Raw genomic sequence first — 144,179 nt, 5'->3', positions numbered from 1 at the left:
AACATTTATATTGACTGATATGTCATATTTCAAATGATCCCTGCAGTTGTGAATATGTGTATTGCTTGTTCATTTCCCTGTTGTTCGAGTCAAAGGTTTTGTGACTATTGAAAAGTCATGGTGATACATTTTATGTTTCAAATGTTGCAATTTGCACTCAGGAGACTTCTGTTTAAGAAAAAGTCAAGTGATGTCACGGTTCTGTTTTCGGTCTAGCCAGCAGGTGGCATGAGCGGACTTCTGTGCACACCTGCTGCCAATCTATGATTAGTACACTCTGTATTTAAGGACCCCTCTGCTGTGCACCTGTTGTCTGAGTATTGCCTTTGCGTTGCTGCTTCCTTGCTCATAGACTGCTTTTGCTATAGACCTCGTCGTGTTTCGCTTTTGAACTCTCTGTACCAAGTATTTTGTAAGTATGGTTTTTATTTTGTGATTTGGCTTTCGCTTGCGTGTATTTGCTACATTGTTTTTTGTTTGCCTTCGCGGTTCTTATTTTCCTCCCTTGCCTTTTGTGCAAGCGCCTTTTGTTATTCGTTTTTGTGCCCTCTGGTCCTTGTTTTTACCAGCACTTTGTTACTTCTTTGGCAGTGCGATTTTTGTATATTAATCCCCTTTTGCTACGGAGACCTTGTCTGGTGTCTACACTTCTGGGATCCCAACTTTATTCGGCTTGCCCGAAACGTGACAAGTGAATAATCAGTTGCATGTGATATACCTGTTTCAAATGAACCAAAATAAATTCTTAAGATTGAAATAAAAATGGAAATGTGAAACACAGACTGGCTTACTAAAATTTGTTTAACAATATTGTTGTTCAATGTAAAGAATGTCAGCCAAGGTCGGCCCCCCCGACATATTACCACATAAAATCTGGCCCCCTTGGCAAAAAGTTTGGACACCCCTGTTCTAAACCCACATCTTGATCAGCTGATACAGTAGTTCAAGGATTATACGAACGACCACTTTGTTTATAACTGGAGCCTTTGTCATTTGCAAGCCACTTGCAATGTCTCGCGCAGCGTAACAATGGTACCTCCCCCCTCCACCCCCTGACACTGATTAAATAGATACTACAACTTCTTGTGACTGCACATGTCAACACGGGACCTGACGGGCCTCATGAAAATGATTTTTTTTCTCTCATCCCAACGACTACATTTGAGTAACAGTTAGGGTTTGGATGTGACCCCAATAGCACGACAACAGGCAGGTAGAGTTGAAGCCAACACTTGAAGAGTCTTCGCAAAGTCACTCAGGAAGAAGCATGAAGAAGCCACAGGAAAAATGTCCTCAGATAAATGAAACCCTCACTCAGGGAGAAAACTGGGACTTACTTCAACAGTCATGGGGAAGCACGAGGAGTCCACAAGGGAATGTCCTCACATTCATCAAGAAAATTGCAGGTGATGCTAACAGAGCTCACTGAGGTGGTGAAGGCACGAACTTGCACTGAGGAATGGTTTGTGAGCCAATTTATACCAGTCCAAACGAGCAGATTGACAACAGGTGAGTGATGAGCTGATGAGTATCAGGTGTGAGGTGCAGGGCACCCTGGCTGAGAAGGCTGCCTGGCTAGCCTCTTCCTAACAGTAACGATTCTTTATTATGACGATACCCTTGTAACATCATTTTGACTCATAAACAGGGCCCCCAGCCCTCTCTGACTTGGAGGCCTCCTTCCCTCCATCATTGCACGCTTTTATACGACCTTTGCCATCACTTGGTGACGCTCTGCGAAGCATCTTCTTCATTCTGGACACCAACTCTTGCAGTTAAAATGAAGTTTCCTTCAGTGACCTTCATGCTTTCTCTAACTCCCGGGGATGTTTCACCACTCTTGGCTCAGGCCCCTACTTCACTCTGGGCCGACCTGTCGTCCCACCCTCTTTTGTGAGGCTCTGGCCCATAGACTTTCTTCTCTTGAACTGCTGAAAAAAGTCCACATCAGGTCCACACGACGTAACAACAAACACAAAGTGACAAAACAAACCCAAAAAACAACAAAAAAAGCAAGGCTCATGAGAGCACTTGCCGACGGCTGCCTACTCGGGCGCCATCTTGAGGAGCCGACGATGAGAAGAAAGGAGCGTTTGCGTGGAGCGCTGATACGAATTTGGAACTGGGAGTCGTGGCTTGGAGTTTGAAGTGGATTACCTGGGACAGGAGAAGTGAACTAATCTCTTTTCGTCAATGGATGCTACAGCTTCGTGTTTGCTTTCAAAACTTAGCTTGTAGCAGACGTGAGCACATTTTCAGCATGACGTCTCTGACCCACTGGTGAAAGGACACTTTGATCCTCTCTCATCTATAAACTGCATCAGACAACAAGTGTATGCAGAAAAGTGGTGAAGATTGCACGACTGTCTGTGTCTTATGTGTTGTGTTGTGTTATTTTTGTTATTTTGACTTCAAAATGGCGCCGCGAGAGTGGCTGCCTTTCCAGCAGCTCCTGTATTTTGTTTTCTACTTCTTCCTTTCATAACTTTGCTGCTGTGAATTGGGAATTTCTCCATTGCGAGACTAATAAAGGTTTTCTCATCTTATCTCCAGGTTCTGCTCAATGACTTCCTCATTGTGGCCCCCTCTTGGAAGGAGTATGAGACAAACACTCTTCGTCTCCTTACACTGCCACTCTCTTGGGCCTCCCAAACATGTTTGTCAAAAAGTGCTCCTCTATGAGGACGCTCTCATTTCATACTGTATAAATCTATCAGTCTCTTTCTTCTATCAGGTGACCATTCACCGCCTCACTGCCCCAACGAGCAGACCACCCATTGCACACCATCCAACCAGGCGACTATGTACTGGTGAAGAACTTCAGACCCAAAAACTGGAGATATCGGCGCTGGCTCAGCCATTCCAAATGTTGCTCGTCACCCACACCGCCATGAAGGTCGCTGAGAGGGCCTCCTGGGTCCACGTCTCCCACTGATAAAGAGTGACAAGGGACCTCATTTCAAGTCCCACGGCCGGGAACCAACCCGTGGCCAAGCCACCAACAACAGAGTGAGGTGAAATCAGCGCTCCTCTGCTTCACGTGGCGTGCCAAGCCACCAACAACAGAGTGAGGTGAAATCAGCGCTCCTCTGCTTCGCATGACGTGCCAAGCCACCACCAAAGAAGACAGAGACATCATCAACAAAAGTCCTGAGGCATCCTCCTCGGTCACACCACAGTACATGCTATGTCTGATCAAAACATTGTTACTGCCAACCGTACGACCCAGATGAACCCTGGCAACTACCAACCTGTCATGTGTGGTTTACGGACAGCTACTTCATACCCTCTTAGCCATGATAATCGTGTTCCCCACCCAACCATCTCATTGGAGGGCCCCACAGCGATAAATACTAACCTTCTCGTCCCCTCACCAACATTTCCCAAATCCTTGTCCCGCTGTCACGTCTTGGGTGAACACTGCTGTACTTATATCCCCAACCCTTCCGCCAACATGTCTGTTACCCTTGAGCACCTTCATGATCTGCTGATCGATCTCGGCTGACGACACCCCACCCATGGGGGTTGGGACTTTTGGTCCTGGCTCACTGACGAAGGCTGGCTCACCTGGCTGCACCGCTTGCTTCCGACCATCGATCTCTCTCCTCCTGTTTCTTGCCTTCTCCTTTTGTATCGTTCCGTGTGTTCATCACATGATTGTGCGCAGTATTTCCACAATAAACTTTACCCAGCTTTCACAGATTGCCCCATCCACAACAAATCCTGATCTCTGTACTGACGACCCACTTTCATTTCCTGACCCCGAGGCTATTGAGTCTTATATGTAAATAGGACAATGCTATCACTCTGCCAATTTAACTCAGGGATTCTGTCTCCCATAAAAACAGCTTTGCACTCTCCCTTGAGTATATATTTCGGTTACCACCCCTTAAGGATGACTGTTTTCAAACCACATGACCTCTTCAGTCTGATGCTAATTTTGGGAATCTCTCTTTGCATTTTGGATTGTGCATTTGTTTTTGTTTTGTTTCATCCTGGTTGATCCTTCAGATCAAGAGAGAGGGATTGGAATGGGAATTTGACAAATAACAGCACTAAATGGAAGTAACTGTTCGTACGATTGCATGCTGACTGTACCTTTGAATATTTTACTGACAAGCAAAGTTGCACTTGTCTGTACTCTGTGTAGCTGCTCAAAATGCTGATTGCGCTGGCCTTCACCACATTCCAACAAGATAAAATGAGAGCGTAAGACGCGGAGAGGGAGAAAGCTGCCATGACAGATCTGTGAACAGAGTACCTCCATTTTTTCTTTTCTTTTTCTTTCTTAAATAAATCTCATAACTTTTTGTACATACTTTCGTTGTCTTGGTTTCCCTGGACAAGACACAGGCACCCATGTTAGCCAAAATTGACCCGTCCACTGGTAACTCTGCTATATTTTACAAACCTTTCTCTCCCACTGATATGAGTGTGCTGATGCAGAGACTCCCGCCTATGCAACTTGCTGGTGCCAATTGGCTTCAAGCAGTGCAGAGAGGGGTTACGGGACAAATGTTTAACAGCAGGTGACATCAGTTACACAATCATGTCCGCTTTCACAGTTAAGCACTCTGATGCAACATTTAGGTTTCGCTTCTCTTCCCGATTAGCATGCCCTTACACGAGATGCACTACTTGACCTTGTCTCCAGCTTGAAACACTTTGTTTACCCTCCTATAGTGTGTTATTTCAGATCTGGTATTCACTCCCAAAGCAGATGAGGAGGCCGCAGCCTTTGTTGATCGGGCCCTCACTGATTACACTCTGAAAACAGGAGACGCCCCTCCAGCTTCCTCCTTGCATTCGCAAGTGTCCCGAGCAGCCATTTTCAAGGGTGTTCCCAAGTCTGTGACGCAGGCCATGGAATCCAATCTGGACCTTCTCGGTGCTGAGGTTGACCGGTGGTTGTCACATCTGAAACATCATCTGATAAGAGATGTTAAAGACAAGGAGTCTAAGGTAGCAAACACAAAAGTACAGAAACACACTTTTTTTTTTTTATCATTTCTGAATTTCCTTTTATATTTTTTTTGTCCTATTTTTTTCCTGTTTTAATTTAAAAAATATTTTGCCACACAACAGCTCCTTTAAAAGCTGTTTTTAGGGAATCAAAACAGAGCAATATAACATTATAAAGTGCACATCTAAGCTAAACTAGTACTAAGCCTACAGTGGATTTAAGCCATGGTTGCGTATTTCGTTTTTCTCAAGTTTGCTTTGAACACGGCAGTCAGGCTATGTTGATTTTGTTGGTCCTTCTTGCACGGAAGTCTCTCTATGGTTTTGTGTAGACATCATTTCGGATGACACACAACACTGGAGATGTTTTATTTTCAATATGGTCACTACAACTGCACCGCTGAACTCTCGACGTGCCTCAGCGCACCGTCACTGTCAGATGAACACAGAGAAGCTCCACCCGCTTTATTTATATCAGTGGTCCCCAAACTTTTTCCTGTGAGGGCCACATAACTTTTCGCTTCTCTGATGGGGGGGCCGGGGTCAGTTTGTAACAGCAAAAGTGTGACTGCAAGAGTAGCTAGACGTAAAAATGTATTGTTTCCCAGAAACCCACACAAAATCAAATAACTTTTTTTGATACACTCGCGGTATTAAAGACGTCTTTCTTCTCGGGACACACCACCTCTGCGACAGCATTCATGCATTTCTTGACAAACTCTCCTTACCGCTGCTTGCTATCAGTTGAGCAAACCGAAAGCTAGCCCGAACAGATGGCTGGTTCAGCTGAGCTTGGCGTACAAATGTATTTTGCTGAGCTAACGTTCCTCTTTCTCTCATTTGCCCATGCAAAAAATTGTACTTGTTGTTGTGACGGAATTCATAGTGTCTCCGCAGATTGTATTCTTTGAATACCGCCACCGACAGATGAGACAGACAATCTTTTCTTTGCATTGAAAAAAAAAATCGTTTCTCCATTTTGGGTTAAATTCCCTGTATTCTGAATCATTTTTTTTCTCTTACCTCACCTTTTCGCCATGATTACGTTCTCTTTGAGAGGGACGGGTGTAGGATTTTTTTCTGGGGTTGCCAGATAACGGCACAGACCACAGAAGGATGGAACAAATGTCACGTGATACTGTATGTGTTTATGAAATTGTTACTAGCTAATAGTTAATCATGAAAATAGTTCATAACTAAGGAATATTTTATTGCAAAAGCCAAATTTTATGATAAAATACAAATATACATAGATTAAAAATAAATCAAAAGACTCTCTGGTATTGTTCAGGGGGGCCGGACCAAATGTGGAGGCGGGCCGTAGTTTGGTGACCACTGATTTATATGGACACGGACATGGTAACCTTCCACACAAAATAGTTCCAAACAAGTAACAATCGTGTCAGTGGCATACATCGTACTCAACAGGCTACCTGCTCTTTATTCACCAGAGATTCATCAACCTAGTGTCTTCTCTTGCTCTGTGTACCTTAGCCTTCTCGGCTACGGACAATTTCTGTACATAGCTTGTAATGGAGGCTCTCGCTGGCAATCCGTACTGGAGTCGTTCGATGCAATGCGACTGATTTCAGCTTGAGTCGAGCTGTGGACAATTTTGACAGGCTTTCATGCAGTAGCCATACATTTAGCTATGGCTTCAGCAAATTTGTTCTTCGTCGTGTTATCCATTTCGTCTGAGACGAGGGGGCGGAGTACTCAAATCAGCTTTGTGCTTGGCCATTAAGTGGTATTTCAGACTCGACGTGCACTTGTTGTTTTGTTTCCGGTTAATTTATCGAGCAACGTAAAATCCGCTGTAACGTGTGCCGCATTAATCTCGCGAGAAAAAAATAATCACACTAAAATTCATTCAAATTAATGCCGATGATAACGTGCTAAACTGACAGCTCTAATATATATACAGTATATACAGTAATCCGTCATTTATCGCGGTTAATGGGGACCAAAACCACCAGAGAAACGAAAATCCGTGAAGTAGTGACCAATTAACATATATACAGTATCTAAAAAAAATTGCCCCACGTGGGCCTTTGCGCTTGAGCAGAGCGCACTAACACACACACACACACACACGCACACGCCAGCGATGTTGCAGCTGCAGCAGATGTGTTTATGATGAGTCAATTAAGACAATTAAGGATGAAAGAGACCTGCTTTTGTCCTTATAAGCCTCCTCTATCTCTCTGTCTCTCTCTTTCTCTCAGCAACACACATACACTCACCAGCTCGCCCATGTGTGCACGCACACACACATGTGCCCCACGTGGACCTTCCACGCTTGAGCAGAGTGCGCACACACTAGCACGCATACTATACAACACTTAGACACTGATTTTTGCAGACTTCAAAAAAAAAACGTTTTTTAAATGTTTTTTTTTTTTTATGAATGTTTGAAAAACTCCGCAATGCACCGAAGCCGCGATAAACGAACCACGAAAATAGCGAGCGATCACTGTATACATATATATATATATATATATATATGGGCTACTGGAACAAAGCGGAGATGGGCAAGATGCGATAACAAGACTTTGTTGGAATGCTACTAATCAAGCAACCCTAGTCAGAGGGGTGACATGCAGAGAATGGAGGCTGAATGGGTACTTCGAAACCCACAGTCACGGTTGACCACGAAACAACTAGTAGCTCAGTGTTCCAACATCCACAAACAGCAACTGCTGTCACAACTTGCGATTAATGAGGTCCAATGCAGATTGCATGGAGAAGGGCCCCAGGCTGCCAGATCAGAGGAGGAGGTCATACCAGAGATTGGGAGGCCAGCCCCAATGAATGAAATGCTGAACGAGCCAGAAACTGACCTGACAGCAAAAATCATGGCGAGAATGACAGCTGGGCAACCCAGAAACCGATTACAACGGCGATGTGAAGTACCACTTGAAAGTCTCATGGAAAGTGTGAATGCAGCACTACCGTAACGATCACAGAAACCAATGAGCTATTATACACTTCAGCATCAGTGATGCTAGAGATGCTTGGCTATAAGAGTAACCATGAGATATGTTACCCACCATGGAAAAGACGGTTGGAGGCTAAGATCAAGGCAGCTCGGAAAGATGTGAGTCAATTGACGGGAGGCCCAGAGAGGTGTGATGAAAAGGCCGATACCCGAGAGGTACATCCAGATGGCCGTACCTGAAGCACTCGAAACTGCCAAACAACGGCTCCAAGCCTTGTCCAGTCGCCTAAACAGGGACACGAAAGAGAATGAGGCCAGACAAATCAACAGGCTCTTCGCAACACAACCTGCGAAAGTGTACGCTCAGTGGCAAGGTTCAAACAGCAGAGTAGACCCAAGACTGGAAACTGAAAGGTACTGGAAAGGCATATGGGAGAAGGAGGTCGCACATAACAGCAGTGCACAATGGCTGGTGACTGAGAGAGGAGCACAGCAACCTCCCTGAAAACAACCCAGTTACCATAACAGTGGCAGACATACTGGAGACAGTCTCAGATATGAAAAACTGGACAGCACCAGGCCCGGACATGGTCCACACCTACTTGCTAAAGAAACTCACAGCTCTCCATGAGCGCCAAGCAGCACAAATGAACCAGTTGCTCAGGGATGGGACTCACCCAGGATGGCTCACCGAAGGGCGAACGATCCTGAAGGATACCTCAAAGGGTGCAGTCCCATCCTATCCCGGCCAAGAATCCGTCTCTCCACAACATGGAATTTCATGTCAGTCATCATTGCGGCAAAGATAAGTGGACACATGGATCAGTACATGAGCGAAGCACAGAAGGGCATTGGTAGAGATACCAGAGGAGCCAAACATCAGCTCCTGGTTGACAGAACAGTCGCAGAAGACTGCAGGTCCCGACATAGCAACCTGTGCACAGCCTGGATTGATTACAAGAAAGCCTATGACTCAATGCCACACACATGGATCACTGAATGCTTGGAGTTGTAAAAGGTGAACAGGAGCCTTAGAGTCTTCGTTGCGAACTCGATGAGGATGTGGAAAATCACACTTGAAGCCAATGGCAAGCCACTTACCCAAGTGTCTATCAAATGTGGCATATACCAAGGTGATGCACTCTCCCCACTGCTGTTCTGCATAGGACTGAACCGCCTAAGCCAAGTAATCGCCAAGACAGGCTATGGATACCGCCTCAGAAATGGAGCTATGATCAGTCACCTCCTCTACATGGATGACATATAGCTGTATGCTCAGAGCGAAAGACATCGACTCCCTGATCCACACAACCAGGATCTACAGCAGTGACATCGGGATGTCATTCGGGCTGAGAAATGTAGTCGGATGTTGACTAAGAGAGGCAAGGTAGTCCGCACTGAAGTGGTTTCACTCCTTGAAGGAACAAAAGCAGACATTGAGGACAGCGACAAGTACCTCGGTATACCACAGGCCAATTGCAACCTCGAACTGGCAACAAGGAAAGCGGCTACGGCCAAATACCTCCAGCGAGTGAGTTAAGTCCTAAGAAGCCAGCTCAATGGCAAGAATAAGACTCGGGCAATAAACAGCTATGACCTGCCAGTGATCAGATACCCTGCAGGAAGAATCAGGTGGCCAAAGGAAGAGATTCAGACCACGGATGTTCACAACTGAAAGCTCCTAACTATGCAAGGAGGGTTCCATCCCAAATCCAGCACCCCGAGACTGTACGCAAGCCGAAAAGAAGGAGGCCGGGGACTAGTGAGTGTGAGAGACACTGTCCAGGATGAATCATCAAAGCTCCAAGAATAGATATCAAGGAGAAGGCTCCAACGGATGACATACTCAGAGAATGTCTCAGACAGAGGATGAGGTGCTGGAAGAGGGACCATCATGGGAGGACGAACCCCGACACATGATCTACCACTGGACCATAACAGAAGTGGCTGATCTCAAGAAGTCCTATCAGTGGCTAGAGAGGGCTGGCCTGAAGGACAGCACAGAGGCACTCATCCTGGCCGCTCAGGAGCAGGCCCTGAGCACCAGAGCTATTGAGGCCCAGATATACCACCCCAGACAAGACCCAATGTGTAGGTTGTGCAAAGAGGCACCTCAGACGATCCAACACATCACTGCGGGGTGTAAGATGCTGGCAGGGAAAGCCGACTTGGAACGCCATAGTCTATCGAAACATCTGTGCGGTGTATGTCCTGGAAACCCCGAGGTCAAAATGGAAAACACCTCTGAAGGTGGTGGAGAATGACCGAGCGAAGATGCTGTGGGACTTCCAGATCCAGACTGACAAGACCACAATCTTGCTGCTGTAGACTGTAAATTTCCCCATTGTGCGACAAATAAAGGATATGTTATCTTATCTTTTAGTGGATGTTGTGGTCCCAAGTGATGGAAACATCAGAAAGAAGGAACATGAGAAACAGGAGAAATACCAAGGGTTCAGAGAGGAGCTGGAGAGAGCCTGGAAGGTAAATTTGACAGCACGATGGTGGTCGGAGCACTTAGGGCAGTGACCCCCAAACTAGATGAGTGGCTGCAACAGATCCCGGGAACAAGATCGGACATCTCAGTCCAGAAAAGTGCAGTGCTGGGAACAGAAAGAATACTGCGTAGAACCCTCAAGCTTCCTGGCCTCTGGTTGAGGACCCGAGCTGAATGGGGGACAGACACCACCCGAAGGGTGAGACGAGGATTTTTTTTTGACATATCAAAACCCTCGGGTCCTCCATTTCCTCATCAAAATGCAGAATACTGATGGAGCGGAGAAAATAACATGATGGACTGACCGACTGACAATTACAGTTCGTTTCATTTTGAAATCATGACTGAAGATGATGGGCGTGTGCCCAGGCTGCTGACGAATGACTGGCTTGCCTCTGGTTTTATTTATTTGACTTTCTTTCAAGGCACTCTGTACATACAGTACATATATATATACTGTATATATACAGTATCTCTCTCTCTCTCTCTCTCTCTCTCTCTCTCTATATATATATATATATATATATATATATATATATATATATTAGAGCTGTCAGTTTAGCGCGTTTTTATTGGCATTAATTTAAATAATTTTTCACGGGATTAAAAATTTTCTCGCGGGATAAAATTTTCTCGCGAGATTAACGCGGCACCACACGTCACCGGATGTTGCGTTGTTCTAAAATAAACGCGCATATCTGTTTGGTCAGCCACAGTTTGAGTGGCAGCGTGAGATACGGAAAATGGATACTAAATCACTTATGAATGGACAGTTTACTTTTAAAAAGTTGCCAGATGGCTCAACTGACAAGACCAAGGTTGTCTGTGTGTTTTTCAGTCGCGAACTAAGTTATCATCGTAGCACATCGAGTTTGAAGTACCACTTAATGGCCAAGCACACGGCTGATGTAAGTACTACGCCCCCTTGTCTAAGCCAGACATCCATGGAGAATTTCACAGAGAAGAAAATGGATAACGCGACTAAGAGCAAACTTACTCGAGCCATAGCTAACTGGGTGGCGACTGCATGCAGGCCTATTAACATTGTGGGGGACGAGGGTCTCGCTGAAATCATTCGAATTGCATCGAACGACTCCTCCTACGAAATGCCGACGAGAGCAACCATTACAAGCCAGGTGCAGAAATTGTACGAAGCGGAGAAGGATAAAGTACGCCAAGCGTTGGAGAAGACACAAGCAGTTGCGCTCACCGGGGATTACTGGACTTCCCTTAGTCATCACAACTACCTCGGAGTCACAGCCCATTATTTTGACCAACATTGGGAACTTAAGTCGCATTCTTTAACTGTTGCAAAGACAGAAGAGAGGCACTTCGCTGACACTGTTGCAAAGCACTTTGTGCGAGTAGCTAGAGAGTGGGAAATTGAACACAAAATTGTCTCATTAACCACGGATAGTGCACGCAACATGGTTGCAGCGACCAGGCTGCTTCCCTTTCAGCACATCCCGTGCATCGTTCATGCTTTGCACCGAGCAGTCACAGTTTCTTTAACCAACAGCCCGTTTAACAGCGCATTGACAAAATGCAGAAAAGTTTTAGGACACTTCAAGCATAGTCCAGCAAACCAAGCGGACCTTGAGAAGCAACAAGTTGCACATCATCAGAAGAAAGAGTCACTCGCACAGCAAGTGTCAACCAGATGGAACAGTACCCTGGAGATGATAAAGCGCGTTCTGCAGAATGCTGAACCTCTGAGAGATGCTCGAGCCGGTCACGCAACCAACGGTGCCATGCCAACAGATACTGAGATGGAGAAATTGAAGAGGCTCATGGCTATGCTGGAGCATTTGAGGTAAATGACTGTGTATCCATGTCATGTGTATCCATGTCACTTCATTCTGTTTTGAATGAGGTGTGTGTGTACATGTCTACCTGTGTACAACAGACAGGTAGACATGTGCGTGTATGTGTCTACTTGTGTGTTGTAAATATCTACCTGTGTGTGTGGATATGAGTTGTGGGTATGTGAACTCTCGTTAAATTACAGTAGGCATCAGCAGTTCCCCACTAAAGTGCTTTTGTATATTATTGCAGGTATGTGTCTGAACTTCTTGGGGGAGAGAAGTTTGTGTCTTGTTCGGTGGTGCTGCCAGCATTGTGTCATCTGTCGCGAGTAATAGAGGTCAGAGAGGACGATCCAGCCTACATGATCAAGTTTAAAGGAGCCTTCTTAGCAGACATGGAGAGTCGCAAGGAGAAGATGAACATCACATGGCTGAAAGTTGCAACAGCACTAGACCCAAGGTCAGATTGTCATGCTTTATTCTTACTTATGCTCATTCTCAACATTGCGTTTCAGTGTGTTTTGTATTTGTATTTATATATGTATGAATCTTGTTTTGTTTATCTGCACCCGTACCTGTATTTAAGTTGGTTTTCATTTTGTTTCAAGGTTTAAGGACCTCAAGTGTCTGAGCAAACCTGACAGGGCTGAGGTGTTGGAGATGGTCCACACCTTGCTTCAGGAGGTGCCCGTACAGCGAGATAAGCAAGTCACACCTGAGCCTCCGATGAAGAAACCAACTCTTTTGCTTGCACTTGAGTCTTCTTCTGAAGAGGAGGAGGACAGTCTTGAGCAATGTCTGGAGCGCTACAAGGCAGAGCGTCTTGTTGACATTGACAATTTCTGTACATAGCTTGTAATGGAGGCTATCGCTGGCAATCCGTACAGGAGTCGTTCGATTTCAGCTTGAGTCGAGCTGTAGACAATTTTGACAGGCTTGCATGCAGTAGCCACACACTGAGCTATGGCTTCAGCAAATTTGTTCTTCGTCGTGCTATTCATTTTCTTCGCTTTGAAATTATCCATAGCTGTCTGTCTGAGACGAGGGGGCGGAGTACTCACGTCAGCTGTGTGCTTGGCCATTAAGTGGTATTTCAGACTCGACGTGCTGTGATGATAGCTCAGTTTACGACTGCAAAACATACAGGCAACTTTGGTCTTGTCATTGGAACTATCTGGCAACTTTTTAAAAGTAAACTTTCCATTCACTTTCCAAAACAGACATGGTCGCGCTTGTTGTTTTGTGTCTGGATTATTTATAGAGCAACGTAACATCTCGCGAGAAAATTTTTTATCCCGTTAAAATTCATTTCAATTAATGCCAATAAAAACGCGCTAAACTGACAGCTCTAATATATATATATATATATATATATATATAGTGTGTGTGTGTGTGTGTGTATTAGCGGCTGGATAGCTCAGTTGGTAAGGTATCGGTTTGGCATACGGGAGAGGGTGGTTCGAATCCCGCTTGGGGCAAAAAAATGAGCACATAACACCATCCAGTGTGGGTCCTTGGGCAAGATCCTTCACACCTATGCCTACCTCATACAATTATGAGAGACAATAAAATGAATGACATGCCGGCTCAGACGTCGCCCGGCCAAACAAGGTCTGCGTCAGGTGCTGGGGAACCGGAGCACCTTGATGAAAAATGGGCTACTGGAACAAAGCGGAGATGGGCGAGATGCGATAACATGGAATGCAGTTCCTGTTGGGTTACATGCAGAGAATGTGGGCTAAATGGTTACTTCGAAACCCGGCTAAATGGTTACGAAACCCACAGTCACGGTTGACCATGAAACAACTAGTAGCTCAGTGTTCCAACATCCACAAACGGCAACTGCTGTCACAACTTGAGATTGATGAGGTACAATGCAGGTTCCATGGTGAAGGGCCCCAGGCTGCCAGATCAGAGAAGGAGGTCATATCAGAGCTTGGGAGGCAAGCCCCAATGAATGCAGATGATGAGATTGGGAGGCCAGCCCCAATGAATGAAATGCTGAGCGAGGCAGCAACTGACCTGAAAGCTAAGATCATGGCGAGAATGAAAGCTGGGCAACCTAGAAACCGATAACAACGGCTATGTGAAGTACCACCTGAAAGTCTCATGGAAAGTGTGAATGCAGCACTGTGGGCGATCCCTACCGTAACGATCACGGAATAATCGTGATCATAGATAAAGGGCAGAGGAAAGCCGTTGTAGTGGATGTAGCGGTCCCAAGTGATGGAAACATCAGAACGAAGGAACACGAGAAACTCGAGAAATACCAAGGGCTCAGAGAGGAGCTGGAGAGAGCTTGGAAGGTAAAGGTGACAGTCGTGCCTGTGGTAGTCGGAGCACTCGGGGCAGTGACCCCCAAACTAGATGAGTGGTTGCAACAGATCCCGGGAACAACATCGGACATCTCAGTCCAGAAATGTGCAGTGCTGGGAACAGCAAGGATACTGCGCAGAACCCTCAAGCTTCCTGGCCTCTGGTAGAGGACCCGAGCTGAATGAGGGACGGACACCACCCGAGGGGGGTTGAGACAAGGAATTTTTATTTTTTTTTGTGTTAAGATATTCCTCTCTGTTCGTTGGATTTGAAAGAAACAATGTAGAATGCTGTTGAAGGTATTTCCTGCTTACTGTGATTACAATCACCTTTGGTACCCCCTCACCCCCACCACTTTTAGGACCCCTCCAGAGGCCATGTCAACATCAAAAGAGGAACTGTTATCTCAAGTATCTGTGTATCAGCTATTGAGGGACTGCGCTTTACTATGAGTACTATTGATCCCAGTCTCTTTCCTGAACATCATGTTTGTACACTTAAAACAATATATGGAGTGTTCAATTTTATGTTCTTTCTCCTTGGTTGATTAACGGTCCCCCAAGTGTCTTCTGTTGTCCCCCCGCACCTTGGGTAAGCCCCTGATTGCTGTTAAGCCCCCCAGGGAAGACCTCTTATCTCAGGATGTATGCACAGCGGGGGTTCTGGAACTTGCCATCACACCAAATGGTGGGTAGTGTTGGTTTGGTCTCACCTCACCACTCCCAACTTCTTCCAGCCACACCGGGTCAGATGACATGTTACTTTCTTTGTTTCCGGGATTTGCATGAGAGGTGTACCTCCCCGCCTCTCATTATCATATTGTCTCTATATAATCTCATGAATGTGTTTCTTCTACGCTTCCTGATTGAAATCTGGACCCCTCAGGAGCCCGAATCGATTCGTAAACTGCAGAAAAATTAAACCCTTCGAAGGAACTGTTCCTCGACTCCAGCCTTCATTTGGATTACCAACATTCTCCTCATCCGAAATTCAACGAAAACGCGGGGAAGAGGAGGCAGCTCTTCCCCCAACAATTTGTGACCCGACGTGATTTCGGACCGAGGTCTCGGTCAACAGACAGAACATCGGGCGCCCACAATTGTGGTAAGAGGACATTTATCCTCTAAATTGATCTTCTGTCTGTGGCCTGAGACCAAGGTAAGAATTACGTCTTGAATTGATATTCTAAAAAGATAACTTGTGGCTGGATGAACAGTGTAATGCGCAACTCTAACTTTGTTTCAAGAGATTCGTGAATAAAAATAAAGAGATTTGCGGATAAAGAAGTTCGCGAATAAAGAGATTTGTGAATAAAGAGATTTGCGAATGAAGAAGTTCGCGAAAGAAGTGATTTATGAGAAAAAGAGAAATATAAAAAGAAGAATACCGAAGTTCAACAGAAAAAAGAAAAGAACAGAGAAGTCCACGGATAAAGAGTAAGGAGAAGAATAAAGAAGTTTGCGGATAAAGAGTACAGAGAAGTATACAGAAGTCCACGAGAAAGAGAAATATTCGCGGATAATACAGAAATCAACGGAGAAAGAAAGTACCCCACATTGGGTACTTCAGTGTCAGAGGAGGTTCAAGCAAAAGAAAAAAGAATGCAAAAAATATTAAAACCCCAAAGACAATAAAATGTTTTAAATAAATCCTACTTCACGCATTTCACTTATCACTGGTTCATTTTGGATCGTAACCCTCGCGATAAACGAGGGATAACTGTATATATATGTACAATAAAAGAATTAATTGCACAAAATAAGAGAATGAAATAAAATGTCAATTTAATCAGCTGTGTTAGGTTGTAATTTTGTAGAATCGTCAATATGGCAAGAAGACTGAAAGTCACATCCATTTCTGCTTATCCTCACAAGGGTCATGGGTGTGCTGACCCCAACCCCAGCTTTATTTCGATATCTTGGTCTCATTTTTCTTTTAAAATCACAAAAAAATTGAACAAGGGTGTGTCGACTTTTTATGTTGACTGTAAATCCAGTATGCATTTTGTGTTGACTGAGAGCACATTAAGATGGGCAAAGCAATTACCACGTTCAATCAAGTGTGCTTTTGAAGAACCGCTTGATTCTTCCAACAGAGTCATTCCTGCTCTGACGTTTTTTATGTTGCCTCACAGCTGAAAGAGTCAAAATGCCTTGTACACCCATTGAAAAGGTCACATTGTCATTAGGTGAGGCATTTAATTGACTTTCCTTTTATTGTCACACAGGTAAAAAAATCTGGTTTCTATTCGGCGGGTCTCGACCAGCCACATTTGTACTTGATATTTACATGCTGTAATTAGTCAATTTCAAAAGTTGACATTTGTTCTTCATACTTGCATGTGCTGGAACTGATCATTTTCCAAAGTCAAGGTGAAGAGGATGCAACAGGCATCTGGCATCATAACATTTTTCAACCGCCTGGTCTGCACACTGTGTTGACATTTTGTCATTATTGGCCATTATGAAATCTACCATCCATCCATTTTCCGACCCGCTTTATCCTCACAAGGGTCGCGGGGGTTGCTGGAGAGCCTATCCCAGCTTTCGTCGGGCAGTAGGCGGGGGACACCCTGAACCGGTTGCCAGCCAATCGCCAGGCATACACAGACGAACAACCATCCATGCTCACACTCACACCACGAGACAACTGAGTGTTCCATGAACCTGCCATGCATGTTTTTGGAATGTGGGAGGAAACCGATGTACCCAGAGAAAACCCACGAAGGCTTAAATAACAGTGGGTTTTGGACTGCTCCAAAGAAACCCTTTGTTACCAATTCTGTTCATAAATTTTAGGGACAGAATTTTGGCACACAGCCAATGCGTTGAGGTGGCCGCTTTTCAGATCGATCATGGAGGTGGTTCACCTGCTTAGTCAACAGAGATGTAGCAAGGAACTCTGCTGCGCATGCCCACTTCCTGGTTTTAGATGAACGAGACGGAGCCACCCAACAGATGTCCCCAAAGTCAAATACAGTATATACCAGGGGTGGTCAGGGACGAGGAGCCATTTTTTACTGTGTTACTGCAAAGAGCCACATCATACACATGGGCACACATAAGCATCACCACATCGCTTCGTCTCTCACACACACACACACACACACACACACACACACACACACACACACACACACACACACACACACCTACCTCTGCTCAGCCAAATTTATTGAAAATGTCGCACACCAACATGATAATGACAGAAACTGACTCCTACAGTACTAAGACCACAGACCAGTCATTTTCAACAATGAATATTGTGTGCACTGTCTCACACACACAAACTCTGAGTTCAACCAAGTCCACAAACAAAAATATAAGAATGTTTTTCTCTTACTATGCATATTGCTTGCTAAGGCAAGCAATATGCATAGTAAGCATGCATGAGCACGGACTCATGTTTGCGCTGTCCAATCTGTCCTGATAACAGAAATTCCTCATTTGGGAAATGAGCATGGTACATGTCCTTATGAACCTGCAAATATGTTGACAAAATGCACATGTAACAAAATGATCTGCAGGACGCAAGTGAATAAAGTTCAAATCTTTCGCAATTAGAGTTAAAGGCACGCCAATAAAAAGTCACTCACACGTCGTCGTTTCGGATCTGATGATAGAAAAAGGCGAAGTGAAAATGTGTCTTCCGTCGTGTCTTTCTATCGCACCGGGTGGTCATTACGTGTATTTAAGCTGCCGCGGCCTTCCCTCTCCATCCGGGTTACGGCTAGTGGAATTTCCGCTTACGTAAGTTCCGATAACATGTAATATCGTAGTCAAAATGTTAATGCATAGGTTTTTATTCCGGGTGAAGGAAATTCCTTTTGATAGAATTCCGGGGATGGGAATGTTTACTGTACACACACGCACGCATGCGGACGCCCAACCATGCGCCCAACTATGCACGCACACACGCACGGCACGATCAGCAACAGCCGGAACGGCCCAAACATGAACGAAACCGAAGCACGCAGATACACAAATCTCCCCCACCCCCATTTCCTCCGCCCACCCCTCACGGGCGACTTGGGACAAGTCCGCTGGCTTCCGGTCGATTGCGATCAACGTATTGGGCACCTGTGCCTTAAAATCAGAGTCAATTCGTTAACTAGCTTAGCGCCGTTGTTTGCGCATGAGCGGTGATTCAGTTGTCATCTGACTGGTTGCACTGAATGTAAATCAAGTAACGGGATTGATGATAGGCTGACATCGTAAATTCTGCGTATTTAGCGCCATTATTTGAATGGCAGCGCCACCGCCGAGGCATTTTCGACGCTTGTCATGTGAAAGCCCGGGAGCTGCATTGAACCAGCCAAAGAGCCGCATGTGGCTCGCGAGCCGCGGGTTGGCCATCCCTGGTATACACAATAAACTAACACGCTGCACGAGTATCATCATAAACAATGACATAAATAAGTATAGAAAGACATTCCGTAATGTAAGTGATCCATTGTTGGATTGGATAGGATTGGACACAACTTTATTGTCAAATGTGTGGTGGTACCACGTCGTGACAACTGTGAGACAATGTGCAAAGTACCAAGCAGAGATAAAGTGATCAGTGGTAGAATAAAATACTATAGCAGTTGGTATGTACAGTTGGTGCAGAAAATAATGTCACCATTTTAAAGTGACCAGTAGCAGTATTTGTGGTACAAGCTGACCATTATGCAGATGTTCTTGAGCGCTTTTAACTCATTTACACCCTTTGACGTATAAATACGTCAATTAGCGCATAGCCGCTCCCTCCCCATGACGTATTAATACGTCAATCACGTTTTTTCATGGGGGAGGGTGCAAGAGAGTCTGATGCAACTTCTCACCACAGGATTAGGCTTGACGGCAATGTTAAATAGCAAAAAAATGGCAGTGGGGGATGGCAGTGGTGCAAAAATCAACCAGGATCACGCCGCAGAAGTAGTAGAAAGGGCGTACAGTGAAGGAGGGGCGTATGTGGATCGTGGATTGGAACATTAGCAACTAGCAACGATGGAGAAAAGGAAATAACTAACTAAAAAGGATTTGTTTCGGTATAAAAGCGTCCTCGAAACAAAACAACAAAGGAGATGGTGTTTGTGTGGAAGAGAAAATGACGCTTCGGTCACTAATCGAAAGCGGCACCCGTCAAATGAACATCGGCCTGCACAAACATGGCGTGCTACACGCGGCCCGCATAGCTCACACCGAGTTTCGAGTTCATCTGATGAAGATGAACATGCTCCACGTCAGCGATCATTTTGTGCCTCCCGATGCCCCACATCACCCACAAATCGTCTCCCCGGCGACTTCCAGCGATGACCAGCAAAGAGGCTGCATTGCTTCGCATGGCCGAGGCCGGGCACACGTCAGCGATTCGTTGGAATCGTCTCGTAATGACGACGGCGAAAACAATGAATTGGAGAGCGATTTGGATCCCGATATGTCGGACGAATACGTTCCTTCGGACATAACGGAAAGTAGCTGAGAGTCCTCGCCAGAGCCGCTGGAACGAGGAGGTAACTGCTGACTAGCTTGCAAGTTCCTATTCAAAACTTCATCACTTCTTAAGCCTCCTCAGTAACTTTTATGTACCGCTACATTCCCCGCTATACTATGAAGTTCCCAGTAACACTAATCATTTATGTACGGTTGATGCGTCTCGTTGATGTGGATGAAAATATGCGCCGTAAATGTGCTGAATTGCATGTCGCCATAGGTTTTAAAAAATACAGGCCACATTTGGTCCGCTCAGCTCTGCTAAAACCACTAGTGTTAAATTCATATTCCATTTCATTTCAAATTGGATGCTGAGCAACCTGGAATGAATGGTGTAAATAGAAGTGTGCGAGCATGAAAGTGTGTGTGAGAGATGTTGAAATGTAAGTGGAAAGCAACAATAAAAAAATAGAAAAATAAAAGTGTGGTAATTGTACATACTTCTATAAATTATAGATTGTCCAACCAGAAGCCAAAAGATGACGACTCCTCGCTTTGGTGGTGGAAAGAAAGTCAAGTCAAGTCAAGTCAACTGTATTTATAGAGCACTTTCAAACAGCCATCGCTGCATACAAAGTGCTGTACATGGAGCAATTTAGCATGCACAATAAACAGTAAAACAAATCGGTAATAAAGGCGGTAGAAAGCACCAAACAGTAAAACCAAGAACAAATCTAAGTCATGCTGAGTCGAATGCCAAAGAATACAAGTGAGTTTTGAGGAGGGTTTTGAAGCTGGGCAGCGAGGAGGCTTGCCGAATGTTCAGTGGGAGGTCATTCCAGAGAGAGGGACCAGCAACAGAAAAGGCTCGATCCCCTCTGAGCGTCAGTTTCGTTCTTGGTACTTCTAATAATGTCTGGTCCGCAGACCTGAGGTGCCGGGCAGGTGCGTAGGGGCGGATGAGCTCAGAGAGGTAAGGTGGCGCGAGATTATTCTGAGATTTGAAAACAAATAAAGGATCTTGAAAATAACTCTAAAATGTATGGGGAGCCAGTGAAGGGATGCCAGAGTAGGAGTTATGTGCTCCCTCTTATGAGTACCAGTCAAGAGGCGAGCAGCGGCATTCTGGGCCAGCTGAAGGCGCTTAATGGAGGACTGGCGGACTCCAAAGTAAAGGGCATTGCAGTAATCGAGCCGGGATGTGACAAAGGCATGAATTACTCTCTCAAAGTGTTCATGTGAGAGGAGAGGTTTTATTTTGGCTAGCTGTCTAAGGTGAAAGAAACTGGATTTGACAATGGCAAAGGTAAATAAAATTATTGTACCTCACTCTGCAGCAAGATATATTTGCAACCTTTTATCACCTGTTGTGTCCTTCCAGTCAGTAAGCTGAGGATCCACTGACAGATCGTAGGGGACACACCGAGCTGGAGAAGTTTGGGGGTGAGGAGTTCCGGGATGATGGTGTTGAACGCAGAACTGAAATCCACAAACAGGATCCTTGCGTAGGTCCCTGTGTTGTCGAGGTGCTCGAGGACATAGTGCAGCCGTATGTTGACTTCATCCTCCACAGACCTGTTTGCCCGGTAGGCAAACTGAAGAGGGTCCAGCTGGGGTCCGGTGATGTTCTTTAGGTGGTTCATCACAAGGCGTTCAAAGGACTTCATGATCACAGACATCAGAGCGACAGGCCTATCATCGTTCAGTTCCGATGTTGCCGGTTTCTTGGGAACTGGGATGATGGTAGACTGTTTGAAGCAGGATGGGACTTCACAAAAGCTCCAGGGATCTGTTGAAGATATGTGTGAAGACCGGAGCCAGCTGGTCAGCGCACACTTTCAGGCAGGAGGGAGACACTTTGTCGGGCCCCACAGCTTTCTTGATCTTCTGCTGCTTGAAGAGCCGTCTCACGTCCTGTTTGTGGCTCTGTAGGGCAGAGAATGAGTGTGGGTGTGTGGATAGAGTCGTTTCTGGTCGAGGTGGGCGCATGTGGGAAATTGAGGTGTCCTTTTCAAATCGGCATAAAAAAACATGTTTAGTTCATCAGCCAGACCCTTTTTGTTCACTGCTTGGGGGGGATGATATTTTATAGTTTGTGATTGCGCTCAGGCCATTCCACACAGATGCAGAGTCGTGAGCAGAGAACTGTTTTTTCAGCCTCTCCGCATAGCTTCTCCCTGCGATGTTAATTTCCTTTGTCAATTGGTTTCAGGCATGTTTGTACAGTGCCTGATCTCCACTTCTAAATGTGGCCTCTTTCTCTTTTCTAAATTGCCTGAGTTTGGGAGTGAACCATGTCTTGTTATTGCTGAAGGAGCGGAAGGACTTTGTTAGTACACACATGTCCTCACAGAAACTGATGTCTGATGCGACAGTCTCTGTGTATTCATCCAGTGTGCCCGTTGAAGTTTCAAAGACGCCCCAGTCACTTCAGTCAAAGCATTCATGTCGAAATAGCTTTGCTTCATCGGTCCATTTCTTCACAGTCTTAACAACCGGTTTTACACATTTGAGTTTTTGTCTGTATGTCGGAATTAAGTGTATTAAATAGTGGTCAGAAAGACCCAATGCTGCGCGGGCTATCGATCGGTATGAACCTTTGAGTGTTGTATAGCAGTGATCTAGAATGTTGCCTTCTCTGGTGAAACAGTCAATGTGCTGCTTATATCTGGGAAGTTCACAGTTATGATGCGCTCTACTAAAATCGCCCAAAATGATAAGGGGTGACTCTGGATAGTTTAGCTCAAGTTTGTTTACGTGTTCAGCTAGAGTTTCTATCGCTGTGTTAGCGTTAGCTTGTGGCGCAATGTAAACACCTAGTACAAAGGAGGTGAACTCTCGTGATGAGTAGAATGGCTTGCAGTTTAGAGACAGTGACTCCAAGTCCGCAGTGTGCGTCGAACTTCGTGACATCAGTGCACCATTCGTAGTGGATATCGAAGCATATTCCACCACCTTTTCATTTCCCCGATAGCTCCATGTCTCAATCGGCTCGGAGTAGGTGGAAGTCGGGTAGATGTAGCGCGGAATCCGGGTGGCGGTCACTGAGCCAGGTTTCAGTGAAGCAGAACGCAGCAGAACGTGCAAAGGTTTTGTTGGTCTTTGTGAGGAGAAGAAGTTCATCCATCTTGTTTGGCAGAGAACGTAGATTCGCAAGATGGATCAATGGGGTTCGAAATCCACGCTGACGTAGCTTGACTCGCACGCCGGCTCACTTCCCCCTTCTCCAACGGCGTTTCCATGCTCCGTACAGCGCAGCCGCTCCCCTCGCTATTAGCCCCGAAAAACCTTGTCGATTTTCGTGTGCTGGTGAAAAAAAGTCAGCGCGTAGACTCCCTAATGCTAAGCAACACTTCCCTCGTGTAAGTAAGCCGCGTAGGGTTGCCAAAAACGAAAATGACAAAAACAGGGATAATATGAGGGAACGCGTAACTGAGGCTGCCACACGTGTCGGCACCATCTTTATTGGCCTTGCAGCTGCAGTTAGTTGACACGCATACACAAACATTGACAATAACGCGCTACAGAATGCCCGAAAATATCAACACCTTCATTGGATTCCTATTTGCTGCATACCTGTGTCATAACTTGACTTTTTTTTTTTTTTACATTGGCTGACTGTGTGTCGACTGTGTAGCGGCCAATGTAAAAAAATAAATAATAAAAAGTGACGGCGGTCACCCGCGGGTCAAAGAAGTGGTGGACAATGCTTTGAGTAACGGATGGGCCCATGACAAGAATGTGTTTTGAAGGATTTTGCCCACCCGAGGAAGAGCGCAAGGAAGCTAGCGTTCAATGCTGGTTTTGGCTCAGTGAATGCTGAGGGGAACGTAACTGCAAGCAATGATGGCAACCCCCAATGTAGCCATCTGCATGTCGAGATGCCAAAATATTCCAATGAGGCTGGGCTGGCTTTCCATGCCAATTTTAAATTTTGGCATTTAGTTCATCAGCCAGACCCTTTTTGTTCACTGCTTGGGGGGGGATGATATTTTATAGTTTGTGATTGCGCTCAGGCCATTCCACACAGATGCAGAGTCGTGAGCAGAGAACTGTTTTTTCAGCCTCTCCGCATAGCTTCTCCCTGCGATGTTAATTTCCTTTGTCAATTGGTTTCAGGCATGTTTGTACAGTGCCTGATCTCCACTTCTAAATGCGGCCTCTTTCTCTTTTCTAAGTTGCCTGAGTTTGGCAGTGAACCATGTCTTGTTATTGCTGAAGGAGTGGAAGGACTTTGTTGGTACACACATGTCCTCACAGAAACTGATGTCTGATGCGACAGTCTCTGTGTATTCATCCAGTGTGCCCGTTGAAGTTTCAAAGACGCCCCAGTCACTTCAGTCGGCTGGTCTGAGTTGAATAAGGCACAACAGCTGGCCATGTTCCTCACGGGGAAGCTCTGTCCTGCTTGTCAGTGCTTAGCCCCGCTGAAAGAGAAGAATGAAATTCTTAAAGCAATATCTCAAAATGTCTGACCTTCTTAAAATTTCCGTTCCCTCTCGTTCCCTCAGGTCCTCATCTTCCCTCCGCCTCTGTGTCCCCTCTGCCCGTCTCAGCACGATGGGGTGCAGAGCTTTCAGCCGCTCTGCCCCAAACACTGGAATTCACTCCCACCCAACATCCGAAATATTCATTCTCTTCCCACATTCAAATCCCATCTCAAAACCCACCTATTTATAATCACATTAATCTCTAAATTAATCTCTTATTATTTATAATTTTATCTGTGGTTTTATTCTTGTTTTGATTGTACGGTGTGCTTGAATTTTTTTGAATGGCGCTTATAAATTAAATGTATTCTTATTATTATTATTACAATTTGTTATTTTCGTATTTTCGCAGGAACCATGAAGTGGAGTCACTTAATTAGATATTATGAGCCATATACAATTATGCGGCGTGCCAGATCTGACACCTGGGCCTTGACTGTGACACCTGTCAATGACAGCTTTGTAAGTATGAAGAAGAAATGTCAACCCCGCGAATTGATTAATTGTAGCATCCAAGTATGAAGAACAAATGTCACTCAGCAAGACCCGCCTAATAGGAACCACCAATGTTACAGCACAACAACAAAAGCAAAGCCAATTAAATGCCTCACCTAATGACAGCGTGACCTTTCTGATGGGCGTACAAGACATGTTGCATCTTTCATTTGCAGCTGTGAGGCCACCTAGAAAACATCAGAGCAGAATCAAAACTGTCGTAAGAAGCGAACAGGTCCCCACAAGCATATTTGATTGGACATGGTCATTGTTTTGCCCATCTTGATGTGCTCTCAGGAAACACAACATCCATATTGGATTTACAGTCACGATAAAATGTCTACACATCCTTGTCAAATGCCAGGTTTTTCCGATTTAAAAAAATTATACCAAGATACATTAAGACAGCTGGGATAGGCTCCAGCATGTCATAACCCTTTGTGAGGATAAGCGGTTCAGAGAACGAATGAGACCAGCATAAATCATTGAGAAACTTTATCCAGCAGTAATGTGACCTATAGCCTTTAAAAGGACAAAAAAAACAAAAAACAACTGAGGTAATGTGGTTGCACAACTGTGCACCTTCTCTCATAACTTGAGGTGTGGCTGTATTTACTACGAACCAATTACAATGAAATGCATGTTAATTGGGAGTCAGCTCACACTTGCCACCATTTGAAGTGCCTCTGCTGTTCCCCAGGAGTTTTGTTGTTTGACATTTTTGGCTACATTTGACAGCAGAAGGCATGATCTGCTGAAGAGCCTCCAATGAAAATGAAAATATGACACAAGCATGAAATTAATAAGAACTGGACATCCCGCCAAATGAAAAGACGAGAGGAAAACCCATGTGAGTGATGAAGTGGCCGACAGCAATTCTGAGGGAGCCAAGGAGTTGACCAGGGCCACCTGGTATGCTGCAAAGGAGGACAAAATCTGACTGCAATGGATTAAGAATGGGGCGAAATGATTTTCGAAAGAACTATTGGACAATATGCACTGCAGCACACATGTCTGTTCGAAAGGTGAGGCAAGGAATGAGTTTCAGGTTTTATTTCAAGCAACTTAGAAAATATCTCTCGGAAAAATAACTTCATTCTTCAAATCAGTTCTCAAATAGTGGGATGTGTGTTTATTTTTGTCCTTTTTCAACAAAGCTGAGTTGAGAAATTCACAAGAAGACATGCAAGTCTACATAACTAAGGATCTGTGAAACAGTGAAAGTAGCAAAAATCTGATCAGCGAGTTTGATCACTTCGCAATGGTGTTATGCTGGGGCACATTTTATGTCCAGGTCAAATGGCCCCTTTCACGCCCCTCAGAGGTTTATTTATTATTTTCAACAATTAATACACATTTTGAAGGGCAATCAACCTGCAGAAGAGGGACCATTTACGCCACCCCGCTGAGAGAGAACATGGCATGCCATTGCACCGAAGCACTGCCCTGCTCACTTCCCGCCCCCCTCCTCCCATGCATAAGCCAGCATGATTTTCTTGTGTTTTCATGTTGGCCTTGCTGGTGTCACCATCTACGAGTAGGGGAACAGTAGCATGCATCTTGCTGGTGTCACGAGCATGCCTATCAGTAAAAGCAACACAAAAAAGCAGCTAAGATTAAAAAAAAAAAAAACAGAACTTTCTGCCACTAGACTACCCACTTTATCAACTGAGCCACAACCACCCAGCAAGAGCCTAATGCTGTTGCTACCCAGCCTGTGACAGCAGCAATACTCCAGTTTGCCCCCGCTATCACCAACTCCCATCAGGGCCCCAGCAACATCCTATCCTTGCTGGGCAGCTGTATCTCACTTCAGAGTGTGTTTTTTTCCAGTGACCAAAGATTTGCTTGTTTGAATATTGGCTGTTTTGATTTCCCTTTTTGTCTTGCTGGTGTCAGATCAGCACAAAAACATAACAAAACCTTGCTGGTCAGTGTTGTTTGTTTGTTGTTGTTTTTTTTGGGGGGGGGGGTTCTTTTGCAACTCTGCATTTCAAGCTAAGCAATTAGAATGGCTTCTCCATCTTGTTGCCTCTTACACAGAATTTTATGTTTCATGACTCCACATGCGCTTTTAGTGACAATGATACGTGTTAGAATTGTTGCTTATTTGCTGCAAAACAGCAAAGATGACCTAGGGGGCTGATCCACACAAAAACAGCTGAGTATGTAACTGCTCCACAGAGCAAGTGCCGCTCATATGTGGTGCGCACAAATCTGCCTGGCAAGTTTGTTGTTGATTGGTGAACTTGGGGAACTAAAAGTGCTGGGAAAAAAACAAAACAGCTTTGATGAGCGTATGATCACAATGTCTGAAAATATGGTTTTGATAAGAAAATGAAATATCATTCAGCTGTAGTTAGGACTGCCAAGAAAATCATCGATACCTGCACTGGTCTGACAACTCCCGTGCCGCGGACCGGTACCCGCAGGTCATTTGGTGCCTCAGAAAGATGACATAACTTACATTATTTCTGTTTCATTCATTTCGGAATCTGAAAGATGTTTTATTTTGAAAAATTGCCAGATTCTCTGTTGTATCCGTCTACAGTATGTCACTCTTGATGCAGGTGAAGTCCGTGCTTCTCAGTCACGTGATAGGCTACCGCTAAAATGAAACCCAAGAGTTAGCAAAATGAGGAAAAAAACAAACGTCTTTGGAAAGTTTCTTTGGGAAGGGGAAAAGGCCCAGCCAGGAGACAGAAGAAGACTTAAAAAAAAAAGAAGGCTACATTTCATCAGACATTATCAGGAGTCCTATTGAAGATATGGATTTATCTCAACAGGAGATTCCCATGCAGCAAGCCCATTCTGCGTAATATGCAGCGATGGTGAGTCGTATTTTTCATGCACTTTTTGTTTGTGGTGTATCTTATGTTAAATGAAGGCACGTTTAAACGTTACCATAGGGACCAGAGAGTGTTTCGGCCAAATCGGACATTCCTCGCGTCATGATTCATGTTTATTATTATGTTACGAAAATACCATGCAGTTCATATCATATTATTTTGTTGTATTTCTCTGGCCTTAAAAAGCCCGGTCCCAAAAAATACTGCCTGACATTAAACCGGTCCATGGGGCAGAAAATGTTGGGGACCGGTGCTCTCGAGGGCTTCTATGCTGCAAGAACTAAGACAGGTCTTAGTTGACTGTGAACTTTCACAATGCATTTATTCTCTGTTCTCAATTGCTTTACCTGGTGATACAAATAACACAAGAGAATCTGGACTTCTTTTGGACCCTCGACAACCTTTTCACCGCCTCTTCCAGCTCCTTCCCACAGGGAGGCGCAATCCAGCTGTGCACACGAAAACCAGCAGATATTCCAGCAACTTATTCCCTCTGGCCATGAACTTCCGAAAAAGTTGATTTTTAATTCCTGAGTGACATTCTGTTTATGTCTGCCAATTTTGCACATCTGTTTTGCCGTATTCACTATTGTAACTTTGTCATGTTGCATTGTTCTTTACTACCATGCTGCTGGTCATTTTAAATTGTTTTTGGGACTCAAAATCACAATTGCACGGTTGTCGTTTTATCATATAAGGGCACCTCTTACAATTCTTTATGCCTGCATATGTATGTGTTTGTCTGAAATATTCATTTTGTTTGCTGTAGTGTTAGAGTGGCTCCACCTACTGGTGGAAAATTCTTTGTCTATTTAAGAATGGCAAATAAAGATGATTCTGATTTGGATTTTCACCCTGGGGTTTGTAGAATTTTCACGGAAAAACAATGCATCAATTTTGGAATAATGCTGTTAGATTTTGAAATGCCTGATGAGTGAAAAGCTGTGTTTTCTTTCCAAATGAAAACTTGATTTTCAGAAATTAGATTATTTTGCCCTCAGCAAATGATTTCAACAAATGTTCCACAATGGGCGACCCGGTGGATCCAGTGGTTAGCACGTCGACCTCACAGTGCAGAGGTACTGGGTTCAATTCCAGCTTCGGCCTCCCTGTGTAATGTAAACTCATTTACATGCTCAACTCAACTCAACTGTATTTGTAGAGCACTTTCAAACAGCCATCGCTCAAACATGTGAACTCCTTACATTTTCTCCCCGGGCCTGCGTAGATTTTCTCCGGGTACTCCGGTTTCTTCCCACATTCCAAAAACATGCATGGCAGGCTGATTGAACATTCTAAATTGTCCCAAGGTGTGAGTGCGAGTGTGGATTGTTGTTCGTCTGTGTGTGCCCTGCGATTGGTTGACAACCAGTTCAGGGTTTCCCCGGCCTACTGCCCAAAGACGGATGGGATGGGATCCAGCACCCCCTGCAACCCTTGTAAGCATAAAGCGGCTCGGCAAATGAATGAATGAAATGTTCCAGAGTAAAGTGGTTGCTACTTCCTGACTTGGAAAAGACAAACCATTTTTTTTGCAAAGCCCCAATAGCCTTTGTCACATACACGACCCAGCTCCTTTTTTGCTAAACAGACAGTAAAAAAAAATAAAAATAAATAATTGAACATATATCAGCTATTTGAGAGAATATTAGGACTCCAAGTACAAAGCTCATACGATTCCTGCGGTGATGAAATTTGGTTTGATCTATTCACTTCAAAGTGGCTTAATTGACATGCAGCTTGCCAACATGAAGCAGAAATACTGCTTGGCAATAATCACCTGTGATTGTGTGAAAACAAAAGAAAACTCAATTAAATGACCCACCTAGACGAGTGCCCCACCTGAATGGGACGGACAAGTGATTTAAGCCCTCCATTACTGACTGTGAAACGGCAGAAGAGAGACGGAAGCGGGACTGACAACAGCTCCAAGGCCAATCTTGTGTTTGTGGTGAGTACTTTCTCCATCTTGAAGTGTTTTCAGGGAACATGATATTAATGTGTGCGGCCCGGTAGTCCAGTGGTTAGCACGTCGGCTTCACAGTGCAGAGGTACCGGGTTCAATTCCAGCTCCGGCCTCCCTGTGTGGAGTTTGCATGTTCTCCCCGGGCCTGCGTGGGTTTTCTCCGGGTGCTCTGGTTTCCTCCCACATTCCAAAAACATGCATGGCAGGCTGATTGGACGCTCTAAATTGTCCCTAGGTGTGAGTGTGGGCGTGAATGGTTGTTCGTCTCTGTGTGCCCTGCGATTGGCTGGCAACTGATTCAGGGTGTCCCCGCCTACTGCCCGAAGACGGCTGGGATAGGCTCCAGCACCCCCCGCGACCCTAGTGAGGATCAAGCGGTTCGGAAAATGGATGAATGGATGATATTAATGTTAGACATATTTGGTGTTGCACTTGTACAATCACCTGAAAAATTTGGACTCAAGTTCAAGTGGGCATTGCTTAGTGCCCTTTGGCACGCTTGTCCAATGAAGTTGTAAAGCAGTGAGGTGGAGTTGGGGCAGGCAGTGGAGGTATAGTCTTCTCTCCCCTGCATGTTAAACCAGATGTATCACAAAAATGCTATTTAAAATACAAACAAAACACATGCAAACATGCAAAATACATGCTCCGAACAGATTTCATTTTTCACAACACATTTTTCAGTACAGGTATAAAAGATCAATCCTTCAATAACAAAGGGTTTGAACAAACAAAATCAACTACCGGTAGGTACTTTTTTTTTTTTTTTAATGCAGTGCAAAGGGCTCCTGAGCATAAAAGTCAAAAGTCATCATTCCAGGATGGCACAAAATGGCTCAACAGCAAACCGACATATGTTGTCTTTTTTTCTTTTGGGAAGATTTTCTTTTCACAAATCAAACTCAAAATGAACTCAATCAAAATGGTTATCATATTAAGACTTAAGATATCCTTTATTTGTCCCGCAATGGGGAAATTACAATCAGAATTCAGAAAGGAAAAAACACTGGGTCGGGAGAGGGAAAAAAAACCCACGCTCGAACTATCCTCTTCCGAGGATAATTTAAGTCCAGGATAAAAAAGGACCCTAGCACAGAAATAAGCATATGACAGTTACAACAAGTCACAAGACATAATATGTAATAAGGGGGAGGATGAATGGGAAGGGGGGGTTTAGAGGGGTAACCGTGACGCGGCCGAGAATGACCAGCTGCACGGATTCACACGAGCGCTCTGCATGTCGAACCACGTCACGGGGGAAAAAGAATCGGAGCGATGAAGACGGTGATAACAAGGATGTGTATGTGCGTGTGGTTGTCCAGTTATGTATGTGTATGCGTATGCAGGTCATAGCTGCATCGTCGAGGTCTGCTCATCGTGAAGACAGTCCCGGCTTATCAGTCCATGGCCGAGAAGGAGGGGGCGGTGGGGGGCCCTAGACTCCGTGCGTATTTCCATTCAGGGGAAAGGCCAGATAGCGTTGTTTGTTTTGGAGAGACGGCCGCCAACAATTCCAGACAGCCTTGAGTCCTTGGTCTGTATCTCCTCAGTGGCGCCGATCAGTCTGATCCAGAAATTCTTTCCGCAGCGTGGATTCCAACGTCTCCATGGTATTATCGATCGCGCGGAGTCGCTCCAAATCACAACAATAGTCTGAGTGTTGGACATTCGCGCCAAACCATCCAGAGTGACCGGCAGCTTCTTCACTTCCAATAGAGCCGCTCCCGTCGGTTGAATCTTGCGATAGAACAGCAAGCTGCCAACACCAAACAGCAGCATACCTGTTATCAAAAGGCCAATAATGTAGATGTCTTCCACATCCTCCACGGACAGTACTGTCAGGCACACCGGTCTCCACTTTCTCCATGGATCCAGGGCGTATCCGGCAGCAAGTGTCCCCGGAGGGCAAGCAGGCTCCCCACTGCCCGCTCTTTTCGTCGAAAAAATTTTGTCAATTACATCGAGAGACCAGCCAACTAATTCCATGGTTAGTTCTTCGGATGAAAACACGGTAGGAGGCTAGGGAAAAAGTTAGACAAAAGACAGCACAAAAGACTAAGTGGCGAGCAGGGAAAAAAAAGGTGGGAGGGCAGGGAGCTGTGCAGAAAGCGTCCGCCTTCGTCGAGAGCCAAGCAGAAAGGTAATACGTCCTGCTTGTCATTCCCCCCAAAATATTAGGGCTTCTTAGGCTGTAATGTCGGGCAGTATATAAGACCTGGTGCAAATGTTACTAAGGCCATGTCTGCTATTGAGTGATGAATGGAAACATTACACCTAAAAACTGAACCGCGAAACCCCGCTATTCGTGGGGCATATGCTCTGTGAAAAGCGAAAATCTGGGAATAACGAACGGTCACTGAAATGGATTGAGGCAATGGATTTTGTTAAGTTTTAAAAATAAACTGTATATTTTAAAAAATGTGGGAACAAGTGAATTTTCCAATGGCCAACTGCAAGTATTTGGGGATCCACCCCAACCCCCCCCCCCCCCCCAAAATTAAAAAATAATACACATTTATACAAACATACATTTTTTTTAATTAATGAAATGGCCACTCAAAGAGTGTTCCACCTGCAGTGTGCAGGCCACCAGTTGCCCATGCCTGGGCTAATATATTTAATGAATGTTTGTGACGTTGGCACTTGATAACCTGAAAACTAAGGAAGTAACTGTCCCAAATTTGGGCTTCAAGAAATTTTTAAAAATCTTGAAAATTGGTGCAACCTGAGAATTTAACCTTCACGAAATGGTTTTTAGAAAGGAAAAACAAACATTTGTTGGTTGTCATAGTTTTAAATAATTAAGTTGAATTAATTACATAAAGAATCCGCTCAGTTTATAACCTGAAAAAGTTTCCTTTATCTAAACAAGATTTGTCCATTGGAATAAAGCATATTTTGAAATTTGTATCAAAATTTTTAAATTGCTGTACTGCTGCATGATAAAAATTATTTCATTAGATTTGGATTGATGGGTAATACACCTTCATTTGTGCAGTGTAGAATGACAAGTACAACATTTAAACATAAAAGCAATGAAGACATTTAAAACAAAGTGCAGAAATAAAAAATTACAGCAATTTGCCCACAAATTAAAAAAAATCACAAATCAAAGGACTGTTCCTGTCACGATGCGTCGTGGACCCCAAAAAGCAGGCCAGAGGGAGGAGCAGGGGGTATTAAAACACAGAGAAAAATAAATCCAAAACAAAGTCCTGAAAACAAAAAGAATCCAAAGTAGCAAACAAAACCATGACTGAAGCAAAAACTAACCATGACCGAAACACGACTGAGAACAAACATGACAGTAGCAAACACACAAACAGCAACAATGACCTGACCATGAGTGGTCGGGCGGGAATCCTTTGATACAACAAATTACATAATGATCAACAGGTGTGCAGCTGCAAGGGGGGAGCCCTACAGTGCCACCTGTTGGTCACAAACAGAATCATGACAGTACCCCTCCCTCAAGGGACAGATCCCAAAACGTCCCATAGTAGTCCAAAGGCTTGCCTCGCCGGGGAACAGGAACGAAAAGCGATGGCAACCCTTGTCTTGCCAGGGAACAGGAACAAAAGCGACGGCAACCCTTGCCTCGCCGGGGAAACGGGAACAAAAGCGATGGCAACCCTTGCCTCGCCAGGGAACAGGAATGTAAAGCGACAGCAACAAAATCACAAGAAATCAAAGGAGCAGAAACCTAAGACTGAAAACAAAACATGACACCCATGAGTGGTCGGGCGGGAGTCATTTTATACAACTAATTACATAATGACCAACAGGTGTGCAGTTGCAGGGGGAGCCCTACAGTGCCAAAAAAATCCTTATAAAGAGCAAAAAATCCTTATAACATAGCAAAGCATTTTATATGTCAAAATAACGGCAGAAAAAAAACCCACGAAATTTTCAATTATATTTATTGTAGATCTCCATAATACAATGTCTGGTTAATGTCTAATCATCATTCTACTTAGTGGCATTACTGTGTTCAGAGTTGTATTCCTGCGTTACTTTTTTCACCAACTCCAAATCATTTGGAGTTGGTGAAAAAAAAACCGGAAATTTTCAGAATCCGTATGATTTGTGCGATACGGCCATATACGTAAGATTCACCACAAAATCCGTATGAACTATGGCTAAACCGTATGAGTTGACAGGTATGGAATATGGTTTTGTGAAGTTAAAGGCTTTTGCACAGCGGGGCTCTGCGTGCAGTGTATGGTTGGTGCTGGCACCATTTTCGGCAAAATAAGCAATTAGCGTCTCAACAAGAAATTGATTTCCAAGAAAGTCGTGGTTTCAGTAAATGCGAGAATTCCATTCGACGGCAACGTTAAGATTGGCAGTGAGTCATGACACTTCTTGGAACTTGGGCCCCAGTAAACTGACACTGTCAGCTCTCCTCCCAGTACATTGACCGTCGCTTTTCACTGTGTTTTAGGACATCACCAGCCACAATGATCATTCTCAAGGTGTTCACTGTTGCCCTTTTGGTGTTAGGTAAGTCATCAATTTTCAATAACAAAGTAAGAGTGAGTGAAAGGCATGTATGTAACAAAGATGTCAACTCTTTATCACAGGAACCAGCAGTTTTTCTGCTAAGGTTCGACAAGTGCGAAGTCATCCAGCAGGACCACCTGGACCACCAGGAGGACCACCTGGTCCACCAGGCCCAGATGGACCGCCAGGACCACCTGGTGAAACAGGACCATTAGGACCACAAGGTCAACCAGGACCACATGGACCAAATGGTCCACCAGGGCCAGATGGTCCACCAGGGCCACCTGGACCAGATGGTAAACCAGGGCCAAAGGGTGCAAGTGGACCACCTGGACACGATGGTCCACCAGGACCACCTGGACAAAATGGGTCAAGCGGTCCACCAGGACCACCTGGACCAGAGGGGCCGATTGGACCACATGGTCCAGGAGGCCCACCCGGGCCAGCTGGACCACCAGGACCACCTAGTATGCCAGGACCACCTGGACCACCTGGACCACCATATTATCCACCTTGGTCGGCTTATTATGGTCGACATTGGCCACCAGTACCTTGGCAACCTAAGCCATTCCCATATCAGCATTACGGATACTTGCCACCAAACCAGCCTTACCGATACTTTCCACCAAGGTATCTTGACCAATCCTTCCCACCACACCCTGAGCTACCTGGACCACCTGGACCTCCTAGTATGCCAGAACCACTTGGACCACCAAGAACTCCTGAGTCAGCACTACATTTTCCATATTATCCACCTCGGTCGACTTATTATGGTCACCGTTGGCCACCAGTGCCTTGGCAACCTAAGCCATTCCCATATCAGTCTTACCAATACTTGACACCATACCAGCATTACCGATACTTGCCACCATACTATTATTACCGATACTTGCAACCACACCATTATTACCGATACTTGCAACCACACCATGATTACCGCTACTTGACACCATACCATCCTTCCCGATACTTTCCACCGTCCCAGCCTGACCAATACTTGGCACCACACCCTGAGCTACCTGGCCCACTATCACCTCCTGGTGAACCATTTGACCAGTATCCATAATCTTCACAACGAGGGCAATGGATGAAAACGACCGAACTAGAGCAGCACCTTGCCAAGCTATACCATCACTCGGACATTTATTTCATATCATCAATTAGCCACCCGGCAAATACCAGCCACCATTGCAGTCACCTATTATTGTGGATTAAAAACCACCCATCTGAACCAAGTGTTACTCCAGATGAAAACAATCAACCTGACTTTTCAAACCAGGACCACCAACTAGGTCCCCGCCAGGACCTACCTCACCAACATGAGTGACTGCAGATATAAACGACCCAACTGGACCACCACCTTGTTCACCCAGCCTTTTACTGGTGATGAACACAACCCCCCTCTACCACCAATTGGACCAACATCTACTTCACCACCTGGCTCCCTGGGCATGTCATCCCAGAGCTTTGAGAGTGAGCTGTTTTTGTCCCTCAAAACTTGTCATGATTCATTCAATCCTTATTGTAATGATCATCGTGCGGTCGTGTGTGTAATGCACAATTACCATCCTTGCCCCCTGCACTCAGATCAAAGAATAAAGAGGATTTTTCTTCTTAATGACTTGGTTGTTTGAATATGACCTCAACTCAGACCTTTTATCCTTTGTGGTCTCAGACACAATTTTGCTTCCTGGGTTTGGCATCAAATTGCAAACACCTGCTGCATGATTGAAAACAAAAAACAAACAAACAAAACAACCGTCAACAACAACAACAAAAACTAGAGCTAGGAGGAGAAATCAAGAGGAGGAGCGCAGTCTTGGCATTTGTGTACTGGCATGTTGGAGCATTGGCATTGCACTGTCTCGGCCAGATTTGGACAGTCAGCTGAACTCATCTTCTACACCACGACTCTGAAGACGTTACTCTTTGTCCACAGGTTTAATGATGGAGAAAAAGGTGAAACTGTAACATACAATGAGGCGAAATTACCTTCAATTCACACCATGCACAGATGTTACAATAAAAAACTAATTTCGCAGTGTATATGAATTGCTTTTCGTTCACAACCAACAGAATAAAATAACATGACCTTGACTGCGAAATTAGCAAGACGACACCGTGCTAACGTAATGAGCAAGCGCTAGCTCAAATCCTAACATATTTTTTGCACATCGCCGAGCAGCATTTCTAACATAAAGTGTCACAGAACTGTTCACCGATAACAAAACAAACTTGTACATACCCAACGATGCTACCAAAGGCGTGAGATGTCTGTGGATTGTGCTGGCTTAAACTCGACGACCATAACGTTTCTCTCATTGACAATCTATCGCTCTACTTCCTGCTTCCGCGTACGAGTCTTCTGCTTTCATGACGTCACTTCCGGTTATGAACTTCGGTGTTTACAATGAAATCAATAAAATTATGTTGCATAAAGAAACACTCTTAATTATGCATAGGAATATTAACATTAGTTTGGTGTAACTTAAATGCAACATTCAAACTTAGATTAACTGTAAATTGGGGACAGAACACTCCCCGCCTGGCATGATTACGTGCCACCCACTTGTCCATTGCCTACGCATCTGGAGGAAGAAGCAACACCAGTTCAGTGACTGGTCTCATGAACAATGTCTCTCCTCCAGGCTTGATCACCATCACCTCGAACTCTTCCGTCTTTGCTTATATACAGTCTTTGTTACTATTCCAAGTGGCCATTCATTCCTTTGTACCTGGCGATCCTGAATGATGCTCTTCGGCTCGATGTTTTTGCGTGGAGACCGCCACTTACTTCGTGCTTGCAGGGTTGGGAGAAACTGTTTACGCCATCTGTCCCAGAAGGTGTTGGACAGATGCTGGACATGCCTCCACTGGCGCTTGTAGAGGTCAGTGGGTCCAAATTCTCCTGCAGGAGCTGGTAGAGGGGCCACTTTTTGAGTTAGAAGAGTAGCTGGCGTGAGTATGAACGACTCGTCTGTGTCAGTTGTCAAAGGAACAAGAGGTCGGGCATTGATGACAGCCGATACTTCTGCCATAACGGTTACCAAGATTTCATGGGTAAGTTTGTCTTTCAACTGAAGGAACATGGAGTCGAGTATCTTCTTGACGAGCCCGATCATTCTTTCCTATGCTCCTCCTAAATGAGAAGCGTGTGGAGGTTTGAAGGTCCAGGAACATGCTTGGTCTGAAAGGTAGGACTTAATACTGTTGTGGTCAATGTTGGGAGGTATTTTGAGATCCTTGCATGCACTCACAAAATTGGTTCCTCAATTAGAGCAGATACTTTTAACTGGTCCTCTTGCAGCCAGGAAATGCCTCAAAGAATTAATGAAACTGGATGTATCGAGGGACACAATGACTTCTATATGGACGGCTCTTATGCTCATACACGTAAAAATCACAGCCCAGCGTTTACTTTCTGAGAAGCCTCCTCTTGTCCGACGAGAATAGACACTCCAGGGGCCAAATACATCCAATCCGACATTTGTGAAGGGTGGGTTGGTGGAAAGATGAACTGCTGGGAGATTAGACATTTTTTGACTACTGGTCGGAGCCCTCAGACGTCTGCATGGCACACAGTAGATGATACTGCTCACTTTTCTCTTGTCACCAATTATCCAAAAGCCAGCTGAACGGACAGGTCCTTCCATAAAGTGATGTTGGACTTGAAGAATCTTCCACCCATTTCAAAACTTAGCTTGGTGCAGACGTGTGCACGTTTTCAGCATGACATCTCTGATCCACTGGCTAAAGGACACTTTGAGCCTTTCCTCGTTCATCTAGAACTACTTCAAACAACAAAGTGTATGCAGGAAAAGTGATGAAGATTTCACGACTGTGTTTTACAAGTTAAGATAAGAAAACTTTATTTGTTCCACACTGCGGAAATTTGCAGTCTTCAGCAGCAAAATTAAGGGGGTGGGGTGGGAAAGGGGGGAGAAAAAAAACTGTTTCATTGCAGAAAAAACATATATATATATATATATATATATATATATATATATATAGTACATATAGAGTATATATATGTAAAATCCTTGTCTCACCCCTCGGGTGGTGTCCGTCCCCCATTTAGCTCGGGTCCTCTAACAGAGGCCAGGAAGCTTGAGGTTTCTGCGCAATATCCTTGCTGTTCCCAGCACTGCGCTTTTCTGGACTGAGATGTCCGATGTTGTTCCCGGGATCTGTTGCAACCACTCATCTAGTTTGGGGGTCACTGCCCCGAGTGCTTGGGACCGCTAAATCCACTACAACGGCTTTCCTCTGCCCTTTATCTGTGATCACGATATCCGGTTGGTTCGTAGTTACCATCTTGTCAGTCTGGATCTGGAAGTCCCACAAGATCTTCGCTCGGTCATTCTCCACGACCTCCGGAGGTGTTTCCCATTTTGACCTTGGGGTTTCAAGTCCATGCTCCGCACAGATGTTTCGGTAGATTATACCAGCCACCTGGTTATGGCGTTCCATGTAGCACAGCTCTCTGAGTGGTTGCAGAGTCGCTGGAACAATGTGGTTATTTTGGGTGGCACTCCAAGTATTTCAGAATGTTCCAAAGGGAGAGGTGGTCAACTGTATCAAAGGCAGCTTTGAGATCTATGAAGGCTATAAAGAGATGTTGGTCCTTCCGAAACTCCCTGACCTTCTCAACAATGAGTCTAACTGCGGAGATGTGATCTATAGTGGACCGGTTGGGCATGAAGCCAGCTTGTTGGGGGCTTGTTGATGGACAGTAATATTGTGTGAGAAATTATGTGTGAGTAACTGCTCCAAGTGAAAAATGTTCATGTGAAATTGAAAGTTGAAATAGTTGTTTCAGTAAATATATGCATTTTGCACATAGAAAACTGATCCATGATTCCATGTTGATGAGAGAATTGAAACAGGAAAAAATAGGACAAAAGATATAAAAGGAAATTGAGAATCAATAAAAAAATGTGAGTTATCATGATTAATTATGAGTTAATTTGAGTTAATTATGACCGTTGAATTTTTAATCAGATTAAATATTTTAATCATTTGACAGCTCTAGAAAATATATTCATGTATTGCATGATATATTCCAATATATTACAATATATTTTTGTTTCGTAAGGGCAGATGCCTATTTTGTTCTTTTGACACTGACTGTTAATTGATTAATTTCAGCCGAAATGTCAAACGCATTGCTGTCGTATACCACATTCCTTCGGAAGGCTAACGACTGGAAAAATAATTAAATGTATGATCGTCTCATATTAGATAATGCTGGTGTCGGGCTGGAAACTTGGCAATGGCTTTTGGTCAACAATAAACATTACATCTTCAAAGAGAACAATCAGATCAGTAAATCATTTGTACAAATAACACGCACAAGGCCCGATCCCAGAGATTACAGACAACAAATTGATGAAAAACATTCACAAAATGTTAAAATCAGAGGACAGGACAGAATAACTGCTTTATGTTGGAACACAAATTGCTTGTAACAGCTCAAAATACTTCAAAGCGAAGACAATTTGCAGGAAACATGAAGTTGAGGCACAAAAATTCGCCACAGAAAATCATGCAACTGGCGCCTTAATATTGTCACCTGTCAGCTATCGCATGCAAGTATGAAGAAGAAATGTTGCTCGGCAAGACATGCCTGATAGAAACCAGCATTTGAACTTGTGTGAGAACACAAGGAAAGTCAATTAAATGTCTCACCGAATGATGAGGTCACCTTTCCGAGTATTGTACATAATGAGTTGTGTCTTTCATTTGCAGCTGTAAGGCAATGTAGAAAACATTCCATCATGATCGAGCCTGTCAGAAGAACGACGCGGTTCTCCAAAAGCAGACTTGATTGAACATTTGGAGAAAGAAGGTAATAATAATCATCAGTCATGTGGTCTTGCAAGTGTGCACATCCTCTTATGACTCGGAATGTGGCTGTGGATACAATGGACCAGTAACATTCATCCATCCATCCATCTTCTACTGCTCATCCGGGGCCGGGTTGTGGGGGCAACAGCTTTAGCAGAGAAGCCCAGACTTCCTTCTTCTTCCTGCTCTCCCCGGGAGATCCCGAGACGTTCCCAGGCCAGCTGGGTGACATAGTCTCTCCAGCGTGTCCTGGGTCGTCCTCTGGGTCTCCTCCCGCCCGATGGGACATGCCCAGAACACCTCACCAGGGAGGCATTCAGGAGGCATCCGAATCAGATGCCCAAGCCACCTCATTGGATTGAATTGGATACAACTTTATTGTCAAATACAGCACAGATGAAATTTCTTCTCATCTTGCTCTTCTCGATGTGGAGGAGAAGCGGCTCGAGTCTGAGCACCTACCAGATGACCGAGCTTCTCACCTTATCTCTAAGGGAGAGCCCAGACATCCTGAGGAGAAAACTAATTTTGGCCGGTTGTATCCGGGATCTCGTTCTTTCGGTCACGACCCATTGCTCGTGACCATAAATGAGGGTTGGAACGTAGATCGACCGGAAAATTAAGAGCTTCGCCCTTTGGCTCAGCTCCTTCTTCACCATGACAGACCGATACAACGTCCACATCACAGCAGACGCTGCACCGATGCGCCTGTCGATCTCTCGCTCCCTCCTGCCCTCACTTAAACTGCTCCACTTGGGGCAAGATCTCCTCCCTGACCCGGAGGGGGCACTCCACCCTTTTCCGACTGAGGACCATTGTTTCAGATTTGGAGGTGCTAATTTTCATCCCAACCGCTTCACACTGGGCAGCGAAACGCTCCAGTGAGAGTTGGAGAGCCCTGCTTGAAGGAGCCAACAGTACCACATCATCTGCAAAAAGCAGAGATGCAACAGTGAGGCAACCAAAACGGCCCCCCCTCAATGCTTTGGCTGCGCCTAGAAATTCTGTCCACAAAGGTTATGAACAGAATCGGCAACAAAGGGCAGCCTTGGCGGAGTCCTACCCTCACTGGAAACTATTCCGACTTACAAACTCTGACATCGGTGGTATATTGACAGCCCGTATCAGCCCGTATCAGGGGGTTTGGTACCTCATACCCACGGAGCACCCCCCACAGAACTCCTCGAGGGACACAGTCAAATGCCTTCTCCAAGTCCACAAAACACATGTAGACTGGTTCGGCGAATTCCCACATACCATCGAGGACCCTGCAAAGGGTGTAGAGCTGGTCCACTGTTTCACAGCCGGGACGAAAACAACACTGCTCCTCCTCAATCTGAGGCTTGACTTACTGACGGACCCTCCTCTCCAGCACCCCTGAATAGACCTTACCAGGGAGGCTGAGGTGTGAAATCCCTCTGTAGTTGGAACACACCCTCCGGTCCAGAGGGACCACCACACCGGTATGCCAATCCAGAGGCACTCTCCCCGCTGACCACGCAATGTCGCAGAGGCTGTCAACCAGGACAGCCCCACAACATCCAGAACCTTGAGGAACTCCTGGTGGATCTCATCCACCCCTGGGGCCTTGCCACAGAGGAGCTTTTTAACCACATCGGTGACTTCGACCACAGAGATAGGAGAGCCCACCTCAGAGTCCCCAGACTCTGGATCTCATCCACCCCTGGGGCCTTGCCACAGAGAAGCTTTTTAACCACATTGGTGACTTTGACCACAGAGATAGGAGAGACCACCTCAGAGTCCCCAGACTCTGCTTCCTCCAAGGAAGGCATGCTGGTGGAGTTGAGGAGGTGTTAGAAGTACTCCGCCCACCGGCTCACAACGTCCTGAGTCGAGGTCAACAGCGCCCCATCCCCACTGTACACAGTGTTAGTGGTGCACTGTTTCCCCCTCCTGAGATGTCGGATGGTGGACCAGAATCTCCTCGAAGCCTTCCGGAAATCGGCTTCCATGGCCTAACCGAACTTTTCCCACGCCCGAGTTTTTGCCTCGGCGACCACCAAAGCTGCATTGCGCTTGGCCAGTCGATACCCGTCAGCTGCCTCTGGGGTCCCACAGGCCAAAAAGGCCCGATAGGACTCCTTCTTCAGCTTGACGGCATCCCTTACTGCTGGTGTACACCAGCAAGTTTGGGGGTTGCCGCCATGACATGCACCGACCACCTTACGGCCGCAACTCAGATTGGCCGCCTCAACAATAGAGGCACGGAACATGGTCCACTCGGACTCAATGTCCCCCGCCTCCCCCGGGACATGGGAAAAGCTCTGTCGGAGGTGGAAGTCTCCCCTGTCAGAATGAGTTCTGACAGGTGATTCCGCCAGACGCTCCCAACAAACCCTCACAATACGTTTGGGTCTGCCAGGTCGGACCGGCATCTCCGCCAACCATCGGAGCCTACTACTTCCCACCAGGTGGTGATCAGTTGACAACTCCACCCCTCTCTTCATCCGAGTGTCCAAAACATGTGGACGCAAATCTGATGATACAACCACAAAGTCAATCATCGAACTGAATGAATGAATTGAATGAATTACCTTTATTGTCATTCCACGTTTGTGCAACGAGATTTCACTTAACAGGCATTGGAGCGCTCCGCAGATCAGGTCACGTCACGGGGAAAAAAGAAACAGGAACGATGAAGGCGGGTGTGTATGCGCGTCTGATTGTCTGGTTGTGTGTGCGTGTCAGGCCGCAGCTGCTTCGTCAAGGTCTTCTCATGGCGACAGTCCTGGCTTATCAAACACTGGCTCAGAAGGAGGGGGTGATGGTAGGGCACTAGCTTCCTTGCATACGTTCTTCCAGGGGAAAGGTCAAGATAGCAGATGTTTTGGGAACGGCTGCCAACAATTCCAGACAGCCTTGAGTCCATGGTCTGTGTCTCTTCAATGGCGCCGTTCAGCGATTTCTTTTGTGAGCACGGATCCCAATTTCTCTAAGTTGTTCTCCATCTTGCAAAGACGCTCCAAAACCGCATCCATTTTGCAGTTGAGCTCAGTCACCGCTTGAGTCTAAGTGTTGGACATCCACGCCATGCCATCCAAAAAGACTGGCAGCTTCTTCACTTCCAATAAAGCCGCTCCCGTCGGTTGAATTTTACGATAAATCAGGAAACTGCTTCCACCAAACAGCAGCATAGCTGCTATCAGAAGGCCGATAATGTAGATGTCTTCAACATCCTCAACCGACAGTCTTGACAGGCACACCATTCTCCACTTCCTCCAGGGATCTAGGGTGTACCCCAGCAAATGTCCCTGAGGGGCAAGCAGGCTCCCCACTGCCTGCTCTTCTCGTCGAGAAAATTTTGTCGATTGCAATGAGAGACCAGCCAACCAATTCCATGGTTTGTTTTTAGGATGAAAATACGGCAGGAGGCTAGGAAAGTCAGACAAAGACAGCACATAGACTGAGTGGTGAGCAAGGGGAGGGGGGGGGGGGACAGGAGCAGAGCAAAAAAGTGTCAGCCTTCGTCGAGAGCCAAGTGTGTCCTGGTGCTAAGTCCACAAATGGATACCCATGTGAACCCCAGTGTACAGGCACTGAGCCGGGGGGCAATGAGTATGCCCATATGTGCTCTGCGCCTCTCACCATGGGCAACTCCAGAGTGGAAGAGAGTCCAACCCCTCTCGCCTACCCCGCACACCAGCTCAGGCTCCTTCCCTGCAAAAGAGGTGACATTCCATGTCCCTAGAGCTTGCTTCTGCAGCCGACGATCGGACCACCAGGGTCCCCGCCTTTGGCTGCCGCCGAGCTCACACTGCACCCAACCCATTTGGCCCCTCCCATGGGTGGTGAGCCCATGAGAAGGGGGGCCCACGTTGCCTCTTCGGGCTGAGCCTGGTCGGGCCCCATGGGTGCAGGCCCGGCCACCAGGTGCTCGCCAACGAACCCCACCCCGAGGCCTGGCTCCAGAGGGGGGCCCCGGTGACCCACGTCCGGGCAAGGGAAACTAGGTTGCATTTATTTTGTTCATCATAAGGGATTTGTGAGCCGTGCTTTGTCTGGTTCCTCACCTCGGACCTGTTTGTCATGGGTGACCTTGCCAGGGGCATAAAGCCCCAGGCAACTTAGCTTCTAGGATCATTGGGACACACAAACACCTCCACCACGGTAAGGTGACGGCTCACGGAAGGGAGTAACATTCAAATGCATGGTAATGGGAGTCAGCACACACCTGCCACCATTTGAAGTGCCTCTGCTTTACCCCATCTTAAGTTTAGCTGTTCTAATCAGATTCTCCTGGTGTTTTTTTTTTTTTTTCAAGATGGGGATCTTGTTCAAAAGGTGTCAGTTGGGAGAAAGTTATGGAAGGATTGCCAAGGCATTGAATACACTGTGTGACAGAAGGGATGTTCACACGGCACACATTTGATCCGGCGCTGCACCGATGTATTTTTTTGCGATATATTTTACACCGGAGCAAATTTTGTGGAGCGTTCACACGTACAAAGCCGCTGACCATGTCAGCACCGGCACAGCGTCGGTGCAGCTCCACTTGCGTTCACACGGCAGTTTCTGCAGTGGAGCAAAACAACAGAAAACAAATGAGCTGTCGTGTTGGTTCTTTTTAAAACTTATACACAACTGAAGTAACTGCTGTAAAGGAATGTCCTTCTCCGTCTCGTTTTCCATGCCTTCTGCTCGAGAGTGACCGCCCCCGAAAACATAAATCAACAATGACTTCAATGACACTCAGAAAAGCAAACATGTAATGCGCCAAACAGAAAAATCAAGAGAGGGAATCACAAAATAAATTCTATGGGGGACGGGGGGTTGTGAACACACAACAAAGGAACAAACTACACAAACAACTCCGAGACAGTCCAGTCTCCTACAAAAGGAAAGATGATGTTTGGGGACTATCCCCCCCCCCCCCCCCCATTCTAGTTGAGATGGTATAACCCAAGAGGTGCTTGCTCCTGTTACCAGCCTTGTCTTGTGTCGTTATTAAACAAACACATGACGGAAGTCCGACAGAGCACGAAAGCAACGCATTCTCGCCGTACGTAATCAACTCTTCTCATGCGTAGCGAGGCTACTCCCCCCCTAGCAAACGAGCATTTGCTCCAGAGCAAATTGTAGCATTCACACGTGTAAATTTACATCGGTGCTGCCCCGCAAACAAGCATTTGCTCTGGAGCAAATTTTTAAACCACCTCCCTGAGGTGGATCAAATTTGATCCGGTGTAAGCTGTTTTCCAGGGCTACGCCGGAGCAAATTTGCACATGTGAACGCTCTACTGGCGCAGTGCCGGTGGAGCACCGGAGCAAATCTTGCCGCGTGAACACCCCTAGAGTCAATCATCAACTGGTGAAAATGTAAAATTAACAACTGCACATCGGGTCAATGAAAAGATAAGGAAAAAATTGTAAGAGCCACCAAGAGGCTGACAGCGAGACTGAACCTATCCTGTTACCTTCTCTACCAGAATCAGCTCGGACGCTGTTTCAAGGAGGACAAAATCTGATTGCCACGGAGAATTAGGACTAGGGCTGAATGTTTTTCAGAAAAGCTCTCATGGACCATATGCATGGAAGCACATGACACATTTGCAGTCGAAAAGCGAGGCGGGGAAGGAGTTTCTGGTTGTCGCTTATTTTGAATTACCAGGAAAGGAGGAAAACTAACCTCATTATTTAAATCACTCCTTTTCAAATAGTGGGGCGGGCGGGTGTTTATTTTTGTTCTCTATAAAAAATGTTGAGTTGAGCAATTCACAAGAAGACGTGCAAGTGTCTGTACATATGGATCTCAACGATTGTTCTTTAATCACTTTGCAGTGGTGTGTGGAGCATAGTTGATGCCCAGGTCGAATAGTTGGTTTCAAGCCGTCAAAATTTGTATTGATTAATTTATTTACTTACAGTAATTGATGTGCATGTTGAAGGGGGATCTAACTGGGAAAGAAGGGGCATGCACTACACCCAGTAAGACCATCATGCTGTTGCTGCCCTGCTGGTAGCTAGTGACACCAGCTTGCCTGCTGTCACCAACTTCCATCGGGGCCCCAGCAACATCCTATCATTGCTGGGCAGCTTTATCTCAGTTCATAGAGCTGTTTGCCCAGTGACCAAAGATTTCGTTGTTTGAATGTAGGCTATCCCCTGGCCTACTGCCCAAAGACAGCTGCGATGGGCTCCAGCGCGTCCCGCGAATCTTCTGAGGATCAGCGGATTAGAAGATGGATGCTTTTCTTGCTGGTCTCAGACCAGCACGAAAACACAACAAAACCATGCTGGTCAGTGCTCAGTTGACTGTGAACTATCAAAGTGCCCTTCGGCAAGACTCTGAACCCATTATTGCCTCCAGGTTACTATTGTACATGATAAACTGGTCTTATGTTACTTGGTTCAAAAAATAGCACAAAGGAATGCACACTTCTCTTGGAGCCTCTGCAACCTATTCATTGTCTCTTGCAGCTCCTTCCCACAGGAAGGCGCTATCCACAACTCGGCACACTAAAAACCAGCAGACATTCCAGCAGCATCTTCCCGCTTGCCTTTTACTTCCTAAAATGTTGACTTTTAATTCCTGAGTAAAATGTTGTCCATTTGTGCCAGTTTTGCACTTTTGTGTTGTGACATTGTTGCCGTATTCATTCTTATAATTTTGGCATGCTGCGTTATTTGCATTAGTGTTGTCCACAAATGGTATAGATTTACTCGTGATAATTTCTTCGGTAGTTTGAAATGGCAAAGGTGATTCTGATTTGGATTTTCACTCATTCACATGTGTGGTGTATGCAGAGATTTAACGGGAAAAACAATGAATCCATTTTGGAAGAAGGCTTTAACATAATGAAATGTGCGAGCCGTGAAAAGCTGTATTTTCTTTCCAGCTGCGGATTTTAAATACAGTCAAACCTCGGTTTTCGTCCATAATCTGTTCCAGAAGGCTGTTCGAAAACCGAAATTGTTCGAAAACCTAAACCACGCTCTTTTTAAAATAAAAATGTTTCCTGAACACGTCTGCTCACAATGGAAAGCAACACGTCGAAGTGTCACTTACTCGTCTACCCGAGGATGCGCGTCACTTCCTCGTGTAAGGAAGGTGAGAGGAGTCAAATGGTGCATTCAAGTGCGCTCAGTTTGTTCGAGAACAAAAATTTGTTCACCATCCGAGGCATAAGAAACTCGAAATTTTTGGTCGGAAACCGAATTGGTCGAGAACCGAGACGTTAGAAAACCGAGGTTTGACTGTAATCAGAAATTAGAACATTTTGCCCTCAAAACATGATTATTTCAACTAATCTGCCATGGTATAGTGCTTGCTAGGACTGAGTTAGAGGAGACAAACCGGTTTGTCCGCTTTGCAAAGCTACAATAGACTTTATCACCTCCACCATAGGTGTAAAAACTCAGGTACTGGAGGGCCGCTGTCCTACATGTTTTCCAAGTCTCCCTGTTGCAACACACCTGATTCAAATGATCAGCTCATCAGAAAGCTCTGCAGAAGCCTGACATTGAACCTGTTCATTTCAATCAGGTGTGTTGCAACAGAGAGACTTGGAAAACATGCAGGACAGCGGCCCTCCAGGACCTGAGGTTGACACTTATGACCTACACCATCCAATTCTTTGTTGTTAGACGGATTATTAAAAAATAAAAAAAACACTAAATATGTACCAGCTGTTTGAGAGCATATTAGGACTCCAAGTACAAAGCGCAAAAGATTCCTGCGGTGATGAACTTTGATGTCATCTATTGACTTCAAAGTGACTCAATAATTACAACTTGGCAACATGAAGCAGAATAATCATCGAACAGAAACCACCCACTGTAATTGTGTGAAAGCAAAAGATAAATCAATTAAATGATCCATCTTGACAAGTGCCCCACCTTAATGACAAGTGATATAAGCCCTGTGTTGATGACTGTGAGGCAACAGAAGACAAACGGGAGCAGGACCCACAACAACGTAAGAACTGCTCCAAGGCCAAATTTGAGTTTTTGTGGTGAGTACTTTCTCCATCTTGAACTGTTTTCAGGGAAAACAATGTTAATGTTGGACACATTTGGTGTTGCACTTTGTACAATTACCTGAAAAATATGCATTTGGCCTCAAGTTCAAGTGGGGATTACCTCATGCACTTTGGCAAACTTGTCCAATGAAGTTGTAAAGCAGGGATGTGGAGTTCAGGCAGGCAGTGGAGGTATAGCCTCTTCTCTCCTGCATGTGAAGAGAAAAACAAAAATAGCAAAAAAAAAAAAGAAAAAAAACCCACACACAAAAAACTAAAAATGATTCCATTAAAATATTTTCCATTTTTGTCCTGTCTTCAGTGTTTTACATTGCTGCTGAGTCATGGCTCCCTTTGTGCCAAAAGTCTTTCTTGCAAGAGAGAGTGTGCTAAACATGTCTCGGTTAACAATCTCGGAGCAGCTCGCCAGCTGGATCTGCTATGTAAACCGTTATAGGTTCTGGGGCAACTCTGAAGTTTGTCTCCTTGCATTTATTGGAAGGATGTCCCTGATATATGATCTTCTCATGGGTGTTGGGGAGTGTTCACATGTTTCAAAACAATGAGTCCTCCAAATGGGGCATAGAATCACAATACACAATTCCTGAGGTGATCTCACCTGTCACGCTGGGGGTCAGTGGTCCGCGAACACAGCTGTGGATGTCACTCACATTGTGTCTTAGTGTTGATGTGATCTCACAAGCAGCAGTTGATTTAATCAGAAGCCGTTAACTCAACAAAAAGATGTTAACGTAAAAGTTGAGAGCGGAACCCTTTTGGTCACACCTCAATTGTCAAATCCTATCGTAAGAGAGATTTCTGCACAGTCACACTTTGTAACTACAAAAGGAGTAAATATGGGATAAAATATTGACATTTATTCTCACAATATGGACCCGGCCGGTCTGTGAAAAGCGAAAATCTGAGAACAACTGAGGGTCACTGAAATGGATTGAGGAAATGTTCTTTGTAAATTATAGAAAAAAAAATATGTTAAAAAATCTGGGAACATGTGAATTTGCCAATGGCCAACTACAAATATTTGGGGATCCACTGGGGTAGAGGAACTAGAAGCCTTTCTGTACTTATGGGTACATGACAGACAAAGGAGGAGGCCATGTTGGCCATGCCTGGGCTAATTTATTGAATGAATGTGTGTGACATTATTTCGTTATTGTGATTCAAGATTGGATGTGTGCAGTGTGGAGTGTGTGGAGTTTGCAGTGCACTTGATAAACTTAAAAATGTTAAAGTCACTGTCACAATATTTTGGCTTCAATCAATTTGAAAAAATCTTCAGTTGGTGCACCCTGAAAATATTACCTTCAAGAAAAGCGAATGCATTGTTTTTGGTTGTTCAAACTTAAAATAATGAAGTTGGATTAATTACATAGGATAAAGAACCCTTTCTATTTAACCTGAAAATGTTTCCTTCATGTAAACCATGTTTTTTACATTTGAACAAAGTATATATTTTTAATTTCTATCAAAGATTTTAAATTTTCATCATGCTACATTAAAAATAAAGGGCAAGGCAATGTTGTTGAAACAGCACAAGATTACAAAGCATTTAAAACTTCAGACATTTAAAACATAGGACAGATATAAAACCTATCTTAATAAATAAAATTATTGAAAGAACGAACAGATTTTTTAAATTATATGAATTTGAAAAAATGCTTTATATGAGCTCAGTCATAGGCGTTGGAAACTAAGCTTGGTTTTTCAACTTGAACTTGAAAGCAATCACACTTGGGGCTGACTTCATACACCCAATTCCCAATAACTGAAGAGAACCTTTCAGTGCTCCGTGAATTTTTTCTGGCCCAAATGGCCGTACTTCAAACAAGGAGAGAATCTTATTTTGGACCCAAGTGTTCCATCAATGACTATCGTAATGTCTTCCGGGATGTACAAAGAATTATCTCTCTCAAGTAATAAACATCGCTGTGGTGACATGCTCCACTTTGTCAGCCTCATTTTCCTGCAAACGCACAAATGGCAGACAGAGCAGTCGGCCACAGCAGTACTCACACTGTTTCGACGCATGGCCATGATGAAAAACGTGAAACTTGTATGTCAATTTTCTTTTTAACAGCAATTTGCCCATACAATTTAGAAAGTGGGCGGCCCGGTAGTCCAGTGGTTAGCATGTCGACTTACGCAGTGCAGAGGTTCCGGGTTCAATTCTAGCTCCAGCTTCCCTGTGTGGAGTTTGTATGTTCTCCCCGGGCCTGCGTGGGTTTTCTCCGGGTACTCCGGTTTCCTCCCACATTCCAAAAACATACCTGGCAGGCTGATTGAACACTCAAAATTGTCCCTAGGTGTGAGTGTGAGCGCAGATGGTTGTTTGTCTCTGTGTACCCTGCGATTGGCTGGCAACCGGTTCAAGGTGTCCCCCGCCTACCGACCCTCGTGAGGATAAAGCGCTTCGGAAGATGAATGAATGAATGAACAAAAAAAAGGAATGTTTCAAGGGATATTACAAAGGTAAAAATGTGGTTTTCTGACAATCAAAACATGTTGCTTCCTCCATATTACTCACACACACACACACGCACACACTTTGTTGAGGTGTTTGGTCACTGTTTCTATAAATTTGTTCATTGAACAATAATGTTTAAGTGTATAATTATATTTTAAAGTGTCAAGCACTATCTTGAGGCACTCTAAACAGCTAAAAAGAGTGTTCAAGATAATTTGGACATTCTAAAAAACAAGAAAACATGTTTGTGGCATTGAATATTTTTTTTCAGTTTCTTTTTGTTGTCACTCACAACACGTTTATCATTCCATAAATTGTTTTGCAAAAGCCATTTCAAAAAGTTGTTTATTTGCTTCATTGCATGGAAGCATTGTTCAGATGTTCACGTCAAAAAAGTGAAAATATTAGCATCAAAGTAGTTTTCTTCAGATTCTGTGAGAAGTGGGTGAATATTTTGTTATGTTCTCTCACTGATTACCAAAGAATGGAAACAGGGAGAAAGGTCGGATCAATCTTTTTTTAACGTGTGAAAAAAACCCCCACTTCTTATTCTTACAGTTCACTGTGGTAACAGGGAGGAAGGTTAATTCTTGGAAGGGGAATCCTCTTCCGTAACTTCGGGTAACTCGACTCCAGCAATTTTCTTCAGTTGGGGAGACTCTGCCACAGGTTGTTCCTTCCTTTTTGTAAAGAACCTATCGAGTGTAACTTGTTTCTGCCTTCTTTTGAGAACTTTCCGAAAGTGGCTCATAATGTCATGAAATACATACACAGCTCGACTGCTTGCGGCTTTATCTGGATGATACAGGTCCACAAAGTTTTGGATATCATTCCATTTTGCACACATTTCTTTGATGCTAGCAGTGGAGGCATCCTTCCTTCCCCCATCCTCATCAGAAGACATCTCCTCCTTCAGCGTCGTCTTCTGCTCTTCCTGAAGGTGCTGAAGTTCTTCTGTCGTGAGCTCATCACGATGTTCGGCAATTAGCTCCTCGACATCACTGCTGTCCATCTCCAAACCGAGAGTTTGCCCCATATTGACAATTTCATTAATCAGTTGCCTATCCTCTTGCGATTCGTCCTCGACATCAGCAGCTGTGCTGGCACTAGCAACACTCTTAAGCCCTTCAGATTCACGTTCAGAAACACAATCGGGCCACAATTTCCTCCATGTGGAGTTCATAGACCTATTTAACACTTGGTTCCAGGCTTTGTCGATGAGGGTGATGCAGTGGTAGATATTCAAATGATGCTTCCAAAAATCTCAAAGGGTTAGCTGAGTGTCACTAGTCACCTCGAAGCATCGTTGGAATAGGAATTTTGTGTACAGCTTCTTGAAATTGGATATTACTTGCTGGTCCATCAGTTGAAGCAGTGGTGTCGTATTCAGAGGAAGAAACTTGATTTTGGTGAAATCAAATTCTTCTGTTAAGTCATCCTCCAAACCTGGAGGGTGAGCAGGAGCATTATCCATTAAAAGACAGCAGCGTAATGGCAACTTTTTGTCCTCCAAATATATTTTTTACGGCCGGGGCAAACACCTTATGCACCCACTCGGTACAAAATTGTCTGGTCAGCCAAGCCTTTGTATTAGACCTCCACATAACAGGTAATCTACCCTCGATTATGTTGTTAGCTTTGAATGCTCTGTGATTCTCTGAATGGTAAATAAGAAGAGGTTTTATCTTGCAATTGCCACGAGCATTACCACATAACAGAAGAGTTCACCTGTCCTTCATAGGTTTTTGGCCTGGAAACGACTTCTCCTCGCGTGTGATGTAGGTCCTTTGTGGCATTTTTTTTTCCAAAAACGGTCCAGTCTCATTCAAATTAAAAGTTTGCTGGGGAAGATATTCCTCGGCCTTGATGAGATTTTCGAACTGTTGTATTGTATCTTGGCTCAAACTGTCCCCTGCTTGCTGTTTCTCAGTGATGAAAAAAAGCAAAAGTTTCTCCAATTCTTCTCATACTTGTGGCCTTTTTTTGCTGAACACACAAGATCCTTTTGCCACATCACTGACTTTCAGATGGTCTATCGTTTTTAGGATGCTGCTGATGGTGGCTTTCGGCATCCCAAACTTCTTAGCCAACACAGACACACGCACACCTGACTCATATTTCACGATCAAATCTTTCTTAAATTCTATAGTTTTGCACACTATTTTCCTCTTTTCTTCACCAGGTTTACCACTTCCACTTGCTTTCTTTGGTGCCCTGATTAGGGGCTGATACACGATGCAAAAATAACAGTCCAATATTATGTAGTTCTCACCTAACACGTCTGCTTTTTTTTTTCAATCTTTATTGAACAATACAAACTCGTCTGCTCACAATGGACGCTACACGAGGAAGTGTCTCACCAAACACGCCTCCTTTTTTAAAAAATCTTTATTGAACAATACAAACTCCTCTGCTCACAATGTACGCAATACGAGGAAGCGTTTCACCAAACACGTCTGCTTTTTAAAAAAAATCTTTTTTGAACAATACAAAAATGTCTGCTCACAATGTACGCCACACGAGGAAGCAGAGCCGAGAGGAGTGAAGTGACGCATTCAAGTGTGCTCAGTTTGTTCGAGAACCGAAATTTGTTCGTCATCCGAGGCATAAAAAAATAGAAAATTTTGGTCGAAAACCGAATTGGTCAGGAACCGAGACGTTCGAAAACTGAGGTTTTACTGTAATGATATGTATGTTAAGATTTTGATGATTATCCTTGACTATTGCGTGTATTGGAATGTTCATGCGCCCTACGTGATGCTGATGATATGGTAGGCCTGTGCCGTGAATCAGGTCACTAATTGTTTAGTCATGTCGATATGGGTGTCTACCGAGGTACCAGGAAGCATTTTGTTTGACAGATGAGGTGATCATATCGTTTTTTTGTTTTTTTTTTGACCACCCGCTTATCCCTACATCCTGATATGGATTTTTAGAATTACAACACAATCAATCATTTGGAAAGATTGAAATCTCTGTCGGCTGAGTGATTGCGGTAAGTGTGCATCTGAAGATGTATACCCAAATCAAAACAAGGCTGAAGACTCGCTAGCCAGCCTATACAGCACACTTAAACACCATTTGGGGGGTTTTAAACTGCAAAATGAATTCATACAATCGGGAATATTTGACCAAAGGTGATGTGTGTGCCAAAGTTCATGTTTTCACAATTGTTAAGACCTACAAAATAAACTTCAATTTTTTGGAGGGGAAACAGCAGGCCGCCACGGCGACAACTCTCGGCAAAATTAAAATGATGCTTTTCCTGGTCGAATTGTACCTCTATGGATGAAACACACACAGTTTCAAGACAATTGGATAAAATCTGAAGACGTTTTTCAAAATGTACAAAAATAAAATAAAAAGGCAAAAACGGGTGCAAATGAGAACGAAAATTCAAAATGGCAGACTTCCTGTTGGTTTTAGCATCTTGCTCCATGAGACACTAAAATACTGACTAAAATAGCAACCCGCATGCGCACATAACGTTTTCTGTTCCGCCGCCACAACACTGAAAACAAAACAAAACAAAAGTAAATTAGAAGAGACACACACACACCACAAATACACATACAGGCACAGTGAAATCACGTTGATCACACAGGAGAGATTCGATCGCTTCGAGTCAACGCGTGTGCGGTGACTTTTATGAGAAACCATTTTTCGGTACTGTCAAAATGACGCCAACGGAAACGACACGCTACCGGAAACGATTGTTACCGTGAAATCCTCAGGCCTGTCGTAGTTTTTGATTGATTTATTTTTTTTGACTGAAAATTTCCTTGCGTCCCAAAAACGCACATTATTCGGAACTGTGCATCCCGCGTGAAAATTAAGCGTCTAGGACGCGGGACCCAGAGGTAACGAGATGGCTGCTAGACCAGGGGTGGTCAACCAGTCAGAGACGAAGAGCCAACACACACACACACACACACACACTTTTTTGCCCAAAGATCGACTTTTGAAGCGACCAACTTCCCACGATCAACCCGATCGCGCATGTGCTAGCATACACACACACACACACACACACACACACACACATGCCCAATCATGCACTCGCGCACATATGCACACACGGCATGATGACCAACAGAACGGCCCGAACTTGGTCGAAAGCCAAAGACAAAAACACACAAATCTTTTTTCTCCCACCCCTTGCGGTCGACTTGAGACCAGTCCGCTGGCTCCCGGTCGATTGCGATCGACGTATTGAGCACCCCTGCCTTAAAATCAGAGGTAATTCGCTGACTAGCTTAGCGCCGTTGTTTGCGCATGAGTGGTGATTCAGCGATCTGATTAGTTGCCCTCTTGTCAATCAAGTAACGGGATTGATGATAGGCTGACGTAGTGTGTTCTTGTGAATTTAGCACCTTTGTTTAAATGGCATCGCCACTGCCGAGGTGTTTTCGACGCTTGTTGTGTGAAATTGAACCAGCCAACGGGCCGCGGGTTGGCTAGCCCTGGTCTCGACTCATAAAATATGTCAAATATTGACAAGATATGTGTGGCCTGGTCTGTGTAAACACAAAATAATTTCTAAGCGGGCTTTATTCCCGACTGAACATTGAAAATGCACAACACAATTAAAATACAAGACTGAGATATGTAAATTGAATTCTAACAAATCTCAGAAAAGTATAAAGCAGAAGACAAGTAGTGGCTTGCTTGATCGGGAAAAAATTTGAACGCTAGACTGCGCCAAACCCAATCCGAGCAGGGACTTAAAACACAGCCCACACAAATGCATTTCATCTGATATAAATTGATATGCCATAAAGGTTTATAATGAATTGGTGACATTAGAAAAGAAATATAAAATAATTTGTTATGCTATCAATTATACAAAATTGATTTTGGCGTTGTCATGATTATTGCACCATATTCACATGATATGATTTGTTGTGATCTTGCCTGTAATAAAATTGTTGTAATTTTGCTTAACTATGCATGATGATGACTTAATTAAGGTAATTTATGCTTTACTATTAGTTCAAAAAATGCTTTACATATTTACTCAGTAACTACTTCAAATGTAATTATGCTTCATATTTGATGTGTTTTTTGCATGTCCATGTTATTCTCACAAACGTGACACATGTTAGGATTTTGCAGTGTTAGGCATGTTGCTTTGTGTGAGTTGCTGATGAAGTGATATGTATTTATTTGAAAAACAATGGACGTCATAAAAAAGAGTTACAGTGGAAGCTTTGAGATTTACAAATAATTTAACGGGTTTAAGTGGCAGTTCTTGTGGAGGGACACACACGCACACGCACACGCACACATACACACACACACGAACACTGTTCATCCTGTAGGCCACCTGTGTATTCTCATGATGTAATGTATTGCGCAATGCAGTTTGACACACTCTCTCACCAACAATTTCCATTGACCAAAAATCAAAGCATTTCAACCATTTGAATTTCCACAAACTCCCTCCAAAATTATCAGATAATTTCTACACCTTTTGATTGATTCAAAGTATTGTGGCAAAAAAGCAGCCCGTGTGGAAAAAGAATAAAAGTCAGTTCAGCCAAGATCCAGGAAGTAGATTTTCCCGTTTTGTTTATTTCAAATGGAAACAGATAACCAGGTTTAGCGGAACACATGTATCAATGCTCGCCAAGCTGTCAGGCCTCAGTGACTTCCTCACTCCCCTTTTAGAATGGGTTCGGCTGAGCTGCAAGCCAATCAGGTCAGAGCTGCAATTGGCCATTCCTAGGTGATTGCAATTACCTTCCTTGAAACAATTATCATTCTACAAAACTAATTAAGCATCACACAATGACATCACACAGCAACAGTTTTGGATGGAGAGAACTCTGCACCTTTCTCCCGATCCAAAATCCACCAAAAAAAAAAAGTTCATGTGCTATTTGGCATGAAGACACAAACTGTTTGAACAAACTGTTCAACATATACCGACTGATGCCAAAATTCTTACTTACAAGCAATTATGTTTACATTTTCTTTCTTGACTATTTTTAGATTCAGATTTTTCTAATTGTGAAGTTGGCCCCCATTTGGTTTTCCTCTTTTCTTATTCAGATTCACATTTTGACAGATTTTTATTTTTCCCCATTCCTTACTCAAGCCCTTGTCAAGTTTTGTCACGTTTTTTTGTTCATGATCACTGACTTTACTCCCCTGGCTCCTCGAGAGCTCCAGGTCCCCGTTCCGCTACCTCAACAATACTCGGCACCTGTCAATGCGTCTTAGCAACAGCAGGCCCGTGCCCCAGCTGCTTGGCAGTGCGAGGCCGCAACCGTGCTCCTGCAACACAAGCCCTGCGGCCGCCTTCACAACCTGCTCTAGTGTCGCAAGCCCTGGGGCCACCTCGCTAACCTGTGGCCGCCCTCCGTGCCTGCTCGAGTGTCGTAAGCTCTGGGGCCACCCAGCGAAACTGCTCTGTCGGCCCAATACTGGCGGTGGCCCTCTGATATCTTTCAGGTGATTTACATCTTTTATCTTCCCTCTCTGACCCTGCTCCGGTGGCACAAATCCTGCAGCTGCCTTCCAACCTTGCTCCAGCGGTGCAAGCAGTATGGCTTCCCTCAAGGTCTGCACTCGCCCTCTTATACTGTTCTAGCAGCGCCAGCCTTACAGTCTCCCTTTGAACTTGCTCTGGCAATGCAACCCCTGCAGCGGCCCTCCCACCATGTTCTGGCAGTGCAAGCTCTGCAGCCATTCTCCCACCATGTTCCGGCGGTGCAAGCCCTGCAGCTGGCCTCCGTCGCTCCTCTGGTGGTGCAAGCTCTGCAGCCTTACTCCCGCCCTCCTCCAGCAGTGCAAGCCCGACAGGTGCCCTGTAGTCATGCTCCAGTGGTGCTAGCCTGTGGGCACCTCTGATCCAGTTTCAGCTGCGCATGTTTTGCTGCTGCGCTCCAAATCTGCTTGAGTGATGCAAGCCCTACAGCCGCCCTCACCTCATGTTTGGACCCCAGGACAGCCACCAGAGTAGTCCTGCCAAGAATCTCCACTCATCTCAACCTGGACGCCCACCGGACTGATCCAACAAAGAACCTCTTATTTCGTCTTCCACGATCCACCTTTGATTTTGGTTTTGATTGAGTATTTCATTTCATGTTTTTCTTGTGTTATTTTGTGTCGGTCTCTTTCGGTTATTGTGCCCACTTGTGCTCGTTTACCCGATCCTTGTGTTACCCAATCACCTCCTCTTTCAGTTAGTGCCTTGTCCAGGTTCTCCTTGTTGTTTCGTCAGTTTTATTTGTGTTTAGTTCCTTGCTTTCATTCATCTTTGTTCCTATGCAGTTGCTGTGGCTCTTTTCCATTTTGGTCCTTCATTCTGTCATATAGGCTTGACGTCTCACAGTATATCAACTCAAATTACTCAAGTGACATGTCAGCATGTCAAGCTTTCTTCTTTCTAGTCAGTGTCAACTGTCGCTGTACGGATTCTGCTAAAATCATTATGGACATGATTTGCACTGACTAGACCCCTTTCCCACTGCTGCAAAAACACGGGTAAACATACTTTTTTGGGCAGTGGGAAAGGCTCACTGGCCAGTGCCGATCCATGTCCACCAGCACGCCATCGAAGGCGGGTTGTGATCGCCTCAGGTCGCCTCCGCTTGCAGTGTGAAAGCCTAACACGGGACTTCCCGGGAATTACGTGATGGCATAGGGCGGTACGTGATGAGTCATAACATCGCGCGCCATCGGCCTCGTATATGGCTCACCCCCCAAAACAAAGCTAGGAGATCGCCCCTTAAGCTGTTGTCTCAGGAGTAGCAAAGAGTTGATCCTCCACTGCTTTTCGACCATTTTGAAGATGGTAAAAAGCATGATAAAAGAAAGAACACTCGCTTCCATGTTGCTTTGTTTATCACCAAGAAATCTGTCGCACTATCATCTTCGCAATCGCAGCATGGTGACGTAACCAGACGCAAAGTGGTGGAAGGGGGGGGGGGGGGGGGCTTCTGTTGGTCAATGGGAAAAGGGACAATATGCCAATTGGTTGTGTGTCGCCCCGGATCTTACTACCCGCTAATTTCAGTGGGAAAGGGGTATGAGCTGGACAAGAGCTGGGAGGAAACCGGATTATCCGGAGAAAAACCATATGGGCACAGGGAGAACATCCAATCTCCACACAGGAAGGCCGAAGCTGGAATCGAACCCTGCACCTCTGCACTGTGAGTCGACAACCAGGCCGCCCAGGTTAAACATGATTTTCAAATTATTTTATTCTGTTTTTATGTTTAACCCAGCGTCCCAACTTCATTAGAATTCGGTTTGAAAGATGATTGCATCGAGAGCACACTCAAAATTGAAAAAGCTGTATGAAAGTCAGCTGTGAACTGCTCCACTAAGAGTGGCAGCAAAAGCATTGAAGTTTAACAGATTTTGAGATGATTTAATGTCCCAATCTCTTTTGGATGCTATTTTGTAGGAAAGATGCAACACAAATAAATGTATTTCTATTATTACTCTTTAAATGCTGTCATATCGCTTTTTACTCCATTACCACAATTTTATGGCTGCATTAGTGCATTAGCCTTGGTTATTGATTTTGTGGCAAGACTTAGAGTCTGACATGGTGACTGCGGAATGCTGCTATGGTACTCTGAATTCGGAATAACCTGTGTGTGTGTGTGTGTGTGTGTGTGTGTGTGTGTGTGTGTGTGTGTGTGTGTGTGTGTGTGTGTGTGTGTTATGGGTCGATGAATTACGCTTTGTCTTTTGTGGCAAAGGGACATGAGTAAATTGGGGAGGCATTAGAGAAGAGATGCAATTTAACCACGATTTAAAAGAATAATGGGTTTGTGGTCTGCTTCCATTAACATTGGTGAATGATGACAAGTAAATTATAATGGTGTGGAAAAATCTGTAATTGCTTGCCTGAGTATATATGTAAGAGGTTGCCTAAAGGTACTGAATGCCATAATGGTGTACTGTATCTTAGCAAGTAACAGCTTGGATAAAATGCCCAATGATAATAACTTCAAGCATTATCCATTTATCCAGGATTGGTTTACGCTTCCCTCTGCATTTTGGTCAAATTACCCAGAGCAATCAATACGAATTAAAGAAAAATTGCTTGCTGTGAGATTTGAATGTCAGCAAGGTATTAAACACTTTGATCATGCATTTAGCTGTTCGGAAATAGTGACTGCAATCAATCAGAAAATAAAAAACATTTATATGAACGATGAAGATGCATTTCGTTCCTTGAGCAATAACTACCTTCGACCGCTGGTGAGCTCGGCACTGGACCCACTGCAGTTTGCCTACTAGCCCGGCATCGGCGTGGAGGACGCCATTATCTACCTCCTTCACTCAGTGCTGTTACACCTGGAGAAGGCTGGGAGCACTGTGAGGATCATGTTTTTTGATTTCTCCAATGCCTTCAACACCATCCAGCCCAACTTACTGGGAGACAAACTGCAGAACGCTGGAGTGGACCACCACCTCACAGCATGGATTACAGACTACCTCACGGGGTCTCTCCTTAAGACTTTCTATAACTCGGTGGTGGCTTCGGCCATCCATTATGGCATTGTCTGCTGGTCAGGCAGCATCTCGGCCCGGGACAGAAAGAGATTGGAGAGACTGGTCAGGAGGGCCAGTTCTGTCCTGGGCTGCTCCCTAGACACTCTAGAGGAGGTGGGCTACACGAGGATGCTAGCTAAAAGCAATGATGGACAGTCCCACCCACACTCCTTCAGCCAGAGACTATTACACGTGGGCTGCAAGAAGGAGAGATACCGCCGCTCGTTCCTACCGACTGCTGTCAGGCTGCTGAATAAAACATAAAATGTGTTATCTATATCTATATTTATATTGCACTTAATTGAACGGTGTACATTGAAACTGAAACATTTATTTTGTGAATGCAAACACTTTGTTTTTCTTATTTCTTCTTTCTACCCACAATCTTGCTGCTGTAGACTGTAAATTTCCCCTGTGTGGGACAAATAAAGGTTATGTTAATGAAGTGTGTATGCAGTGTGCCTCTGTGTTTTTTTAGTTCCTTGTGGTTTTACCTGGTTCAAATCTATCTATATATTTATGTTGTATATGTTTTTAAAATTCCCTCTAGTGGATAGTCATATTAATTCTCTGTGATATATACTTTTGTTGCTACACAGAGAAGCAGACCACACATGCAGTCAAGAAGAGATATTGATGGAATGAATGCAACCTGAACCTGAGCAAAGTTTCAGCTACCGTATTTTCACGACCATTCGGCGCACCGTATTGTTGGGCGCAGTCTCAGTAACGGGTGCTATTTCTGTGTTTGACACATACACAAAACGCACTGTATTATTGGGCGCAGCCAGGCATGGTAAAACATACGCCAGCTTAAACATACGGCATGCATGCACGCACGCTAAAAACACGTTTTTAAAAAGGCAACGGAAGCAAAACTGAATTTGGTTGTACTTTATTTAGCCCTTTTACAATGTACTCACGTTTTTCTCTTCACCTCTTACACGCTCACCCTTCACTCATTGGCGACTGGTACCTGCTAGGGGCGTGCCTTTAGCGTCCTCTTACACGCCCACCCTTCACTCATTGGCGACTGGTACCTGCTAGGGGCGTGCCTTTAGCGTCCTCTTACACGCCCACCCTTCACTCATTGGCGACTGGTACCTGCTAGGGACGTGCCTTTAGCGTCCTCTTACACGCCCACCCTTCACTCATTGGCGGACCTCAGCATGCGTGTCGTCACTCACTCCGCCTTTTCTCTATATAAACAGCGTGTCGGCCAGAGGTGCTCTCAGTCATGCTTTGGAACTCGGCTCATACACTAGATGCTCCGCATTATAAGGCGTCCTGTCCATTTTGGAGAAAATTTAAGACTTTTAATGGCGCCTTATAGTCGTGAAAATACGGTATCCACCTTATTCATACACCCACAGAGACTTTGCGTGAAATAAAGGTGGAACTTCCAGTACAGCAAAACTGGTGCTTTATTTACATTGACAACAGTTTGTGCGAGTCCACTTTCTATGTCAGTTACAGACTTTAACAACGTGGGAATGACAGTTGTTACATCTTATCAGAGAAAACATTTCAATCTTGCTTCCTGCTAACGTTTTATGTCTATGGGGGTGTTCACACGGCAAGATTTGCTCCGGCGTCGCCCTGGAAAACAGCTTACACCGGATCAAATTTGATCCACCTCAGGGAGGGGGTTTAAAAATTTGCTCCAGAGTGAATGTGGCATGTAACCACAGCCAAAGGGTCATGTTACGACGGCGCGACGTCACGGCCGTAAAGTGGGCAGTTGCCGAAAAGCATTGATATAAAACGAGGGGGGAATAGCCTCACTACGCATGAGAAGAGTTGATTACGTACGGCGAGAATGCGTTGATTTCGTGCTCTGTCGGACTTCCGTCATGTGTTTGTAGCAAGCACCTCTTGGGTTATACCATCTCAACGAGAACGGGGGGGGGGGGGGGGGGAGAGATAGTCCCCAAACGTCATCTTTCCTTTTGTAGGAGACTGGACTGTCTCTGAGTTGTTTGTGTAGTTTGTTCCTTTGTTGTGTGTTCACAACCCCCCGTCCCCCATAGAATTTATTTTGTGATTCCCTCTCTTGATTTTTCTGTTTGGCGCATTACATGTTTGCTTTTTTGAGTGTCATTGAAGTCATCGTTGATTTACGTTTTCAGGGGCAGTCACTCGCGAGCAGAAGGCACGGAGACCGAGAAGGAGAAGGACGTGCCTTTTCAGCAGTTGCTTGAGTTGTGTATAAGTTTTAAAAAGAACCAACACGACAGCTCATTTGTTTTCTGTCGTTTTCCTCCGCTGCAGAAACTGCCGTGTGAACTCATGTGGAGCTGCACCGACGCTGTGCCGGTGCTGACACGCTGAGCGGCTTTGTACGTGTGAACGCTCCACAAAATTTGCTGCGGTGCAAAATATATCGCAACAAAATACATCGGTGCAGCGCCGGAGCAAATGTGTGCCGTGTGAACACCCCTTATGTCACCTCCACATCAAAGCAAGCTCTGCTTGCTGACACGTTTCGCTGGCTACTCGTGTGGCTGAAAACATTGTGGAGTCGGCTCCAGAGGGAGTAATTGTCACCTCCATGGTGGCAAATAAGCTACACAAAGAACAAGTATCGGTCACTTGAACTGATGATGAGGAAAAATGGAGAAGCCATGCTGATTGCTAAACTAACCTAAGATTGAAAAGGTTAGTGTGTTTAACATCGGATTTAGGTGCTGGGGTTTTCAACTCCACTTTCTACAGACGTCTGCCTAGAACCACATTAAAGTGGAGAACATCCAACTTTTGAACAACAAAGTAGCAGACAAATTTATCGTAATAATAATAATTAATTAAACATGTTTGGACTCTGGAGAGGAAGAGTAGTCGAAAAACAAAACTGTAATTTTAGATTTAACTTTACAAATCTATGCCGTCAAGGACGTATATAAGAACTTGGACTCGCAGTTGGCTCTCACGGCTGAAGGTAGAGGGCACCCATCCTGTGTTGCCTCTGTTTGTGACAATTTCATGTATTTTGTTGGGGGTTTTTTCGCTGAAAACACTTGTCAGTTCATTTTTAACGCCAGGATCTCTGTACGGATGAATGAGAGACTTCCAGAGAGCTAATTCCACTGCCTGCAGCAACCGACCATTCAGAGTACATTATCTCAGTATCCTGAATCATGGCTTACAAAAGTTAGTTTTAGTCATGTTATTTAATTAAATTTCCTCAGAGGGAGCCCTCTGCTGCGGGAGCTGTGGTGCGCTGTGGCCACGGTCCTGTCTCTTGGATCTCCAGTTGCTTTAAGTGCAGGCACCTGTAGCACCGCTGCACTGGGGGCTCATCACTAGTGGCCTGCGATCTGGTCCTGGTGCAGAGAGGTCTATGAGATGCTCTCTTCGGATCTACAAATAAATTTTGATTGATTGATCGATTGATTGATTGATTGACTGATCCATTCATTTTCCAAATCTATTATCCAAACTGGGGTTGTGGGCTGCTGAAGCCTATCACAGCTGTCTTTGGGCAGTAGGCAGGGCGATCTGGTCGCCAGACAATCACGGGACACACAAAGACGAAAAACCATTCACACTCACAATCACAATTGTGGACAATTTTGAAGCTACCATACATGTTTTTTGAAACACAAGCATGGAATAACAACTCCTCACAGGAAGGCCCTGCTTTGAATGAAGGCGGACACTTTATGCTCCTCTCCTGGCTTTATCTCCCTGCATACTGACTTAGACCTAATACCAATACCATCCCTTATGTCTGGTCTTGTTCTTTAGCCCTACATTTGCACGTTCAGGAGAATGAAAGGTTTCCAGACAATGGGTATATGGCCCGACAGCACAAAGACAGACCCAGACCTCCACAGACGACAAGAATAATACACAATCCACCCAGTTTACAACAGGCAACAACAACATGGCCAGCGAAAAGAAAAGGTGAACACGTACATGTCAGTGGATTTTCACAGTAATGATACATGTGATTTAGATGTTGTATTCTTTGGATACGTGTTTTGAGTTTTTGGTGAACGCTCACTATAGAGATGATTGCCGGGCAAAAATAGCAACACCTATGCTAGTGACAAATTGATTTTCATACTGACACTGGAATTTTATTAGCTACATTATACTTTGCTACAATTAGCCTCATTTCAAAGTTGTTAGTACCGTATTTTCACGACTATAAGGCGCCATTAAAAGTCTAAAATTTTCTCCAAAATGGACAGGATGCCTTATGATGCGGAGCGTCTTGTCTATGCGCTGAGTTCCAAAACCTGACTGACAGCCGACACGCTGTTTATATAGAGAAAAGGCGGAAGTGACTGTGGACAGGCATGCGGCAAAGAAGTCGGCCAATCAGTGAAGGGTGGGCGTGTATATGTACATATATGGAGAGAAAGAGCGAGAAAAGGCAGACGTGAGTGACAGGCATGCGGGGAAGAAGTCCGCCAATCAGTGAAGGGTGGGCGTGTAAGTGGACGCTAAAGGGACGCGACAAGCAGGTACCAATTGGTACCAGGTACCATTGTTGCAAAACAACTTCGGTTTTGGTTTCTAAGACCCCCCGAAAATAAATTCTACAAAGAGACACGCCTACGAAGCTCAGTTCAAACTTCAAGCCATCTGTTATGCTTTTGGCATGCATGCCCATCTCACAGCAGCGGTGAAAAACCAAGTCAAGCAAATGAACTCTGAGCTTGCCGTTATTCCCGGAGGCTTGACTAAAGAACTCCAACCGCTGGACATCGGCATCAACCGGGCGTTCAAAGTAAAGTTGCGAACGGCATGGGAACAATGAATGATCGATGGCAAACACAACTTTACAAAGAGTGAGAGGCAGCGCCGGTCGAGTTACGCCACAATTTGCGAATGGATTGTGGCTGCTTGGACGAACGTGTCTGCTTGCAGTGTTGTTCGAGTTTTTGGCAAAGCCGGCATCATTTCTGTGGAGCCACATGGCAATGAGAGTGACTGACAACGAGAGGGAACACGGCGTTTTTGATGGATTACCGGTACTTGCGCAATTGTTCAATTCTGATACAGAAGAAGAGGACTTTGATGGATTTCTGGGTGATGATTGATCGAAAAACGTGAGTACATTGTACGATGGCTAAATAAAATACAACGGAACTCAGTTTTCCGTTGCCTTTTTAAAAACGTGTTTTTAGCTTGTATCTGTATGTCTTGGCATGCTACCGTATGCTACAAGCTAACGTGTTTTTAGCGTGCGCGCATGCATGCCGTATGTTTAAGCTGGCGTATGTTTTACCACTTTAAAATTGCGCCCAATAATACAGTACGTTTTGTCTATGTGTAAAATACAGAAATAGCACCCATTAATGAGACTGCGCCCAACCATACGGTGCGTCGAATGGTCGTGAAAATACGGTAATCTGCCAATTTCCAAAGATTTCTCTGATGCTTGCTTTGAAATTATTGACCTGAACAGAGCAGTTCCCAATGCCTCCTCACAAACAGAGCTGGGGTATATCTGTCATGACACATTTGAAGAAGCAGATACAGTTGTATGGGATCCAGATGGCAGCATTGTTAGAATAGATCAGGATGAGGTGGCAGTAATCATTGGGGTAAGGTAGAAATACTAACACCCTATAAGAGGAGGGAGCGCAGACTGCACAGGTAAGCTTTACTGCAAGTAATCCTGAATGCTTTTTTAAAACTGCTTAGTGATTTTACACAACTGTTGAGTAAAATAATAATACCCTTTTCCCACTGAAACGAGTGGATAGTAGTGATCCGTGGCGACATGCAACCAATTGGCATTCTGTATTGTCCGTTTCCCATTGACCAACAGAAGGCTATTCTGCGAACAACCATCCGCGCTCACACTCACACCTAGGGACAATTTAGAGTGTACCATCAACCTGCCAAGTATGTTTTTGGAATGTAGGAGGAAACCGGAGTTCCCGAGAAAACCCACACAGGCCCGAGGAAAACATGCAAACTCCACACAGGCATCCGGAGCCGGGATCGAACCCACGACCTCTGCACTGTGAGGTTGACGCGCTAACCACTGGACCACTAGGCGGCCCACAAACCAAAATACTGTCTATAATTTCAAAAATACCTTCCTTGAAATTATTTGACAGCTCGCTTTAATGTTAGTCTTGAACTGCAATTTTCCCTTGAGTGCTTACCGTAGTTTGTTGGTCCTTGCCAGGCATTTATAGGACCCGGCATCATTTCAATCACCTCTCTGAGCTCATCCGCCCCAACACACCTGCCCGGCGCCTGAGGTCTGCGGACCAGACATTATTAGAAGTACCTAGAACTAAACGGAGGCTCAGAGGGAATCGAGCCTTTTCCGTTGCTGGTCCCTCTCTCTCGAATGACCTCCCACTGACCTCCCCCTTGGTGCCAATCTTTAAAACCCACCTCAAAACTCACTTGTATTCTTTGGCATTTGACTCAGCATGACTCAGATTTGGTCTTAGTTTTACTGTTTGGTGCTATCTACCATCTTTGTTACTGATTTATTGCTTGACTGTTGTATGTTAGTTGCTCCATGTACAGCACTTTGTATGCAGCAGCGATTGCTGTTTGAAAGTGCTCGAGAAATACAGTTGAGTTGCGTTCATATTTCACCTCTGCTACCTTTTTCATGTTTTTGTTTAATGTTTTATTCTTACAGGACAGTGGACCACATCGTTTACCGCAACACTTGTTCTCAATTTCAAGCAGTCAGCTATCCCCTTCAACCTCACCTAACAATCTAGGAGATCCAAGGACACCATGGCATGCATCCATTTGTAGGATCAAGGTTGTTGATGATCTTTTGTCTGTGTTTATGGACAACAGCATAATGGAATTCAATTTAACGATTAAGTTTGTAAATGAAAAAGCTATTGATGATGCTGATGTGTCAAGGGAGGGTTACAGTGCATTCTGGGAACAATTTCTTGAACAGTGTGAAGGGGAAACAGAGCGTGTTCCAAGGCTAAGTCCAGATTTCTGTGAGGCTGAATGGCAAGTGGTTGGGTGGATCTGGGTGAAAGGATTATTCGACCATGGTGTCATGCCAGTGAGGCTATCAAAGGCTTTCGTGTGAGCCTGCATCCATGGCATTGACTCAGTTGATCAAGACGTCCTAATTTCATCATTCCTTAACTACCTTCCTCCCATTGAGAGGTCAGCAGTTGAGAAGGGCCTCTAAGGCACAATGGAGGAAAGTGATGAAGAGGACTTGCTTGACGTATTTACAAGGATGGGTTCCCAATTCCTCCCACCAAAGAATATCTTACAGCCTTCCATTGAAACAATGGCTCATAAAGCCCTTCTACAAGAGCCCAAATATATTCTTGATTGTTTCGCCACAATATTGCGACTTGTGCATTACAAATTACTGGACAAGGAAAGTGTGTTGTCCTTGTATGATTCAAAGAAGGCCACAGGCAAAAGAGTGCTGCAACTGCTTGAAACAACCAAGATGGTGTTGTCTCAGGGGGAGCAAGTAACCTATAACTATCTTCAACGTTATGTGAAAAATGCTGATCAAACCAAAACTGAAAAAATCCTGCGTTTCTGGACTGGTTCCTCTGTCATCTGTGTTGACAAAATTCTGGTATGCTTCAAAAGTGAAAGTGGACTCAACAGAAGGCCTGTTGCCCATACCTGTGGAGCCACACTTGAAGTACTATGCACATACAGTTATTACCCTGAATTCCGCACAGAGTTTGCCAATATCTTGTCCAGTAACGACTTAGAAATGGACATCCTCTAAACCTGACAACTGTGTGTGTGTATATATATATATGTACAGTATATATATATTAGAGCTGTCAAACGATTAAAATATTTAATCTAATTAAAAATGCAACTGTCATAATTAACTCAAATTCACAAAAAAATAATCGTGATTCCTCACACATTTTTTTATCGTTTTTGAATTTCCTTTTATATTTTTGTCCTATTTTTCCCCATTTTAATGCTCTCATCAACATGGAATCATGAATCAGTTTTCTATGTGCAAAATGCAAATATTTACTGAAATAACAATTTTGATTTTCAATTTTACATGAACATTTTTCACTTGGAGCAGTTATTCCCACATAATCTCTCACAAAATATGACTGTCCATCAACAACAGAGAAAAAAAATATTTTGTCACACAACAGCTGCTTTAACAGCTCTTTTTATGGAATCAAAACAGAGCAATATAACATTATAAAGTGCACATCTCGATGTCTCTCGATGCAATCGACAACATTTTTTTCGACGGAAAGAGCAGGCAGTGGGGAGCCTGCTTGCCCTCTGGGGACATTTGCTGCCGGATACGCCCTGGATCCATGGAGAAAGTGGAGACCGGTGTGCCTGGCAATACTGTCCGTGGAGGATGTGGAAGACATCTCCATTATTGGCTTTTTGATAACAGGTATGCTGCTGTTTGGTGTTGGCAGCTTTCTGTTCTATCGCAAAATTCAACCGACGGGAGCGGCTTTATTGGAAGTGAAGAGGCATTCTGGATGGTTTGGCGCGAATGTCCAACACCCAGACTCAAGCGGGGACTGAGCTCAACCGCAATATTGTTGCGGTTTTGGAGCGACTCCGCGCGATCAACAACAACATGGAGAAGTTGGAATCCGCGCTGCGGAAAGAGTTTTCGGATTCGGGCTGCGCCAGTGAAGAGATACAGACCACGGACTCAAGGCTGTTTGAAATTGTTGGCGGCCGTCCCTCCAAAACAAACAACGCTATCTGGCCTTTCCCCTGGATGGAAGTACGCATGGAATCTAAGGCCCCCACCATCACCCCCCTCCTTCTCGGCCATGGACTGATAAGCCGGGACTATCTTCATGATGAGCAGATCTCGATGAAGCAGCTATGACCTGTACATGCATACACATACACAACTGGACAACCACACGCACATACACATTCTTGTTATCACCGTCTTCATCGCTCCGATTCTCTTCCCCCGTGACGTGGTTCGATCTGCAGAGCGCACGTGTGCCGTGCAGCTGGCCAGGACGGCCGCGTCGCATACTTCGTTTTTCTCAAGTTTGCTTTGAACACAGCAGTCAGGCTATGTTGATTCTGTTGGTCCTTCTTGCGTGCAAGTCTCTCTACGGTTTTGTGCAGACATCATTTCGGATGACTACACTTGGTTCAATGACAACACTGGAGACGTTTTACTTTCAGTGTTCGCGAGGTCGCTACCACTGCACCGCTGAACTCGCGCACTCAGCACACTGACGTCACTGTCAGACGAACACACAGATGCTCCACCCGCTTTATTTATATGGACACGGAACACGTTAACCTTCCACACAAAATAGTTCCAAACAAGTAACAATCGCGTCAGTGGCATACATCGTCTTCGACAGGCTACCTGCTCTTTATTCACCAGAGGCTCATCAACCTAGTCTCTTATTTCTGTCCCGAAACAGTGTCTTCTCCCACTTGGTGTACCTTAGCCTTCTCCGCTACATACAATCTCTGTACACAGCTTGTAATGGATGGCTCTCGCTGGCAATCTGTAGTGGAGTCGTTCGATGCAATGCGAATGATTTCAGCTTGAATCGAGCTGTGGACAATGTTGACAGGCTTGCATGCAAGAGCCATACATTTAGCTATGGCTTCAGCAAATTTGTTCTTCGTCGTGCCATCCATTTTCTTCGCTTTGAAATGATCCATAGCTGTCTGTCTTAGACGAGGGGGCGGAGTACTCACGTCAGCTGTGTGCTTGGCCATTATGTGGTATTTCAGACTCGACGTGCTCTGATGATAGCTCAGTTTACGAATGCAAAACATCCAGGTAAATTTGGTCTTGTCAGTGGAACAATCTGGCAACTTTTTAAAAGTAAACTTTCCATTCATGAACTCTTTAAGTATCAGTTTTCGGTGTCTCGCGCTGCCGTGGCTGGCAAAACAGATATGGGTGTAGACCTGTGCAGCGCGCTTGTTGTTTTGTTTCTGGTTTATTTATAGAGCAACGTAACATCCGCTGTGATGTGTGCCGCGTTAATCTCGCGAGAAAAAATTTAATCCCATTAAAATTCATTTAAATTAATGCCAATAAAAATGCGCTAAACTGACAGCTCTAAAAATAATAGAATATGAATACCATTCTAATATGATTGGTGTTCGAAAGGAAAACTACTTTCATCAACAGTTAATGTCTCTGAACCCTGAAAACATAATCCTTCTAATTTAAAGAGTTGAGCTCCGTGAGCCGTCACCTTACCGTGGTGGAGGGGTTTGTGTGTCCCAATGATCCTAGGAGCTAAGTTGTCTGGGGCTTTATGCCCCTGGCAGGGTCACCCATGGCAAACAGGTCCTAGGTGAGGGACCAGACAAAGCACGGCTCACAAAGCCCCTTATGATAGATAAAATCGATGGCACTCAGTTTCCCTTGCCCGGACGCGGGTCACCGGGGCCCCCCTCTGGAGCCAGGCCTGGAGGTGGGGCTCGTTGGCGAGCGCCTGGTGGCCGGGCCTACACCCATGGGGCCCGGCCGGGCTCAGCCCGAAGAGGCAACGTGGGTCCCCCTTCTCATGGTCTCACCACCCGTGGGAGGGGTCAAAGGGGTCGGGTGCAATGCGAGCTGGGCGGCAGCCAAAGGCGGGGACCCTGGCGGTCCGATCCTCGGCTGCAGAAGCTAGCTCTTGGGACATGGAATGTCACCTCTCTGGCAGGGAAGGAGCCCGAGCTGGTGTGTGAGGTAGAGAAGTTCCAACTGGATATAGTCGGACTTGCCTCCACACACAGCCTGGGTTCTGGTACTAGTTCTCTCGAGAGGGGTTGGACTCTCTTCCACTCTGGAGTTGCTCATGGTGAGAGGCGCAGAGCAGGTGTGGGCATACTCATTGCCCCCCGGCTCAGTGCCTGTACATTGGGGTTCACACCGGTAGACGAGAGGGTTGCTTCCCTCCGCCTTCGGGTGGGGGTACGGGTCCTGACTGTTGTTTGTGCATATGCACCAAACGGCAGCTCAGCATACCCACCCTTTTTGGAGTCCTTGGAGGGTGTGCTGGAGAGTACTCCTGCTGGGGACTCCCTTGTTCTGCTGGGGGACTTCAATGCTCACGTGGGCAATGACAGTGAGACCTGGAGGGGCGTGATTGGGAGGAACGGCCCCCCCGATCAGAACTCGAGTGGTGTTTTGTTATTGGACTTCTGTGCTCGTCACGGACTGTCCATAACGAACACCTTGTTCAAACATAAGGGTGTCCATATGTGCACTTGGCACCAGGACACCCTGGGCCGTAGTTCGATGATCGACCTTGTGGTTGTATCATCGGATTTGCGGCCGCATGTTTTGGACACTCGGGTGAAGAGAGGGGCGGAGCTGTCAACTGATCACCACCTGGTGGTGAGTAGGCTGCGATGGTGGGGGAAGATGCCGGTCCGTCCTGGCAGACCCAAACGTATTGTGAGGGTTTGTTGGGAGCGTCTGGCGGAATCCCCTGTCAGAAGGAGTTTCAACTCCCACCTCCGACAGAGCTTTTCCCATGTTCCGGGGGAGACGGGGGACATTGAGTCCGAGTGGACCATGTTCCGTGCCTCTATTGTTGAGGCGGCCAATCTGAGTTGTGGCCGTAAGGTGGTTGGTGCCTGTCGTGGCGGCAACCCTCGTACTCGCTGGTGGACACCAGCAGTAAGGGATGCCGTCAAGCTGAAGAAGGAGTCCTATCGAGCCTTTATGGCCTGTGGGACCCCAGAGGCAGCTGACGGGTATCGACTGGCCAAGCGGAACGCAGCTTCGGTGGTCGCCGAGGCAAAAACCCGAGCGTGGGAAGAGTTCGGTGAGGCCATGGAAGCCGACTTCCGGACGGCTTCGAGGAAATTCTGGTCCACCATCCGACGTCTCAGGAGGGGGAAGCAGTGCACCACTAACACTGTGTACAGTGGGGATGGGGCACTGCTGACTTCGACTCGGGACGTTGTGAACCGGTGGGCAGAGTACTTCGAAGACCTCCTCAACTCCACCAACACGTCTTCCTTGGAGGAAGCAGAGTCTGAGGACCCTGAGGTGGGCTCTCCTATCTCTGTGGTTGAAGTCACCGATGTGGTTAAAAAGCTCCTCGGTGGCAGGGCCCCAGGGGTGGATGAGATCCGCCCGGAGTTCCTCAAGGCTCTGGATGTTGTGGGGCTGTCCTGGTTGACACGCCTCTGCAACATCGCGTGGTCAACGGGGAGAGTGCCTCTGGATTGGCAGACCGGGGTGGTAGTCCCTCTTTTTAAAAAGGGGGACCGGAGGGTGTGTTCCAACTACAGAGGGATCACACTCCTCAGCCTCCCTGGTAAGGTCTATTCAGGGGTGCTGGAGAGGAGGGTTCGTCAGGAAGTCGAGCCTCAGATTGAGGAGGAGCAGTGTGGTTTTCGTCCCGGCCGTGGAACAGTGGACCAGCTCTACACCCTTAGCAGGGTCCTCGAGGGTATGTGGGAATTCGCCCAACCAGTCTACATGTGTTTTGTGGACTTGGAGAAGGCGTTTGACCGTGTCCCTCGGGGAGTTCTGTGGGGGGTGCTTCGTGGGTATGGGGTACCGAAACCCCTGATACGGGCTATTCGGTCACTATACCACCGATATCAGAGTTTGGTTCGCATTGCCGGCAGTAAGTCGGAATCGTTTCCAGTGAGGGTAGGACTCCGCCAAGGCTGCCCTTTGTCGCCGATTCTGTTCATAATCTTTATGGACAGAATTTCTAGGCGCAGCCGAAGCGTTGAGGGCGTCCGTTTTGGTGGCCTCAGTATTGCATCCCTGCTTTTTGCAGATGATGTGGTGCTGTTGGCTCCTTCAAACAGGGCTCTCCAACTCTCACTGGAGCGTTTCGCAGCCGAGTGTGAAGCGGTTGGGATGAAAATCAGCACCTCCAAATCTGAAACCATGGTCCTCAGTCGGAAAAGGGTGGAGTGCCCCCTCCGGGTCGGGGGAGAGATCTTGCCCCAAGTGGAGGAGTTTAAGTATCTTGGGGTCTTGTTCACGAGTGAGGGCAGGAGGGAGCGAGAGATCGACAGGCGGATCGGTGCAGCGTCTGCTGTGATGCGGACGTTGTATCGGTCTGTCGTGGTGAAGAAGGAGCTGAGCCAAAGGGCGAAGCTCTCAATTTACCGGTCGATCTACGTTCCAACCCTCATCTATGGTCACGAGCTATGGGTCGTGACCGAAAGAACGAGATCCCGGATACAAGCGGCCGAAATGAGTTTTCTCCGCAGGGTGTCCGGGCTCTCCCTTAGAGATAAGGTGAGAAGCTCGGTCATCCGGGAGGGGCTCAGAGTCGAGCCGCTTCTCCTCCACATCGAGAGGAGCCAGATGAGGTGGCTTGGGCATCTGATTCGGATGCCTCCTGAACGCCTCCCTGGTGAGGTGTTCCGGGCATGTCCCACCGGGAGGAGACCCCGAGGAAGACCCAGGACACGCTGGAGGGACTATGTCACCCAGCTGGCCTGGGAACGCCTCGGGATCCCCCGGGGAGAGCTGGAAGAAGTAGCTAGGGAGAGGGAAGTCTGGGCTTCCCTGCTAAAGCTATTGCCCCCGCGACCCGGCCCCGGATAAGCGGTAGAAGATGGATGGATGGATGGATGGTGAGGGCCTCTCTGAAGTGCAAATACAAGTTCACAGCCTGATACGGATCTTTTGTTGGCATTAAATCGGACTGGGACAAAAGCACACAATGCAAATACATCCGGATCACACGACACGGTCAAATGAAAGACACACTGGCATTTACACAGTTGAACTTGTTCATTGTCAATTGGGGAGAGGAAGTCCCTTGTACCATAAAGTTCAGGTAACGTATACATCACGTTTGTCCGACCACATTCATGTTCTTTGAGGGTCTGATGAGATGGCTGTTCCAAACTAGGGCCGTGTCATCCAACTCATCCTGTTGAAAATAATATACAGACAGATTTAGTAAGAGCTGCACAGTCAAATCAGCTTTTATGAACAAGAATAGCATGAAGCTGCTTTTTTTTGTCTCACTCCTCCCCTCTCATGTGTACCACATCTCACAACTCCCCACTTTTTCTTCATCTTCACCCTGTGACAACGCCTCCCGCCCTCACACACACACACCATTATCTTCTTTCCTTCTTTCGTGTTCCTGTCCACTTTCCCATCAACTCACTCTCACATACAAAAATACACATTTAACTAATGAGTCTATCAGAATGTATGAACTCACCTGAATAAGTCCCATGCAACAAAATTGTAGGATGTTTTTGTCCAGAAATCCACCATCAAAGAATCCATTGTCTCTCAGGTCTGTGAAGAGGGATAACCAGAACTCCATGCACTGACTGCGAAGAAACCGCCACCAATATTCAATTCTTTGATTGGCGGTGCTGGCTCCATCCAAGTCAATATCAAGAGTGCTGCCTGGCGGTATGGGCACCAGGAAACGCTGGAAGCCTTTAACATGACCATTTTCAGTCCCAAGATCAGCTCGAACGATTCGAGGACAACCCCCCAAACGGTGCACAACTTCGATGTAGTAACCTCCAATCAACTTCGGGTCACTACCTGTTGTGTAGGCATTGAGCCACATTATTTTCCTTGAAAAACCATCAATAGCCCCATTGATACAAATTCCAAATGGTTTCAGTTTGTCATAGGAGTCCATGTGCCATATAAAATTTGGCCCTTCGGAGAAGTAGTTTCGTCGTCTCAGACGTCTTGCTTGCCTTAACGACACTCCTCTTGGATCCAACTCTTTCAGGACCAGACGAACATCCTCTTTCCTGACAAGAAGTCCATATTCTCTGCACTTACTGTACATCCACCTGTAACCGTGTAGTTGTCCGGAATGCTGCAATTGGTTGCAAATGAAGTCAACCAGGACCCCCAACGTTTTCAGACGAAATTGTCCTCTTTGGTTCAGCACTCGCTTCAACTGTCTTTCGCTTATTTGGAAGCCGTATTTAAGGTCAAGAACAGATTTAATGTCTTTGTATTTCAAGCCAATTTCAAAGTAAAATTCTATTAAACTCACGAACGGTTGAACACGCTCCATGATTGTTGTTTTCGGTTACACGTACGATGACCCGCAAGCACATCAACGAGCATTTAAAAAAAAAAAAAGTATTGCGAGATCTTGCATTACTTTGCGAGATCTCGCTTTTTTTTTTCCTTCCATGTCCCCTTAGGGCAGGGGTGGGCAAACATTTTGGCTCGGGGGCCGCATTGACAAAACAATTTGACAGAAGGGCCAGGTCAGCACGAGCTATGGTACATTAAAAAAATTAATCTGCATTTGTTGACAGTCCATATCAAACATCAACAGAACAAATGCATGAAAGTACTGTATTAATATACTTTTTTAAAATGACGACAGTGTTGTTGATGACCTATTTCAGCCTGTGCATTTCTGCAGATGGGTTGTGATCAGACCAGTAGAAGTAGAGCGATAGAGGTCCTAGGTGGTCGAAAAGATCCCGCCCCCCCCCTCCCTGTGTTCTGCAACTTCAAGTCAATGCACCACCTGGCGGTGAAATGCCTGTCATTACAAGTCCAATTGAAATGAATGCAATCATTCAATTCACATCGAACCTTAATTGTGGACCGACCTTCGGCGGGCCGGATTAAAAAGACCAACGGGCCCACCTCTGCCCTAAATCCTTGGAAGACACCCTAGATCCTTGGAGAAAGCGGAGAATGGTGTGCCTGTCAACACTGTCCGTTGAGGATGTGGATGACATCTACATTTTCGGCCTTCCGATAACAGGTATGCTGCTGTTTGGTGTTAGCAGTTTCCTGATCTATCGCAAAATTCAACCGACGGGAGCGGCTCTATTGGAAGTGAAGAGGCTGCCGGTCTAAGGATGGCATAGCGCGGATGTCCATCACTCAGACTCAGACTGTACTCAACCACAAACTGTTGCGGTTTTGGAGCGTCTCTGCAAGATGGTCAAGAACTTTGAGAAACTGGAATCCGTGCTCAAATATTGACTGAAATCATGGATTTGGCTGATCGACGCCACTAAAGAGACATAAGCCACGGACTCAAGGCTGTCTTAAATTCTTGGGCAGCCTGCTACCAAAACAACATCTGCTATCTCGACCTTCCCCTGATGAAAGTATGCACGGAAGCTAGTCCCCCACCATCACCCCCTCCTTCATACATTCCCTTGTTTCACCGTCTTCATTGTTTATGTCTTGTGACCTTTTGTAACTGTCATGTGCTTGTGCAGGAGTTTTTTGCCTCACTCAAATTAACCTCAAAACGAGGGTAGTTCGAGCGTGGGTTTTTTTTCTCCCCCTCTCCCTCCCTTGTGGTTTCTTTCTGACTTCCGGGTTGAGTGAACGCTGGCGCGTTTTGGCTGCCGCTGCTCAACCCGTATTGTTTTTTTTTTTTTTGTTATTGTAAAGTGTCCTTGGGTGTCTTGAAAGGCGCTTATAAATAAAATTTATTATTATTATTATTATTATTATTATTATGAAAATACGGTACTTACTCAGTCACACAAAAAGCACGCATACAATTTCCAATGCAGTTTGAGTTGAGAAACAATGGAGCATAAAATAGTCATTCTGGTCTGTGGGCACGGGGAACTGTACAACAACCAGTGCACAATTCCAGGACCGGGCCAAAAGGAGCAAGCTTGGACAATGCTGAGTGAGGAAGTTGGTGCATTTAGGAGTTTACAGATGTTGAGATGTGAACCAAGGGAGCAGTAGCATTGAGCAGTAGCCGAAAGTTTAACACACCCACCAGTCACCTGATTGACTTAAGATGTTTATAATTTTTTTTCTGACTTTGGAGGAAGCCTCCGCCTTCTCCATTGTGGTTTGGCGAATGAAGCACTTATGCACGCAGTATCCCATAAACAAACTCCCACGGGAAATGCAAGTAGAAATATCATTTTAACCTTGGTGTGAATATAGTATCAGTGATTTTTTTTTTTTTAGTTGAAACAAAAAAATAAAAATAAAAACCATTAACAAGCACACCAATAGCCATTCTCTTCCAATCCAATCCCTGCTTGTTTGTTTGTGCTGCGCCTGTCCCCCATGTGTGTGTGTGGGGGGGGGGGGGCTTTAATTTGCGCGTAGGGGTCAAGCCAGCTATCCTGCAGTCCATTTCAACAACCTCCCAGGGGGACGAAGGAAAGAGGGAGTGGTGAAAATGAGCTCGGTCCTGAAGGAGCTCCAGAGCAGTCCGTCGTCATCAGTAGCTCTAACAGACCCAGTTAGTTGCACATTAATTCATGTCAGTACTCATTTAATTTAATTTGAGTCATCATGCTCTGATCTGCATCATTACACACATGCTGTTTCCACTTTTTGTTGCACCATCGTGCTTTCACTTCAAAGGCTTTATTGTTAACTTCACTGAGAAGACGTGTCATTATAAATTATGTTGTGATCTGGAAGTATATTGTTTCAGATCACAACATAATGTCTGTCATCTCGGCACATGAAACTTTTTTTTTTCCATTGCCTTGTGGTCATTTTTATTGGGCTGAGATATTTGGTTGAATATTTTTTGGCCAAACTCAGCTAAAACTATATTGAACATGCTCATGACATGTACAGTATACTAGCTGCTTTTACTGATAAAAATAAATAAAGTAACTCAAGTCATGAAAATCGACTCATTTTCTCAATCTCCCACATCCACATATTGGTCAAGCACCCCCCCCCCCCCCGCCCCCGCCCTTAGCACCAGGAGAGATTAAAAAAATCTAGCTGTGCCTGAGTTTTGAATAAGATCCCTTTCTGTCAGTGTGCAGAAAATATTTTTTCAATGTTACATTGAATGTGAGAAATTGTAGTCGAACTCACTGTCTCTGTCTGTCTTCGACATCTGTCTGCCTGTATGTCTATTCTCTCTCTCTCTCTCTCTCTCTCTCTCTCTCTCTCTCTTTCTCAGATAGCATCAATTAGATTTTTATGTCATGATGTCATGATTTCTTAATGTAGGTTACACCTTCAACCATAATGCATTACGGATCATCCTAATGGCTTTTTTTAATGTACTGCATGTGACAACGCTGCGGTTTCATGATCGATTGACCAGATTCTATTGCTTGACGCACACAAAGAAGCCCACACATACGGAGCCCCTAAGGCAGTGGTGGGCAAACTTTTGTTGCAGAACACAGGGAGGGGCGGGATCTTTTCGACCACCTAGGACCTCTGTATCGCTCTACTTCTACTGGTCTGATCACAACCCATCTGCAGAAATGCACAGGCTAAAATAGGTTATCAACAAGTTGTTTAATTAATCCTTTGTTTCAAATCCCTGGGATTAAATTGCAAAAACCAAAACAAACCAACAAAAAATGCTCCCAAGTCTCTTGTTATATTTTGCCCTTCAATCATGGAAAATTACATATTTGCGGCCCTGTTCAGGATAAGTGGTGTTGAAAATGGCTTGATGGATGGATCTTAACATTGTCTAAAATATACCAAATGTTTTTCATGAAATTAAGACTTTATTGTGGGTGTTTTTTTCTCTTGAAATAATAACATTTTTTGATATTGCTGGAAATATCCCACCTTTAGTGTAGGATAATTTCGTTTTTTTTTTCTTGAGGTGGGAGAGGGGAGAGAGGGGGGGGGCGAGAGAGAGAGAGAGAGAGAAAAAGATACAGTAATCGTTTTTCGCGGATAATGGGGACCAAAAGTAGCGATCAATTAACAAATATTTAAAAAAATTGCCCCACGTGGGTCTTTGCGTTTGAGCAGAGCGCACTAACACACACACACACACACACGCACACACACACGCACGCACACACACACACACACACACACACACACACACACACACAGGCCAGCGATCCCTCGGGCGTGCAGCAAACGTGTTTATGATTAGTCAATTAAGGTTGTTTAGACAATGAATGGATGGAGAGACCTGCTTTTGTTCTTTAAGTCTCTCTCTCTCTCTTTCTCTCGGCAACACACATATGATGCTCGCCCATGCGTGCATGCACACACGTGCCCCACGTGGACCTTCCGCGCTTGAGCAGAGTGCATACACACGAGCACGCATAGTAAACAACAGTTAGACACTGATTTTTGCGGACTTAAAAAAAAAAAAAATTATGAATGTTTGCAAAAATCCGCGATGCACCGAAGCCGCGATAAACGAACCGTGAAATAGCGAGGGATCACTGTCGAGAGAGAGAGAGAGAGAGAGAGAGAGAGAGTAGAAATACGATTGGCTTTTGTCAGTGACTGTTCAACACGCCCGAATGTTACAGCCAAATCAAAGCTGAGTGGTTTGAAGGAGAGAAAAAAGTCAGAACACTGGCTGCTGCATTCCACATTGGTGGATGGAACTAACCCTGGCAAGGAAAAAATAAATTTCTTTCACATTTCTGATCATGATGTATGGACTTGGAGCTTTGGACCCATTCGATGGGTGCCAGCCACCCAAAATATGGCACTGCTGGAGGCTTTTCTTTGTGCTCAACTTCTTATTTCTCAATGAGCGCATCTCATCACTGCCGGACTGCCCGCCCACCTGCACCTGCTCGCCCAACGAAATCTACTGCACCAAAGCAGACAACCGTGGGCTTTCCCCACTCCTGTTCTTCCAGGATGCTGGGAGCTCTGGAAATACTACGAGGAGCACTCCAGACCTTTTCCAGAACATCACTTCCATGTAAGTGTCACCGCATTCTTACTATTTGACATGTCGTTTCCCACTGAGCAGCCGTTGAAAGTTTGCTTTGTCATGGACCGTCATTGGTGGGCGCAGAATAAATGTTTTTTGCAAAATTGCTTTACGACAACTTCTGGAATGTTAGAAGGAGCTCCTTCTTGGGAAATGCATGTAAAGGGCTTCTAGTTTTATAAGCACCTCTAAAACATTTGCTCAAGTCACTTTCAAATATGTTATTAATAATGATTAATCTGTTAAAACGCTGATGATGTTAATTGCTCACAATAACAATCAACAATGATGAAACCAGAGTGGCCAACCAAACAAAAATTCACTTCCAGAACAACTTGAATCTGAATTTAGAATATTTCCAACCTTTGATCAAGAACATTACCATGTGATGGTGTCTTTACTGCAGTATATTTTGAAATAGGTTTTTGAAAAACAATATGTCAAAGGTTCATCACATATATTACAAGCGATTTTTTTTCCAGACTAAACTTGTTGCATTACCTTAAGTGCTCTGTTTCTGATATCTTTTATCTCTCCTTAAATCTTCATTTAGGACTACATTCTCAGTTGTTAATTGTATTTTACTTTGTTGAACACTATTCGGAAAGATTGTTCACAGCTTAAAAGAATGATAAATAAAACTTTGGTTGCGATTACTGCAAGTGTTCATTTAAAAGCAGTAAAAAACAGAAGCAGTCAAATTAGACCAGGAACACTCGAAGGCGCTCACTTGAGTCCATATCTCACTGAGCGGCTAAGGTATGCAAGTGTGTGCGTACGCAAATGCGTCTTTTTTTTTTGTCAGGGTTCGGTCAATGTTCCAAACAGTTGCAAAGACTTTCCCCAAACAGGTTTAATGGTTCCAAACTGTTTTTCTTGTCGCCATCAAATTTTTAACATGTTTAAAACTTCTGTGTGGAAAAAATATATATATTGTGAATTGTAGGTGAATGGATTTGCGACTGTTTTCGACCTTGAATGAACCCTGCTGGAAAAAAAAAAACATTTGAGCATACCCAAACCTTCTCCATTCAGTGAGTTATGGCCTTTATGAACATGATAAAAACAAATGTGTTAGCATTGAGGTTAACTCTTGCGAATTCAGCAGCCTGATAGATTAAAAGACCGCACGTGCGCAACAAACACTAGATAAAAAAAAATAAAATCCTTTCATCCAAATGAAACATTTAAACTTGAAATAAAAGAAAACTACATAACTGTAAAAATTATTTGGAACATTCACTTGAAACGAGCAAACTAACATTTTTCAATAATTTGAAACACACGCACACACACACACACACACAAACACACGCACACACACACGTACACACACACGTGCGCGCACGCGTGTACTTTTTTCAGTGAAATAATGATTGACTCACACTTTCTGCTTATTTACAGACACATTGAGAACTGGACTGGTCTGCAGACATTGGGAGAAGGTCACATGGAACTCTACACGGGCTTGCAGAGACTGTACGTGATGAGATGATTTTCGAAACACACGGTGGCCACTGCAAATGCTTTATTGGGAAGCTTCCCCTTATTTCTGTCAAAACATCCACGCAGCATTATTCCATTGCTGAGCCCGTTGAATTACACTGATGCTGTGTGACATGCACGCGTTTTGTGTGACATATTTTTCCAAATAATTAGTAAGAAAAGCAAAATAGACACTCGAGTCAATCCTTGTTCAAACATGTTTTTTTTATTGGACAGTACCAAAATCTCCTGGGAAAACCTGTTATAGTTCAGTGTAACCAAGGCTGAACTTTGCTATATTTTCAAAAGGTGCTTTTGGCACTAACAGAACACTGTCGATCACAAAAAGAACACCAAATATACAGTTAAGCATGGTGGTGGCAGCATTGGTTGGAAAGAAGGCTGACACACTTCATGTCAACCAATGCCAATAAAAAAAATCATTTAAAAAAGGACAGTGCGGAGATACTGTACTTCCGGGGCAGTCATGGAGTAAGAAGCACGGCTGCAGAGCTCCTCGATCACTTCGAGCAACGCCGTACTTTATTCGTATTTTGACGAGTTATATTTGTATTTAAAGGCATTGACAAACAAAAAGCCCACTCGGATGGAGAGGATCTCGCCGCAAGCGACATTGACGGCCGGCACGAACCCGGGGAGCTACGGGCTAATGAGGCTACAGCTAACCTATCAATGATCCTGCAAGAATTAAGGGAATTCCGGCGTGAAAGCGCCAATACACGCACCGAAATCAAGGACGAAATTAAAACGATTAACAACAGAATAGATGACGTCGAAACGAGGATCTCAGAGACGGAAGAAAGAGTGCCCGGGGCTGGAAGAAGCTACGAAGGAGCTGCGACAGCTACAAGCTAAAATGCAAGATAAGATAACTGATCAAGAGAGACGAGCAAGCCGGGACAATATAAGAATTTATGGTGTTGAGGAGGGGGCTGAGACCAACTCTGCAACGATGATAGTGTTTGTAGAACATCTCTTTAAAGAAAAGCTCGAGCTTTCTCCCTCCACCGATCTGAAGATTGAGCGGGCACATCGAGCGCTAGGCCGTAAACCTCCCGCCGATTCCCCCCCGAGGTCTATAATAGTAAAATTCGCCAGCAATAAGATGAAGGAGGAGGTCCTGCGTAATGTTTGGCACAAGAAGGGATTTCTGTACAAAGAGAAGAGAGTTTTTGTCGACCACGACTATGCACCAGAGACCCTGAGGAAACGCCGGGAATACGCAGAGGCAAAGAAGGTGCTGCGGGAGAAGGGGATACGATTTCAGACTCCGTTTCCAGCGAGGATGAGAGTATTCTACGAGGGAGAAACGTGCCTTTACAACTCAGCGCAGGAGGCCACTTCCGACATGCTGAAGAGGGGTTTTCCCGTGGCTGTATACAAACCTCCTACCACCTGGATTGGCAGAATTAAGAACAGACTGTGGCATCGGTCTGCGAGCGGTGAGGAACAACAGCTGGAAGCTCCACGTGAGGGTTTCAAAAAGAAATTGAATTGAACAGTATTTGGGTTTTTGTGTGAATATGCTTGGGCATGGATGTAAGCATGCGTGTGTTGGTGTATACGCGAACAGGTGTATGATTGAGTTTGTCGGGGTATGAATGGGCGTGTGGACAGTTATGTATGATGGCAAAGGTGAGTAAGTGTATTAGTAAGCACTGCAGGAACATGTGGAAAGGTATGTAGGGGAATAGGTATGCGCGAGTATGTGTGTGGGTGTATGTACATATATGTAGATGTGTGCGTATATGTGAAATGCAACTAGGTGTTTATGCTTTAGAGTATACGTGAGTCAATGAGTATGTATGCCTGTTCGTGTGTGTACTTATGTGTGCATGTATGTATACATAGATATGATCGAGGACGCTTGGACTCCTATGTATAAATGTGTTTGGGGGAGCGACAACTAACGGAGGGCCCTCGACAAGGGAACTGTAGTGGAGGCTTCCCCTCCGAGCCAGCAGAAGATCCTGGCTCTTTTGGGGTCAAATTTGAGACCTCACAGCGGAGTGTTTACTCAGCGGAACTTTCGCAAGTTACTGAGTTTGTTCTTCTCAATCTTGTTCTATTATTGTTTTTTTCTTTTTCTTCATTACCATGTCAGAGTTCGAGTGGAAAATGGGTCGTTTAAGCAAAAGGCGTAATTTACTTTTTGATGGAAAGTCACAAAATGCCACTTAGGTTCGCTTTGTACAATGTGAAAGGTATCCTAAATCCTATCAAGAGAAGCAAAATTCTGGGCAAAATGGCGAAAGACAAGGTAGACATAATGTTTCTGCAAGAAACCCACCTAAATGACTTGGAACATTTGAAACTCAGAAGACAGGGATTTAAGCAGGTGTTTTCAGCCTCCTAAGAGAAAGGACATAGGAGGGGGGTGTCTACTGTTATTTCTACAAAAGTAATATTCGAGTTGCAGTCAGAAATTAAAGACAAGGAAGGGAGGTACAATATGATTGTGGGTAAAATGGAGGGATCTGTTGTGACCCTTATAAATGTTTATGCTCCACCTGGGGCATCGTGGAGGTTCTACCGACATATTTTTGACTTAATGATAACTAAGGCCCAAGGATTGGTCATATGTGGTGGTGACTTTAATATAAGATTGGATTTCAAAATGGATGTGTCATGAACATCACAGCAGCATAATAACCCAGTGGCTGAGAAAGTGGGAAAGATGATAAAGGAGATGGGCATATGTGATGTATGGAGAGAGCTTAACCCAACTACCAGAGATTACTCAGCGCCACATAATACTTACTCAAGGATTGATTACTTTTTCATGTACAGTAAAGATCTCGGCCTTATAAGGACATGTAAAATTGGAATAATGGACCTATCAGATCATAGTCCAGTTTATTTGGATCTGTAAGTAAAATATAATAAAGGTCCATGGGCATGGAGGCTTAACTTAAATGCACTTAAGGGAAAGATGAGGGAGGAAATAAAAGAGGAAATCTCACTATTTTTGTCAGAAAATGACAACGGAGCGCTGTCCCCAATTATGGTGTGGGATGCAGGCAAGGCATTTTTCAGAGGGAAAATTATTGCAAAATTGGCTTCGCAAAAGAAATCCAGACAGGAGAAATTGGAGAAACTCGAAAACCCATTGCAGCAATTATAGAGACTTTTTCACTGTTTTGTCACTTTGTGTTTGTTGTTACGTCGTGTGGACCTGATGTGGACTTTTTTCAGCATTTTTTGGCCACGACATTCATCAAGGAGGAGACTCTGTGCTTGGTGGTTGCGCCTTCTCGGCAGCATGGGCATGTATACCAGCACTGTTTTTGCCTGGGAGGAATGTCGGCGCCATTTGACTGTCGTTGCTGGACAGTCCCGGGGCGCTTGTGTCTTGCGCTTGTAATGGGCAGCATTTTTCACAGCCCCGCTTTGTTCAGCGGAGAGATCGTTGCTGTTGAACGGTCTGCGGCTGGATGTATGTAAGGCTTGAGGAGCCGACGATGAAAAGAAAGGAGCGTGAGCGCAGAGCGCCGATGCGGATGTGGAACTGGGAGTCGCGGCTTGGAATTGAAGTGGATTTACATGGGACAGGAGATGTGAGCCAATCTCTTTTTCGTCAATGGACGCGACAGTTTTGTGCCTGAAGGACAACACAGAGGCACTCATCCTGGCTCCTCAGGAGCTGGCCCTGAGGATCAGAGCCATTGAGGGCCAGATATACCACACCAGACAAGACCCAAGGTGTAGGTTGTGCAAAGGGGCATCTGAGATGATTCAAAACATAACTGCAGAGGATGTAAAATGCTGGCAGGGAAAGCTTACATTGAACGCCATAACCAGGTGGGTGGGATCGTCTACCGAAACGGGTGCGGTGTATGGACTGGAAACCCCAAGGTCAAAATGGAAAACACCTCCAAAGGTGGTGGAGAATGACCGAGCGAAGATCCTGTGGGACTTCCAGATACATCCTGACAAGATGGTTATGGCGAACCAACCGGATATCGTGATCATTAAAAAGGGCAGAGGAAAACCGTTGTAGTGGATGTAGTGCTGGAAACATCAGAAAGAGGGAACACGAGAAACTAGAGAAATACCAAGGGTTCAGAGAGGAGCTGGAGACTTATTTTATTTTCATAAATATGTAAACAAAATTATTCTCTGTTTTCTTTACGTCAAATTATTTCCACTTAGTCGAGTGGCTTTCAATGTTATTTTAAATAACATTGAAAGCTACTCGATAAATAACTTATTTATTATGGTAGAGATTTAAACCAATCATATTTCAGTTAACTTGTGTTGCCAGGTAAATTAAACTTGCTCGCGGCCTTCAGATTAAACAGAGCAGGCCCCTGTGCGCTGTAAATGAACGGGCACAGTCAGGTTGCAATAGCCAATCAGATCACGAGTCTGCGCACCGGGGCCAGCTAGAATGCCTTACGTCGAGACTTGACGTGCGCGTTCGGTGATTGGATTAGCGCCTGCTAGAGGGAGCTATCACTGCATTTTAACCCAAAATGGCCGAAGAAGAAGACATTGATCTGGTTGCAGAACTACTTTCCACACAATTTTCAAGACGGACCTTCCACAAAAAGCTGGATATTGTGCGAAGAGGTCACCCAACTCCTGCGCTAGCGAGCCTGTCCCAGCAAGGAAAAGGGTTTGTCCGTCATTTTCAGACGAGCATTTATGAATGGTACCCGTGGCTCACAGCCTCTGAGAAACGCTGCAAATTGTATTGCTGGGAATGCAGATTGCTTGCAATGGACCGATTTGGTGAGCCACACTGGATTTTTCCAAGTTGTTTTACCAAGGCAACAAGGAAACATCAGAGCACGGCTGGGCACTTACAAGTTACGGTGCGTTTAAAAACGTTTGGGGACACTCGCGTAGATGTGCAGCTCAGTGAACAGGCACTACATTGGTGAGTAAATGAATTTTATTTTACATTTCTTCTTGTCATTTTATTTCGTGAGTATTAAATTAATGGTAACGAAATAAAATGACAAAGATACAAAAAATGTATCAAATAAATCTGCTCGCCTGCAATTTATAATGGCGCATTGTAGTCACCTTCATGCACGAAAGTTCGTTCAATCTCAGCTGCTCAACATTTGCTGTTGTCTCGCCGATTTTCAAAATGCAAATGATCTGTTTACTTTATTTTCAAAGAATAGTTTGTTTCGTTATTGTTTGGTTGGTGTCTTATGTGAAACTGTGTCTTTTGTGAAAGGCCTAAGGTTGAAATGCACTGCCCGCCACTGCCCAAACTAGATGAGTGGTTGCAACACATCCCGGAAACAACAGCAGACACACACACGCACACACACACACACACTTTTTTTTTTTATTGTTCGGGAAAATGAAACTACCATTCATTTCCAATTATATCAAACAGTTTTGAAGCAATCCTTAAAGTCATAAACCCACATGTCTTGAGGTACACATCAGTGAAAGAACTAGAGACCAAGTTTGTTGTGTGGCCGGTGTGGACAAAGGCATGTCATAGGCATGCCCCGATCCGATCACGTGAGAGGAAATTGTGTTGTATTTCCTATACCATTCCTCTAATTTGGATGTAAATATCCCCAAATCAAAGCTCAGAGTCTGCATTTATAGCACACCATGATTGTTTCAGTTCTCAACTCAACTGTATTTATAAAGCACTTTAAAATAACCACTGCTGTATACAAAGTAAGAAAATAATTTTGGCAATATAGTGTACCAGAATATAAACACTCATTTTTTTTGTTGTTTTTTAAAGAATTTGACTCTGTCACATGTCTGGATTTATACATTCATTCATTTCCCGAAACGCTTGATCCTCACTAGGGTCGCAGGGGGGTGCTGGAGCCTATCCCAGCTGTCTTCGGGCAGTCGGCGGGGGACACCCTGAATCGTTTGCCAGCCAATCGCAGGGCACACAGAAACGAACAACCATTCGCATCCACACTCACACCTAGGGACAATTTTGAGTGTTCAATCAGCCTGCCATGCATGTTTTTGGAATGTGGGAGGAAACCGAAGGACCCGGAGAAAACCCACGCAAGCACGGGGAGAACATGCAAACTCCACACAGGAAGGCCGGAGCCGTAATTGAACCCAGTATCTCTGCACTGTGAAGTCAACGTGCTCACCACCCCACTCCCGGGCCGCCTTGTCTGGATTTAATTCAAGGATTATGAATGATGTAGGCCCGGTAGTCCAGTGGTTAGCACGTCGGCTTCACAGTGCAGAGGTACCGGGTTCGATTCCAGCTCCGGCCTCCCTGTGTGGAGTTTGCATGTTCTCCCCGGGCCTGCGTGGGTTTTCTCCGGGTGCTCCGGTTTCCTCCCACATTCCAAAAACATGCATGGTAGGCTGATTGGACGCTCTAAATTGTCCCTAGGTGTGAGTGTGGGCGTGGATGGTTGTTTGTCTCTGTGTGCCCTGCGATTGGCTGGCAACTGATTCAGGGTGTCCCCCGCCTACTGCCCGGAGATGGCTGGGATAGGCTCCAGCACACCCCGCGACCCTAGTGAGGATCAAGCGGTTCGGAAAATGGATGGATGGATGGATGTCACATGTTTGCATTTCACATCCTTCCACAGGGAACAGAACAGTTTCTAAATGTTGAGGAAAAACAAGCAACATGGATGAACATGCAATTTGCCAGTGAATTGATTTTCAAACCAGCAATGTGGAATATTCTGTAAAACCTCTTCCTGAATATGCCATTAACTTAAAAAAAGATACAATTTATTTCGGAAACGGCAATAATTTTCTCACTGTTTTTTGTTTTGTAGGACCATTATGAGGAGCAGTCTTCGTACAATCCAGCCACGTGTTTTCTCCAAAAATCCCCAACTGAGCTACATGTAAGTGTCCACGCTCAATTAATGTCACCTTAGACGTTGCTTGTCAGAGAACCAAGTCACTGGTTATGTTATCCGGAGTTATTTTGCCTGTGTGGTACCGGACAAGGAAAAGCCTGTCTGCAAAGGCTTGCTCTGAACCTGCTTCCGAGAAGCAACAGAGTTAACATGCATTCAAATGTTTTCTATAAAAGATTCAAAATAATATAGCAATAAATATAAAGGAAAGAGGCCTGATCTCCCAATTTACAAACTGAATAAACCAAAAGTAGTCTTCCACTGTGACCTGTCCATGTGCAGTTTTAAAATTGATCAATATTGGCAAATGCAACAGATCTGGTCTAAAGATGCCCATTGTTATGTTTATGGTCTTCTTGACCACCTGATTATAGTGTCTCACCTGTTTCATCTTTCTTTCTTTCTCTTGTGATATGACACAGTGATAGACGAATGTGTTTTTTCAGGGCGATCCTCATCATTAGTTTTCAAGGAGGTTGATAACTGACATTTGAAGCTGATCTTCAAATCCCCCCCAAAAAAAGGAAAAAAATGTTTCATAATATAAGGATAACAATTCCAACCGTTGTCTGTTAAATGCCTTTAAACACGTTTATTAAACGGCCTTTGTGATTTTAAGGTATGTTTGTTTTTTTAGATCTCAGAAAAAAAATTCTGATACATTTGCTGATAATCTTATCAACAGACTACACTATAACATATTCACATATAGTAATTAAATGTGTTGTCAAGTCAAGTACAACTTTATTGTCAAATGTGCTGTATGTGCAACATACAGCACAAATGTGTGTGTGTGTGTGTGTGTGTGTGTGTGTGTGTGTGTGTACAGCATATATATGCGTGTCGACCCCACTGTGAAGAGGTACCGGATTCGATTCCAGCTTGGGCCTTCCTGTGTGGTGTTTGCATGTTGTCTTCGTGCCTACATGGATTTTCTCTGGGTACTCAATTTTCTTCCCACATTCTAAAAACATTTCTGGCAGGTGAATGGAACACTCTAAATTGTCCCTAGGTGTGACTGTGAGCACGGAAGGTTGTTTGTCTATGTGTGCCCCGCGATTGGCTGGCAACCAGTTCAGGGTGAATGCTGCCAACTGCCCGAAGACAGCTGGGATAGGCTCAGCACCCCCTGTGAGGAGAAGCAGATCAGAAAATGCATGTGTGGTCACACTTACATCTTGGGACAATTTAGAGTGTTGAATCAGTCTGCCATGCATGTTTTTGGAATGTGGGAGAAAACCGGAGTAACTGGAGAAAACCCATGCAGGCACGGTGAGAACACAGGAAGGCCGGAGCCAGGATCGAACCCACGACCTCTGCACTGTGAGGTCGAGGTGCTAACCACTCACCCACTGAGCTGCCCCATACAGCAAAATGAAAATTAAATTTACCTTTTGAGGGATAAAAATGACAACTATGACTCAGCGCGGTTTGATGTATTTCTTTTATATTCTCTCCATCAGAAACTTGTCCAAGAACCCAATGCTGACAAAATTGTCCTGGCAGATCTTTGAAAATCTTCAAGTCATGGAACTGTAAGTTCACATTTTTCACAGACTACTCAGTCAATAGATGGTGGTTGAGTGATTTTTCATGTCTGCCTCACATCACAGAGGTTGGCCCTCTTGTGTGTTCTCCATGTGGTTGCATACCTTTTCTCCAGGTTCTGTGGAGTTTTCCACAGTTTTATATGTGCTCTGCAATCAGAGACACTGACATTGGCCCTTCCTGCAATGACAGCATTTTGGGATTCCCCTCCACAGGGCCTCTTAAGTAGCTCGTGCAGGCTGGTGGCTAATCAGGGACCTGAAAGACAATTGATATAGTTCCAAATCAAAGACACAACTGGAAAACACTCCAGGATTCCAAAATCTCCTTGATCCCCTTGTTAGCACAAGCAAATGTCCACAAGTGGCAGTTAGTCTTCTGTTACGATGTGCATCAATCCAGTTCAGGTTTTAAATGCAAATACCTCATGAATGTGTTTATAGCATCAAGGCCTTTTGACTTTGTTAATAAGCTCTGTTTGAATAAAACCTTGTTCAGAACCTCAGTTTCAACAACAACAACAACAATCATAATACAACAGTAATAATAATAAATACAATTATTAAGCAAGGAAAGACAACCTTATTCTTCACCCAACCAAAAGCACAACATCTAAAATTGAGAACAAACAGAACTGAAGACATTCATAGAGCAGAGAGGAAAAAAGGTATCTTCAAAAAAATACTAAAAGAATGTACAGTATATTGACACATGTAACCAAAAGATTGAAAGACATTTGGTTTGGATAATGGATGGGATGAAACAATAGCTTTCTGAAATACGAAAAGACCGTTGAGTAAAATTGATTTTAACAATGCTTAAAGGGGAAGTCAACTCCAAAGTTGTCTTTAAAATAACATGTTAGATGTGCCTCCACTAGTCTAAACATAGCATTCTGATTAATAATGCACTTAAGATATCCTTTATTTGTCCCACACTGGGGAAATTTACAGCCTCCAGCAGCAAGAATGTAGGCAGAAAGAAGAAAGAAGAAAAAACAAACAAACACCGTTCAATTAAGTGCAATATAAATACAAAATGGATAAATCGCAGTGCTATATACAGTTGTTTTTCACATCATTTAATTATTATTAATATTATTGTTGCTATTTTTATTCAGCAGCCTGACAGCAGTCGGTAGGAACGAGCGTCAGTATCTCTCCTTCTTGCAGCGCGGGTGTAACAGTCTCTGGCTGAAGGAGCTACAGAGTGCTGTCAGGGTGGGCTGGAGAGGGTGGGAGGGACTGTCCATCATAGCTTTTAGCTTAGTTAGCATCCTTCTGTTGCCCACCTCCTCCATACTTGGGGAATATGGAAATCAACAGCGAAATCTCAGGTGGCAAACACGTTGCCACTTGCTGCCGTTTGAAAATGACATCACATCAGAGCTCAGATAAAGACCAGTCACAGCTCAGCCTTCAAACGTCACATGACCAAACACTGAAAACAGGTGAAGGTGATTGGTCATTAACTAAGACCGGAGCAAATGCAATGTAATTTTCACTTGACAGCAAGTTTCACAATGACCACTGATCTGAGATGAATTAAAATGGGTGGATTTTGATGCTTAATCCATATTCCACAAACACAATGTTGATGAGAATGCTGTATTCAGACTTGTGGGCGTAAAAAGACCATGTCAAGAAAATTTGGGGCTTGATTTACCATTTAAAAATTTCTGCTTCCCATGTTAGTTTGTAGGCACCAGCTGCTCAGCTCCTGCTTTTGCCTGCATTCCTTCAGCTGAAAACTGCTTTTTAGTTTTATTTCTCTCGACCCCTCCTCGATTCTTTGGGTGTACAAATTTTATTTTTCAGCATTTTTGTTAACTCGTCATAAAAACCTGAGAATGGCCCTGATAATTATCACTAGATCACTTATCACTAGACTGCTATTAGCAACAAGACGAGAAGAGAGATACCTACTGTCTCCACTGCTGAATTCCACAAAGTTCTTCAGAAGACGGCAATGCTGGAGACAAATATGCATCACTTCAAAATGGTTGTGCAGCTTATTAGGAAATCAGGAAATGAGACCACGCAATCAATATCTCCAAACAGTGGACACAAGCATATTGACAAGAAGCTAGCTCCATCCACCATCCATCATTGGAATTTGCTCGGGGCAAAGACAAAAGTGAGGAGTTAGCCAGGCCTTAATTGTCAACAAAGAGGAATTCCGTTGTCTCATGCAAAATGTCACATCAACACCAAAGAAATCACTCTTGAACTTTGTCACAGCCAAGAAAAAGGAAAACATCTTTCATCTTTCTGTATTTTCACGACCATAAAGCGCACTAAAATGGCTTAAATTTTCTCCAAAATGGACAGGGCACCTACTAATGCGGGGTACCTTATGTATGCACTAAGTTCCAAAACCTGTGACTGTTGCCGAGTGACTATGATAAGCGCTTCGCTTGACTGACTGATGGTGTGCCGATACGCTTGTTAGATAGAGAAAAGGTTGACGTAATTGAGGGCAGCATGTGGATGTTAAAGGAGGCAAGGGGGATGTGTGCATGTGAACGAGGATGCTAAAGGCACACCCCCAGTGGGTTTAAAGTGACATAATGTGCATTGTGCAAAACATCAGCTTGATTAGGACAGCAAAGCACAGTTCAAACTGCAAGCCATCAGTTACGCAGAGGAGCGTGGTAATCGAGCAGCCACAAGAGAATTCAAGATCAACGAATCTATGGGGCTTGGTGCGTTTGGTTGATGAAATCATGCATTCTATCCATCGGAGCAAGGACTAGTGTGGCACAGGAACATCCGGCAGATTACAAGGAAAATCAACTATCTAAAGATTGCCAACAAAGACACCTAGCCCAACCACGTCACCAACATGGACGAGGTGCTGCTCACTTTCGACATCGCAGTGAACCACACTGTAGAGAGGAAGTGGACCAGATACTTCCATTTAGCGCTGTTATATGTCAAATTCCCATTACAGGGGCCATAAAGGTGATTGTAATCACAATAATCAGGAAATACCTTGAACAGCATACTACATTCAAGTGTTTGAACAGAGAGGGTCTAGAAAATCACAGTAAGGAATAAATTCCTTAACACCTGTAAAGCCTTATATGGTGACAAACTTCTATGTTGCAGGAAGAACACAAGGTTCTGTGTTTTGCTAATGACGTGGCTGTGTTTGTCTGTTATTATGAATATAAACGTATTTAAAATCAACTGTATTTTTTTTCCATCTTAAATTCATTTACATTGTGTTTGCCAGCATATCCGAGCTAAGTGCTGACCTAGGTTGCATACTCTGCTATGCAACTTCTTTTAAGTAGGAGTTCATACAGGTACATGGCTTATTTGCATGTGCACTCCCGATGTAGAAAGACACAGGGCGAGAGGGTGTGTCATCCAAAGATTATTCTCTGACATTCAGTGACTGACAATTTTTCCATTTTTGGGGAACGTCATCCTCTCTTCAAATGTGATGAGGTTTATTTTAATAAGGAAGGGATCAAGTTACGTCACTGGTTGCCATCTTCCATAAAACAAAGGGATTCTTTCTCCACAACATCAGGTGAGATGAGAGTCTGGCTCCACTCTGAAGGCCCAACAAACACAAACAATGAAACACAATGTTCCACACCCCTCGTTCCAGACCCCATCCACTGCTGGATTTAACTTTGTATGTCTGTGTGTTTCGATTTCCTTCATGTACGGTGACAATTCCGGCTGTCGCTCATCTCGGCATGCGTGCGCATATGTACACGTGGGCGTGGTTGGGCGCCCACGTGTTGTGTGCATGTGTGTATATGCTTGCAAGCATATGCGCATGTGCAAGCATATACACACACTGGTCAAGCATATACACACACAGGTCGATCACATGAGTTTCGTCGCTTCCAAAGTCGATCTTTGGTCAAATATGTAGTAAGCTGACCCAAGTAAGTAACCTCTGCAGCTCGCATGCAGTCAGTGCCCTGTTTTGAGTGGCAACAACGGAATACAAACCAGATTTGTAGAAGATTGTTCAAGAGATGGCATCCGAAAAGTCCCTGCACTAAGGCACTAAACAACATGCATAGTAAGAGAAAAACGTGATTATATTTTTATTTGTGGACTTCGTTGTTGAAAATGACTGGCCCGTGGTCTTAGTACTGTAGGAGTCAATTTGCATGTGTGTGGGTGTGTGTGTGTGCGTGTGTGAAAGGGATGCGATGATGTTAATGTGTGTCCATGTGCATGATGTGGATCTTTGCAGTAACACAGTAAAAAAAAAAAGGCTCGTGGTCTCTGAGTGGTTGGCCATCCCTGGTATACACTGTACAACATTCTTCAGATTGAATGGCAAGCATAGAATGCATATGATTTGGAAGGGGTACTCTCTTAAAATGCAATTATTTAGTTGATCTCAGATTATTTTATCAGCATTTTCTTTAAATTACAGGCATTTAGAAGATGTGATCTTTGATTGTGGGTGTCAGATCCGCTGGCTGCAGCTATGTCAACAAAGGGGAGACATGGGGCTAAGTAGCCAACAATTATACTGTGATAATAGCTCAAAGAAGATACTGCTGCAAGAAATGAACATAAGCAAATGCGGTAAGTTGACATACACAGTATGTTTTATATACTGTGTCTGACATTGCATGTGTTATGTTGCTCCGAGCTCAATATACAGTTGTAATAAAAAGTATGTACAGTAATCCCTCGTTTATCACGGTTAATGGGGACCAAAACCACCCGCGGTAAACGAAAATCCGCGAAGTAGCGTCCAATTAACATAAACAGGTAAAAAAATAAATAAAAAAAATTTAAAGCCCGCAAACGGTCCGCGAGAAGCTCCAAAACAACAGCGAGTCACATAGAGCAACATATACAGTACTGTAGTCCATGTATATGTAAAAAAAAAAAATAATTATATATATATATATATTATATATATTATTTTTTTTAAATTTTATTTTATATATGTTTGAAAAAATCCGCGATGCACTGAACCTGCGATAAACGAACCGCGAAGTAGCGAGGGATCACTGTAATGTGAACCTATTGAAATGACCTACATTTCTGAAATAAAATGATGACCTGATCTTCATCAAGTCATAACAATAGACAAACGAAATCAGCTTAAACAAATACTACACAAACAATTACCGTATTTTCACGACCATTTGGTGCACCGTATTGTTGGGCGCAGTCTCAGTAACGGGTGCTATTTCTGTGTTTGACACATACAAAACGCACTGTATTATTGGGCGCAGCCAGGCATGGTAAAACATACGGCAGCTTAAACATACGGCATGCATGCACGCACGCTAAAAACACGTTTTTAAAAAGGCAACGGAAGCAAAACTGAGTTCGGTTGTACTTTATTTAGCCATTTTACAATGTACTCACGTTTTTCTCTTCACCTCTTACACGCTCACCCTTCACACATTGGCGACTGGTACCTGCTAGGGGTGTGCCTTTAGCGTCCTCTTACACGCCCACCCTGCACTCATTGGTGACTGGTACCTGCTAGGGGCGTGCCTTTAGCGTCCTCTTACACGCCCACCCTTCACTCATTGGCGGACTTCCGCATGCCTGTTGTCACTCCGCCTTTTCTCTATATAAACAGCGTGTCGGCCAGAAGCGCTCTCAGTCATGCTTTAGAAATCGGCTCACCGGTCACAGATCTGTCAAGGGAGAACCAATTAACTTTGTCACTTGAAGTTCTACCCCATTTATACAATTTTTTCCAGATCTTCCAGAGATCACCATCAGCCAAACCAACATCACAGTTACCGAGGGCGACAGTATAACTACAACATGTAATGGCTCTGGATCCCCATTTCCTAAAGTGGACTGGTCTGCTTCTGGTTTGCACTCGTTTTATTCACAAAAGGTAGGGGTTTAAGTAAATGAAACTTTTTTGGGGGGGGGGGGGGCAGGAGTGTTTGTTATACTGTCGTAGAATTTGGTGTAACAGAAAAACTCCAACATTCAGGTCAAACTTTAACTAAACCTCAGCTTTGCCACTATACTCATTTTAAAATAAATCAACAGCATGCATGCAAATACAATACAATTGGTATCGCATGAATTTTCACCAGCCACAAAATCATGACCATTTACACAAAATAATACCTCCATTAAAGGTGCTCTATAAATTATTCTGCACTTCGAAAGTAAAATGTTCAATTTTAAAAGACAATGTACCTCATTCACTAAGTGTGTATATGCACATATGGGTGATTCACAAATATCCTCGCTGTGATTGGCTGGTGACCAGTTCAGGGTGTGCCCCCCATACTGCCCATAGACAGCTGGGATAGTTTCCAACACGCTCGCGACCCTCGTGAGGATAAACTGATTAGTAAATGGATGGATGCACCAAGTGAAATCAGTCATCTTATTACCTCTGTGTCCCGCGTCCTAGACACACACTTTTCCCACAGGACGCACGGTTCCAAATTATGTGCGTTTTTGGGACGCAAGAAAATTTCTCAGTCAAAACAGCAATGCAGTGTCGCAGTTCGACAATCGCCGCCATTGTTGTTTTGATCTTGCGTGAAGTAATCTCGCATGACGAGATTTCCGTTCTCGCGAGCTGAGATTGGTGAAATCGGCATTCAACCTTGTGGAAAGCAGACGATTGTCAAGTTGTATAACGTTAAAACAAGTGTTGCGAAAGTTTATTGCGGAGATATCACAGAGGAAGCAGCTAAAGTTGGATAGTTTTTTGTGATAATAAGTTGTCTTTGAGAAAGCCTTGCATCATTGGAAGCAGGGTAAACAGAGGATAATTTCTGAACTCTAAAGACTGAACCATTGGATGAAATAACCTATTTCCTGGCAAATCTTGTATGCCTGAATTAATTACCTTTTTGCAGCATTTGTTTATAAGAAAAAAACCTATTATCAATGGATATTGTTGTTGTTTGTGTCATTATCATATGCAATTGAATAAGTAGACCGTTCAGAGTAGACCAAATTCGAAATTTGGGACTCTCTAAATGCATAATGGGACTCATACTTGTCTCATCAGCGATTCCCTGGCACTCACTGGGGTTAATCTGTAAAATGATCACTGAATACTGTATCTACAGTACATGTTTGAATTTGTATGTATTTCGGGAACAAATTTAAAACATTCTCAGATCATCCCACTGCGCAACTTTTACCTAAACTGCACAACACGTTCAAACTGCAGTCATTTATAAAATCAATAATAATAATTTGAATGATAATAACTGAACTTGACCCTCTGCTATTGAGTTGGCTAATGTCCTACATAACTGTGAAGGCACTTCGCATCGCTTTCACCATTTTGCCATTCAAATGTGTGTATGTGCGTATGTACTATATGAATGAATCAGCTGCTGTCTGTGTCCACAGTTGTCACTTAACGAACAGAGTAAGCTGATCACACACCTGGAAAAGATACAGAACCTCTGCCATTTCCTGGTTCATCCAAGCCTGAGTACACATGAACGTTCCAATAAAAAAGTTCCTGACATTTACAGTTGACAAACAAACATAAAAAAATACCACACATAAAACACCATATTTATATTTTCTCTCAGTAGTTCCAACAAGGGCGGCCCGGTGATCGACTTTTAGCCCGTCGGCCTTTCAGTGCAGAGCTGCAGGGTTATAATAATGGATGAATGTTTGTCCTTTAGATTATTGCTTTATTGTCCTCTGAGATGCAATGAGTCTCCCTGTTTCAGTGTCTTTAAAACTGAAGCTCATCAGAATAATCTTTATTGGCCAAGTATATAGAACATACAAGCAATTTGTCTGTGGTCGTATTGCAATAACAAGCAACTACGATATACAAGAGGAATACATGAGGAACATGGCCCAAAGTGATGAATTGCTATGTCTGAGTGAATGCCTTGGGACTGCCACGAAACAAAATGAGAGGAGCCGGTGCGGTGAAAAAAGTTCCTGCACCTCATGTACCATAAATTGTGAAGTGGCTGAAGTTGAGAAATCCTTCCAGTGACTGGAAAAAGATTGCCTCAAAAGAAAACGCGAATGCGGCACATCAAGAGAGGTTAATTGTTGCTGCTGTACGACAGCAGCGAGGATCGCAGGTGAAGGCTGTGCAAAGATGTTTTTGAAAGAGTCCAACATGTGCATTGCATGAAAGCAGCATGTTGCATGTAGACATAGAATGGCATCTCTAAAAAGCTGACATAATTTATAATCACTGGGATATGCTGGACCTCACCTGCAATGTAAATGAGGACAAGCACAAACAAAAATTGATGGATGGATATTTCTTCTTTAAATTAATTTGATTGCTAAATTACGAAACCTTTATTAATCCCATAATAGGGGACTTCACATCATTTCAGCAGCAATAGTTGATGGAGGAAATAATTTTTTAAATAGTTAACATGTAGTCGGAACAGAAAATGTACTACATATGTGCTTCAGCACATTAACAAATATACATTAAAATGATGATGATGATGACGACGGTGACTGTGTTCTCCCTCCAGGCGAGAGTCGATGACAGCAACACTGTTCATTCAATTAGCATCACTTTGGTAAATGTCAGCAGACATTACAACTACTTCCTTCTGACCTGCAGAGCCACCAATTTGGTAGGCAGGACCAACGCTTCCATTCAGCTTAATGTTCACTGTAAGTAATCACACACACACACACGCGCGTGCACACAGACAATGCAAATATAATTTGTACTTGTGTGTTACTGGAATGCGTGTTCCTGTATATTGTGACTCATCTGTTTCTTTGAAAGGTTGAAATTTGCAGTGGTATTAACCTGCACTGAATTATACATTTTCATGTACCGGTATGTATGCGTTTGTTATGTGAAGTTTTAATGTTCTGCACCTCTTGTCCCCAAAATATTATGAATATGTCAATATGAGTCAGGTGTTCGATTTATAACTTCATCACAGAGTATGTTCATGCTCACCTGGTGTTTCTTTCTGTAAATCGCAAACATTAAGATAAACCATACCTTGCACTGATACAGTACAGTGGGGTGCCACCCCACCAAGTGCTTGGTGATCGGGACGATGCTGAACGGGAAATATCAATGGATCGCGTGAGGTGACCAAAATTGTTGGTACCCCTTGGTTGAAGTAGGCCAAGAACAAAATGATGGTACCCTTAACTTCATTTTGCTTGCACAACTTCTTGACGCAATAACTGCAGTCAAGCTGATTTTTGTAACTTTGAGTGAGGTTTCTGCACCTCTCAGCAGGTATTTTGGCCCACTCTTCATGCGCAAACTGCTCCAGCTGTCTCGGCTCCTTCCACAGATGTTCAATAGGATTTAGATCAGGGCTCATAAGCTCCCTTCAGAACGTTCCACTGCGCTACATTAGCCTTTTTTAAGCTGTGTTTTGGGTCATTAGTCTATTTCAAGACCCTTGGCCTGCTGCTCAGGCCAAGCTTTCCAACCCTAGACAGCATATTACTCTCCAGAATATCTTGATAGTTTTAAAATTTTATTGGTTCCTGTACAGTCAGGACACCCTGTGCCAGATGTAGCCCCACAACATGATAGTGCCTCTTTCATGTTTCACAGAAGGGACTTTGTTCTTCTCTTGGTATGCTTCATTTTTGCATTGGTGAACATGAAGGTTATGTTGTGTATCTTGCCAAAAAGTTCCAGGTTTGTCTCGTCTTGTCCAGAGGAGATTCTCCCAGAAGCTTTGTGGTTTATCAACATCAGGGCTCAACAGCACACTGAATATGCTTGCAAATGTGGCCACCTTTTCAGTGTGTGATGATAAAAGATTTCATCCGGCTTCAAACACGGAATTGGATGTAATGTATGTGTTGTTGGCTGATCCCTTGGATCACCCGTGCCATATAACAGGCAGATCCCTTTGACTGAATATTTGTATTATCTTTAATAACATAGTCAACTTTTGTGCTTCAAACGGATAGGGTCATAACTGGGAATGATATTAGACACCTTTTGTGAAACATGAGGTGCACTTTTTTTGTCTGAGAAAGTTACATAAAATAACTGACCTGATTTGTCAGCCGCTGCTTGTCTTGATTTTAGCAGATGGATGTTTTTCAAATACGTTGTGTCAGTCTTTACATTATACGCAACTATGGTATGCCAAATGAGATGACAATACATCAGCAAATATGGTCGTGCTGTACCTCCCCAAAAAAGGTGCGACCGAATCCTGCGATCACCTGAAAAAAATGGTAGCACCCGCGGTACATGAGTCAAAGTATATACAAATATATATGGTATGTATATTGTATATATAACTTCTCTTTTTTTTCTGTTATGCTCCACTAGGAAGAAGAAAATAGTTTTCGCCCCACAACCTCTGGGCTGCAACATTAAATAGTGTCAATTGTTTCAAAAAGACATATACCACTGCATGAGACTGTGACTTTATTAACCTAAAAGAAAACAATACAGTATAGCTATAGGTCAATTTACAACAAACAATAACAAAAGTTGAGCGCGTTGGAGCGCATATTTAGTCAATGACATGTCCACACATATATTTGATCACTTCCTTTTTGACATTTTAGGGAAGCTGAGCTTCCCTTGCAGTCTTAGAGCAATCACCTCTGCATTGTATACATAGTTCAGTATTGTATAATAACTGTAGAAAATAAAGCTGACTATCAAGTACCAAGTACAACTTTATTGTCAAATGTGCTGTATTGAAATTTCGTCCCTCTCACATATTTTTGCTTTTTTTTTTTTTTTAAATAAATCCTACTTCACGGATTTCACTTATCACTGGTTCTTTTTGGAACATAACCCCCACGATAAATGAGGGATTACTGCACTCCCTGTACACATCCTGCCAGTGCCAGTGGTACCGCCACCTACTGAAGTAAATTTGCAATGACACTTTATTGGAAATGTGGAAAACAAACAAAAAAAAAGTTCCCTGGGTCATGTGTCCAAGGCATTGCAGCCCCTGCCCCACAATTGCACTGCTGAATGTGCATCCAGAATGTGCGTGTGTGTGTGTGTGTATGTATATATGTGTATATATATATATCTGTGATTCCCAACCAGTGTGCCGGGGCACCTTAGTGTGCTATGTGTGCTCTAACGTGTGCTGCGGCAACCTAACACATTTCACCTAATTGGTGAGAAAGTTATTTGTTAATAACAAATAATGTATCTTTGTCCATCTATCTATGCCAGCACCTTACAGTGAAAGTGAAACTTACAGAAAGAACAAATAAATTATATTCTATTAGCTGGCAAAAAGTATGAACTTGACATATGTATCCTCTCTTTGTGACAATTTTGTTTGGTGGTGCGCCGTGCGATTTTTTTTAACTTAAAAAAATGTGCCTTGGCTCACTGAAGGTTGGGAAACTGATGTATTTGATATACAGCACAGTAAAGTTTTCATCATTTCTTTAAATGTTTGGTACAGATTAAACAATGGCCATCTGTCTTTTTTGTGTTTTTTAGTTTGTCCCGCTATTATAAAGCTGAAGAAGCCAGTGCGTCACCATGACACCTGCATAGAATTCCAAGTTAGAGGTTCACCCCACCCAAAATTAAGATGGTTCCACAACAACAAGGTTCTCTGTTTTAACTTTCAGTGGAATGACTCAATGTCCTGTGTCAACAACATAGTAGTTGTGTAGTTTTGTGTTTTTATTTTGTAAGTTAGGGATGGAACGGTTCAAAAATCCAAAGTTTGGTTCGATTCTCGGTATGGTGCTCAGTTTTAGGGTCACCTAGGGATGCGCTGTTAAAAATAATCAATTGTCTTGTAGTTTGATGTGAAAGTGTATGTTCATTGCATTACTTGGAATTTTGATGGTTATTATGATTATTATTGCATTTTTATTATTGTATTGTATTCTTCCTACTCCCTTGAACATAATATTTGTGTTGAATGATGACTGATTTCTCTTTCCTTTTTACTATTTTACTTACCTTACTTTCTGTCAATTATTTCAAAAAATATATATTTAGTTATTGTTTTTTTCATGTCAGTGGCATATAGTGGCAGGCATAACAAATAACTTCTCTTCATTTGGATGGCAAAAGCTACAACCAACCTCTTTATCCATTAGTTGCCATTCATGCAACATAAGTCATGGCTCCCTGCAACTAAAATCAGCTGTGTGTTCAACTACACATGCCGAAATAAATTTTACACGAAGTACATGTGTGACTAAACTGAAACACGATAACTATTTCAGTATGTTTCCTTTTTTTGTTTTTTCCATGAGGTTTTCCTGACGAAAAATATGTGCCGTGGTTACATAGGTTGGAAAACACTCATCTTAATGAAAGCTAAAATTTTTAATTAAGTCCTATCTGAGGTCCTAATTCATATCTAATATGGAGAGAGTAATGATTACAGTGTGGTGAAAAAGTATTTGCCCCCTTCCTGATTTCTGTGTTCTTTGCATTATTTATCACACACAAAGGTTTCAGTTCATCAAACCAATTTCAATATCACGCAGAGACTACCAAAGGAAATGCAGTTTCTAAATGATGATTTCATTTACCAAGGGAGAAAAAAAAAACTATTTGGCTATAGGTGCCTCTCCGTGAGCCATCACCTTATCGTGGTGGAGGGGTTTGTGTGTCCCAATGTTCCTCAGAGCGAATTTGTCTGGGGCTTTATGCCCCTGGCAGGGTCACCCATGGCAAAGAGGTCCCAGGTGAAGGACCAGACAAAGTATGGCTCAACAGACCCCTTATGATGGATAAGATAAATGGATCTGAGTTTCCCTTGCTCGGACGCAGGTCACTGGGGCCCCTCTCTAGAGCCAGGCCTTGAGGTGGGGCTCGTTGGCGAGCGCCTGGTGGCTGGGCCGACACCTATGGGGCCCGACAGGGCTCAGCCTGAAAAGGTAACGTGGGTCCCTCTTCCCATGGGCTCACCACCTATGGGAGGAACCAAAGGGGTCGGGTGCAACGTGCGCTGGGCGACAGCCAAAGGCAGGGACCTTGGCAGTCCAATCCTCAGTGACAGAAGTTTGCTCTTGGGACGTGGAATGTCACCTCTCTTGCAGGGAAGGAGCCCGAGCTGGTGTGCGAAGCACAGAAGTTCCGACTGCATATAGTCGTCTTGCCTCCACACACAACCTGGGCTCTGGTAACAGTTCTCTTGATAGGGGTTGGACTCTCTTCCACTCTGGAGTTGCCCATGGTGAGAGGCATAGAGCAGGTGTGGGCATACTCATTGCCCCCTGGCTCAGTGCCGATACATGGGGTTCACACCGGTGGACAAGAGGGTCACCTTCGGGTGGGGGGACAGGTCCTGACTGTTGTTTGTGCATATGCACCCAACAGCAGCTCAGCGTACCCACCCATTTTGGAGTCCTTGGAGGGTGTGCTGGAGAGCACTCCTGCTGGGGACTCCTTTGTTCTGCTGGGGGACTTCAATGCTCAAGTGGGTAATGACCGTGAGACCTGGGAGGGTGTGATTGGGAGGAACGGACGCCCCGATCAGAACTGGAGTGGTGTTTTGTTGTTGGACTTCTGGGCTCGTCACGGATTGTCCATAATGAACACCATGTTCAAACATATGGGTATCCATTTGTGGACTTGGCACCAGGACACAGTTCGATGATTGACTTTATGGTTGTATCATCGGATTTGAGACCGCATGTTTTGGCCACTCGGGTAAAGACGGGGGCAAAGCTGTCAACTGATCACCCCCTTGTAGTGAGTTGGCACCGATGGTGGGGGAAGATACATATTGTGAGGGTTTGTTGGGAGCGTCTGGCGGAATCCCCCGTCAGAAAGAGCTTCAACTCCCACCTCCAGCAGAGGTTTTCCCATGTCCCTGGGGAGGCGGGGGACATTAAGTCTGAGTGGACCATGTTCCCCGCCTCTATTGTTGAGATGGCCAATCTGAGTTGTGGCCATAAGGTGTTCGGTGAATGTCATGGGGGCAACCCCCGAACTTGCTGGTGGATACTAGGAGTAAGGGATGCCGTCAAGCTGAAGAAGGAGTCCTATCAGGCCTTTCTGGCCTGTGGTACTCCAGAGGCAGCTGATGGATATCGACTATCTGGAAGCAGTGCACCATTAACACTGTGTGCAGTAGGGATGGGGTGCTGCTGACCTCGACTTGGGCCCTTGTGAGTCGGTGGAAAGAGTACTTTGAAGACCTACTCAACCTCACCAACACACCTTCCGTCGAGGAAGCAGAGTTTGAGTACTCTGACATAGGCTCTCCTCTCTCTGTGGTTGAAGTCACCGATGTGGTTAAAAAGCTCCTCGGTTGCAAAGCGGTGGATGAGATCCGCCCGGAGTTCTTCAAGGTACTGGATGTTGTGGGGCTGTCCTGGTTGAAATGCTTGTGCAACATCGCGTGCCCATCGGGGAGATTGCCTCTGGATTGGCAGACTGGGGTGGTGGACCCTCTGCTTAAAAAGGGAGACCGGAAGTTGTGTTCCGACTACAGTGGGATCACACGCCTCGTCTCCCTGGTAAGGTATATTCAGGGGTGCTGGAGAGGAGGGTCCGTCAGGAAGTCGTGCCACAGATTCAGGAGGAGCAGTGTTGTTTTCGTCCCGGCCGTGGAACAGTGGACCAGCTCAACACCATAAGCAGGGTCCTCGACGGGACATGGGAACTTGCCCAACCAGTTTACATCTACTTTGTGGACTTGGAGAAGGCATTCAGCCATGTCCCTCGGGGAGTTCTGTGGGGGTGCTTCGGGGTCTTGTTCACGAGTGAGGGCAGGAGGGAACAAGAGATTGACAGGTGGATCGGTGCAGACCTCCTGCAGCAGAACTACTGTCAGAGCCAGGAACCACAAACTGAGAAAACTGGGAAGAGTGACAAAGATTCCTGAGAGTGGTTTACCAACTAAAATTACTCCAAGAGTGCAATGAAAAATCATCCAGGAGGTTACAAAAGACCGTAGAACTATATCTTAAGAACTCCTGATCTCGCTGGCCTCAGTTCAGGTCAGTGTTCACGACGCTACCAAAAGAAAGACACTGGACAAAAACGGCAACGATAGGAGAGTTCCCAGGTGAAAACCACTGCTGTCCAAAAAGAACACAAAGGGTTATCTCATATTGCCAAAAGACATATTGATTATCCTCAAGACTTTTGGAAAAACATTTTGTGGACTGATGAGTCAAAAATGTAACGTTTTGGAAGACGTGAGGCCCGTTACATTTGGGGTAAAAATGGCACGGCATTTGAGAAAAAGAACCTCATGCCAACAGTCAAGCATAGTGGTAGCAGTGTGATGGTCTCGGGCTGCATTGCTATCTCAGGACCAAGACAACTTGCTATGATTGCTCGGATAATGAATTGTGTCTTCCAGAAACTTCTGAAGCTGTCATGTTGCATGTGATGGCAGTGTACCCAAAAAGCAGGGAGGCAGGAGAACTGAACAAAATATACAGTACATGTATTAATAAAGAAACACTTTCAGGGGGACACTGGAGAAACTAAATCCCAAACACAAACAAAGTCCTGAAACCCCCCAATAAGCCAAAGTAACAAACAAACAAAAAGCTATGACAGTAAAACAAAACACCATGACAGCAACAATGATGTGCCAATGACATACAGAGAACTGGCAACTAAATATAAGCAAACTGATGAGAAAACACGGAACACCTGGACAAGACACAAAGGATTGAGGGAGCTGATTGGTTCATAGAAGGGATCCGGATGACAAGAACAAGTGGAAACAAAACGGTACGAGGAACCCGGAAGCAAATAAGCAAACAAAACCATGACACAAACCCAAATGTAATGTAAACAAAAACAGAATCGAGTCAGACGGTGAACATCCAACCATCAGTTTGCGCTCTCAAATGCAAGCCCACTTAGATCATGCAACAGGACGATCTGAAACACACCAGCAATTCCACCTCTGAATGGCTCAAACAAACAAAAATCAAGTTTTGAAGTGGCCAAGTTAAAGTCTGGATTTGAATCCAATTGAGATGCTGTGCTGCGACCTTAAACGGGCAGTTTATGCGAGAAAACCCTCCGATATGGTGGAGTAGAAGCAATACTGTGAAGAAGAGTGGGCTAAAATTCCTCCACAGCAATGTGAATGACTTATCACCAATTATCTCAAACACTTGATTTCAGTTATTGCTGCTAAGGGTGCAACCAAGAAACAACCAATTCGTAGGTTCAGGGGGCAATTACTTTTTCACATAGGAACAGGTAGTTTTAGATTCTTTTTTGTGCCTTAATAAATTAAATTGGCATTTAGAAATTGCTTTTTTTAATTTTCTTGGGTTGTCTCTGTGTGATACAGTATTAAAAATGGTTTGATGAACTGAAGCCTTTGTGTGTGATAAATATGCAAAGAACACAGAAATCAGCAAAGGTGCAAATACTTTTTCACAGCGCTGTATGTGTATTCATCTCAACTTAATGATAATTGTGTCTTATGTGAATAAGCTCGTGCATGAAGTAATAATGTGACTTTTCATTCACAGGACATGAACACACACAAAAATAATCTTTTTGACTCTAACCACCACACTGAATTTGTTTGTTTGTTTGTTTATTGAACATAAAACATATATACAGTAATAATTTGACAGAAAATAAGGTAGATAAAAAAAGAAAGAAATCAATCTTCATACAACACAGTTATTATGTTCAAGGGAGTAGGAAGAAGTAAAAAACTTATCTAGTCCTACCCCGTTATGTGATTGTATCTAATAAATCATTTTTATATCAATCAGAAAAGAAAAAAGTAAGAAGAAAGAAGTCTCCATTAAGGCTCATACTTTACCCTTAACCGTAATATTTTTACAACTTTTGGTTTGTATCGGGATTATATACTTCCACACCCTGACACTCTTGTGTCAATTTTCTCTTGTATTCATAATGGATATTTATATACCTTTCTCTATTTATCAACTTAGTTCTGATTTATCATTATATTTAATGTTTTGAATTTATCATTTTAACTCTGATTGATGTAGGTTGTTTGTACTATTTTTTTGAATTTGTTTTTGAACTCAGCAAGCGATTTACTCATTTTCAGGTCCGTTTCGAGATTATTCCACAGATTAACACCTTTGATAGATACACTTCTTTGCTTGATGTTTGTTCTTGTTTTGAGTTTGTTGAATAAGTTGGTACCTCTTAAATCATAGCTGCTTTCTCGAATTTCGAAAAACTTCTGAATGTTTTGGCAGAGCAGGTTATTGTGTGCTTTGTACATTAATTGGGCGATTTTAAAGTCAACCAGGTCATAAAATTTCATCGTATTTAATTTGATAAATAGTGGATTTGTGGGTTCCGTATATTTTGATCTATTAATAATTCGAATTGCTTTTTTTTGTAGGTTGAGAATAGGGAGTGTGTTTGTTTTGCAGGCATTTCCCCATATTTCCACACAGTAGGTCATATATGGTAATAATAATGAAGTGTATAATGTGTACAAAGATCTCTTATTTAGCACTTCCTTGGTTTTGTAGAGGATCCCTACGGTTTTGGCTATTTTTCTTTTTACGTTATCGATATGTGGCTTCCAACATAGTTTTGAGTCTATTACTAATCCGAGAAACTTGGTTTCATACGCTCTTTCTATCTCAATTGAGTTTACCATAATTTTAGCTTGGTGTTTGATTGGTCTTGTGCCAAAAACAATTAACTTCGATTTTTTCAGGTTAAGTGACAATTTATTTCTGTCGAACCAGTTTTTTAATTTGTTTAATTCGTGTTCTACGGTTGTCAGGAGCTGTTTCAGATTTATTCCAGAACAGTAGAAAGTTGTATCATCAGCAAATAGGACACATTTAAATTGTTTTGAGACCTTGCAGATATCATTTATATATAAGTTTCAAATGAAACTCTAAACTCTAGTTGTCATTTTGCACAACTACCAGGGGTAGTTGTGCAAAAAAAAAACAAAAACGATTCAGCCGAAAAAAATGCTTCAGCCGATCGGTTTTGAAGGTTTTCAGAAACCGTTCCACCCCTAAAATAAGTAGTTGAGGAGTTAACTTTACTCTACAATACATTTTCATTGGTACTCATACTCACTATTGTAGCATAAGCCTTTGTTTCCTACTTAATTAATGGTTATTGACAACCGTTTATTAATATTGATGTATGCATCACTTCAGTGTGACTCCTACATTAAAGTGTGAATAAGTGAGAGGTTGATTGAATTTGATACTATTTCTAGAGATCCTTTCATTGATTATTTTTGCTTTCATCACTAATGCAGGAAATTTCCTATACCGATTATGTACATCTTGATATGGATATTTATCAGGACTACATTGAGGGATGCCTTACATTCAAAAACCCAACACATCACAACAACGGCAACTACACTCTGGAGGCTAAAAATGACCTGGGGGTGGTCAACGGGACTGTCTATGGGCACTTCCTTGACAAGCCCTTCAATGGTAAGTTGGTGCGGAGTGATAATGCATGCTTGAGAAACAAGTTATTTGACTTAACATACAAGATGTCCAAGGAGAGGCAATATAGCACACATAACTAGTCAGAGCTTTATTTTTAACTGTAATTGTCTCAACCTAACCCTTTTCTCATGTTTAACTAATTGGTAGTTTTTTTCCCAATAACAACATGTGTAGACTTTCTGTTTATTTTATTCATTAATTATACTGTACTTGTAAAAGGTAAATTCAATGGACACACTTCTGTATTCAGTATTTTTTTGTTGCTTACCACATGGGTGTCATCAAAGACAATTGCCTCAGAACATTTCTTAAATTATGAATTTGTCTCAATTTATGTTAGATGATGTTGCATGGTTAGCATGCACAATATTCATTTAAGTGAAAAACAAGGTTTGACTCACCTTTCTGGGTGGATTTTGCAAGTTTTCCTTGTGCTTGAGGATAATTATGAATGTTAAGATGGGCCCTTAAATTAGATATGTTTGCTGTGGTCACAGAAACCCTAGTTGCCCAAATTGTAGTGTGCTGCATTTTTTTCCCCTCTGTATTCAGGCCTTGGCAAAAGTTGTGGCCAGCAGCAGCTCATAAATGGGTGTGTTAATATGTGCTTGTTCTCTTTCCATTTGTTCAAAAGTTGAAAGTGAAATGTTGAGTCTATTCTTGACCATCTGTGGGGGGACCCAAAATTGTTCTAGCCAGCAACGGAACAATTAAATAATCAAGCAATGTTGGCTCTACCATAGACGTGCAGTTGAATAAGTTCCGCTTTACATTAAGTATGGGGGATATTGCACTTCATATTCTTTATTTTAAGCGTGAAATGATCATAAGCTTTTGACATTCTCTGTCTTTTATGCACTCTTTGCTGCTGGCTTGCATATATTGCAACATGAGTCTGCAGTGACCATCTGTGTACGATGCCCACAAAATCATGTGATATAGCAAAATATGTACATTCTGAAATGAGACGGACAATTCAAGAATCTGTGATAGAATGAAACCATTAAGTGAATCATGACACGATGAGTACTGTACTGTACCATTTTGTTCGCTCTCATTTATGATTATAAGTAAAATATTTCATGTTTATATCTTAATGATTAAATGCGCTTTAATATATTTGATACAACTTTCAGGTTTTTGGTTTTGGAGGGTTTTAGGATTGTGGTCCATGGGCTTTCTTGGCTGAGGCCCCTTGGAGGCTCTAGAAACGGCCCTGTTCACACCTCTCGACATTTTATAGTCTTCATTTATAACCCAAGATGCATGTTTTTGCTTTTGTTTTTATATGTGACAAAACCGAGTAGCCAGAGAAACCCCATTCAAGCCCAAGTGAGAATATTCAAAGTCAACACAGCACAAAGAACCCAGATGTAAAAGCCACTTTTCAGTACATTTTTCTCAGAAAAATCAAAACATACACAACCATACATAGATTGGGTAGATGTTATTGTCGCCAGCCTTTTAAAAAGCAATTTTAAAAGTGTTAATGGATCTAGCTAATTTTCCAAAGGTGAATAATCGTTCATTATTTGAAGTGGCGTGTGTTCATAACATCTACAACAGTGGTTCTGAGCCTGGGTTCGATCGAACCCTTGGGGTTTGGTGAATCGGTCTCAGGGGATCGACAAAGCCTCTGCCATGGAGGTTCAGACACACCCGACTCAACATGTCAATTCCTGTCGTTACAACACGCTCGCTTGGCCATCACTGGCTGGTTCATTTTGTACACAATTTTAAAAAATTGCACTTATGTGTAGATTTTTTTTCTGTTTTTAATAAATGCGTTTTTTAAGTCTTGAATTTGGAAAAAAAATAATTTTTATTTTTCACGAATGAAGGTTTCGGTGAATGTGCATATGAAGTGGTTGGGTTCGGTACCTCTAACAAGGTGAAGAACCACTGATCTACAAGGTTCTAATATTATCAATTCTGTTCATGTAACAGCATTATTTTATTTGTTTGTTTTTAAAATGGCATTCACATTCACACTATCGACAAAGTCTCCAAACAACCAACCATGCATATTTTTAGAATGTGAGAGGAAGGCAGAGTTCCAAGAGAAAAGAACACTTGAGCAAGAGAAGATGCTAAATCCTTTCAGAAAGTGCTGAGTCAGGCTTTAACAAGATATCATTACCACATTTGGAATATTTATCTGTGACTTATTTTATGCTAACTTAAGGTCATCTCTTTCTTCTCAAATGTTCTGCCATGTTTCACAGTTACAGAAAACGATTATGATTACGGTAAGTTATTTCTCAGAAAATTAAATTTTATTGTGTTTGTTTGCTGTACTTTTTGGGAGAGTTGTCATATGTCCATTCGTCCGTCTGTCTATCCATCCATCTAGAATATTTTGAGAAAGTATTTGGCACCCTTGACATTTTGCCACATATCGGGCTTCAGAAAAGATAAAAAAACATATTTTTGTTTGTTTTTTGTGAAGATTCAGCACTAAGTGGGATCCAATCGTGAAGTGGAACAAAATTCATAAACCTTTTTTCAAAATAAAATACTGTCATGAAAAGTGGGGCATGCGATATTAATCGGCCCCTTTACTTCCAGTACCGCCAACTCACTCCAGAAGGTCTCAGATAATTTCGGAATGATCCAATGTTAACCGAAATGACAGAGTCCACCTATGTGTAATCTATGCTCAGAATAAATGCACCTGCTCTGTGGTACTGTCTGAGCAACCTAATTTCATGCCTTTGGCTGGAAAAATCTCATTTTGATCCCACCCAAACTTCATTAAATTGGAAGATCAATTTGATGATATAGCTACACTATTATTCCATAAAAATGACCTGGAGAGTGATGAGTATGGCCTAGCGAATTCCTCAATGCAAAGTTAGAAGGATAAGCAGACTAAACCTGATACTGCCACCTACTGTAGTGGATGTGCGTTTAGAGTTTATTCTCATCTGGCAAAAAAAGCAAGTTCCCTTTGAGCACCCCCCAGGCATCACACTGCGTAAACCCCCAGGAGGCCCGCCCCACGATTTGAGGACTGCCTTGTGGTTAAATTATTTTCAGTTTTTTTGCCGATCCGCTTTATACTTACAAGGGTTGTGATGGGTGCTGAAGCCGATCCCAGCCGTCTTTGGGCAGTAGGTGGGGGACACCCTGAACTGGTTGCCCGCCAATCGCATTGCACACAGAGACGAACAACCATCCGCGCTCACACTCACACCTCTGGACAATTTGGAGTGTTCAATCAGCCTGCCATGCATATTTTTGGAATGTGGGAGGAAACGGAGTACCCGGAGAAAACCCACACAGGTCTGTGGAGAACATTCATACTCCACACAGGAAGGCCGGAGCTGGGATCTGCACTGTGACGTCAATGCTACCACCTGGACCACCGGGCTACCCAGGCCTGATTAATTTTTAAAAAATTACTCGGTTGAACCACAATTCAAAAGCAATGTTTAATTTCCATTGGTTATGTGTTGGATATTTTGAAATCTTGTACTTATTTGTTTGTGTTTTCCTCAAGTAACCCCAACAGCAGAGCGCCACAATCCACACAAAGATATTTTGGGGGTAAGTAAAAATGTTTGACATTTCCAAAGTTAACTTATAGCCACAGATTTTCATTTCTTTCCGTTTCTGATCATTAATTCAATTTGTATTTGCTTTTATACAGTTAATATTTAATTGATTTATTACATCTAGATTTGAGGGTGACGTCTTTATTCCTTGACCAGGTCATGGAAATTTGCAATGGTTAAATTGAAGCAACTGGGCATTTCTTCTAAGTCACTGATGGTGTGAATGTCAGTGTGAATGGTTTGGGAGAGGATCCTGATAAACGGTGATGGGTGGATGGATAGTTGGATGGATGGATAGAAACTTCTTGTTTGTTGAAGAAGTTTCACTTTTCATCCACAATGCTTCTTCATTTCAAAATTTGAAGTGTGGAGTCCCTCTCTCTCTTTCCTTCTCTCTGGAGAGTGTGCCTAGGAGTGGTGGTCACAATAGAGTTGTTACCCAGTGTATCTGATGAATGACCGGCCGAGAAATAAATAAATAAATAAAGATAGAATCCCCTCGACAAATTTCTCAATTAAGTGAATATAAATATTAAGAAAAAAATAATCTCCAAATTCTACAAACACTTTTTCTTTACACCCACTTTTGACAACAGACCAGTAAAACCCGTTTTGCCCCAACACACAATTTTGGACCCAAATCAACATTTTTGACATGAGTACCAACCTGTACATTTGCTTTCAGAAATATTGTATTACACTTAATATTTTAGAATTTAGATTTTTATTTATTTAGAATAATTTAGAATCCAAGCGTGACTTTTTGTCAAGGCCAAAAAGTTATAAGAATCTTCCCAAATAAAGAGTGCACTGCCTGTGCATTTTTGCATAGCACTCCAAATTTGCTTCAAAGTTTTTTGTCTTACCCTCCCATTTCCAGGTTTATATTGCAGTGGGCCTTGCAGGATTTGCTTGTGTGATCTTGGTGATTATCTTCCTCCTGATTAATAAGTGTGGGCGGCATTCAAAGTTCCGCATGAAAGGTAGGTTCATTGTTAATCATTGAATTGCAAAGGTTTGTCAAATGATTAATAAGACTCATAGCAAGTGTCACAGTATATGCTAAGACTTTCTAACTTTTCTAAGTGGCAACCTGTTGCAGAAGGCCAGTTTGCATATTATTATTTGTTCCAGTTGAGAAGCACTTATCATTTACAATGATGAAAGCCACTCTTCACCATATTATTAGCAATACATTCATCACATTTATAAAATGGCATGCAAGGATAATAGTGCTCCGGCACAGTACCAGAATTATAGTGCCTCCAACATGGAGGGGCTAAAGGCGACGACCTTTGTGGTCTGATCCCTGGCAACAGAAGCTATATTAAGGGATATGGAATGTCACCTCTCTGGCAGAAGGAGCCCCAGCTGCTGTGCAAGTCAGAGATGTTCCGACTTGAAATCGTTGGACTTGCCTCCAAACATAGCCTGGGCTAAGGTCCCGGTTCTCTCAAGAGCGTTTGGACTCTTCCACTGTGGAGTTGCCCATGCTTAGAGATGCAGAGCAGGTGTGTACATACTTAGAGCCTCCCTCCGCCTTCGGGTAGGGCGATGGTTCCTCATTGTCATTGCCCACATGAGCATTGAAGTCCCCCAGCTAACAAGGTGGTACCGAGAGGGAGCGCTCACCAGTACACCCTCCAAGGACTCCAAAAAGAGTGGATAGACTGAACTGCTGTTTGGTGCATAGACACAAACAACAGACAGGAAAGAAGGCAGAGAGAGGCAACCCTCTCGTCTCATGGTGTGCACCCAAATGTACAAGCACTGAACCGGGGGAAAGAGCATTCCCACACCTGCTCTACAAAGCCTCTCACCATGGGCAACTCCAGAGTGGAAGCAAGTCCAACCCTTCTTTTAGAAAGCGGGTACCAGAGCCCACGCTGTGTGTGGAGGCAAGTCTGACGAGATCCAGTCTGAACTTCTCTGCCTCGCACACCAGCTTCGGCTCCTTCCCTGCAGGAGAGGTGGCATTCCACGTCCCTCGAGCTAGCTTTTATATACATATATATATATATATATACAGGTATATATATACTGTATATATTTTAATTCCTTGTCTCACCCCTCGGGTGGTGTCCATCCCCCATTCAGCTCGGGTCCTCTACCAGAGGCCAGGAAGGTTGAGGGTTCTGCGCAGTATCCTTGCTGTTCCCAGCACTGCGCTTTTCTGTACTGAGATGTCTGATGTTGTTCCCGGGATCTGTTGCAACCACTCATCTCGTTTGGGGGTCACTGCCCTGAGTGCTCCGATCACCACAGGCACGATTGTCACCTTTACCTTCCAGGCTCTTGCCAGCTCCTCTCTGAGCCCTTGGTATTTCTCTAGTTTCTCGCATTCCTTCTTTCTGATGTTTTCATCACTTGGGACCACAACAACGGCTTTCCTCTGCCCTTTATCTATGATCATGATATCCGGTTCGTTCGCCATTACCATCTTGTCAGTCTGGATCTGGAAGTCCCACAGGATCTTCGCTCTGTCATTCTCCACCACCTTCGGAGGTGTTTCCCATTTTGACATTGGGGTTTCCAGTCCATACTCCGTACAGATGTTTCGGTAGACTATGCCAGCCACCTGGTTATGGCGTTCCATGTAGGCTTTCCCTACCAGCATCTTACACCCTGCAGTTATGTGTTGGATCGACTCAGGCGCCTCTTTGCACAACCTACACCTTGGGTCTTGTCTGGTGTGGTATATCTAGGCCTCAATGGCTATGGTGCTCAGGGCCTGCTCCTGAGCAGCCAGGATGAGTGCCTCTGTGCTGTCCTGCAGGCCAGCTTTCTCTAGCCCTCTCTAGCCACTGATAGGATTTATTGAGATCAGTCACTTCAGTTATTGTCCGGTGGTACATCCCGTGTAGGGGCTTGTCCTCCCATGATGGTCCCTCTTCCAGCACCTCATCCTGTGTTCCCCATTGTCTGAGAAATTCTCTGAGTACGTCATCCGTTGGAGCCTTCTCCTTGATGGATTCATGGTGCTTGGATGTTTCATCCTGGACAGTGGCTCTCACACTCACTCGTCCCTGGCCTCCTTCCTTACAGTTTGCGTAGAGTCTCAGGGTGCCCTTGAGCTGGCTTTTTACGACTTGCCTCACTCGCAGAAGGTATTTGGGTGTAGCCGCTTTTCTTGTTGCCAGTTCGAGTTTGCCATTGGCTTGTGGTTTTCCGAGGTACTTGTAGCTGTCCTCAATGTCTGCTATTGTTCCTTCAGGGAGTGAGACCACTTCAGTGTAGACTACTTTGCCTCTCTTAGTCACATCCGACTACATTTCTCAAGCCCGAATGACATCCCGATGTCACTGCTGTAGATCCTGGTGGTGTGGATCAGGGAGTCTATGTCCCTTTCGCTCTTTGCATACAGTTTGATGTCATCCATGTAGAGAAGGTGACTGATCATAGCTCCATTTCTGAGGCGGTATCCATAGCCTGTGTTGGTGATTACTTGGCTTAGGGGGTTCAGTCCTATGCAGAACAGCAGTGGGGAGAGTGCATCACCTTGGTATATGCCACATTTGATGGACACTTGGGTAAGTGGCTTGCCATTGGCTTCAAGTGTGGTTTTCCACATCCTCATCGAGTTCGCAACGAAGGCTCTTAGGGTCCTGTTCACCTTATACAACTCCAAGCATTCAGTGATCCATGTATGTTGCATCGAGTCATAGGCTTTCTTGTAATCAATCTAGGCTGTGCACAGGATGTCGGGACCTGCAGTCTTGTGTCACTGTTCTGTCAACCAGGAGCTGATGTTTGGCTACTCTGGTATCTCTACCAATGCCCTTCTGTGCTTTGGTCATTTATTGATCCATGTGTCTACTTATCTTAGCTGCAATGATGCCTGACACAAGCTTCCATGTTGTGGAGAGACAGGTTATTGGCTGATAGTTGGATGGGACTGCACCCTTTGAGGGATCCTTCATGATCAGGATCGTTCGCCCTTCGGTTAGCCATCCTGGGTGAGTCCCATCCCTCAGCAGCTGGTTCATTTGTGCTGCTAGGCGCTCATGGAATGGCGCTCCAGTAGGTGTGGACGAGGTGCTGTCCAGTTCTTCATATCTGAGACTCTTTCCTGTATGTCTGCCACTGTTATGGTAAATGGGTTCTGTTTAGGGAGGTTGCTGTGCTCCTCTCTCAGGGTCACCAGCCATTGTGCATTGCTGTTATGTGTGACCTCCTTCTCCCATATTCCTTTTCAGTACCTTTCAGTTTTCAGTCTTGGTGGGTCTGCTCTGCTGTTAGAACCGTCCCACTGAGCGTACACTGTTTATTCGTCTGGCCTCATCCTCTTTCATGTACCTCTTTAGGCGACTGGACAATGCTTGGAGCCTTTGTTTGGGAGTTTTGAATGCTTTGGGTATGGTCAATTGGATGTACCTCTCGGGTATCGGCCTTTTCATCACACTTCTTTGGGCCTCCGTCAATTGACTCACATCTTTGCGAGCCGCCTTGATCTTATCGTAACGTATCTCATGGTTGCTCTTATAGCCAAGCACCTCTAGGATCACTGATGCAGAAGCATATATTAGCTCATTGGTTTCCGTGATCATTACGGTAGGGATCACCTTCAGTGCCGCATTCAGTTTCCATGAGACATTCAGGTGGTCCTTCACATCGCCGTTGTAATCGGTGTCTAAGTTGCCCAGCCTTCATTTTTGCCATCATCTTCGCTCTCAGGTCAGTTGTTACCTCGCTCAGCATTTCATTCATTGAGTCTGGCCTCCCAATCTCTCGTATTTTATATGTGATCAATGACAGATTTACATACTCTTTCTGATAGCTTCAGGACACAATACCATTAAACAAAATGTGTTATGATAGATAGATAGATAGATAGATAGATAGATAGATAGAAGAATTAGACTGCCGCAGTGGGCATTAAAATTTTCCACCAGTGAATGGACAATTTGCTTTCCTTTTGTTTATTTGTTTTTACTTGAAGAAGAAAACTGTTGATTCTCCTTTTTAAAAAAATCAGACAACAATTTATGGAATGGTTGTCTGTGACCAGGGTTCTATCAATACACTAATTATGAATGTCTGAGTTACGATGAGTGAGGGCTTTTGGTTGGACATTGTGTCCCTAGAATGAATTTGAACCAGGACTAGCATAACTATTCTTGGAAATTCAGTCACATTTCAAAATGTTGGTTTCCGTGGAAGGCTAGTGAAGAAGAAATGGTAAAAGTCAGCCTCGATTTCCAGCTCCATCTATTTCCTCTGCAAAGACTGGTCTTGCTTAGCCTGTTGAGCCCTTTCCTCAGTCTCCATTTAATGGCAGGCAAGACAAATGTCTACATGGCTTTGAAACTCTGGGAGCGTGCACTGTGTTTTAGGTCGCTACTCACCCTTCGGCTCTTTGACCGGTGCCACAACAAGAGCATCGCGAGTAGGATAAGACTAGGAGCCACCTCAATGGCCTCAGCACCCTCAGCCACTGGAAGAGCCAACCCATAAGTGTCAAACTCAGGTCCTGGAGGGCCGCTGTCCTGCATGTTTTCCAAGTCTCCCTGTTGCAACACACCTGATTCAAATGATCAGATAATCAGCAAGCTCTGCGGAAGCCTGACATTGAACCTGTTCATCTGCATCAGGTGTGTTGCAGCAGGGAGACTTGGAAAACATGCAGGACAGCGGCCCTCCAGGACCTGAGTTTGACACCTATGCCATAGGTCTCTCACGCCAATCCTTGAGGGCCGTTATACTGTATGTTTTACATGTCTCCCTGCTGCAACACACCATAGCAGTGGAAGGAAATACCATGTTTCCTTAAGATGGAACCCAATGAGAACAGATACAATGAGAACAGCAGAGTCCCCAGAATTGAGCCCTGTGGAACACCACACAACAGTGGGGTAGTACGTGACTCAGAGCAGCCAAGAATTACACAAAAGGTTCGGTCAACTAAATAGGACCAAAACCACTCAAGGGCGCTACCGCCAATGCCCACCAAGTGCTGCAAATGAGCCAACAGAATACTGTGTGATCCACTGGATCAAATGTTGCAGTTAAATCCAATAAAACCAGACACACTTAGTCTCCAGTGTCATTTGTTCGGAGGATGTAATTCGAACCATGTAACAGGGCTGACTGTGCTATGCATCATCCTGAAACCTGACTGGAAGACCTCAAAGGTTGGTTATGTTCATCCAAGAACGATTGTAACTGCCTGTACACTACTTTTTTACAGAATTCACAAGGCCAGGTTCTTGAGCAACAGTTGCACCCACCACATGTTTAAATTGTTAGGGAACTTTACCAGAAGAGAGACTGCTGTTTATAATGGCCAAGACCGATGTTCCAATACTGAGGAGAACCTCCTTAAAGAAATGTGGAGCACAAGGGGAAGCAGATTCTAAGTTTGGGAAACCACATCCTCTAAAGATTTCAAGAACACAGCTTCAAAAGAATTTAACACAACTGAACACAGAATATGGACAGAGGGGTCAAATGTGGTATTTAAAACAAGAGTCCAAGCTGTAGAAACCTTCTCAATCAAAAACTGATGGAATCAGTTGCACATTTCAGGTGAAGATTTTGAGCAAGTAGGCTGAGGGGGCACACACACACACACACACTCACCAAATTCTTGCTGGATTTCTGTATATGGACAATACTTAAAAACTGCAACTATTGAAAGATAATAATAATAATAAAAGGTGGCCTGGTGGTCCAGTGGTTAGCACGTCGACCTCACAGTGCAGAGGTATCGAGTTCATTTCCAGCTCTGCCCTCCCTGTGTGGAGTTTGTATGTTCTCATCTTTGCCTGCGTGGGTTTTCTCCGGGTACTCCGGTTTCCTCCCACATTCCCAAAACATGCATGGCAGGCTGATTGAACACTCCAAATTGTCCCTCGAGTGTGAGCGCGGATGGTTGTTCCTCTCTGTGTGCCTTGTGATTGGGTGGCAACTGGTTCAGGGTGTCCACCGCCTACTGCCCGAAGACGCCTGGGATAGGCTCCAGCAACCTCTGCGACCCTTGTGAGGATAAGCGGATTGGAAAAATGGATGGATCGATAATAATAATTATAAGACATTAAATTTGTAGAGCGCTTTTCAAAATAACTCAAAGACGCATTAATGTTCTTGAACAGTCAGCAAAAAACAAATGTGCAAACAAACATAAATCAACAAAACAGAACTAGTAAATTTTACAAACCAAAGGTTCATTGTTTTAAATCAAGGGTTAAGTAATACCTGTCGCGCAAGATAAAAGAGGTCGCAGTTCAAGTGGTGATTAAGTTTGATGTTGCCTCTGTTTCCATTAATTCTGTTATTGCAGCTCAAATGCAGTACGGAAAAGGTGTGATTTGTTTTGTTCCTGAACATAGAGGGGTCAACAATGTCATGGCTATCTTTTGGTAGTGAATTTCAAAGGGTGGCCGTGGTAACAGAGAATGCTCTGTCTCCCCAAGTATGGTGTCTGGTCCTTGGGATGATCAGGAGGTCTCAAACATAGAAGTCGTATCAGAAGATTAAATTCTCCGGCAAGCCTAAATGAATGAAAAGAAAAAGAAAAACAAATAAAAATGAATGGAATGCAAGGGAGGAATGGGGTGTCTCGCTCAGAAGCGTGAGAAGGTGGTGGCGTTAAGTGATGTTGGCAAACTTTATGTAAAGCACAGTTTGTTTATGTGCACACCCTGGAGCCCAAGTCCGGTGCAATGTCATCACCTACGTTTGATCAGTAGAGTGTCACATGATGAGCAATTGAAAGGCACTCAGACTTGTTTGCAGGCAAAGAAGAAAAGACAAAAACGGAGGAAGGAAGCAGGAAAACCAAAGCCTGGTATGGTTTCTCGTGGCTCAGATCCCATGTGGGTTGGGGAGTTCCATCAGGACCCCATGGGTGGCTTTACTGGCTTTGAGATGGGAGCAGGGCTAGTTTATGCTTCAGCTCATGCTGCGAGCAGCCAGGTCATCACGGTTAACCTCCTACGTGCGTGATGGTTTTAGGGACAGGAACCCAAATGTCAAGCTAGTTAATTTACACAGCTCTCTTCAGCATTCTTGTAGATTTTCAGTTGGTGGTTCAGTTCATGTTTCAGTCTGTGATTTTTGACCAACTGGCAAGTTATTCATGCTCTTCTGCAGACTTCTACTTTATGCTGTAATTTGATTGACATTGTCACTGTTCAATAAAAACACCAGTTGCTTCCATGTGAATCTTGACAATTATTTTCATAAAGACCAAACTCGTTTAAATGTTTTTTTTCTTTCTCCTGTCTTTATTTTTGAAAGACAGACCAACCAAACAACTTCCTTGAGAATAATTTGTTGACATATTTTCCTGTCCTAGGTCCAGCAGCTGTGATAAGTGGTGAAGAAGACTCTATTAGCCCACTTCATCATGTAAATAATGGGATCACCAGCCCATGTATATGGAATGGTGGACTGGAGGCTGTGACGATTGGACTGAACAGGGTTCCTATTATTGAGAATCCGCAGTACTTCAGAAATGGACACAACTATCAGAAATCCTCCACCAGTACGTGCAAGTAATTAAAACCACACATTGACAGCGGTGTGTCCTTCATCAGCATTTCCATTGCGCAAGCACAGAACTCTAGTGAGCATATTGCCACTGTCATGTGAAAAACACTACAAAGGAAGAATGTCATTGTATAATGCATAAACATTTCTAGTTACCTCACCTTTGAAAAATGCAAAGAGCCTCATTTAAGAGGCTCGTAAACTACGCGCATATTTGGCCTGCAGCATCATGTCAGTGATGACAGTCTAAGTGTGTCAAATATATGTTTCAAGCAAAACTGTGTTTGCACCTTAGGTCATGCTCTTGAAACTGTAAGGGGAGTGGGAATGGTGTGGTGTCCTTTTCGTAGTTTAAAGTTGGGTGGAAATGAAGGAATGAGTATAGAAATGGAATGTGTGTGCGCTGAAATTGCTCACGTGTACAGCTTGGACGGAACATTGCATGTTGGTGTTGTATTTTTGGGTTAATGGCAATTATTTTTGTTTCACTCTTTCAGATGTTGAACATCTAAAACGGAGGGACATTATTTTGAAGCGGGAGCTTGGAGAAGGAGCTTTTGGGAAAGTCTTCTTGGCAGAATGCTACACTCTGTGCCCAAAAAAGGACAAAATGCTTGTAGCTGTAAAGGTGAGAGGGATAAAGAAAAAGAGAGAGAGAGAAAGAGAGAGAGAGAGAAAAGTGTGTGTGTGTGTCGCTGCACATTCTTATGCTCAAAATGTATTTTTACCCACTGTAATCATCAAATCGCATATCACTAATCATATCCTTGCTTTTTGAGTCTGACTTCTAATAACTGTACACTTAACTTCCATCCACCTATCCAGTCAGTTTAAAATAAAAATAAATTGACCAGTTTTGATTAATAGAGATATTTTAAAACATTATTTTGGAAATAACAAAACTTTAATGAGAACATTTTAAATGTGTTTGCCAGGAGATTGGTAATCGTGTGTGTGTGTGGTTTAAATTGCTCAGCCCGATGCTACTTTGTACAGTAAAATTTGCTGGACTTGTTTGTGGAACATTCATTTTGGTACTCTCCATGGGTTAGAATACAAATGTTTTGGGGGACCGTTTTTGAAGCCATGTTGTGTAGGTTTCTTCAGAGATGTATGATGATGACTGAAATATAATAACAGGCGTGTCCAAATCTGGTACCTGAGGGCTGCTATCCTGTATGTTTTCGATGTTTCCCTCCAACAACATTTAATTCAAGTGATCAGGATCATTTCAGGCATCTACAGAGCTTGCTGATGAGCTGATATTTGAATCAAGCTGTGTTGGAGGAAGGAAACATCTAAAACATTCAGGAGAGAGGAGAACCGTATTTGAACAACTCTGTACTAGATGATGGGCAAGTATCCCCGCCATCCACATTTTGGTCAATGAACTGTATGGACAATTGCACCCTAAACTTTGTTGCTGAGAAGCAGTGGTTCCAGCCATTGGAAAACTACACTGCATTTAATACACCCTGCACTTGATTTGACATTTGATTTCAACACACAATGCACTATTTCTTTCTTTCCAGACTCTGAAGGACCCCACTTTATCAGCAAGAAAAGATTTCCAACGGGAAGCTGAACTGCTGACCAATCTCCAACATGAACATATTGTGAAATTTTATGGAGTTTGTGTTGATGGAGATCCGCTCATCATGGTCTTTGAGTACATGAAGCATGGAGATTTGAATAAATTTCTCAGGTGAGGGCAGAAAAAGTGTAAACCATAGCCGGGGACTGTTAGACTATACTAACACAACGGTGAGTTAGTCAATCAGACATTCAGGAGATGCGATCCCTCCAGCATGTCCTGGGCCTCCTGGGATGTGCCTGGGACACCTGACCAGTGAAGTCATTCTAACTAAGGCACCTTATTTGGCACAGCAGTAATCTATGGGAGGATAGAGCCAGCCATGGCCAAGTGGTTAAGATTGTCCTCTGCCACAGAGGCAACACTGGTTCAAGACCATCCACTCCCCAAACACATGGCTGTGATCAGACACTCAAACCTGCTCCCTGCTCTTCAGTAGCTGCCTTCTCCTCTGTGTACCGCTAACAATGTGCATTTGCTGTGTGCACCAAAGTCAAATTTCATGGAAATGTGTGTGTACATGACAAATGATGATTTAACCCTAAGAGATTTGTGGTTGGCACAGCACTGACTGTCTGTCCCATCTGCCCTGTGGTGCATAGAAGCTCATGGTGTTTTAGTAGTCATGGTTTTCTGAATTCAGTTGAAGTCTTTGAACTATATCATAACCATTTCACACACTCCTTAGAGCTCACGGACCAGATGCCGTGATCCTGGTGGACGGACAGCCACTGCAGACTAATGGGGAGTTGGGTCTTTCCCAGATGCTTCACATAGCCAGTCAAATTTCAGCAGGGATGATCTACCTTGCATCACAGCACTTTGTACACCGTGATTTGGCTACCAGAAACTGTCTGGTAGGGAATGCTCTCCAGGTGAAAATAGGAGACTTTGGCATGTCAAGAGATATTTACAGCACTGATTATTATAGGGTAAGATCATCCATGTTTCTTTCATCAAACGGTTTACTGTCATTTGCTCATATTTGAAATATGTAGAGAATGCATGTACACTACAGGCTACAGAGCAAAACTTGTTTTTTTTTAAACCAGGGTGCCCTTGTAAACAAACTAGTTTACACAATTTATTAACTATACACATTTGTATGTGTGTATGGTCAGGTGGGAGGTCACACTATGCTGCCGATTCGCTGGATGCCCCCAGAAAGCATCATGTACAGGAAATTTACAACAGAGACTGATGTGTGGAGCTTTGGCGTTGTTCTCTGGGAAATCTTCACCAATGGCAAACAGCCCTGGTTCCAGCTGGCCAATAACGAGGTACACATTCACTGATATTTGCACCAAAATCGGTGTCAAAATCGGAATCGGAGTTCGAAAGGAGGTTAACCAAATCGGGGTCATCTTCACAATCAGAAAAATCTGAGTCTAAAAATGAAACATGGGGTGCGAAAACAGAAAGGGAGTGTGAAAAATTAGGAAAAGAAGATGGCACAAGTGAGAGAGACGTGGAGGAAAAGACAGAGCTTGAAAGGGTGTGGGGGTGGTCAGCAGGCTGAGGGGGCTGGGTTGTGACGGCCTGGGCGACCCATCAAGAAAGAGCGACATGAGGGATTGCTGGTGAATAGTCGAAACAGCAGCTGGCAAGACCATCACTCCCTGATTGGAGGTGAAGGGATGGTTAGGTGCAGGTGGTGACGTCTGAAGCTCAATGCATTGATTGTGCCTGAGTTTGCTGGTTCTATGACTGGTCAGTACGTACAGTCACAATAGGGACATTTTAGAGTGTTACATCAACCTGACATGTATGTTTTTGGAATGTGGGAGGAAATCGGAGTACCCAGAGAAAACCTAGGCAGGCAAGGGGAAAACATGCAAACTCCACACAGGAAGGCCAAAGCCCGGAATTGAACCGTAGACCTCTGTACGATGAGGTGGACGTGCTAACCAGTCGACCACCGTGTCGCCCAATTTACATTTGCATGTATATTTATTGATGTGACTAGTTCAGGGAGTAAACTGCCTCATGCCCTTACTCAGCTGGGATAGGCACCAGCCAACCCCTGATCCTAATGGGGATAAGTGGTAAATAAAATGGATGGCTGGAATTTTAATGAAAAAAATACATCAGAATCAGAATCAGAATCATCTTTATTGGCCAAGTATGTAGAACACACAAGGAATTTGTCTCCGGTATAACACGCTGCATTAGTATCATCGTAAACAACAAATCATTGAACCATTTTAGAGTAACCAGTAGCAGTATTTGTAGTACAAGAAGAGTGACTACGTCAGTGACTGTTTAAGGAGTTAATGGCTAGAGGGAAGAAGCTGTTTAAGTGTCTACTGGATTTGGTGCGCATGGATCTGTAGCGTCTGCCTGAGGGGAGTAGCTGGAAAAGGTGGTGGGCAGGGTGCGGGAGATCCAGGAGGATTTTCCGTGCCCTTGTCTTGATTCTTGCAGTGTGCAAGTCCTCAAGAGTGGGTAGGGCGGTGCCAACGATTTTTTCCGCCGTCCTAACTGTCCGTTGAAGTCGGATTTTGTCCTTTTTTGTGGCGGCCCCAAACCAAACCGTGATGGAAGAACACAGGATTGATTCGATGACTGCCGTGTAGAACTGTCGTAGCACCTCCTGTGGCAGGCCATGCTTCCTCAGCAGCCTCAGGAAGTACATCCTCTGCCGGGCCCTTTTCAGGATGGAGATGGTGTTGACTTCCCACTTCATGTCCTGGGAGACATATTTATACATATACATATTTTTGTTGAACATTTTAAGTGCTGATGAGCCATTTTTATTGTTTGTACATTTTATTTGCATATACTATATTTAGTATTATTGGATTTAGATTATATGTGTGCAGTTATAACATCACTTGTTTATATGTATGGAAAGAATGTAGACAATAACAATTCAGGACTATGTTGCGTGTTATAATTTATAATCGGTGTCATTCTTCTTCCAGGTGATTGAGTGTATAACTCAGGGCAGGGTACTGGAGTGCCCAAGGCTCTGTCCCAAAGGAGTCTATGACATAATGCTTGGCTGCTGGCAGAGAGAGCCACATCAGCGCCTCAACATGAAGGACATTCAAAAGACTCTGTTATCTCTGATGAAAGCGGCACCAGTCTATCTGCACATATTGGGTTAGACACAGACCAAATGAAGAGGAACGGAATGTAAATTTAGGTCAAGGAGCAAATCAGTGTCACGGAATAAAATACATGACTCGAGTCAACATAGCCCAACATCAAGGTTCCAGGGTTTGACTGCCTCATAATGGGACAGTTAAGTCATGGTGGCACAAAATATAAGTAAGCCCTTGGAGATGCGTGTATGTTTGTATGGACTGTATCTGGCTATCAGTGCTGGAATGCAGCTATCTGGACACCAACTAGGAAACTAGCTGATTGTTATTCATGAAAATAATATCGTATAAACATGTTCCCTAAGCAGCCTCCTGTTGGTATGTTGTTAGTGGAAATTAACATTTAAAATTATAATAAGCCCAGTATGCCTTGATGATTGTGCTGTTGTCACTGTTGCTCTTTAATGTTTCAGTTGCTATGCTGTGGCTCTTTATTCTGGAATATAGGCTTGATCTCTCACAGTATATAAACTTGGATTACTCAGTGACATCCCCCTGAGTATCAGCTCTTTGTCTTCTGCATCCAGCCTTGCTCTCTGCCATTACTTTGTATTTTGTAGATTAAGACTAACTTCGCAACTTCCGTGTCATGTATGCTTCTATGTCCTAATTTCGTTCCTCATGTGACAGTATGTACTGACCAGTCATGGACCCAGCAGACTCAGGCACAATCCATTGAGCCGCAGACGTCACCACCTGCTCCTAACCATCCAACCTACTGCCCTCAGCCTGCCGACCACCCCCACACCCTTCGTGCAAACTCTTGTCTTTTCCTCCACGTCTCTCTCACCTGTGCCATCTGCTTGTACTTGTTTGTACTTGTACTATTTTCACGCCCACTGTTTCATTTTCCGGGACCAACATAGACACCCAGGTAAAGGTTTTGGTTCCACCCGCAATCGCGCCTTTTACAAGTCGTGTCATGCTGAACCTGCCCCCAAGCCACTTTACTCCATCTTTTTCGTCACCTCATTCACTGTCTACTTCTTCACCTCCTCCCATTCATAATTTTTCTGCTAGTTCACCTTCCCCAGTACCTGTACTCCTGCCCCTCTGTGTCTCTTGTGCTCCCCAACCTCTATGGTGGCATGCTGATGAGGCAAGGCCCCGTGCCGGCGCCTTGGCAGCTGCATTTTCCCCTCCTGGCTACTCGAGAGCTACAGGAAACTTTGCATCCGTCACGGCACTTCAGCAAAAGCAGGCCCCCATCCCGGTTCCTTGGCAGTGCAATGTCCCAACCCTGCTCTGGTGGCATATGCCCTGAAGCCGTCCTCTGAACCCGCTTTGGCGGCACAACCTTTGCAGCTGCCCTCCAAGCCTGCTTTGTTGAAGCAACCCTTGCGACGGCCATCCAATCACTCCTCAAGGTCACTCTCAGTAATTTAGAAATGTTGGAGGCCTACAAGTCCCATGAACAAGTTGGAAGGCACTTGTAGACTTTCAACTGAAACTTTATGAGCATTCCATGTCCAGACCACACATTTACGTCAGAGTGTCCGGCCTCTTAATTTGTGCCTATCGCAATGCTCACTTCTCACCCAATGTTTACTCGAAGATGTGCGCAATTGGACATTTTTCTCAACCCCCTCATTGCATAGTGTTGGATTGATTATTTTTAGTCATCATACATTCGCTTATGCCTGACATGATAAATTGATTATGCTTGCAAAGAAGAACGCTTATGCTTTTAATAAAGATACATTCTTTATTATGTACTCACATTTGATCCATTATATACTCACTTTTATAATCAAGAATGCTTGGTGCACTGTGTGGAAGTTAAGGGACGCAACCACCTTTCCGAGGACATGGTTGGGAAGAGATAAGTGTTAAGACTAAACAGTGAGCAAGGTTGGACAGTGAATGGAGCCATCAACACCAGCTGCAACGTGATGTTTTTGTAACAATTGCACACATGTACGTAATTTACACTCACATACACACACATAGTCAAACAAGTTCAGTGTGTGTTCAACAGCCCTCACCCTTTAGGTTGGGCACACCTATGGAGTAGCTTTCCCAATAAATGAGGAGGTGAAGGGGGAGATTGTTAGGGTGACGTGCCGAGAACTGAAACCGAATGCTTCTCCTCGTTCCCTCCTGGTACCAGAATTGAGTCTCCTGTCTCCTCCTTGTGTTTTATTCATGAGTGTCAAATTGGACCAACCTGACATTTTTGAGGGTTCGTCCGGGATCGCAATATACCTGACGCCTCCAGACGCTGAGTCGACGGCCAGGAAGACCGTGCCCATGGCTAAAACACCCTTTCCGGGACTGGGTTTCGGCTCCTCGTCTGGAGGCTGAGGGTTGAAGCGAATCCAAAGGAGAGAGGACTACTCTTGGTGGTAAGTAGGGCGGCGGTGTCCTGTACGTACTTAAACTCCGTGTGTAAATAGAGTGTGTATATAGTACGTTACCTCGGGTGAAGGTAATCGGATAAATCGAATTAAATGTGCTTAATGAGTGACTGTGTAACTGTGTGAGTGGAGGTTTGCTACCTCGTTAGAACAGGACATTTGTTGTGGCAACTGTCTGAGGAAGCAGATGCAAGAATTTCCCGCCACTTTGGTGGTTGAAGGTTGGAAATTACCTCAGTTGGAGAAATTGTCACCCTGTTCAAGGGAAAAGTCAGCCTAGTTACCCTAGGTAAATCGCTGACTCTCAAATTTTCTCAAAATCTCAAAATTACAAAATGGGGATACTAAATAGTAAGAGCACGGATAAAATGAATCCTAAAATGAAGTTAACATGTACGGACTGGAAATTTGTAGAGAGCCAATGTCCTTCAAAGATAAAACATCTAAATTTGTGGAAAAAATATATATAATTTCGCTGGCCGGCTGAGCACACAAACATTACTGCACCTGCAGGATAACATTAGAACTATGTGCGAAAATGACAGAGAGAAAATGGATATGGATGGGTTCGAAGACATTGAGTTCTGGATGTTCTTGGCTGAAAAGAGGCAGAAAGTGAAAGAGTAAAAGGGAATAGAGAAAGTTGAAGGAAGGGAACGTGTCAGTGAGACGGAATTTAACCATGACAAGAGCGAAGGAAACATTATATTTCACAGGAGAGAGGATGATGAGTTGGGACCGGTAGGTTTACGGACAGAAGTAAAACAGAAAGTGGAGAGAGAAAGTGAGCTTGAGATGACATCCACAAATCCTGTTACACCATCATTGTATTCATCCCTTCCAACTTCAACATCTCCTTTTCCACCATCCCCTCCACCCTCGTTTCGAGGGGGCCATCCAATGACCTTTAGGGGAAGGGGAGATTTGGGAGTGGATTTTACTCTCACATACACACGCACAGTCAACAATCCGCGCCGAAATAGGGGCAGAGGAATGCCAAGAAAGAGACGTGGGACTGGTCCAGGGAAGATTATTTGTTGGTGTTGTAGGGCGAAAGGCCACATTTCCCGTGAGTGTCCCAAGAGTAAATTTGTAAGTTGCATGACGAGACATTCCTGCTTCTCAGCAAGAGATAGCAACTTTCCTTGTTGGCTTCGTGATGGAAGGAAGTTTCATTTTGAAGGAACACGGAAAGTGATAGTGGCTTGTTTGACGGTAAATTGATGGTGTATATCGATATTTGGATGAAGTGAAGTGTTCTGGCAGGTGACAAAAGTTTGTAGGTGCTTGACCTGGTTGAGAGTGGTAGCAAGGTGAATATTTTGGTTTGTCCGTCGAGTTGTGTCTGCGAATATGTGCTTAATTTGTCTTTGAATGTGTGTAGATAAGCGTGACTCTTGCCTCGTCTCATGGAGTCTTGTTTGTTTTATTTTCTGGCTTTTGCAGTGTAGGAGGTTTGGACGGCATCTATTGTAATTATTTGTAATTGTCACTGTATTAATTGTGATTCCTAACGCCACTTAAGCTTCATTATTTCAACCGGCGCTACATGAAGTATGTGTAAATCCGATAAAGAAAGAAAATGGTTGAGTATGGGTGTGGTGACACAGAGAGTTTTGGATTCTTATAGTGGGTGAAAGGCAAGTGAAAATGTTGGTGGTGAGACGTAAGGTGATGATGGAAGTTGAGTATGCTGAGAATAAAGAAAGGAACAGGCAGGTGAGGTTGGACAGTGATGCTATGAAAGAGGAGGTCATCATGTGTTTAGGTTGAATAGGGCCAAAAGGTCACAAGATGCTTAGAAAGTTGTTTGTAAGTCGTAGACACAATTTTTTGTGTTAGGTGGTCGTCAGTGGACGTATGGGGGACATTGTTAACTTTCTGGGAGGAGGTAGAATGTGTAAGTATACAGATGATGATGTGTAAGTATATGATTTGGATGATTTGTAACTGTTACCTGTCTGTGGGTTTCAATTATCTTATTTGGTTTATAACTGCTTCTGTTATGCTGCTAATTGCCAAAATGTTCCGATTATGTTACAATGTTTTATAGATTACGTTCATAAAATGCACATTTCTCTTGAAACATGAGAAGAGCCATCACGGCTCCTGATGTGGGAGAAATAATGGTCTTGTGTCATGAAATTATGTAAATTCAGTTACAATTTTGCTATCCTTGGATTGTGTTGTGCCTTCCCTCATTATGAAATGTAATGACTAGAGTTGAAGCTATCGTCGAACATACAAATTCTTGTTGGTTTGAGTCATAAAAAAACGTCAGATTTTAAGACATGTCTCATTTGTGCATACATGGGCTGGATTTCTAATTCCGTTCATCACAAGAGCAAAATCTTCCAGCTTTAATCAATGTTTATGTTTCAAGGTCACGTGTGGATTATTTAAAATTGGCTTTGTTAACTTAGAATGACTGCACGTTTTAAGGTCAGCAGTGGCATTTTTGAAAACCACACACCCTAGGTGGTGTTTACCAAAGACAGTTGCGGCATAGATAAGCCACTTGGCAGCTTTGAGCAGTGTATCGTGCGAACTCTGCATGCTGGAAGAGTGCTAGGAAAGAAAAAAAGGGATGAGCTGTTGCACACTAGCATGACGTTTTTGTCGCCTGCTAGGCATTTATTTTGCATTGCTATGTTGTAATGTGAATCCCATTTAACACTGGAAAAATGCACAGTGCTTAACCCTGCTACTTTGTTATCGCTTCCTGATGGGTGTTTGTTTGTTTGTTTGTTGGGCATATAAGCAGGTAATCGTGATTTGAGAGGTTGTAGGAGGAAGTACAACAGACTCGTCTCGTCCTACCTCTCGTTCTTTGTGTGCTTTAATTTGTTTGATATTCGGTCGGTCGGTGAAGGCCCTTGTTATCGAGGAATGCGGCCCCCAGGACAAGGCGACGGCTCCTGGTGCTTGTGTCTCCGATGACTGTGGAGGCCCAGTCTTCCCCGAAAGCCCCGCCCGCAGGATTGACAGAAGTGGGTTGGGGGGCCGGGCGGTTGCCGGGCCCTCTCCTTCCTCCGCGCTCGCCGGTCCTCCTCCGCAGCGACGCGTCGAGTCTCGAGGACCTGGACCCCGCCCCGCACAGCCCCACGCCAGGCCGCCCGATCCGCGGCCAGGTCAGCCCACTGTGCCGGGGGAATCCGGCACCGCTGAAGATGACCCTTTAGCTGGTCTTTGAATCGTCTTTTCGGGCCACCGCGGGGACGGGTGCCCTCCAGCAACTCCGTGTAGAGGAGCTGCTTCGGGAGACGGTCGTCGCTCATCCGCTGCACGTGGCCGGCCCACCGCAGTTGGGCCAGGGTGATCATGGCCTCGATACTCGTGAGGCCAGCCCGGGTGAGGATCTCATTATTAGTCACTCTCTCCTCCCAGGAAACGTTGAGGAGAGATCGGAGTCGTCCTTGGTGGAACCTCTCGAGCCTCTTGATGCTGCTCCGATAGAGGGTCCAACATTCGGCGCCATAGAGAAGGGTCGGGAGGACGACAGACTTATACACCATGATCTTCGTGTTGGTGGAAATGGCGTGATTCCTGAAGACCCGACGACCGAGGCGTCCAAAGGCTGTGTGGGCTGCCTGGATACGGTAAGTGAGGTCCTCTGTGAGGCCGGCGTCCTCCTGGATAATGCTGCCCAGGTAAGGGAACGCCGAGACCTGCTCGATGGGTTCGTCGTCTATGGAGATTTGGGGTGGACGATGGTTCAGGTGGAGGGTCTTTGTCTTTTTGGTGTTGACGGAGAGGCCAAAGGTCCTGTACGCCGCGGCGAAGCCGTCCGCGATGAGCTGGAGGCCCCCGGAGGAGTTGGAGACCGCAGCATTGTCATCAGCGTACTGGAGTTCGCTGACGGTCGTGACCATGGTCCCCCGCCTGCTCCTCAAACGGCTGAGGTTGAAGAGCGACCCTTCAGTTTGGTAGCGTAGAGTGATTCCGTGCTCCTGGACAGGGGTGACGTGGTGGATGAGCGCGGCGATGTAGAGGCAGAACAACGTCGGCGCCACCGTGCAGCCCTGTTTGACTCCAATCCGAACCGGGAATGGGGGAGTCATTTCGCCCTGAGTCAGGACGCAACCCTTCATGCCGTCGTGAAATATCCGGATGAGGGATATGAATTTGGGGGGGCAGCCTTGACGTTCCAGCACTTTCCAGAGTGCTGCTCGGGGCACAGAATCAAACGCTTTGGCCAGATCATAAAAGATGGCGTGGAACTCCCTCCGCTGCTCCCGGCACTTCTCCAGGAGCTGTCTGGCGCAGAACACCATGTCCGCGGTTCCCCTTCCTGGACGGAAGCCCGCCTGGGACTCCGGAAGAACCCGCTCAGCGAGACAGGTGAGTCGGTCGGCCAGTATACGACAGATGAGTTTTCCAGCAGTTGACAGCAGCGAAATTCCACGATAGTTTCCACAGTAGAGTTTGTCACCCTTCTTGAATATCGTGACGATGACGGAGTCCTTCAGTTCCCCAGGCACCGTCTCCTCGACCCAGCATTGAAGGATGAAGGTGTGGAGGCGGGTGAGGAGATGTGCACCCCAGCTTGTAAAAGTTCTACGGGGATGTCGTCGACTCCAGCAGCTTTGTTCTTCTTCATCCTCCTCAGGGCTCCGGAGATCTCCCGGAGAGTCGGCAGCTCCGTCATCCAGTGTTGCACGGGGAGCTGGGGGACAGGATCGAGGAAGCCGTCTATTGCGCATGTCGGACGGTTCAGGAGCTCCATGAAACGCTCCTTCCATCGCTGGTGAGTATCCTCCTTTTCCTGCAGGATGGTGCCGTCCTTTGCCTTCACAGCCATTGGAGGATTGTGAGCCGGACCGATGATCTTCCTCGTTGCTTCGAAGAAGGATCTGGTATCGTGACGGTCAGCGAAACTCTGCATTTGGTGGGCAAAGTTGACCCACCATTGATTTTGGATCCTCCGGATCTCTCTCTGTGCTTCACTCTTGGCCGCCCGGTAGGCTTCTTCAAGTCTCTTGGAGGAAACGCAGTTCTGCCATGCAATGCGAGCCTCTCTCTTTCTTGAAATCAGTGGCTCAATTTCTTCCAGGTTTTCGGCAAACCAGTCGGGATTTCTCCTCTTCTGGACACCGAGGACCTCTTCCGCGGATTTGGTGAGCGCAGTTTTCAAGTGCTCCCAGTCTGAGTGGACAGTGGCAGGAAGGGTCCGAGGTTGAGTGTCCAGTTTGTCCGCGAGGGACGTCTGGTACTGTTCGAGGACTTGGGGATTCCTCAGCAGCCCAACATTGAAATGTATCCTCTTGGGGATCTTCTTCCTTCTTTTCGCAGGCGCGATCTTCAGCCTAAGTCTTGAGGCTACCAGCCTGTGATCGGACCATCCGTCATCCATGGAGCGGATGGCCCTCGTGACCATGACGTCGGATCGGTCGCAGATTCGGGTAAGGACGTAATCGATCAGGTGCCAGTGGCCGGATCTTGGATGTTGCCAGGTGGTCTTGTGCTTGTTGGCCATCCGAAACAGTGTGTTGGTTATTACCATCCCCGTCTCTGCGCAGAGACCAAGGAGTAGTTCTCCATTTTCGTTGCAGTTGCCAACGCCTTCCTTCCCCAGAGTCCCTCCCCAAAGCTGATGGTCCCGGCCCACCCGCGCATTGAAATCCCCCAGAACCAAGAGCTTATCCCGGGGGTTGACGCGGAGGATCAGGCCACGCAGCGCGGCATAGAAGGACTCCTTCGCCTCCTCCGAGGCGTCCAGGGTAGGTGCGTAGGCGCTGATGATGACAAGGGATTGGGATTGACACAGAGGTAGGGTCATGAGTCTCTCAGAAGTTCTTACGGGGATGATGTTGTGATCTCTAACCAGACGTGACTTAACGCAGAACCCTACACCGTGAATTCTTCTCTCCTCCACAGCTCGTCCGCTCCAGAAGAAGGTGTACCCGTGCCGAGGCTCCTCGATCTGCCCGGCACCAGGGAGACGGGTCTCGGAGAGGGCCACAATGTCCAGGCCGAGCTTCTGAATCTCAAGGGCGATGAGGGCAGTCCTGCGCTCCGGTCTCTTTGCTCTTGCATTGTCCATCAGGGTTCGTACATTCCAAGCGCCGATTTCCAGGAAAGCAGTCCGGTTTTTGTATTTGTATTTGTTTCGCCCGCATAAAGGATGAATCTGCTGGAGGCGGGTCTCCAGCCGATCGATGGCGGTGATGGGCGTGTTTAGGCCGCCTTTTATTGGCCCTTCCTCGGATTGAGGGGAGCAGCGCTGTGACTAGAGAGTCCTGCTCCGCCACCGTGGTCGCTGCCTCTCCCCTGCACCATCACCAGTTCGCAAGGGGAGCGACCATGGTGCCACGGCCGCCGACGTGTGGTTGTGGAGCTAGGGACGTGGGCCCTCATCTGAGCCTGTCCCCGACGCCCGCGCCATCGCCGCCGGACTTCTTGAGGTTGAGGGGATCGGGAGAGGGGGGAAACGGGTTGAGGGGGCAGGAGGGGGGGGGAGAGGGGGGGGGGAGAATCGCCATCCTGGGGGCTATGTAGCGTGAGGGAGGGGGACGGGTCGCAACCCCGCCCCCGCACTTCGACCCCGTGGCCAGGGTCCACGGCAGCGCGGTGGCCGACGGTGGTGGTCCAGGGGGTCTGCAGCACCCGAGGTTGGACCGTGGGTGCGCCGGGCCCGGTGCTTTATTTTGAAGGGTGGGCATTCCTTCATAACCCATGGGGATGGTCGGCTTGGGGATCCGGTCCGCCACCTTGCTAGGCGCTTAACGCCAGGACTGCGGTGGATTTGTATACCGCCGGACGCGGTCCCGCGGGATTTTGCTGACCCGAAGGTCATTACCATTTCGCACCAACTCTCCAGTGATGGAAAGTCCCGTCAATTCGGCGTGGAGGCTCCCTTACGGACTTCACTGCGATCCACTAGGAATTGGCAACGGTTTGATCCGCACCTTTGAGCCTAGGGATCGCAGATCTTTTGCGAATTGTTTGATATTAATATTGCAGTAACATGCATGGCGGGCTGATTAGACACGCTAAATTGTCCCTAGGTGTGAGCATGGGCTTGGATGGTTGTGCTTGTGTCTGTGTGCCCTGTAGTTGGTTGGCAACCGGTTCAGGGTGTCCCCCACCTGCTGCCCGAAGATGGCTGGGATAGGCTACACCGTCCCCCCCGCCCCTGCCCCCGCGAACCTCGTGAGGATAAAGCGGATCGGAAAATGAATGATTGAATGAATTACCTAATGTAGTAATGGGTCTTTTTTTGTGTATATCTCGGTTTGACGGGCGAAGGAAGTAATCTAGATATAAACAAACGCTTTTTGCGGGCGATGTTTAAAACCCTTATGCCCTTCGAAAAAAGCTGATACCGAACCTACGCGTTTTACAATTTTGTAAATGATGTATGTTGTGTTATACAAACATTCTTTTTTTTTTTTCAAACACTCAAAATGTTCAGCGGGATCTGTGCTATCCATACATATATAGTTTATATTAATTCCTTGGGATTTTTTGCCCTTTATGGACAATAAAGCAGTTCTGTGCTATGACACTTCAAAGAAATATTGCATTCCTAGTAAACGGTGGACTATGAGGGTTTAAGTAGGTTGATATGACTTTCGGTTTGTACACATACTGTTTGAGCACATACACTAGCATATTTATGCATCGCTTTACTCTCTTCCTCAAGTTGGTGCCCCGTTGCATTATGACATCGCATCAGTTTATTGGCTTAAAACTGATTTGTATAGTTATTTTGCGGTTTGCTTTTGAACGTGTTTTTGAACTCAGCACGTGGGTCGCACATTTTCTGGTCACCATGGTGGCCAACGTGATTGTTAGGAATTGGCTGAAGGAAAAAGAATAAACAAGATATACTTTTTACTTTCTTTGTTGAGGCTGCGGTTGTTGTGAATGCGAATGTTCGTTATTGTATCAAGTTGTGATATCTACGTGCGCGGCACACACGGCAGCGTTTTATTTTTTGGAGAGGGGGGACTTGCTGACTATCAGCAACATGATAACGTTTTGGGTTAAGTTCACTTCTGTTTAATATGCGGCAACAAGAATGTGGCGAAAAACAGCAGAACTATATTGCAAGATAGGGTTTATGTCAGCACTGGCAGTGAGCCCAAAATTATTTTTTGCGTCATGGATTAACTCACGCGTTGGCGGGGGGGAATGGTGTCTCTGGTTCGGAAACATTATACAACCTATGGTGTTAACCGATGTTTTAATACGCTACATTTCGAGCTACATTTCCTTTTCAGGTAATGCACATGGGTTTCGTTGAATTGCCATATTGCCTGAGTTTGGTTGAGGCCCGAGGCTCCAAAATGGGTCGAAGATTTACGGCAATGGAACACATTTTGTGAACAGGCTAATTGATAAAAAAAAAAAAATGCATGTTTCACATTTTACTTGAGACACTATTGCTCCTGCCGTCCACAATCTGCAGGATTGGTAGCCAGTCTGAAAGTATATGGTTAGAATTCAATTAAAGAAATTGAATTGACTTATATGTTAATATTACGAGAATGGTGTTTTCTTCTTTGTTTGAAATATTGTTTGGGAGACCATATAAATTACTGATATTTTCTACAAAATTGTGAACTAGGAAATGAAGCTGATTCGGTTGACTATGTGAGAACGTTTAGAAAAAAAAAGAAAAAATGAATTGAGATTGCCATAGGACGATTGTGCTTTTTCACAGCAGGACACAATGGTGGTTCCAGCAGACCTGGCTCTGATTCAAAGCATGAAAAAGAAACATTGTACTTCTTTGAAGTGTTGCTGACCACACCGATTGACGGACATTGTAAAAAGGTCATCTCGATCGAAACATCCACTGAGGAAGGTGAGCGAAGTCCGGTGACGTGATGGGCACAGTATTTTAGTGACTGGGAACATCAAACGACCGGCGGAAGAAGTTTCAAGACACCTTTGCACTCATTTAGGGTGTGTTTCTGTTGACATGCTAGAATATCAGTGGTGGCATGTCATTTCCTGTTATATGATCACACAAACATATGGACGACTATTCTCCTTTTTTTAATGGTATTTGTGCTCTCCTTTAGCACATGTGAAAGGATGTATATTTTTAATAATAACCTGGGTGCCAAACACCAGGGGTGTCAAACTCATCTTTGTCACAAGCCGCTTTGGGGTTACACCTTCCTTCGGTGGGCCGGTACGACGGTGAAATTAGATTAAATGGTTATATTTTATGAATTGTACAACTCAACTCAACTGTGTTTATAGAGCAACTTAAATCAACCATCGCTGTATACAAAGTGATGTACATGGAATGAATATCAGAAATACAATGAAATTATTTACTAACAACAACATATGAATGAATTGCCAATTCTGAAACCAGTCATATTTTGTTCAATTATTGTTTGAGTGAGTGTTTAACAGGTAACAAAATTATCACAAAATTTCGACATAATTTATATAGAATTTTGACATTTCAGTACAGATTTTAGCAGGGTTCATGGAAGTTGATGCACGTCAATTGCTTTCACGGGCCACATAAGTTTACGTGGGGTTTTGACTTGACACCTGTGATCTAGATGATCTTGGGAAAAGAAAAGAAAAAAACACATTTTGGCACAAATTGTTGTATACATTTTTGTTTTGGAGGCAAAAGTATTTTATTTATAATCGATCTCGTCGATCTCATTATGAAAAAAATGATAATAATAATAAAAATTGAGAAGTGCACACACCAAGAGTGATAAAAAAAGAGCACGGCTTGTTTTATTCGGGTTTGTTTTGGAGGTTGAAGTGATTTATGTATTGTGCTCCTCTGTTGATGTTGCTGGGCTGAAATTGGATTTATTACTGTTTATTGATTTATTTTTAGTTCAAATGGTGCATTAATTTGGTCATAAAGGTTCCGATTTTAAATACATGAGGTTCGGATTTTAAATACATTTCTTAGGTGATTTTCTGCGTTTAGGATCTTTTCTTTGATGGTAAGAGGAAAAAAGAAAATAACCTGACGTTAATATAGTTATTCTCTGCTGAAAGTTGAACTATATTTCTTTTTGTTATTTTATGTTTATTTTTATTTCATGTTAATGCGGATACAATGTAATGCAGTAGTGTACTTCTACTGATTTTGAAGGCAAATGATGATTATCGCGGCCGAGAGTTTTTCTTTTTCTTTGCGAAAAATCATGAAAGAGCTCTGCTTTAAGGGTTGTCACTGGTGTTTGCGCATTGGTGTCACTGCTTTTACCAAAGACTATTTTTCGTCCACAGGAGAGGATATTTGAGATTCCACCTATGTTGGTGTAATTGGGGTTCTTCGTGGCGTATAATATATATATATAAATTGGTTAACCAGGTTGCTGCACGATGGGGGTCCATTTTTATAAACGTGCTGACGGGATCTGCTACCTCCACGACAGTGTCCAGAAGCTTGCAAATTATACTGGGGAAGCCTTTTTGGCTATTGGAAGTAAAACAACAATTGACAGATGGTGTTCCGGGACCGCATAGCGGTCAATGTGCTCTTGGCTGAGGCCAATCGAGCGTGTGCGGTATGTGGTGAGCGGTGCTGTTCAACCACGCCCTGAGGGCCCCGCACACTGAACCGGATCGCTCCGGCATGACCACGCCCTTGTCATCAGAGTTATGGAGTAAGACCTTTGTCACGTCACATACTGGTGTGTTATGTCTTAATCTTTCAAATTCTTTTCTCTCAGCTATCTCGACATTGTGTGGATTTGCTGCGGTCCCTGTATCAAAAGCTCTGCTTATCCAATTTATCACTACGGTTGTGGCACCCACGACTTTTAAATTGAATGGAATGTACTCTCTGCTGTTACTTTTGAATGGCAATGATTCTGATGTGGAAAACAACTCGGGTTATGGTGACTTGTTTTCATTTGGATATCGGGATTTTGTGGACGATGTTTACCATCTTTTCCTGGGTTCTTTTTCAGATTGAATTTTGATCTGGTGATAACCTCTTTCTTTTCAACCCCTGGGTCTACCTATGTTGCATATGCATGACTCCACTGAATAAAATCCGTCGGGAAGGTTCTGTGTGGTGATGTGCACAAATGTAGGATGAACAGGGGGGAATGGTTGGTCCAATTTGACACTCAGGAATAAAACACAAGGAGGAGACAGGAGACTCAATTCTGGTAACAGGAGGGAACGAGGAGAAGCGTTCGGTTTCAGTTCTCGGCACGTCACCCTAACAATCTCCCCCTTCACCTCCTCATTTATTGGGAAAGCTACTCCATAGGTGTGTCTAATCTAAAGGGTGGGGGCTGTTGAACACACACTGAACTTGTTTGACTATGTGTGTGTAAATGATGTACATGTGTGCAATTGTTACAAAAACATCACGTTGCAGCTGGTGTTGATGGCTCCATTCACTGTCCAACCTTGCTCACTGTTTAGTCTTAACACTTATCTCTTCCCAACCACGTCCTCGGAAAGGTGGTTGCGTCCCTAAACTTCCACACAGTGCACCAAGCATTCTTGATTATAAAAGTGAGTATATAATGGATAAAATGTGAGTACATAATAAAGAATGTATCTTTATTAAAAGCAGAAGCGTTCTTCATTGCAGGCATAGTCAATTAATGATTGCAAGCATAAGCGTTCTTCTTTGCAAGCATAATCAATTTATCATGTCAGGCATAAGCGAATGTATGATGACTAAAAATAATCAATCCAACACATAGCAAATACATATATCGTGTCCCCACAAAAATCAAACCTGCTGTTTTGTCATTTTGCATTCACATACTGTATGTTTCATTAAAATAAATTGAAAAGTTGATTTTGGCACATGTGGTTGATGGAGCAGGAAAAAAATGACTCAAAAATAACATTGTGAAAGTGTGGGAGCATTGATATGCGCGCTGGTGTGACGTACTAATTGCTTCACATACCTTGCTCACTTGGCTAATTTGACAGATTCTCAGGTCCTATACACGGTTTCTTTACAATGATATTAATGTTGCTGCACCTTACTAATATAACTAATGGTCTCTGTTAATGAAATAACTCGTGTAAAGTTGTGGCTTGTTTATTTCCATCGTGACAAGTGCAGTATACGCTAACCGTTATTCCTGTAACACTTGCTCCGCATATAAAAAAAACAACAAACACACGAAAAGCACCAGTAAAAATGCTCAAACAGTTTGAAAACGAATGAAAATAGTTGTAATGTGTTTGACAGCACATCAAGTGGAGACCCAATTTGTCTAGTGTTCATGCCTTCCAGTCGTCCTAACACCGAGGAAAAGAACCCCGATGCTTGAGTGAGAGAATATCCATCCATCCATTTTCCGAACCGCTTGATCCTCACTAGGGTCGCGGGGGGAGCTGGAGCCTATCCGAGCCGTCTTCGGGCAGTAGGCGGGGGACACCCTGAATCAGTTGCCAGCCAATCGCAGGGCACACAAAGACAAACAACCATCCACGCCCACACTCACACCTATGGACAATTTAGAGCGTCCAATCAGCCAGCCATGCATGTTTTTGGAATGTGGGAGGAAACCGGAGCACCCGGAGAAAATCCACGCAGGCCCGGGGAGAACATGCAAACTCCACACAGGGAGGCCGGAGCTGCAATCGAATGTACCTCTGCACTGTGAAGCCGACGTGCTAACCACTGGACTACCGGGCCGCCGAGTGAGAGAATATCTCTGCACAATTCAAGCATATCACCACGACGTACCTATGAAAGGCCGGTGGGCAATGTGTGGTGCAATTCATGCCTTTGAGCACCTCTGCACTGCTTTGCGTCATCAATGCATGAGGTGCGAATGAGCAGTCTTTGATCGATCAGTCCAGGGTCAAAGGTAGGAATTTCTCAATTTTTATTTGAACTCTTGGTTAGTACAGCTCAGCAAATGGACTGTTGTGCTCTAGCAATGCATTTCGTGGGGGTGGATAATTTCCTAAATGTAGTCCTCTCGATGAAAAATACAATTTGATTGAAATGGTAAACAAAGTGCATTGTTGAGCAGAATATCTACAGTACATCATACAATTACTACCCACAAATGTTTACAAAGCATCACATACTTGCCAACTTAATCTATTGAACTGTTAAGTACAGTGGGAGCACATTCGTGGCTGCCGGCCACTGTTGTAACTTCTAAAATGCCAAAAAGTTTGAATTTAACATTTAAAATGCCATGACGACTGGTCAGGAGGGCCAGCTCTGTTCTGGGCTGGTCCCTGGATACTCTGGAGGAGGTGAGCAACAGGAGGATGCTAGCTAAGCTAACAGCTATGATGGACAGACCCTCCCACCCAGTACAGGCCACTCTGACAGCATTGGGCAGCTCCTTCAGCCAGAGACTGATACACCCGTGCTGCAAGGAGAGTTCCGCCGCTCGTTCCTGCCGACTAGCATTCAGGCTGTTGAATAGACGGACCTGAAAACCTGGACTGACCCCCACTCACCCATTTTCAATATGCTTCTATTTATATTTTATATTATATTTATTGATATACTTTTTGTTCTTCTACTTTCTCCCTTTCAGAATGATGCTGCTGTAAATTGGGAATTTGTCCATTGTGAGACAAATAAATGTTTTGTTGTTTTTTTTTTATCTTTCTAATCTTTTCTTACTCTAACCAGGATCCTGCACTGCAGTTTGGCCAAGGGGGGAATCCAATCCAAGTCGCTCGCACTCCTGCTCCTGTCTATAAATGCGAATCATCGTCCTCTCCTTATTTTTCACCTTCTTGGTTCATTTGTAGATTTTCGCTCTTTAGAGCATACTCCCACCTACTATACAGGAAGTGGAAGACGCTTCAATATATCGTCAATGCTGTCCACTCAACCCCGCGAACAACACACGAGAGATGGGGGTGGGTTTCTGTCAATCATTAGTGAAATGAGTGTCTGTCAGTGAAGGACTGAGAGGTCTGTCGGTACTCAACCCCGTTAGTGACGATTACACTGATTGAGGAAAACCAACTTCTGTCAGTGCTTAATCCATCGGGGGGTTTTTGTTTGTTTTTTGAAATTTCTTGTGATTCTTGTGAAAATTGGCGTCAGTGACAGATTGACGGACCTTTCGTCAGAACTGATGGAATGCCAACCTCTGCCATTTTCTCATGCCCTGGTGATCTTCATGTATCATGCTGGCCATTTCCTCCTGCATCCTAGCTGGAATGACAAGCCACTCACTTTTCATCAATAGTCCATCTGCAACAGGCAGGTCTTGGTGGTACTGCCAATCCTCTTCAGGTGGGAGAGCTTTCCTGCTTGCAGACCAATTCTTTGAGTTTTCTTCAGTGATGATACCCAACGGTCCTTCTCAGATGAGCATGTGAGTAATTGCTCTCACTATCTCAGCGCACAGCGAATGTGTGTTTTTAAAAATCAAGCTTGGACATTGTTTGCACTTCCCATCCATCCATCTGCTTATCCTCACGAGGGTTGCAGGTGTGCTAGAGCCAATTCCAGCTGTCTTTGGGCAGTCAGCTTGCTACACTCTGAACTGGTTGCCAGCCAATCGCAGGGAACACAAAGACGAACAGCCATCCGCGCTGACACTCACACCGAGGGACCGTTTAGAATGTTACATTAACATGCCATACATGTTTATGGAATGCGGGAGGAAAGCCGAGGACCTGCAGAAAACCGACGCTGGCGTGGGGAGAACATGCAAACTCCACAGAGAAAGCCGGGGCCTGGAATTGAACCCATGTCCTTTGCAGTGTGAGGCGAAAGTGAAAACCCGTCAACTAATCTAGAGTTCAGACAAACGGTTTTGGAAATGAATTTTGATAGGTTGGCTGGTCAGGACCAAGTGGCTGGGTAGACCAAAGTCTGGATTTCCCCGCGTAAGTGGATGACTCAGGATCTGCCCTTGTATCTATGCCCCACGAAGCAAAAAGGAATGCTTTCTCCTTAAGAACACTTTTGTCTTGTCTAGAGTAAAGCAAGGCCTCAATGGCCCAGATTTTTTTTGAATTTCAGGAAAAAGAAAACAGAAGTGATGGTATTTGATTCCAGTGGCCCGTTTACATTCCACCCTGTTGACCAGGGTCGAATGACGTCTAATGTAAAGCCAGTCTCAAACTTGTACTTTAAATTGGACAGTGAATTTAAATCGAACCAGCAAATATGTGCTGTGTTTAATCCTTTTGTTTTTCATTTCAGACAGAAGGCTAAAATAAAGCCTGTCCTTTCAAAACTTCATTTTGAAACAGTATTTTGGAGTCAGCCAGTCCTCCCTTAAGCATCTCCTTTTATTCCAAAGTGCTGCAGCTCGTTTCCTAACTGGTGCCCACAGGAGTGGAGGAGATTAATTATGTATATATTTTTTAAAAAAATCCTCATCTCACCCCTCGGTGGTGTCCGTCCCTCATTCAGCTCGGGTCTTCTACCAGAGGCCAGGAAGCTTGAGGGTTCTGCGCAGTATCCTTGCTGTTCCCAGCACTGCACATTTCTGGACTGAGATGTCCGATGTTGTTCCCGGGATCTGTTGCAACCACTCATCTAGTTTGGGGGTCACTGCCCCGAGTGCTCCGACCACCACAGGCACGACTGTCACCTTTACCTTCCAGGCTCTCTCCAGCTCCTCTCTGAGCCCTTGGTATTTCTCAAGTTTCTCGTGTTCCTTCTTTCTGATGTTTCCATCACTTGGGACCGCTACATCCACTACAACGGCTTTCCTCTGCCCTTTATCTATGATCACGATATCTGGTTGGTTCGCCACTACCATCTTGTTAGTCTGGATCTGGAAGTCCCACAGGATCTTCGCTCTGTCATTCTCCACCACCTTCGGAGGTCTTTCCCGACCTTGGGGTTTCCAGTCCATACTCCGTACAGATGTTTCGGTAGACTATGCCAGCCACCTGGTTATGGCGTTACATGTAGGCTTTCCCTACCAGCATCTTACACCCTGCAGTTATGTGTTGGATTGTCTCAGGTGCCTCTTTGTACAACCTACACCTTGGGTCTTGTCTGGTGTGGTATATCTGGGCCTCAATGGCTCTGGTGCTCAGGGCCTGCTCCTGAGCCGCCAGGATGAGTGCCTCTGTGCTATCCTTCAGGCCAGCCCTCTCTAGCCACTGATAGGACTTCTTGAGATCGGCCACTTCAGTTATGGTCCGGTGGTACATCCCGTGTAGGGGCTTGTCCTCCCATGATGGTCCCTCTTCCAGCGCCTCATCCTCTGTTCCCCATTGTCTGAGACATTCTCTGAGTACGTCATCCGTTGGAGCCTTCTCCTTGATGTATTCATGGAGCATGGATGTTTCATCCTGGACAGTGGCTCTCACACTCACTAGTCCCCGGCCTCCTTCCTTTCGGCTTGCGTACAGTCTCAGGGTGCTGGATTTGGGATGGAACCCTCCATGCATGGTTTGGAGCTTTCGGGTCTTAACGTCCGTGGTCTGAATCTCTTCCTTTGGCCACCTTATTATTCCTGCAGGGTATCTGATCACTGGCAGGGCATAGCTGTTTATTGCCTGGGTCTTATTCTTGCCATTGAGCTGGCTTCTTAGGACTTGCCTCACTCGCTGGAGGTATTTGGCCGTAGCCGCTTTCCTTGTTGCCAGTTCGAGGTTACCATTGGCTTGTGGTATACCGAGGTACTTGTAGCTTTCCTCAATGTCTGCTATTGTTCCTTCAGGGAGTGAGACTCCTTCAGTGCGGACTACCTTTCCTCTCTTAGTCACCATCCGACTACATTTCTCAAGCTCGAATGACATCCCGATGTCGCTGCTGTAGATCCTGGTTGTGTGGATCAGGGAGTCTATGTCCCTTTCGCTCTTAGCATACAGCTTTATGTCATCCATGTAGAAGAGGTGACTGATCGTAGCTCCATTTCTGAGGCGGTATCCATAGCCTGTCTTGGTGATTACTTGGCTTAGGGGGTTCAGTCCTATGCAGAACAGCAGTGGGGAGAGTGCATCGCCTTGGTATATGCCACATTTGATGGACACTTGGGGAAGTGGCTCGCCATTGGCTTCAAGTGTGGTTTTCCACATCCTCATCGAGTTCGCAACGAAGGCTCTTAGGGTCCTGTCCATCTTATACAACTCCAAGCATTCAGTGATCCATGTATGTGGCATCGAGTCATAGGCTTTCTTGTCATCAATCCAGGCTGGGCACAGGTTGGTATGTCGGGACCTGCAGTCTTGTGCGACTGTTCTGTCAACCAGGAGCTGATGTTTGGCTCCTCTGGTATCTCTACCAATGCCCTTCTGTGCTTCGCTCATGTATTGATCCATGCGTCCACTTATCTTAGCCGCAATGATGCCTGACATGAGCTTCCATG

At 44.5% G+C, this 144,179-nt stretch overlaps 2 protein-coding genes and 3 pseudogenes across 9 annotated transcripts; 3 read left to right on the top strand and 2 right to left on the bottom strand.

Moving 5' to 3' along the window:
- Positions 1 to 34,477: 34,477 nt before the first annotated feature.
- On the top strand, positions 34,478 to 67,776 carry LOC147205665 (uncharacterized; annotated as a pseudogene).
- Positions 67,777 to 69,208: 1,432 nt separating this feature from the next.
- LOC147205664 (uncharacterized) lies at positions 69,209 to 74,779 on the bottom strand (annotated as a pseudogene).
- Positions 74,780 to 79,334: 4,555 nt separating this feature from the next.
- LOC147205662 (NT-3 growth factor receptor-like) lies at positions 79,335 to 126,303 on the top strand. Its single transcript, XM_086108462.1, has 18 exons — positions 79,335 to 79,612; positions 81,029 to 81,103; positions 87,874 to 87,945; positions 89,424 to 89,495; positions 93,919 to 94,073; positions 95,216 to 95,358; positions 97,967 to 98,111; positions 100,912 to 101,024; positions 107,639 to 107,822; positions 110,066 to 110,089; positions 111,343 to 111,389; positions 112,278 to 112,380; positions 119,694 to 119,882; positions 120,385 to 120,515; positions 121,420 to 121,592; positions 122,170 to 122,413; positions 122,603 to 122,761; positions 124,406 to 126,303. The coding sequence occupies exons 1-18, from the start codon at positions 79,335 to 79,337 to the stop codon at positions 124,589 to 124,591; spliced, it is 2,493 nt and encodes an 830-aa protein (XP_085964588.1). The 3' UTR covers positions 124,592 to 126,303.
- On the bottom strand, positions 115,392 to 116,104 carry LOC147205663 (uncharacterized; annotated as a pseudogene).
- Positions 126,304 to 129,624: 3,321 nt separating the features above from the next.
- On the top strand, positions 129,625 to 133,332 carry LOC147205661 (uncharacterized). Of its 8 annotated transcripts, XR_015100822.1 has the most exons (9): positions 129,628 to 130,076; positions 130,333 to 131,286; positions 131,415 to 131,469; positions 131,555 to 131,905; positions 131,999 to 132,062; positions 132,238 to 132,347; positions 132,498 to 132,669; positions 132,823 to 132,992; positions 133,069 to 133,332. XR_015100822.1 is itself a non-coding variant. In XM_086110309.1 (8 exons), exons 5-8 carry the CDS (start codon positions 132,297 to 132,299, stop codon positions 133,071 to 133,073), a joined length of 375 nt encoding a protein of 124 aa, XP_085966435.1. In that variant the 5' UTR covers positions 129,626 to 131,286; positions 131,415 to 131,469; positions 131,555 to 131,833; positions 131,999 to 132,062; positions 132,238 to 132,296; the 3' UTR covers positions 133,074 to 133,332. The 8 variants fall into 8 exon arrangements, 2 of the variants coding, with proteins under 2 accessions (XP_085966435.1, XP_085966436.1); XR_015100823.1 differs by having other exon boundaries at positions 129,625 to 131,286; positions 132,521 to 132,669; XM_086110309.1 differs by having other exon boundaries at positions 129,626 to 131,286; positions 131,555 to 131,833; positions 132,521 to 132,669.
- Positions 133,333 to 144,179: the final 10,847 nt, after the last annotated feature.

This window comes from Hippocampus guttulatus, chromosome 4 (genome assembly GCF_054856545.1).
Source record: "Hippocampus guttulatus isolate MCC_2025c chromosome 4, RoL_Hgut_1.0, whole genome shotgun sequence".
Classification (NCBI taxonomy): Eukaryota; Metazoa; Chordata; class Actinopteri; order Syngnathiformes; family Syngnathidae; genus Hippocampus; species Hippocampus guttulatus.
The sequence above is the reverse complement of the archived record's forward strand: the minus strand, read 5'-3'. Positions and strand labels throughout refer to the sequence as shown.

Bases quoted from the DNA above. Each gene is read 5' to 3' on its own strand.
- LOC147205662 (XM_086108462.1), top strand. From the start codon at position 79,335: ATGTATGGACTTGGAGCTTTGGACCCATTCGATGGGTGCCAGCCACCC. The intron at 101,025-107,638 runs GTTCTCTGTTTT...TCACTAATGCAG, and splicing joins GATGGTTCCACAACAACAAG to GAAATTTCCTATACCGATTA. The intron at 112,381-119,693 runs GTAGGTTCATTG...TTCCTGTCCTAG, and splicing joins TTCAAAGTTCCGCATGAAAG to GTCCAGCAGCTGTGATAAGT.
- LOC147205661 (XM_086110309.1), top strand. From the start codon at position 132,297: ATGGAGCGGATGGCCCTCGTGACCATGACGTCGGATCGGTCGCAGATT. The intron at 132,348-132,520 runs GTAAGGACGTAA...TTCCTTCCCCAG, and splicing joins CGGATCGGTCGCAGATTCGG to AGTCCCTCCCCAAAGCTGAT. The intron at 132,670-132,822 runs GTGCGTAGGCGC...TCTCCTCCACAG, and splicing joins CTCCGAGGCGTCCAGGGTAG to CTCGTCCGCTCCAGAAGAAG.